At 46.3% G+C, this 119,224-nt stretch overlaps 6 protein-coding genes and 2 long non-coding RNA genes across 22 annotated transcripts; 5 read left to right on the forward strand and 3 right to left on the reverse strand.

The window, feature by feature from the left end:
• Positions 1-2,818: 2,818 nt before the first annotated feature.
• Positions 2,819-11,660, reverse strand: LOC139050974 (zinc finger CCCH domain-containing protein 13-like). 2 transcript variants are annotated; one of them, XM_070527895.1, is made up of 3 exons: positions 10,733-11,660; positions 4,998-5,269; positions 2,819-3,389 (listed from the first exon to the last, which is right to left on the reverse strand). In XM_070527895.1, the coding sequence occupies exons 1-3, from the start codon at positions 11,474-11,476 to the stop codon at positions 3,374-3,376; spliced, it is 1,032 nt and encodes a 343-aa protein (XP_070383996.1). In that variant the 5' UTR covers positions 11,477-11,660; the 3' UTR covers positions 2,819-3,373. The 2 variants fall into 2 exon arrangements, with proteins under 2 accessions (XP_070383996.1, XP_070383997.1); XM_070527896.1 differs by having other exon boundaries at positions 2,821-3,389; positions 4,982-5,269; positions 10,733-11,658.
• A 482-nt stretch (positions 11,661-12,142) lies between these two features.
• Positions 12,143-21,919, forward strand: LOC139051057 (ensconsin-like). 3 transcript variants are annotated; one of them, XM_070528107.1, is made up of 4 exons: positions 12,143-12,793; positions 14,520-15,006; positions 19,120-19,372; positions 20,944-21,919. In XM_070528107.1, exons 1-4 carry the CDS (start codon positions 12,369-12,371, stop codon positions 20,979-20,981), a joined length of 1,203 nt encoding a protein of 400 aa, XP_070384208.1. In that variant the 5' UTR covers positions 12,143-12,368; the 3' UTR covers positions 20,982-21,919. The 3 variants fall into 3 exon arrangements, with proteins under 3 accessions (XP_070384208.1, XP_070384209.1, XP_070384210.1); XM_070528108.1 differs by lacking the exons at positions 12,143-12,793; positions 14,520-15,006 and adding an exon at positions 17,658-18,217; XM_070528109.1 differs by lacking the exons at positions 12,143-12,793; positions 14,520-15,006 and adding an exon at positions 18,442-19,019.
• A 2,149-nt stretch (positions 21,920-24,068) lies between these two features.
• Positions 24,069-24,681, reverse strand: LOC139050891 (uncharacterized). Its single transcript, XR_011509117.1, has 2 exons — positions 24,631-24,681; positions 24,069-24,544 (listed from the first exon to the last, which is right to left on the reverse strand). It is a non-coding gene; the product is annotated as an uncharacterized lncRNA (long non-coding RNA).
• A 1,939-nt stretch (positions 24,682-26,620) lies between these two features.
• Positions 26,621-52,355, forward strand: LOC139050415 (zinc finger protein 431-like). Of its 4 annotated transcripts, none has more exons than XM_070526762.1 (6): positions 26,621-26,744; positions 34,646-35,407; positions 43,186-43,441; positions 46,112-46,791; positions 49,174-49,426; positions 51,471-52,355. In XM_070526762.1, exons 2-6 carry the CDS (start codon positions 34,712-34,714, stop codon positions 52,160-52,162), a joined length of 2,577 nt encoding a protein of 858 aa, XP_070382863.1. In that variant the 5' UTR covers positions 26,621-26,744; positions 34,646-34,711; the 3' UTR covers positions 52,163-52,355. The 4 variants fall into 4 exon arrangements, with proteins under 4 accessions (XP_070382863.1, XP_070382866.1, XP_070382864.1 ...); XM_070526765.1 differs by having other exon boundaries at positions 46,724-46,791; XM_070526763.1 differs by lacking the exon at positions 26,621-26,744 and having other exon boundaries at positions 34,583-35,407.
• Positions 52,356-54,370: 2,015 nt separating this feature from the next.
• Positions 54,371-62,587, reverse strand: LOC139050416 (piggyBac transposable element-derived protein 2-like). The gene is made up of 8 exons (XM_070526766.1): positions 62,470-62,587; positions 60,368-60,469; positions 59,732-59,946; positions 58,881-58,960; positions 57,528-57,777; positions 56,895-56,942; positions 56,253-56,392; positions 54,371-56,182 (listed from the first exon to the last, which is right to left on the reverse strand). The coding sequence occupies exons 3-8, from the start codon at positions 59,880-59,882 to the stop codon at positions 54,560-54,562; spliced, it is 2,292 nt and encodes a 763-aa protein (XP_070382867.1). The 5' UTR covers positions 59,883-59,946; positions 60,368-60,469; positions 62,470-62,587; the 3' UTR covers positions 54,371-54,559.
• Positions 62,588-63,508: 921 nt separating this feature from the next.
• On the forward strand, positions 63,509-108,034 carry LOC139050417 (uncharacterized). 4 transcript variants are annotated; one of them, XR_011508867.1, is made up of 4 exons: positions 63,509-63,943; positions 100,181-100,418; positions 101,488-102,076; positions 107,676-108,034. XR_011508867.1 is itself a non-coding variant. In XM_070526767.1 (4 exons), exons 1-3 carry the CDS (start codon positions 98,712-98,714, stop codon positions 101,562-101,564), a joined length of 777 nt encoding a protein of 258 aa, XP_070382868.1. In that variant the 5' UTR covers positions 98,675-98,711; the 3' UTR covers positions 101,565-102,076; positions 107,676-108,034. The 4 variants fall into 4 exon arrangements, 1 of the variants encoding a protein (XP_070382868.1); XM_070526767.1 differs by lacking the exon at positions 63,509-63,943 and adding an exon at positions 98,675-99,173; XR_011508868.1 differs by lacking the exon at positions 63,509-63,943 and adding an exon at positions 99,434-99,819.
• LOC139051098 (uncharacterized) lies at positions 86,480-97,540 on the forward strand. Of its 6 annotated transcripts, none has more exons than XM_070528211.1 (7): positions 86,480-86,963; positions 87,054-87,113; positions 87,376-87,432; positions 88,170-88,362; positions 90,196-90,434; positions 91,530-92,029; positions 94,719-97,540. In XM_070528211.1, the coding sequence occupies exons 1-4, from the start codon at positions 86,649-86,651 to the stop codon at positions 88,350-88,352; spliced, it is 615 nt and encodes a 204-aa protein (XP_070384312.1). In that variant the 5' UTR covers positions 86,480-86,648; the 3' UTR covers positions 88,353-88,362; positions 90,196-90,434; positions 91,530-92,029; positions 94,719-97,540. The 6 variants fall into 6 exon arrangements, with proteins under 6 accessions (XP_070384312.1, XP_070384311.1, XP_070384310.1 ...); XM_070528210.1 differs by having other exon boundaries at positions 86,481-86,963; positions 88,170-88,441; XM_070528209.1 differs by having other exon boundaries at positions 86,481-86,963; positions 88,170-88,314; positions 90,196-90,363.
• A 3,797-nt stretch (positions 108,035-111,831) lies between the features above and the next one.
• Positions 111,832-118,903, forward strand: LOC139050377 (uncharacterized). Its single transcript, XR_011508853.1, has 3 exons — positions 111,832-112,844; positions 114,398-114,635; positions 117,293-118,903. It is a non-coding gene; the product is annotated as an uncharacterized lncRNA (long non-coding RNA).
• Positions 118,904-119,224: the final 321 nt, after the last annotated feature.

Raw genomic sequence — 119,224 nt, forward strand, 5'->3', positions numbered from 1 at the left:
TTCGAGAAAAGAAACCTTGAGACCAACACTGACCACACAGCTTGCATCAGCACGAAGTACGTCATAACGCAAGCAGACTCTTGCTGTGTGCCGGAAATGCTCGAGTGTAGCGATACATAAATAGGCGTGTATTCTCTTTCTCTTACATTTTCTTTTACAGAAACAAGTTACCAACATTCAAGCTATTATGAACATTTGTTCACCATAAAGTTGGAACGATTATCTGGCGAAACCTGGGTGGCCAATTGAATAGCTCTTCCAACTGACGTCGCGCACGCCAGCTATGTAGATTGTAACGGGATGACTGAAAGCTCGGGTGGTGCGGCACTGCTGTGATCAGTAGCAATGCACATTTGTGAAACTTTACAATAAATTGCAAGCTTTACCCACAGAACTTAAATATATCACTTAATCAGAAGGACCTACCCCAACGACTCATTATGTTTGTACGAAATCCTCAAAATAGTTTCGGGGTCCCTTGAAATGGAAATTTTATAAAAAGTTGATGTGAGGCATTTGATCTAGTCTGAGGACACCATGAGCGCCACTGGCACGTTTCCTTTTTTTTTTTTCTTGCATTAAATGAGGGTCTAGACTCCAAAAAATAAATGAAAAGCATCGAAGTACTATATAATTTACTACAGTACTTGTCTCAACACACCAGTTTCATTTTTGGTGCTTAGTGGGTGGGTGCATCGTAGCATGATAGATTTTTGTGCTCCATTCCTGGAATCGCTGCAGCTGCCAAATGCAAGCACAGCCAGAAAATATGTGTGCTTGTTTATCATTAGCGATGTCATCATGTCTAACCTCGTTGGTACACATCAGATAATTTTGCTTTCTGTAATGGCTTCATGATACTGTCGATGCCAGCTGTTCTGGCATTTCAAGACCAACATTGGTATCTAATTAAGATGTGCGTTTCCTACCTTCGTACTAGCTCAGCGTCATTCCTTTACATTTGAGAAGCATCTGATAGTACAACTTCAAAAATATGTGTCTACTCGTTTAAGAGTGTTTCATAATTCATACTAAACCATTGACATATAGAGCCTATCTGTAAACATATTATGGATTATTACTGTTTATGGTACACCAGGTTTACCGAAAAGGTGTACAGCTGCAATAACCCATATAGCGATCTCTGGTGAGGCAACGTTTAACCAGATATAAGCTAATATTGCAGCATTCTGCATGTTCTACTTAACTGGTTGTGTAAAGCATTGGTGGCAACAATCATTAACGTGCAGTCCCTCTACGAGCCTTATGATGCCACAGCACGAGCACGCCTCGACGGGGCAGAGAGGGTGAAGCAAAAAGACCAGCACTAGGTGTTGTGTGAGGGGAGAGGGCATCGCCACGACATGTCACCCTTGCTCTTGGAAGCCTGTGTTATTGGGCCGTTCCCTGTTCGCACAAGCTCTCACCAGTGTTCTGTGCCTCGGTAAGCCCAAATTAAAACGCGCAAAGTGCCTAGCTGGTTCCAACTTGTGCCTGCAAATTCATTTTATTACCACACCTAATTTTCTGCTGTCCTCGACTGCACTTCCCGCCCCTTGGCACCCATTCTGCAACTCTAATGGTCCATTGGTTATGTGTCCTGCACACTGCATGGCCTGCCCATTTTTCTCTTAATGTAAACTATAAAACTGGCTATCTTCGTTTCCTCTTTGATCCACACTGCTCTGTTCCCGTCTCTTAATGCTACGCCTAACATTTTCCCTTCCACAACTCCTTGCATGGTCCTTAACTTGTTCTCGAGCTTCTTTGTTAACCTCAAGTTTCTGTGTCATATGTTTGCACCAGTAGAATGGAATGATTGTACACTTTTTAGTGGCAAGCTCCCAGTTGGGATTTGGTAATGCCTGCCGTACGCACTCCAACCCATTGTGGCCGTATTAGAATCCTGTAAATACGGTACGTGCCCAATGACTGGATGCACTAGCACATAATTTTTTGTTGCTAGATGAGCACTTGCGTTGTTATGACGCTGTGAAAAAGAGCCGTTCCTGCCACCTATCCCAGTTTTCCCTGCAAGTGGGTAGAGTCATCAGAAAGGGCAACCTGCACAGAGGGCATGGATATGACCGCAAGTGGCAAAACCCTTTCCTGGCAGCGCATGCTCGGAAGCAACCATGTCGTTCCAGTCTGCTCCGTTAGGCAGCACCAAGGGTATCAGAAGTGCACTGTTCCCATGCTTTAGGCAGCAAGGATGAGGGCTGTACATGAAACACGGGTACTGTTACGTTCGGTCTGCAGGGGTACTGCTCTGCAAAGCTATTTCAGCCCGCTGCACGTGCTTCAATCAACCCGCGGTGGTGGCGCCCTTCAGAGAACCGGTGAGCATGACAGCACTAACCGACCAGGAACTTCCTTAGGAGAACTGGAGACTACGGCAGCGTTAATCCACCATGTGCCTCGTTCGGAGAATCGGCGACGGCAGCAGGGCTGGCCACATTTGGCGCCCCGTGTATTGTTGGTTGATTTGCCGGGTCGGTCTCTCTGCAGCAAGAAGAGCTTCCCTAACAAAAGGGTGCTTTGCGGTACTTTTTCCTCTGGCACTAGGATTCGTCGCAGTCTGCTGGCACTAGTGGCGACTACAGGAGAAAGGCAGCTCTGAAATTTAGAGGCGCCGGCTGGGGTCAGGCGTGACCACCTGGCTACGAGGACGCGCTCAACTCGGGTTCTGGGCCAACAACTCTGACAGTACAAGTAACACCTGCTTAGCCCTTCCCCTCTGTGATAAAGTATGCAAACAAAGATTTTTGAGATTGCCAGTCAAAGCCAATACACGTGTGTTAGACTACAGCAACCTGAATGTTGCTGCAAGTAATGTGGCAAACCTTTTTCTCTCTTGCTTTAATATAAACTCCTAAATAAGGCGCCCAGCTGACCAACAAGACATCTGTTGGGTCTGTTGGGCCACTGTCGTCGCCCCGCGACACCGCCTGCAATTGGCGGCCATTTACAAAGACTTCTGTTGCATTACAGTTCACACGTGTACAGATGATGCAAATGTGGATTTATCCATGAGGATGTCTGTCTGTGAGAGACCAAGGTACGTGGTTCACAAAACGTCGCGGTTCACCTTGCACAGCCTTTTCCCATAAAGCTGCATCAGCCACCAGCTGCCCGCAGCTGGGGACCACTTGTGAAGGCTTGCGTCGCAGTCCATTCTGCATACAAACCAAATGTTGCTATGTCCACAAGGACGTCGGTATACCAGAAGGCCAAGGCACATAAATTGCTGAATCTCACGGTTCACCCCGTAGAGCTTTCTTTGCACAGAAGAACCGGCCGTCACTTGCGCTCCACTGACAGGGCCAGCTTTGTCGTCGGAGAGGCTTCAAAGTTGGTTCTTCTGCAAGTACTTTCAGCTGAACATCGCACTGAAAGAAAAGTGGAAAGCAAAGTTTAGTGCACCATGCTTCTAAAGAACTGCTTAGACAAAGGTAACAATTACTGTTACTATAAGTGAAACTTCTGCTGCCTCACAAGTCGCTTCTGTGGAAGCCCACAAGATGGAGGAAGGTTCACGAAAGGAAAATTGTCACCCATGCATGACTACAGCACATAGGTACAAAAGAAACCTGCACAGTTGAAGAAAAATCCGTCCTAGTCCAGGTATCGAACCCAAGACAATCAATTTGAGGCGATCGCTCAAGCATCTGAGCTAATCGGGAGGCTAGCAAATCGCAACGCAAGCTCAAATTGATCCGACAACTCAAAGCACAGGATGGTGGCAAATTACTAGTGCAGAGGCCCACAAGGTGGTAGACAGTTCACGAAAGAGGACTGTCTCAAGGTAAGCCATATCCACCAGTCTAAGACATAGATGATGCATGATGGTCGACTGCCTGTGATACTCAACAATGCTGCCAGCAAAGTGGCCCGCAGTGAAAAGCTCCACACACTTGTTGCGTAAACTCAAGATGTGCGTCAGTATGCATGACAAGTATTAAAAGTGATATGATGTTGTCCTTAGTGATGAAAGGTTTGCATGACTTGTAATTTTTGCCATTTGCACTGATGCACATCTTCATTCATGCATGCAAGATGAAGCAAGGCATGTGCACAATATAAGATTGAGCCATCTGATCCGATATCCCTAGATAAGCTTCCTCACCGCACCGAGTTGTGTTTTCACTGTTGTGCCTGCATCGGACTGTCGCCACCTCAAGGTTGGCTTTTCTGCATGGTCTAGTCCTCTATACCCACGGAGAACTTCCTGTGGCAATGAAGGGAAAGCTACAAATGCAAAGTTTCTGCACATGTGTTAAGACACCTAGTATTCCAGCAGTGTCTAACAGCACTTTTAGTTTCTTGGAACAGATACTGATTTACTGTAGCGAACACGTACAACAGTTTCACATATGCCCAAACGTCGTTGATAACAGGTAAATTTTCTTTCCCATTTTGCTTTTGTTAATAGAGCATTCGTTGTCTCTTCCCCAGCTTAAAGCTGATGAGTCTGTCGGACAGGAGTGCTCCTGTGCACACTTTGCCTCCATAGCTTTCGCTTCATTACCACAGAGAGGTGACCACAAGTGTAGCGTAGGGAACAACTTTACCTGTTACATTCATAGCATGGTGCCTTCTCAGGCTGGTAGTTCAAAAAAAAGAAGCTTGCATTATATTTGTCAAAATGTGGCGAGTGACCACTTATACAAGAGGGATGCAAAGAACCACGCACATAAGGAACAAGTGCAAGTCCACAACATTCAATAGAAGAGGAAGAAGTACAACAGTGGCAAGACTGAGCACAGTGCAGATGACCAATGTCTGGTAACAATGAATACTGAAGAAATGAAAATGTAGTGATGAGAAGTAGGGAGTCAGATGAACTATTGAACGTGGTTTATAATGAAACTCAAATGAATTATAGACCCACTTTCCAGCAGCTATCACTTGCATCTTTCTGGAAATCATAACCACTTCCGAATGAAAACAGGTCAATATTTCACTAGGCCCGAAAGCCCACCTTTGGAAATGTTCACCTTGCCCTCTTCCTAAGTGAGCGTCGCCGTTGTGGAAGGCTACCAGGATCGCCAGTTTCCGTCGCCGTCCAGCTATGCACCTTCGCAGCAGCAGACAACGAAGTCGGCGTCTGTGTAGACCTGGACACACCTTCGTCGTCAATCCACGAGGACCCAATCGCCATGTTCGCTCTCCTGCTAAGTGGCATGACCACCTCTGTCTGCACACCTTTGGCCGATAGGAGAGGCACAGGGCCATGGACGGAGCAACTGACGAGCTGTTCCTCTTCATCCTGCAACAGGAAGGTGTGTCGGAAAAACAAAACTTCCACATACTGCCACACAAAAGTGTCCAGCATGGCGGAACCAGCATGCAGACATGGAGAAACAGGTCACACTCTCTTCTCTGTGTGCTACTTCTAGATAGAACACTCTTTGCTTGCCAGCAAGCTCAAATCACAACCTCTGTTACTGCCATACACGGTAAATACGGCCTCGTATTGTGCTACCATCCTCATAACCATTAACAACTAGCCCAGTCATCAATTCTGTTGCCAGTAATTCTTAGTGCTGTGCAGGCTCATCCGTATGTCCAGGCTCAACCATTGTGTCCAGGCTCATCCATGTGTCCTGTTTCCTTCCCTGTACGCACCTTTTTTTGTGCTACTGCCGTCGTTACAGAAACACCTTCATTATATTTGATACTTATTTTAAGCCTCTATTGAAGGACACAGTGCGAACAAAGAGGGTGAAACAGCTAGTTTGGGAAGCATAATTAAGCTGAAGGAGGAAATCTTTGATTTCCCCGACAGAAATTCAGGATGTTGGTCAGGCCGAGGAGCTGCCCACGGAAATTAAAAAATAAAGGCACTCGGAACTGAGAACCAGAAACAGTGTCAAGAGAAAGAATCATCACAAATTCATAAATGTGGCAGAGAAGACAACGCAGCCTAGTAAAGCTAAAGCCACTAAATCCTGTGGGGAGCGCAGAGAAAGATTTGGAAAGGCACATTTGTCAGTTGAAATGTGTCCGAGTCAGAGCGCATCCGAGTCGTCAGACGTTCGGCGTGGAGGTGGACAAAAGCCAGGGGGCAATTATGTTCCTCCTCGTTTAGTTCTTTTCGAGGTGTAACCTGTACGACACAAGAGAACGCGGCAGCCAGCCACGCGACGTGGTCATACCAGGGAGTGCATTCCGAGGATAATGCCAGAAAGGCAGGTGGACAGTACGAAAGGTATCGGGGGCTTTGCAGCGAGTGGAATGACATACGTGCCTTTTGTATATCCAGGTTGACAAGTTTGACATACAACTTTCAGACAACGCCCACCTAGAGTACGGCTTAATGAGAGGCGCATAATGTGTGCATAAAGTTTGGAAACTTCATTTATCTATGTCATTTTTTTTTAGATGCACTTGCACCGTCAAGTCTAGGTTATTTGTTAGCTGTTCACTTTTCATAAGTGGTCGTGGGATTTTTTTTTCCTTGGAAGAAAGATGCGTTATGCAGCGGAGCCATTGCTAACCACACGATTTAGAAAGGGTTAGTACTGTCCCTTTGAGGTGTGTCAAGCGTTTGTGTGTGTCTCGCACTTGTATTTTCAAACGGCAGCATTTTAGCATCGCTTAAAAGTGGGTGTGGTAGAAATTGGGAATTAGCTCGAATCTTTGTGTAATTTTAAGCACATGATTTACTTAACATTTTTTTGTTTTTGCATTGGAGCGAGTCTTTTGTGGACCAGAGAAAGAAAAGGTTAGTGTGTGTCGCAAAAGTGGAAGATTAGCGGAGCTTATATGGAAAATGTGGATTCACAGCCTGTGCATGTCTCGCCAGACTTCCGCAGAGAATGCATTCTCTGGTGTGACACCAGCTATCGTGGTCAAGGTGTCGTTCTTGCCCAAATTAAGAAAAGCGGCGAAGCACATCGTGTGCTGTACCTCAGTCAAAAACTGACACTGCGAGAAGAGGCTTTTAGCACCTCGGAGAAAGATTGTTTTTGCATGGTATAGGCAATTCAAAAGCTAGGATGCAATATTCAAGGCACTAAATTCACGGTCGAGAGCAACCATGACACGAGGAATGTGTTTGGCATGAATCGCTATCAATGTTATGGAGAAAGGCAACCTATTTCTGTCTTGCTGAGAGCTGATCACGACTAGAAAGGAGAGCAACAGAGAGATAAGTAGAACATCGTAGAGTGCTACACGGTCATAGTGTTCGGTAGGGATGTCGCCCAGGCACGTCAACGAGTGTGTGTGCCTGTGTATTCCCAGGGTGGTGGACACAATGAAGCGAGGGCTGGGCCCTCGAGCGACCGTGTGACATAAGCCATCACCACTCGAATCTCTTGGCGGCGGAGGTGTTTGTTACATCTCGACACCACCAAGGCATTAATTCGATGTTTGCCACAAGGCAAACACCCACCCATCCGTCCGCACTTATCCAGACGCCAACCCAGCGTGGACTATTGACGGGTCCCAAAAAAGGCCACAACCCCACCATTACTTCACATTGTGAAATAAGGATGAAAGGGAGGGGCCCCATCCAATGCTACCAAATGACAGCAACCCTAGATTCGCAGGCTGCGATCCTGCCGCATATCCATACTATCGGGCTTCGGAGGAGGAGTTATTGCGGAGTGTTGTGAGCATGGGCGTGGTATCGCAACAGAGTCAACGACTGTGATTTGCTGCTGGACAGCCTTCATTCCTAGTCGACTCGCTTAGGGAAGACGACAGTATTAAAAGCGGAGACTTTTGGAGCAGTGGGACAGAGGGTCCTGACATGAACTCAGACGTTTAACTTGCTCCTGCATGGTGTGGGCTTCCATAACTGGAGCCATGTAACTGATTTTCTACAACTTGACATAGCAGTCGATAGGCTTGGTGGATTCCTTGGCCTAAAACCACCCTAAGCCGCAACATGCTGCATGACTAGACTACCAGAAACAAATGACAGACTGCAAGCAAAAATCGCAAGTTTTCAAGCAAGTGTATGCTGCAAAACCATAAACAAAGCTTGCATTACCCAGTAATGCCCCATTAGGGTCTTTAAAGGGGCCTCAAAATATTTTTTTTGCTAATCATAGAATGGCCTCACTATTAAAGGACATTGCGTTATGAATCTGCTGCTGTAAAAATGTTTCATATCCTTCTAGTACAAGTGCAAGTTATCACACCGATGAGTGCCGTTCACTCTCCTTTCGTCTCCACTAGCACGCTGGAAGCTTCCGAGAGGAGGTGGCAAAGGGCATGGATCTGGCCAAAAGTTGAGCCTCACTGGCGAGAGGGCTTAACGCAGCATCTCTGCTACGCCGCACACAACTGCAATCTCATAGGCCACACAGCTACGCACAATTGTATGTGTAAACCAGCAGTGCAAAGATGAAGTGCTTTTTCCGTCTTTAGGAGATTGCAGACAGACTTATTCTTTGTTTGCCTCAAAATTGGCAATACTAATAGTATCGCTGAGAATGTTCTCGCAATCACGAAATTGGCCAGTAGCTGTTGGTGGGCTTTGCTGCTTGTGATGACAGCATTGCAAAGGCTGGAGCAAGCAATTTTTCACCATTTTACAAAGGGTTGTAAATTCCCTGCTGCATGCATATTTGGCTCGCTTGTTCACAGCAGCCTCTTCTACAGATCAGCAACATTTTTGTTACAGGTTCAAAAAGTGTTTAAGGGCCCCTTTAAGGGTAAAAAAATGTTGAGTTTGTTTCTGCATTACTTTGAAGACTTTTGTCATTGTCTCATTTTTGATTATTTTCAATACTTTAACAGACGGAGAAACGTAACCAGACGTAACAGTTGGAAGCAAAGCCACGCTGTCGCATGGGCGTCTTGCGCTGGAGTTTGAGGTATAGTAGCGGCGACTGGTGGCGGCACGCAAAACGTTATCTGGGTAGTACCAGCTTGGGTATTATTGAGCCCTGGCTGTGGCGAAGCACGTTTCCAGCCCGAGTTTTGCGTCGATTCGCACTTTTTTCTGCCCTGTTGCGAGTGCGAAAAGACTCGTCACTTCTCACAGACCATGCCGACCCCGCTATCACGCAGCGGCAGCCTATCACGAAATGAACTCTCCATGAGACGTAATGCTGGAAGCTGAAGGAATCGGCGACGCCGATCCGGAGAGACCTTGCTCAGCCTCAAAAAAGCGTCACCGTCGTTACTTCTGCGTCGTGGGCTGCCATGAACAAGAAGACCTGAATCCCAACATCAGATTCTACCATTTTCCTTCAAGGCCTCACGAAGCGGAGCATCGGGTGCGCTGGGTAAGCAGAACTTCGTGCCAAGCTGACTGCTTTGCCTGTCTTGAAGCATGCTTGAGTATCTGCATTCTGAAATTAGGCCTTTTGCACCTACAGTCCTGACGGCAGACCGACATAGCAGCAGGAATGGCTGGCGATTCACGATTCAAGACCCGGCCACAGTGACAATTAACAATTCGACCGGTGCGAAGTGACCAGGTGTGTACGAATGAGCACGAATGGTCGGGCTGATTCATTGACAATTCATTACCCCACTACGAGCAGCACAGGTCGGAGAGTTAAATGTAAGAGTTAAACCTGAAGCCAGCACGTTGAGGCAGTACAGCAAGGTAGTATTGATTGCAGCACATCGATGTTCGAGCGCTGTCATTAAAAGCTACATCAAGCGAGCAGCGGTCAAGCTGCAGCGCGATTCGCACATACGTTACTGCGAGCTCATATGCATTGCATCAGTTATTTATCAGTTGCTAAAGGGACAGATGACCGCCACTACAGTGCAGGCATAACTGCTTGCCTAGCAGCATGCAGTCAACAAAGATTGCAGGAGGCCCGCCGTTTCGTGGCATGCTTCGCTGCCGTCGCGGCGCATACCGTCGTGCGCTCGAGCAGTTCCATAAACATGTCTGCTTATCGCTGCTGTGAATTCATTTATAGCAAGCATTTCCTTGCGTTTAAGCGCCTGAATCTAGCAGCATGCAAACCTTACTTGAAGTTCAACTTCGTACACGACTCGCTTCACGTGCGATTGATACCGGGCTAAAACTTCGTCGCTTATTTCTTGAACGGCGTACACATATTCGGCATTGCATAATTTATTGCCTTTACGTAGCGTACCACCCCTGAAAAAAATCTTCGGCGCCCGATATTCGCTGCAAGCCGTGGTACAACAAAACCAAAAGTGGCGGGGCCATATTGTAAACGTGCTTTCCGAAGCAGACAACCAAGCTTGGTACTACCCAGTTCAGGACAGAGGGCGCTTTTTAGCACCATTTTCGCAGCGCCCCCTGGGCAATGCAAGAGCCCCATACATGTAAACGCAGCTTTTGGTTGCAACGCTGAAACATTTGTCGCATCAGTCCACCAACCGTGGAGCATGTATCAACATAATGGCAAGCAGATGCCTAGAAGACGACGCAGTGCAGATGAACACATCTCGAGGGCTATTCGGCCTTGCTATTGACTAAAGGGTCCTGCAGCTTCTACAGTGCTACAAACGACTTGCGAGATGGAGTATAGACAACCTATAAGCAACTACGGTGTTTGTGTAGGGTGGCTAATTCGTTATGCTAATTTGTGATCCACTGGACAACCTTTCCGCACCACCATTTTGACACTTCAGACAAATCACAACTGCGAAACAACCTATGCTTCGCCAAAGCCTTCGCTTATTGCCTCCACGCGTCCCACTGCCACCGGGCCACTGGCGGCCACACTTGCACGCATGCAACAGGACAACCACTACTGCATGGAGACACAAGTCGTTCACTGACCGAACTGAGTATTGTCAACCATTCAGGTATCTGTGGGCACGCGTTCCCGTTACGTCTGGACAGCGAGCAAACGTTTCCCGCTTCTAGGGAGTCGCGACACGCCTTGCACAGCACAAAGTCCGCGACGTTCTCGTCGGGAAACTCGCAGCCGAGCAGTGGGACGTGTCGCGGGGACACCTTGCACACGTCCTGGCGGAAGCACAGACGGTCGCACGCGCTGCACAGCTGTCCGAAGTCGTCGAGCACGAAGTCGCCGCCGCGATCGTCGTCGTTCTCTGCCGCCGCCGGTGACGGCGAAGCCGACGTCTGTCTTCTCTCGGCCGTCAGCCGCCGATCCCGCCGAGCCGCCGCCGCCTTCGCCCGCCGCTGCCGCCTAGACATCGTCGGTCTGATTCCCTCGGCCAGTCGCCGTTCTCTTCGTCTCGTTCGTTCGGCAGCCCGCAAGTGGGGGTTTGCCCGGCGCTTTCGCCTTGCTTCGGCATCGCGCGCCCTCTCGGCCGCCCGTACTTGCGGGTTCGCTCGACGAGCGCGGTGTCGTTCGCGTTCCGCCGCGCGCTGCTCTTCGGTTTGATGCAGCCGCCGTTCGCGGGCCGCGGCTGCGTTGCGTTCTCGCTCGGCCGCTTTCTGTTCCTCGCTCAGGTTCTGTCGCCGTCGTCGAGCCGCTTCTGCGCGTCGTCGCTTGTATTCGCGCTCTTCTTCCTCGGTACGCAGAGGCTTCGTTGACCACATACCATAATCCTGCATGCTCTCCGATCCTGCTTCGTAAACATCAAATGTATGTCGCCCTCTGTCTAACGCGCAGGAGCGCACCGTAGGAGTTGACCATCCAAGCAAATAGAGCCAAACAGCATAAACTGCACGCAGATGTTAAAAGAAAAAAGTGCAATAAAAAAAATTGTAGCTTGCTTGACATGGCTTGGCAACTCCCCGACACATACACGCGATCGAGCGTAGTCGCCGCCTGGCGTACAATGGCTGAAACTTTTGTTTGTTTGTTTTTTCTCTTCTTACTATCAACGCCTTTTACTAGGACAGTCTGCTTGTCCTTTCTTCTTCTTTTTTAATAAATGTTCTTCTTCTTCCTCCTCCTCCCAGCGCTATTTGGTGTTGTCCGTGTTGTCTTTGTAGCTGCGCAACGCGGAGCACCACCAGAGAATATGTTCTAAGTCTGCTAAATTACCGCATCGCGGGCAAGTGTATGTAGCCAAGGCTTCGGAAAATATTTTTCTTATTAATAAGAGTTTGGAATAGGTACCCGTCAGCAAGAGCCTCAGGGTGGTACATAAACATTTGTTGAAAGCAGTTGAAAGTTAGCGCGAGTAGTGGCGCCCTCTAGATAAACAGACGCAGGCGGCGCCTACGGAGGCTATGCTTTCGCCAGTTTCGCCACTTTCGCTGTTTGCATGGTTTGCAGCGCATGACAGGTGTTCGGGTGTTCTCAGACATGCCGGGTCTGTCAGATGGAGCGGTAGCAGCGGCGCTGTTTAAAACACGCCGGGAGAAAACTCGTGCATGTGCGTTACAACCGGTTATATCGCATCACTGGGCGAACCGGTCGAACGCAGTGTAGCCAGCGTAGCGTAGTTAACGCCGCAACCAATAAAATGGAGTGCGCGAACGGTTACCGCTAGTTGAGATGCCTCGGCGGCCACTTACTGCCGAGCAGCGCGAAGAGCGTAAGAAGCGTAAAGCTGCTGCAGCACGGCGTCGTTATGCTGCCAAGACTGGTGCTGAGCGGGAGCGGCGTTTGGAGCAGATGCGCCAAGCGACGAGCCGTTGGCGGTTGCAGGAACAGCTAGGAACGCCTGGATTGCTAACGTCGATTATGCGGGCAGAGAGACGCGAAAAGCGCCTGGCACAAGAGCGAGAAGCGGCCAGTATGCCGACAGAAGAGTTCGAAAAGCATGCGGCACAAGGGCGAGAAGCGGCGAGGCGTCATGCGTCGAATAGGTCGGCAGAAGAGCGTGCACGTCTCTTGGCGCAGATAAAAGTTAGTAAGCAAAAACAGGTTCAGCGACGGACACAGCAGCGCGCACCAATATCAACAGCGGCAGTCGAGAGGTACTACTTACTGAAACACTTCCTAGCCGTATTGATTTTTTTTTTATGGTGCTTTTCATTGTGCAGCAATATTGCTTTGTGCTGATCCCAATGCCGGGCCACATTTATTCTTTACACTTGCCATACGTGTTGTGCTTGCTCGTTGGCTCTTCAGTGTGGCTTCGCACAGCAACAGTGAGTTCAATGTTAGGAAGCAAACCTTATACTGGCAGAGGACACCGATCAACACAAGAAACACCATGCAGCTCCATAACGGTGTCATTATATATGCTACTAAGAGTGGAGTTGGCAATAGATGCTGAGTATTGAACATGCCTGCCTTCACCTGATTCCAGTAATGAGCCTTCATATCATTAAGGCTATCTCGTAACAGTGAGTCCAACTATGCATGGAATCTGCATAACATCCTCTAACCCACTCCGAGGGCATATGGCAGGCCTTGATGCGATGCCCTTGTTAGGACTCTATAGGTGGCATCGTGATGCTGCACGACTTAAAAATCCCTAGAAAAAACAAAGAAGCACCGTCTCCACCTTTTCCCTCTCCATACGCACCACCTAGAGTGCCTACAAGGAAGCACCAACTGTGACTGTACTTTGTAGGGGTAGTCCCCTTGTTGCTTCAGAACAATAGCACAAACTTGAGACAGAGGAGGCAAAAGAACACAAGTGCTAAATTTCAACAAATGTTTATTTGAAGCGGTACATACCCATATACATGCATGGACAGTGAGCGTGCCTGATCACAAAACTTTAAGATCATTACAAATCAATGTAGGTTCTTTTCCAGATAAATTTTACTGTTGTAGGCCAAAATGATGAATTACTAACTTGCCATAACGAAATTTTTCTTCTTGTTGCGTCTCTCAAAATGCAGAGCGTCAATTTCATGCTCACATAGATTGTGAGCGTTTTTGTATTTCTTGCCCCATATGAATTTGGAACCATCGCCTAACTTGCTCCATGACCAATTGGTGGGAGAAGACATCTGTGATGACGTCATATTGCGTGATCAAAAATGACATTCAGTGAGCTTCACGGCATATGCCACTATGAACATACTAAAAAGACCCCTCCGACACCTGTAGATAGCAGTGCAATTCAGTGTTCCTTTAGAGAAGTGTACAAATACACAAATAGAATTGCTACATTATGGGCAAATAGAATAGGTAAGGTAAAGGCGAATAGCTTAACATATTAGTTAGGTTATCGACTATGTCACTGTATGAACTGTCCAATTTTCTACGTGAAAGCACAGATATGCTAGTGGAGCCAATACCAGCAGGCCTTTCAGAACTGTTTATTTTTCTAGATATTAGCCATCAACATCGTCATCATTGGTCACAGCTGTTTCAGTTCATGTCGAACATGCAGAGGTAAAGGATGGGACCACAGAAACAGCAGCGGTGTGGCACAAGCCAAACATCTCAGGTCACACAGCAGCAAATAATGAAAGTTTTCCTAGCTGTGGGATTGTGCCAGCAATGGACCATTGTTTTCCAAATCGTAGGTATTCTCTGTTGTTGTTCCCAGTAGCATTCCTATACATTTTCGAGACATTGGTTGTACACTTTAACTTGAGCAGGCATTCACAATGACCTATTCTTGGCTCAATCCTCAAGTAGGCTTGAAGAGTATTTTGGAAACAAGTATTGCATTTCATGCTGCAGGCTTTACAGACTTATTTACCATTACTGACCTTTTGTACTGCAAACATCTGTATGCAGCCACACGCCTTCCCGCAAGCTTGAAGATGTCGCCATGCCAAGAAGGCACCTGGCAACTGACACAACTCAGTTTCAGCGGGCCCAACAAAACGAAGATGGCCGATTAACAACAAGAGAGCATGCCGCAGCAGTTCCGAAAGCTTCAAGTGCTGTAACGCGGCAGGCTCAATGCCATGACAAAGCCGGTGGGCAGTCGTCAAAGGCATCAGACGTGGCAGAACACAAGAGCAGTCAAGGGCATATGGACTTGGCCTCTGTACAAGGGCACTTCAATCTTTGTGCACCAGTTTCCTCTCAAATGGTAGCAAAAGTGAAGTTCACTGAGAAACGGGGGTCACACAAGCTTAACGTTTCTGTTGTGGAAGCAGCTTTACGTCGTAGCGGCTTGACCAGGCCTCTCTCGGACTATGCCATCGTCTTTGTTCCAAATGCATCGAAGACCAACCCAGTTAAATTGGATGCCTCCGATGGCACTCCTGCTGTTTGTGTAAGTATGCATTGCTCTTCATGCTTCCAACAGCTCCGTCAGAACAGTTACTCGTGTAGCCACTGCACCCAAACCCACAATATTTTCAGTTGCATGCGTCTATCAAGGTGACATAGAAGGAGAATTAGGCAAATGGCCAGAAAGTTGCCATACAATGCACGTGCACAAATCGTGTAGACCGGCCAACACAGATTGACATGCAGTGATGAAGCAAGCAGCACAGCCACCAAGCTGCCACATAGATTTATTTTAAAGTACAGGACCAGTTTGATGTTACAATTCTTTTTACCTGATTCTATTCCTTTATCATCCACTACTAATAACCAGCGGCTTATAGTGTAGGTGGAACATTGGTCAAACAACTGACAAAGCATAACATGGAAGTGTTAGGATAGACGTTACTTTATGTCGCATTATCCCAGCCAGGCACACCGAGTGGGTGGAAAAAAGGAAGATGAAAAGTACATTGGGTGCTCAAGGCATCTTGAAATATTTACATAAACTACCGTATCAATTTGTTATACAATTTTGGCTGCATAACTAAGTGAATACTATGTGCTGTTGGCAGATCTGTATGGCTTTTTGTCGGTGGCACTTGCCATGGGTGTGTGGAAGTGAGAAATGGGCAACGAAGCATGTGGACTTCTATAAACAACTATATTTACTTAAGTATGGCTACATTGTCACAAGGCCCACCAATGCGAACTGCTGTGTTCCAATGTCCGATGACCTCAGTGCTTAGTTTTGCTTACCTGCCTCAAGACTGTCAGCGTTCACTACAGGTGTCTGTTTTAGGTACCTTAGACTCGTATTAATATTGGTGTTCTGAAAATAATATAAAGGTAGGCACTATGTAATATATATGGCTTATTGTCATTGTCATACAGCAAATTTGAGTTGACAAAATATATAAGGTTAAAACAAGTAACCAGGGGCCATATTCTGAAACCACCCACTTCAACGATACTATCGCCTCGGTGACAGCATCGCTGTCGGACACGCTTATTGCCTGGTTGAGCAAAATCACATGACTTGGTGCTCAACCAGCCAATCAGCTCATCCGATTTTGCTAAAACAGCCAATCAGCCTGCGCTGATGGTGAAGGGATGGCCAAGGCAATAGCATTGCCAAAAGTGATAGTTTCAGAATACAGCCCCAGAATGTTGTTTAAAGTCAAAAGGAAGAAGTTTTGGCATCCATCGTAGTAATACTGGATGGACTGGTGTGCTGGGGATGCCTAAGTGCAAGATTTTCTTCTAGCATATTCATTATTGAACTCTACGGTCTAGATTTGTGTAGAACACGTCCCAGATTGAATGGTGTGCTCCCGATACCACTGCATTTTGTCCTGGTTCAGCAGCACACTGGCAAAAATTAAGGTATTGTGTTTCTGCTACAGCATTTTACGACTGTAATTGTGTGTCTTAGTCCCAGTTGACTGAGAAAAACACCAGCAATAATCCCTGACCGGAACCTAGTAGTCGGAAGCAGTACTGCTGCACTAAAACCATCCATCTCAGTGCTGCAATTTTGCAGGCATCACTCTGATCAGCTCTGTGTCAGCAGAGATATGAATGAGAAAAAGGCGAGAAACACTGGAAAGGCACATTTCATTATGCACCACTTGCATCAAGGCACGTTAAAAAATATTTTCTTCGAAAAGATTAGCGATGCCCTTTAATATGGGATCTATTTCTTACCTTCCCTAAATCTTGTTGTAGGGTGCCCTTATTAGATTGGATAAAAGATAAGTTGGACAAGTGCTGGGAGCTACTAATAGCTGTAGCTTAAAGTGCATTTTCTTTAATACACACAAGATATTTCATTCACAACTGACTGCTCAATTGCATGCTCTTCTTGGTTTCGTTTATTAAGCTCTGAAGGTACTTTGTAATGTGCGTTTTGCTTGCACCACTGCGATTCTTAGCTGCTCTCCCTGAGTGGGGCAGAGAGTGTCACAGACGATCCCAAGACTCGTCGGTGCACCGTACCTTTACGTTACGTATATCCTGGCATAGCTGGGCTAGGCCATTGCCAGTTTTTATGCGAAGCATACTAGCCGCACAACCGCGCTCTTCCTTGCTGCGCCGCGCGCGGCCGCGTAGCTACCATATGACGTCATAACAGCTGCAAAAGCGGAGGCTCAGCCAATGCCTCCTTTACTAGATGCCAGCCGCGTTGCTCGCTTTCCCATTGCGGAGGCGGTTCCCTTAGTTCGTGGCCTCCGCGATTCGCAGCAACGGCGCGCCGCCGGAGCCGATCGCGGAGCCGATCGCGAAGGCCACGCTTAGTTGAAGTTAGTTCAGCATAAATTTCGTGAGGCGGCGCTCGTTGCCTTTTCAACTTCCGGCGGATGCGGGCCTCCGAGATGGCAACAGACGCCATGGTAATCTCCGAGGCCGCAGCACGTGACGCAGACGTCCGCCACAAGCGGCGCTCGTTGCCTTTTCGCGGAGGAGAGTAAAGGGAGAGGGCCAGGAACCGAGTTTACGGACAACGCGGCTGGCATCTAGTAAAGGAGGCATTGGCTCAGCTCGTGCGCTCGCCTGCGGTATCTAGACACCCTACCTGCGGTCGCACAGATGGTACTGCGGCCTAACTCCCGCTCCTCCCGCTAGGGCACTGACGTCACAACAGCTGCAAGCCGGGCTCAACTGTTGCGCTCGCCTGTGGCGCGATGGCGGGAAAGGAAAGGGCCGCTCGTCAGACCGCAAAGCGCAAGTTACAAAGAGCCACGGAAACGGCCGAAGAACGAGAAGTTCGGCTTGCCAAGCGACGTGCACAGTACGCGGCTAAACAGCAGCGTTCCTCCACAGAGTCCGAGGTAAAGGATGAAGTTGCGAGTGTATCTGGGAGTACTTCTACTCGCTCGGAGCGGCGTAATGCAACCAAGCGGAGAATACGTGCCGAAGAAACTCCGGAACAGAGGCAACAGCGTCTCGAAAAGGAACGTGCTTACAGGAAGAGGCAAAGCGAGAAACGGAAGGAGCAGCTCGCAGAAGAGATGGTTTTACTACAGACGCAAGAATGCCTCACCGATGCCGATATAGAACAACGTGAGGCGGAACGTTGTGAAGAACACGCAAGAAGTGTTCGGGAGTTTGAGAGTGCAACTCGTGAGCTTGAGTTGTTTCTTCGTCTAGCCGAAGCAAACATAGCCAAGCAACAGCAGTTCACCAGGCTAAACAGTGGTTCAACAACTAAAATAAAGGCTAGTATGCTTCGCATCCTGGGCTTAACCTTAGTTAAGCCACAGCCATCTTTAATCACGTTACTCCACCTGTCTGTGCAAGGCTGACTACTACATTATGCAATATTTTGTTTCATTTATTATCGGTTTCGTTCTCATCTGCGATTACTCATTTAGTTTCGCTTATTTTTTTCATGATCCGATTCGTGGCGTGTCGCTCGCGGTGGGTTTGTGCCATCATCATCATCATCATAAGGCGCGTTCGAACGAATTCGAAGCACGTCTGTTCGATGGCGTTCGTCGCATGCGTTTCAATGGAAGGATAGGGTCGCAGTTGCTGGGAAGCGGCAACTGCAGCATACGAAGCAGAGAGTGACGTCACCGCACTTTAACGCATTAAACGAAAAACGTGTCCAGCAACCGAATTCATTCGTGTTGTGACAGCGCCATGGGAAGGCCGCGCATAGTTAGGACTCCCGAGGAGCAGCGTGCGCACGATGAGCGGCGACGGGAACAGCAACGTCAGTACCTACGACGGCGTCGGGCCAAGGCCAGGCAGGAGGCGGCGGTTCCTGCCCAAAACAAGCGACGCACGTTCAGGACGCCCGAAGAGAGGCGCGAATACCTTGAGCAGCGACGGGAACAGCAGCGCCTATACTCGCAACGGCGTCGGGCCCGGGCTCGGCAGGACCCCGTGTTTCGCGCCCAGGAGGCTGAGCGCAAGCGCCGGGCGTGGCAACACAACGCGGAACATCGCGAAGCGGCAAACGCAGCCAAGAGACGCAGATACCGCGAAAACAAACTTGAACGTCTGTCGAGTCAGGTGAAACAGCCTGGCTGGCCGGCCACCACGCAGCGTGGATTGGAGCTAATGTTTTTTTTTTTCTTTTTTACTTACACGGATTTTTCTCTCGTCTGTCCAGAACAAGAGGAGTCAACCCGGTCGCTGCAGCAGGCGCGGAAATGTGCCTGTCGAATCTGCGAAAGCCGTGCAGACGGAGGCCACAGGGTGCTTCCCCGGCCGTGTGGACGTTGCAGTTGGGACATCCAGAGTAGTCGACAGGGATGTGTGCAAGTCAACCCAGACATCGCTTGCTGCTGAGAAAGTGCACGTGTGGACACAAACCGTGGACCTTGATGCCCAGGACAGTGGCCCTCATGTGCGAAAGATTTCAGGTGAATGCTAATGTTTTGCAGGATGGTTAAACTCTGCAAGTAAGCAGGTAGAACTGGTTTGATGAAACCCTGGTCACTGGCTTTTGGTTGGGGTTCAAAATTCGCTTCACCATTACTATAATTACCACGTTTACCTGTGGTTAGCATTACCAAAGCTCATTGCGATGATGGACAATACTGTGGGTACTGCTGCACACCAGTGTGTCGGCGCAGCTTTACCACGGTAGGAATGATGGAAGGTAAGGGAAGGCCATGAGTGTGTGGGACCATTAGATTAATTGGCAATAACCTCGTAAAATGCACTATCCAAATTTTTTGTCAACAAAGAAAGGTGCATAAATTGATTTGCACTTGAAAGAATATGAGGCACCATTCATACCTTTCTAAGGTTTTTCCAGGCTTAAAGGAACGCTATAAGAAGAAAGTTAATTTGAGCTGTATCGGCAAGTTGCCATTCTCTAGTACCAAAAACCCCCACTCTTATCAGTAGAGAGGCCTGTAAGCTAGCGAAAATGCATAGAGGACAGGTGTCGACACCGCCTTGATGATGTCAAACCAGCTCGTGGATTTTGACAGCCTCTGCTCAAACCTAGGCCATTTCTTATCAGTAAAGATTTACTACACTGAATTCTAAAAGTGCCAAAGGCTGAACTTGCGAAGTTTCGAGAACAGAGTTGCTGGGCCGTAGCGACCCATAGACAAAAAACAAAAATACTTCGAAATTCCTGACATCACAGTGACTTGCTGGTGTTGGGGTTTTGGTGCGAAAAAAAAAGAAGTTTGAGCTCCATGTTCTCTTCTAATAAATATACATTTATTCATTCATTTATATACTCACGATTTCTTACTGGCCCATTGAAGGGTGTTTGGTAAGGGGGGCAACATATTATTCAGAGCAGAAAAAAAGTTAACACCCAATGCAAAGGTAGGTAGCACTTGTACTACATACAAACATTAGAAACAGAGTTATAATATACAAACACTCTTGTACTGTATTAGGGGTACAGGGCATTATTGTGAAATGTTTCACAGTTCAACATGGATGCTATATGGTCTGAAAGGTCATTCCAATGTGCAATAGCTTGTGGCAATGCAGATGAGTTGAATGTTTGCAATTCACCGTGTATGTGCATGAAACCGAGCATTTTGTGGAGGTGTCATGATGTACATTCTTTTGGATGAAGCAGTAGAGTGTCATCACTCCCTAATGAGAAAGTTGAGTGCAGCTCTATTGCTATATATTTGTTGGCACGGGCAATCTCTTATGTGGCACATTTCAAATAGAGCGAAGTATGGCGTGACTGCCTCGCTAATTGGGAAATCGTGAGAGACAGTGCATGGGTGACAAGTGGGTGCAATTCACAGCAGCGTGAATGTTATTTTTCTTCCGGATTTTGGCATTTCACATTTTCTTTCTCTATCGCATTCACGAACCGAAGTGTTGGTGTCTCATGAATATTGGTCCCTCAATTTGTTTTCTGTATAGGCACCTAGTATCAAGTTTAGGAGTGAATAAATTTTGAGAAAATTCCTTTGTAAGGTAATGCTTGAAATTTTTTGCTCTTTTTCAGAACCGTCTAGTCCACTGAAGTTTGAAGAGAGCTTATGACAAACAAGATATATTTGTGCCAGAGCCAGTTATGTGTAGGAAACTGAAGCTAGTCCTCAAGAACCAATTCCTCTGAAGCCATTTATTTGACATGTGCACGCCGTTGCAATGAACTGACCTTCAGAAACACGATGCTGGAGGAGTTTTCAGAGAACATGGCTTCCTGGTTTATTGGGCTCGTGGTTGACTTCTACATTAATGGCGAGTAGAGCTAGTCAATTAAATATGACTTAGCTAAGATGCATCAAACCGATGGCCTGTTCATGTGATAATGCTGCTGCCACCTGGCCTTCGGTTATTGCATTACACCAAGGCTGACCAGCCACAGTCAAGATGTGAGATCTTGTGAGTCAAGTTAGCCGACCCAGGATTGGCTTCCTTTTTGTATGTGCATGGCTTGAAAGCACTGGAATAGCAGGCAAACATTTGTCCTTGCGCTCCAGCTTTTCCTTTAGCCAGGTGTTTCTCAGAGTGTGATATTTCATGAAATTGGGCTCATTAATACTCATGCTTCTAGCAGTTTCATTTCTTCTGACAAAAACTGCACATGTTCATTTTGTATATATATATCATATGTATATATACAGGCTCACAAGTCTTGCAAGGTCCGGTACCTCGAAAAGTCGAAATTTTTTTTTCTGCATTTACTATTTATACGTTAGGATTCATTCATGGACATTTCTCTGAAGTGCTTGATGTTTAAGGTTGTCTTTCGAGTGTGCGTCTCCTTAATATATTTTGCACTGGCAAGAGCGCGCTGCTTACTGCGTTTGTTTACTCATTCTGTAAGGAATGCATGTAATTTATTTAAAAAGAACTGAGCACTGTGGTTGTTTCATTCTGTGGACTTATACTGCCATGTAAATTTATATTTATGCAGTGTTAATAAACTTGAAGCCATTCATGGTGCAATGAAGTAAAATTGTGCTGACTTGGAATGTGTGCATTTTTTTCCGTATACAGTACCTCTCCGTTTATTGCAGCCCTGTCTAGGTACAGGATGGCCTGTAGTGCACACTCGCTGACCCACATTTGGTGACGTTGCTTACTGCACTGAGGGACAGACATGAGGTAATAAACATCAGTATGCAGCCAATATGCTCTCTCTACCCATTCTGTCATTTTCCTTATGTGCACTGATATATATCGTTGTACAATAAGCTACTAGTCCAAGCCAACTTGCCAAGAGAAATTATTTTCTACATCCATGTGGCAGTAAACCAAATACGGCAGTCCCTGGAATCCAACAATGTTGAATGGAATTGACACTGTACATAATTTGTGCATTTTGTTATAAGCGAAACACTGCTTGGATAATTATGATTTCACCCTCCCCTTTTCTGTGTGTCTTTATTGCAAGCTTCTTATTGAGGCCCAGAGAGCAGCGCAGTATGAAAGGCTTGCACAGAGTTTGACAGGAAGGTGCATCTTAGATGACATCAGAATAACCTACGAAGCACAGCACGGAGTGCGGAGAGGCATCCCAAGGAAAGTAAGGGAACATCTATCAATACCCCCAATCCCCAGAAACATGCGCCCGAAGTTTCACCAAGATCGAATCATTGTAAGAGCTCTCAAAAGATTCCGTAGAGCCAGGGACGTGGTCTATGTGGACGTGGCGGAGTATGTAAATAGACAGAGTATGTTGATAGCTGTTGCGAATCTAGAGGGTGACTGCAGAGTTAGTGGCACGGTAAGAACAGGGAACGCAAAGGAGGCTGCCTTAGCACTGGCAATATCCTCCGCGGAGGCTAACATCATAGCAAGTGACTCCAAGACAGCCGTCGAAAACTATGCAAAAGGAAAAATCTCACTGGAAGTGCTGAGAATTTTAAACAACTTTTATGAAGATCGAGGCATTCACATTATATGGGCACCCGCACACTCCTGCCTTCCCGGAAATGAAATGGTGCACAACCTGGCTCAAGAACCAATGGGCCAAGCACATGACAGGCAACAAATACTGGGAACGGAGAGAGACTGGATGATCAGCTTTAACGAGGTCACCAAACTCTATGAATTGGGAAGGGCCCATTCCCCCCCCCCCCCGGCACGCTCCTTTCTAAATAGATGGCAAGCGATGGCATGGCGCCTCTTACAAACACACATATCCGAACTCGGTGGCCTACCACCGCTACTACCCGGACCTTTACACGGATAGATGTAGATTATGTCAAGAAAGGGCGGACCTACAACATATGGTTTGGGCTTGTCATCGGACACCCACACAGAATAAAATAAGACCAGAGAGCAGTGGGTGACCGCATTGCTTAGCTGTGCACCGGAAGACCAACTCAAGGCAATCCAGGAGGCCGAAGTTGCTGCCAGGGCCCAAGGGCTCAACGCTGTCGTCTAGGTAGAGAGGCCTAGGTCTCAAATCTGCTGTCTACAAATAAAGTTTATTCTTCCTCCTCCTCTGTAGGTGGACCTTGCATGTTTTATCACTAAAGTGAGGGTGTGCCCACAGCTGTATGGGAGATTGTCCTTGCACTATCTTAGCAGTCTAGCTCATACCCAATGTATAGTAAAGCAGTGAAAGCACTGTGCCATGTTGTATCTACGAAGAAAAAAAAAGCTGCCGAATAGCTTTCACAGCGCATAAGTAAAATTGCAGCTGGTATTAGACTCCCACTACTTCTCATGCTTCTCATATCTCTCGCAGCGTATATCTTCTCACAGCGCAGAAGATATGCATTTCCTGTATATCCATAGAAAGAAAAAGTGAACAGAGGTCTCCCACATTGTGCACCAAAGGCCAGGGAACAAGCTGAACCTCTGCTCACTAAAAGATTTTCCAGACAGTTCTGAGTTTGCACAAATGCATGTGAAATAAAAAAGCTTGTATCTGAAGTTCATGGAGACTCAGTTAAATTTGCTCCAGTCACTCACAAACTCGTGTGCATACAGCACACTGCTGTTTCTCAACATTCGTGATACACGTGCTGATGGAAGATTGACGCTTCTCAAAGCTAACCAAGCTGCTCATTAGTGAGTTGAAGAACATTAATTTGCAGAGTTTTCTTATAATCTATCACTTCGGACACTAGCCTCACTTGTATAAATTTTGCACCAGGTGGCGCCGTCAAATGTGCGTGAGAAGATCGTATTCATTTGTGAAGGATAATTGGAAAATGCTGCATGTGAATTGCTTCACAGTCGCGTGCCACCTTGTGTCACATCCTCGCCCAGATCCTTGTGCCAATCGTGTGCTCACAAAAAGGACACTTCATTCCCATTTCCCTGAGATGGGTCTGCATCGTGCTCCAGTCTGAACAATGGTTAGAGCACAAGTGACACTGTTATGGCCCCGAGCACGGCCACTTCTCCACATCGGCAGTGAGGGATCTTATCTCCTGAAGTTCTTGCAAGCAAAATGTACAGGCGTATGCAACACTCGTGAATTTCGCTACGGCAACAGGAGGGCTTGCTTCTTCACAAAGAACGGCACTGGCTCCCACTTGCGCTGGGCAGTTGCCTCTGGCAGAAGGAATCATCAGCTGCGAGACGCTGTGGCATCACTTGAAGGTTGGCTCTCGTCAAACTCACAGGCACTAAAGTCATCCCTGAAATATAGTAGAAAAGACTTCACATAGACAGGTCCTGAAACTACACTTATGCAGTGTAATGTTCTGCAGCAAAGGGGGGTCACCTCTTCATAGCCCAGACAGCCTTGGCCGACACGACAGCTCTAGCAAATGCCCAGGGCTGGCAGCGTCACCTGCAAAAATTTACACAGAAGCTTGGTTACTGAGTTCACATTTCACACTAATGAAAGTTGCATTAAGAAGCAGCAAGCAAGGACAAGTGGCAGTAACACGCACAAAGTATGTGCTTCTAAGTTAGCAGGATAAGAGCACAGGTCACCAGCATTAACTGCATTCACACCATGCTTAGTATTAGACTCGCCGCCATGGCCATGAGTGGTGCTCGCTAAGACTTCCAGGGTAAAATCTTGTATATGTATGTAAGCACCCAAAAATATGAATGTGGAAACAGCTGTTGCTGTACCTCAATGCATGGTGGAGTGTCGCACACTGAAGGCAGTGGACAATAGTTTTGTTCCTAATGACGGCAAGGTGCTTTTAGAGCACAGCTCTGAGGCGCCCATTCCTGCGGTGAGCGTAGAATCATTGATCACTGAAACCAAGAGTTAACTTCCTTTCCCTTTATCCTCTGGTAGCTTCAACAGAAGGGAAGGTGTTTAAGGTCTGAAGTCGGCGCCCCTCGATGATACGAGTGTACGGTGGCAGCGCAAAGAGCCATTACCCGGTAAAGAGACGCTTTATTAAAACGCCGAAGTGCCTGTCCGAGTCCAAGCCTGAAACTCCGCTCCCCAAACACTCCCCTTCAGCTCGGACCATCTACCCTTTTGTTCCGAGTGAGGGTGCAAATCTGGTGCCTCTTCTACAGCGCAGCCACTAATTCGATATTTTTTCCCCGCGTGGGTGTTTCCCGCGTCCCCTATTCGTGGAACCCACCTGCATCCTTCATTTCCGGTTATTGGCCGATACAGCAGCGTGTGAAATCGTCCTGCACTTTGCTGTTGTCGCCTATAAACTGGGCCACACAACCACGGCAAGAGCTCCCCAACCTCAAACTGACTCCAAGAATCATTGATCAAGAAAAAGGTTAAAGAAACAGAGAAGGGTCTGCGAAAATAGGGATGCAGACGAAATTGGCACTGTGAACGTACAAAACTTTCAATCAGAAAATTGCCGAAGAAAAACTTGGAGGACGCTCAAGCTTCGCCTTTAAGAGTGGAACGCAATAGATTTCAAGAATCCCTGATTGCTTGTCACGCTTCCTGGCAACTGCAGCTTTCTTGTGGATGCACAGAAGCAAGTGCGATGGTGTTGTTGCTACGAGCCGAGCGGGCTGCGCCTTACAGAAAAGGCGTTTGTATTTGAGTTTTTATTTAACAGAATCATGTTTTCTGGTATATTCAAATTAAACTTCAATGCTATCATATCTGTAGGTTGTGTTTAGGCCGTTTCGCTTCCGCCGGGGAAGGAAAGGGAAGGAAAGGGCTTCGCGCGCGTCGCCAGCTTCAATTCCGTTCAGTTCAGTCTCGGAAAACGTATGGGACGGGCACGCGCTGTGCGTTCCCCCGAAAAACAGGCAGCCTTCGACGAGCAGTGGTGAGAACTGGCCCGCGAAAGAGCTCGCCGTCGGTGCGCCGATCCAGCCGTTAGAGCCCAGGCAATCCGACAGCAGCGAGGAAATCCCGAGCTGAGGGAGTCGGAGGCCGAAGCAATCCGGCACCGTTACCTGTGGGTTACATAACCGCGTCGAAGGTTGGGCCCACGCGGGACAAGCTTCGCTGACCCCCATTTTCCGGTAGGGCAAGGGTTGGCCATTTCTTCCTTCACGTTATGCGGTGCTTGTGGAGAGGAGGAGGAAACGGCTGAACACCTAATATACCTTTCTGTAAATGGCTTCACCTTACAGTTTATTTATTTCCCCGCAATGCGATGGGACTGACTTTTTTCAAAGCATTAGGATTTAGGGACAGAGAAGGCAAAATAGAATTCAAGCGGGTAGAAATAACTATAAGCGGAGGTTATCTCATTGGTGTCTAAAATCAAGGCAAGAGTAAAATATCACCCCCACTAAGAACAAAATATATTACTAGTCACGGTGGCTAGGTGGCGGCTGCCGCCGCCCTATTTAAAGGGTTCAGCCATAGTCTTTCTCTATAGTTCAGCCTTATCCATCCACCCAACTTCCTCCATGTGCATCCGTCAATCCGCGGTTTTGGTTAAGGTAGTGACTACAGTGACGGGGCCCGGCACTTTAACATCTGTACTACAGTGACGGGGCCCGGTACTTTAACATACGCACTACAGTGACGGGGCACGGCACTTTAACATCTGTACTACAGTGACGGGGCCCGCCTCCTTAACCACAGACGGGACCGGCACTTTACGTCAACACTGTAGCGACGTCAATGGCCGCACTTCTTTCAAACATGCTATGCAAACAACTTCGAGCACTTCACGGCAGGCAGTGAACTTTATTAAGGTCCTGAGGAGCGACTCCGAAACCCCCTTATGAGGGAGGGGGCCGCCGCGAGCCGTTCCGACGTTGGGACGGGCAGGCCGTGCCTGACCGCCTCCTCCCACTCTTCTTCCGTGGTGAGATGACCGTGGTCCCGTAACGAGGGACACCGCCAGAGCATGTGTTCTAAAGTGCAGAATGTATCTCCGCAATCCGTACACCTGCCCCGCACGGACGCGGCGTTAGGTTGCCCCTGTGATCCACCACGGCCGCCGCGAACCGGTCGGACGAACCGTATTGGACGACGCCGAGAGAGAGAGAGAGAGATAGCACTTTATTTACACCCGTCAGAGAGTATGGGTGATCGGGTGAGACGCAGCTCTCCCTATCACCGTCTACCTCCCCCCTAGACGTCGGCCGAAATCAGTTGACTTCCGGCGGCGGCCTGGGCTTGGCGGATGGCCTGTTTTTGGGCTTGCTCTTCCTGGCTATGGAGGGAGGATTCCCATGACTCTCTGTTTCCATGTAGGCCGTTTAGTGCTGGGCAAGCCCAAAGCATGTGATTTAGCGTTGCTATGCCTTCACAGTTTTTACATTTTGGAGAGTGCACCTCAGGATGCCATTTGTGCAGAATATACGGGTTTGGGAAGGTACCTGTCTGCAGTTTTCGCCATATTACCTCTTCCTGCTTTGTGAGAGATCTATGGGGGGGAGGCAGAGTTCTCCTCCCCATTCTGTAGTGTTCTAGAATTTCTCTGTATGTGGTTAACTCTCGTTTTTTGGACAGGAAGCAATCTGCCTGCGCTGGGGCCCGGTGTGTGAGTCCTCGGGCGACCTCATTGGCGATCTCGTTCCCTGTGAGTCCACTATGAGCGGGTGCCCATACCTAATTAGGTCGTTAGGTACGTTCTCCTTGCCTGCTTGCAGAATTTTGCCGGCCTCTTTGGAAACCTTACCTTTGTCATAGGCTTTGATTGCAGTTTTAGAATCGGTGATGACTATTCTAGTTGATGGGTATGTGATTGCCAGGGCAATCGCCGCCATCTCTGCCTCATCTGGTGAAGAGTGTCGTACGCTACAGCTAGAGACTAGCTCGCCTTTGTCGCTCACTACTACTGCAGCATAATGCCCTTCTGGGTATTCTGCCGCATCGGTGTACACTACCCCTTGTTTTTGGAGGAGGGAGCCTTGGAGTCTTTGGACCCTGCTTCTCCTGCGTTCCTTGTTGTGTATGGGGTGCATGTTTCTTGGGATAGGGGTTATTCTTAACTTGTTAGCAATTTCTTTGGGGATGACGGTTATCCTATCACGTGATTCTGGGTTTTGATAGCCCAGGTTTCTGAGGATGGATCGGCCCGTTTTGCTGCCAGTTAGTCTGATATATTGTGCCGTGAGTTTCGCCTCGCACATTTCCTCTAGGGTGTTCGACACTCCTAGGTTCAGAATCATCTCGGTTGATGTGCATGCTGGTAAACCTAGTGCTGTTTTGACACCTTTCCTGATGAGAATGTCTACCTTGTCTCTCTCTGCTTTAGTTGTTTTTAAGTACGGGATAGCGTAGGTGATTCTGCTAATGATGAAAGAATGAACGAGCCTAAGTAGGTTTGCCTCTTTCATCCCCGCGTTTTTGTTTGCTATCCTCCTGAGAAGCCTGCATGTTTGGTTGGTCGTGGCTTCTAGTCGGTTAATTGTTTCGGTGTTTCTCCCATTTTGTTGTATCCACATACCCAGTATCCTGATCTTGTCCACCCTTGGTACCGGGGTGTTGTTGACCAGGAGCTGGATATTGACCTGCTGCTTACCCATGATGAGCATCTCCGATTTTTCCGGCGAGCATTTTAGCCCTATGGGTCTCAGATAGCATTCCGTTTCCCATATTGCCCTTTGTAGGGTGCCTTCTATTTGGCCATCGCTCCCCCCTCTGTCGACCCAAAGGGTGAGGTCGTCAGCATAGAGTGTGTGGCAGAGGCCTTCTATCTTTCTGAGTCGTTCTGGCAGCCCGATCATTGCAATGTTGAACAGGGTAGGGGAGAGCACTGATCCCTGCGGTGTTCCCTTGTTGCCTAGCTTAATGTTTTTTCTTATTGTGCCCCCGATTTCTATGTTCACCGTTCGGTCCGTGAGGAAGCTTTTGATATAGTTGTATAGCTTGCTTCCAACATTTAGGTGACTGAGGTGTGACAGGATCGCTCTGTGTTTGACGTTGTCAAATGCTTTGCTGACGTCCAGTCCGACTATGACTCTCGAGTCGCTAGTCTTCCGTTCCAATACTTGTTCTTTGAGTTGTAGCATGACGTCATTTGTGGACAGTTGTTGTCTGAAGCCAATCATGCTGTCTGGGTAGAGTTCCTTACTTTCCAAGTAATCGTTGAGCCTATTCTGTATGACGTGTTCCATGAGCTTGGCTACACAGGAGGTTAACGATATTGGCCTAAGGTTCTCAAGTTTGAGTTCCTTTCCTGATTTGGGGATGAGGACTAGATTTGCTGTCTTCCACTCCCCGGGTATCTCCCCCCGTTCCCAACACTTTTGAAAGAATGCTGTCAGTTGCTGGAGGGAGTTGTCATCGAGGTTTCTAAGCATCTTATTGGTGACCCCATCTGGGCCAGCCGCGGTTTTTCCGCTGAGCCTGTTTAAGGCAGCTTGGACCTCTCTTAAGGTGATTGGTTGGTCCAGCTCTTCGTTGTTTTCGCCACTGTAGTCGGGCAATGTTTCGGTGTTTGTTTCTCCTATGTACCTGTCTTTAATCTGGTTTATCATATCCTCCTCCGACCCCTGGAAATTGTGGGTTAGTCGTTGCATTTTTCTCCTGGTCTCAGCTTTGGTGTTGTCTGGGTCTAAGAGGTGTCTCAATAGTTTCCAGGTGGTGACGGAGCTTAATTGACCGTCTAGTCTATCGCAGATGTCGTTCGAGTGTTGTCTATTTAGGGTTTGGGCATGGCTCTCAATTTCCTTGTTGAGAGCTGCTATTCTTCTTCTCAGGTTACGGTTGCCCCTTTTTTGGGCTAGCTCGGTTTCTGCTTCGTTTTTCTTCTGCCACAGCTGTCTCATGTGGCTATCAACCCAGTTTTGTTCCTCACCTAATTCTACTTCCTCCTCAGCCTCTTTGCACGCCCGCTTGATGCCATTGGTCCATTCAACTATGTCGGTGATCGCCCCACAATCCGCTCCATTGGCGCGGAAGGACTGCCAGTTGATAGATTTTAGGGTTTTTCTCTCCCGTTTGATGTTTACTCCGTTTTGGACAACGATCTCTATGATTCTGTGGTCACTGCCTAGGTTCTCTCTCGTGTTGTGCCAAGTAGCCTCAACGTCCGCTCCGATCATGGCCAGGTCGGGGGAGGTGTCGAATGACACGCTGTTCCCCTGCCTTGTCGGTGCGAGTGGATCGTTGAGGAGTGTTAAATTGCATTTTATTATAGCGTCCCATAATTCCCTTCCCTTTATCTGGGAGCGGTGGTATCCCCATGCTTGGTGGGGAGCATTAAAATCCCCTACTATTACGAGACGCTGCTTACCCTGTGCTAATGCTTGCGCTTTGGCAAAGAGCTCCCTGAAGCCACAGCCTTTCCTTAGTTTAGGAGAGCTGTAGACGTTTATGACTAGCAGGCTGCGTTCTTTCCGCCTCTGCGGTATAATCTCCGTTAACACATAGTCAATCTGCGTGCATCCTACCTCATGCTGTATGACGGTGATATTTCTCTTCACCAGGGTAGCAGTCTGAGTGTTTGGCGACTGGCCTGGGTATGTTTTGTATCCGCTGAGTTTAGCGTTTTTCCCACACTCTTGCAGCGCGATGATGTCGGGACCATCGCATCCCGCAAGGTAGGCTTGGAGAACGTTTCTTTTTTTTATAAAGCCCCTACAGTTCCATTGCCATATTGTGTTTGCCCTAGTGTTGAGTCTGGCCATGATTCAACCGCAGAAGGAGTTGGTTTTGCTGGTCTGCCAGTTGATCAAGTCTAGTTCCCATTGGGATGACTAGTTGGCTGAGCTGGGCTGAGAGTTGGTCTATCCTCTCCGCGTTACGCTGGGTAGCTATGGCCGCCTGCTGTACTACCTCTTTGAGTTGCTGCATGTCTACCTCAAGTTTTTCTGCCCTGCCCTCTGCGTTTTCAAGGCCCGAAGCGGTCTTTTTAACTCGCTTTTTCTTTGGTGGTGCAGATACCTCTTGCTCGGATTCGGACGACTTATCATCCATGGCATCCTGACGCGCTGCCGGTTTTCTAATGAGTTGAGCCTTGAGCTCAGTGTTCTCCCTTTGCAACTCGATAACGTGATTACGGAGCTCCTGCATCTGAGCTACTGTTTGCTCCTGGTAAAGTTTCCATTGCTCCTGTTGCTGTTTCATCATTTCGTGTTGTTGTTTCATTTGCTCTTTGAGCTCCCTCACTATGTCAGAGTCATGGGAATTCCCCGCTTCCCAGCCTACCTTTTTGATGGTTGTTGTCCCTTGCTTCTTTGGCGGGGTGGGGGTGGCCTGCTGTGGTAGCCTCGGAAAGGATGCTGACCGGCGGCGCTCCTTGCTCGTGGCCCGCGTCTTGCTAGCGTCCCGCCGGCTGCGATGCTCTGGTAGTTTCTTCTCCTCCTCCTCCTGTTGCTGCAGCTTCTCCCATTGTCGTTTCTTAACGATGTATGGTGTTCTGAAGATCCCCTTGCAGGTTCTGGCGCCAGTGGGGTGCGGTTGGCCGCACAGCTTGCAGGTGGGGTTGCAGTCGTGTCCCTCGCTTGGGTTGGGGATGCCGCAGCCTCTGCATTTCTCTTCCTTGCTCTCGCAAACGTCGGAACGGTGTCCCAGGTCTCCGCACTTATAGCATACGTCGTACTTTTTTTTGTACAAATAACAGTTCAGGATGGCACCTAAACATTTGATTTTCCTCGGTACCTCCTTGGTGGCGAATGTGAGCATGATGGTCTTGCTCTGTCCTAGTCGCCTGATCTCCAGCACCTTGGGGTTCTCCTCATGTTCTGCTATCCCCTGCGTGATCTTTTGCAGTGATGTCTTTAGTCCTATTCCGTGGATGACGCCTCTCGAGAAGTCGTCGGGTACTGCCAGGTGAACGGTTACTTCGTGCACTTTTCCTTCAATCACCAGGTTTGTGAGGCGTAGGAGCTTGTCTCTTGCCTCCGTGCTGGGGGTGAAGAAGACCAAAATTCCTTGCTTCTCGTTCTTGACGAGCTGGCACGCCTTGTTCCATTCAATCTTCGCAGTTACATGTATGGCTTCGGTCAGGGTTGGTCCATCGTACTGTTTGACTACCATGCCTCCCTTGGGGCGGAAAATGATTCTCCATCCATTTTCGGGAAGCTTGACTTGGTTCGAGGCGATCGATTTCTCCGCTTGCTGTTTGCCGTCGCGCTTCGCTGATGGTGGTGGGGCGTCTTCTGAGACGCGCTTGGCTTTCCGTGCCCATTTCTCCTCGAGGTTGCATTTGTTGAGTACTGTGATCCAATCCGGGGCGTCGAGCTCGCCCTGTTCGGCGCTGCGACCTTCCACGGTGATATTCATTCCTTCTGTTGGCTGCCGCACAGCTGACGCGGCGGCACCGGGGGCTTCGGTAAGCCTTAGCCCACGTTAGGCCTAGTGGCCGGCGTTCGTGTTAGCGCGTCGGCACCACGGCTGGCAGACGTGTGGCTCTAAGGTGGCGAAAAATCCACTTACGGACCAAACGCTGGTGTCCGCAGAGTCCTCGCAGCTTCCGATTGATGATTTTAACCAGCTCTGGTCGATCCGTCAACATTTGCCGCTAGAAATCACTGCAGGAAGACAGAGCCGACGTGATACACGTCCGCTCGTCACGGCCCCCTGGACGACGCCGACGAACGCGACCGATCGTGGATCGTCGGCGACGGATCCGAGAAGTGCGGCCGCTCGGGCCCGGCGTGTGCCTACATTGCGTTGCGGGTGCACGTTGCGCGGGAACGGCGAGACCGTGACGGCCTCCCGCGACCACGCGTCGAGCACGCACCGCCTTTCCCTGACGGGTTAAGTTCAGCGCCTCCAGGATCCGCCTCCCCGCAGGCGAGGAAGCGAGCCTGAACACCTGGACTAACTTCTGTGACCCAACCTCATCGAAGGTGTTGTGGACCCCCAGCTGCGTGAGCTTCTCGGTGCTGGCGCCTATGGGGATGCCAAGCACTTCACGGACCGCGATATTTTATTCCAGTACTGTCCAGAACACCACGTGAATTTCACGATGTCAGCAACTTCCGTGCAGTAATTGATTGCACACATACGGATCGAACGACCGCAATTGGTACTTGTCCACGAATGTACAATCTTTTGCGTATGCACTGTAACACCTATATGATGATTATAATAAAGAAAGAAAGTTCACTCTAATGGAAGGGGAACGGTAAAAACACATTAAAAAAGGCACGGCACATGTTCCTGCTTGTGTATACACCAGACAATGAATATTCTACTGAATTAAGAAAAAGAAGCAGCGGGTAATTGCTCGCTTAAAAGACCGATAAACATGCAGTTCGATAAAATTTGAGAAATAATGATATTGAAGCTTCTAAGACTTTAGAAGAAAAGAGGCGTAACATATCACAAGTCGCTGTAGGCGTCGAAGACCCTAGTTATAAGGAAATTATTTTTGAACAGCTCCGATAGTGTCGATGCAACAATGGTTGCTTGCGTACTGTCAAATGCTCATATGCTGCGGCACAGAGCTCACGGCACGGTGCAAAAACGTGCTCGGAGCGAAAGCGAAACATTGCGCGAGGACATGCATGCAGACGCGAAGTCGGTCACCGCGAACCCGTGCGATCGCTGCATTGCAGGTTCATTCTGTTATGCTACATTTAGTTACACAGACAGCCATCCCACTATCATCATCATCAGCCTGGTCACGCCCACTGCAGGGCAAAGGCCTCTCCCATATTTCTCCAACAACCCCGGTCATGTACTAATTGTGGCCATGCCGTTCCTGCAAACTTCTTAATCTCATCCGCCCACCTAACTTTCTGCCGCCCCCTGCTACGCTTCCCTTCCCTTGGAATCCAGTCCGTAATCCTTAATGACCATCGGTTATCTTCCCTCCTCATTACATGTCCTGCCCATGCCCATTTCTTTTTCTTGACTTCAACTAAGATGTCATTACCTCGCGTTTGTTCCCTCACCCAATCTGCTCTTTTCTTATCCCTTAACGTTACACCTATCATTCTTCTTTCCATAGCTCGTTGCGTCGTTCTCAATCCCACTATAAGAACATATTTCACATAGTTTTCTCAGCGATTGCTTACGTTTCACGCAAACCGGTTCGGTGGAATCGATTGCGGCGACCAATCGCAGTGTCCCAGCTTACTGTATGTAGTAGGCAAAGAGATAGCGTTTGTAAACCATGCTGTGCTTTCTGTTTGTCCAACATGATTATTTTAAAGGTAAAATACTGCCATTTCGAGAGTACTTGCAAAATTGTTCAGGAGGGCTGCCGCGTAGTATGTTTATTTAACCTTTATTTAACGCCGACGCATGTGAGGCGCTTCCGACAGATGGCGATTCCGTAAGTCGTCCTCGCCCCGCCCCGTCGGTGTAGTGTTGTTGTTAAAGCGACGGGCCCCGTCACCGTAGTGTGGATGTTAAAGTACCGGGCCCCGTCACTGTAGTGCAGATGTTAAAGTGCCGGGCCCCGTCACTGTAGTCACTACCTTTGGTTAAGCGTCTAGATGAGAGTGGAATTCGTGGCAGTGTTTGCGTGTGTGCTGTAAAATAGGTAAACATACCGATGAGTGCTACGAGTGATCCTGTACGAGAGCGTCGACTGCATAATGCCGAGGCTATGCGACGAAGGCGTGCAGCCGAAACGGCCGAGCAAAGGCGGCGCCGTTTGGCAGCTGTTGCAGAGACAAGGCGTCGGCAGCGCGCAGTCGAAGCGGACGAGGAGCGGCAAGTGCGTTTGGCCAGAGCAGCTAAAGCGAGGCGTCGGAAGCGTAAAGCGGAGTCTCGTACAGAACGACAACATCGTTTACCCGCTGATGCCGAAGCGAAGCGGCAGGAGGAAGCGACGAGGCGGGAAGCAGAATGCGCTGTGGAAGCGGTGCGGATGCGCTGGGAACAGCTGCTACTGACGGTCAAGAATAGACCAGAGCAGCAGCACGGAGCCGACGCCGAGCTGAGACCCCGAAGAGGTTGCTCTCCTCCACGGCCCAATCATTGCATGTCGTTGCAGTTTGAGCATTGGGACCCCGTTGTCGCTATTGCCTGCGACGAACAGCGCCTCGCTCTGCAAGTGTTGCTTGCTGCCAGGGGCCGACCAACAGGCTTCTGCGTTTCTGCCGGGCTGTTGTGTGACAACCAGGAACACTGCGGGACATCCGTGTCCGTCGGCGAGCATTCCGAAGCCGGTGAGCAGGCAAACTCCTGGGACGGTGCCGACACAGCGACCGTCACGAGTGGATACGGCATCTCCCATAGCAGCAAGGTCAGTTTGGCAAGTATTGGCAAGTCAGGTTGGCAAGTGTTGTGGGCATTTATTAATGCGTTATCATTAGGAGTGTCAAAGTAGAAAAAAGTGTATGTGTACGTGTGTGAAGGCGGTCCCAGGTGTGTGAGCCGGTCACGTGGCAGAGATAGAACGGGGATGGGAGAATTTACAAGAGCAATTACCAAATTGGGAGAGTTTAGAAGAGAGTGGGCTGTCTGTAAGCTATGAATTAGGGAGGGAGAGCAGCGCAGCTGTCTTAATTAGAGTGTATTAGAGTCCAAAGTCTCCCCATAAAGTGGCGCCATCTGGATTTTAAATGCCTATCTTGAAGACTGTTTGAGTGCTGCAGAAGTGATTTTAGGAGCCGGAAACATGTCATATATGTTGGGTTTTAGACACCACCTGTGGGGCACTTGAGAGAGAAAAAGTCAGAGCTGAGAAGGAGGTATAGAGAGAGAGAGCAGAACAGCAGCATATGGGTGCTCGACGAAGGGAAAAGGTGGTGGTGCTGAAGCACCATCGCCTCAATCTGTTACAGACAACCCTCATTTGTACTTTGCTCCTCGAAGAGGTACGACATGCATCAAGTGAGCTTCTGAGCTACACTTTGCAATGCGGTGAACACGGTTTAGATCATGGATGGATCCAGTGACTTCTAAGGACACTGGAGAAGTATGACACACCGAACTAATACATCTGAGAAGATAGCCACAGTGCCAGCCCAAAGACCCTGCAGAGGTGAATAAGTGACAAGCCCAGTTGGAAGGCAAACATTCGTACACACGTATTACATGCAAAGTGCAATGTGCATGGTTGGTAGTGCGCTGCTTTACCATCAACATTTCAATTTTGTTGTTGCCAAGCGTCTTAAGTACATCACAGAAGAAATATTATGCTGCCCTCTAGAAATCAAGTGGTCGCTGTGGTGTGATAATATGGCTCAGTGCAGCATAATGTGGCATAGGTAAACAGTGTTTTGTGGTAGGGCATTATTAAAGCCAACTGGCTGAAAAGCATGGTGAATTTATTCAAGTTCAAGCTTTGTGTAGTATTTCATGCTTCTTTCACTTACAAGAAAGATTCTATGCATTTCATATAAAGAGTGGTATTTTAGGAAAGTATCAGCGCATTCAAGTAAAGTGTCAGCGAGTTCCAATGCCAGGAAATCGTCTAGAATCCCAGTAAAGTGGTGCCGTTGACATACAAGAGTCTACCAACAACTTTCATTGACAGGTTTTTGGTGGTTGCAAAATATCTAGAACCTCTCGTCAAGACAGATGGAATTATGTGGCGAAACAAAGTGAGTCGTGTGTGCCAGTGTTCACCTGGTGAACGGTGTATAGAGCATAAACATCAATTGTGGCTTCTGAGGGGCATGAACATAAACATTGCATGATGCCGCACATTGCATATAATGAATATAAACACAATTGGGTGTATCACGATTTGCATAGTATTTATTATTAGCTTCACATAGATTCCAACAAATGCATTGAATCCGCATAAGTGTTCCGTGTAAGCGTATGATATGTATTTTAACCTATATGATAATGAAATTGAAAACATCGAGCTCATTAATGCTTAATGAATTAAGTGAAGTGTTAACCAGACTAAAACGGGGAAGGAAAAAACACCAACACAACAAAAAGGTTTTGTGCACCCGCGGGGCCACCTTGAAAACAGTTTGTCTTTGCTTTTTTCTCTCTCTTACGTATGTAATTATTTTTATTTTTACACTAAAGAAGTAATGCTTTGCGACTGATTTCATGTTTCCTAACTGTGCAGTGAACAGAAATATTTCCAAGATGCTAACAAAAACAAATAACATTAAATTTTCGAAGTTAAATTCATCGTAAAATTACCTTGCAGAAAGATAGTGCAAACGATTCTTTAGGATTGTAAAACATGACAAGACAACACAGTGCATCTACTGACCGAGAGTAACCACTTGCTAGTGAAAAAAGGAGATGTTCATGTGAACAGTAGCTTCATTTATGAAGAACCAAATGAGGGGAATTATGAGCTAAATGTAAAATTTGCAATCAACTACATTGTGGCTTATTCGGCATACTACTTTGTAATTGATTGGTATTTCACATAGGAGACTTCTCCCGAGGGTGATGGGTGGGGCTATCTGTGACATTGTTTCTGGGGGACCTCCTCTCCCTCCCCGGCTAGCAACAAGAATGCACACTGCTGCCAAACAGATTCATGTGTGAACGCTGGGCACTTCACTCCCTCTGGCAACAGGGGAACATTTGCAGCTCTCCCGCAAATGCTACCCCGTCGGAACGAGGAGCTCCAAGAGGCTGCACCTCCAGACAAAAAGCATGCGCGCACTCCTCATACTGTGAGGGCATGGATTTCTCCCTCTTGTGAATACTGCTTTAAGATCATGCTTCAGCTCCAAAACTGCAGGCTCGAGTTCCATCGGCGTGATGTTTCGACGACTGAGTTGCGAGATCGTGTCCGTGACCATGACAGGCCCTGTCTTATGGGAGACACATAAAACGTAATGTTTATTGGCCTAGTAGTATAATAATTTATGAATTTACACCCAAAAACAATATAGACAGTAATTAGTGAGTTCTGTGCCATGTGAGCACACGGTAATAGTGGCAGCAAATGAATGGAAAAGCAGCTGTTCTGGCCAGAGCGTAGCAGATGGCGAAAGTGGGTTCCCCTGCTGACGTTATCGGAATACCATTCACAGCGCCGTCATTGAACACACATGAGGCCACTAGGCAGTGAGACAAAAAAATGGCATAAATCTTAAAGGTAGAGAGGTGGAGTGCAAGCAGTGATTAGAGTAGATAGAAAATAAAAACAATAGAAAACCATAAAACAGGAAAGAAATAGATCAAAAAGGAACTGCTTTGCGATAACTGGAGGAGCAGTACACTTTCTTTTGCAGGTTGTCTAAGAACACAGCATTATAAAAAGAGATTTACTGAAGATGATTATAAGTTTGACGTAATACTTCTGTGTAAACCCACAAGGTGGAGAGAAGTAATTAATAAAGGGAAAACAGACATCCACTCATTCTTAGCAATTGCTACAAAGGAAACCCATACGGGTTCCTCAAAAGAAAAGCCTCCCAGTTGATGAAATTCGTCCTGGTCTGGGACTCAAACCCGGGACGACCGCCTTTCCAGGGCAGCCGCTCTACCATCTGAGCTAACTAGGCGGCTAGCAGATGGCAGGGCGAAGTCGAATTTGTCGACAACAGGAAGCAAAGCAAGAGTTTGACGTAATATTTCTTAAGAATCCCGCAAGGTGGAGAGAAGTAATTAAGCCTGGTTAGCTCAGATGGTAGAGAGGCTCCCTGGAAAGGCAGTGGTCCTGGGTTCGAGTCGTGGACCAGGACAAATTTTTCTTCAACTGTGAGGCTTTTCTCTCAAGGAATCCATATAGGTTTCCTTTGTAGCAGTTGCTACAAAAGAGTGGATGTCTGATTTTCCCTTTATTAATCAAGATAACTATTGTTTAGCACAGTAAAAGCTTGTTAATTCAAAATTTCGGATAGATCGAAATAACCGCCGTGGTCTGTCCAGCAATGCATTGAAAGCATTATGTAACATATCCCGCTAATTCACACTGAAATCTGCACTGCCACCGATAATTCGAACTCCGCGCCATCGTGGATACATGTAAAATGCAAAAACGTTTTTCTGACATAACTCCTGCACCGATTTTAATGAAATTTGTTGCATTTTAGAGAGGAAGTTAAGTTCTTGTGACTGTTGGAAGCGGAATTTAGATTTAAGGCTTGAATTTTGTTAAAAATATTTTCAAAAATTTGAAAAAAAAATAGAAGCATGAAGTTTACAAATTCATAGCTCTGCATCCAAAACAGATACCGCGGTTCTGCAAAGGGCATCCATTAGATCATTCAAAATGGACAAATGAGATATGTCAATTTATATCTTACGTGAATTTGTTACGTTGGTTACAAGGGTTCTGCAAAAGCTGTATTTCCATATAACTAATTTGTGTTTATATTCATGTGTAACATATCAATCTTGTCTGCTTTAGATGTACTATTAGATCCAATTCACAGAATTGCATTATCATTTTTCATTACTGAGTTGTAAACTTCATAGTTTCGTTCTTTCAAAATTTTCAATTTTTGCCAATATTTAATAAAACATTGACGACCTAACCTGAAAATTCGAAACCAACAGTCACTAGACCTTAAGTTATTCTTTTAAATGCAACAAACCTCGTCAAATTTTGTGCAGTGGTTGCTGAGAAAAACGAATTCTCCTTTTACATGTATTTGAATAGGACCACCCGAGCTAAAGCAAGCGAATGAATTTGAGCGCAGATGGCAGCAGTGACTGGCCATGTCACTGAACAGCAAAGCCAGGGAGGCGCAACGGAAGCGGCTGCGGTGGTTGTCGCAGCCAGGCCCATCAAGAAACGTCTAGCGCAAGTAGCACACGCCTGCAAGAAGGGTAATTCAGACAAGCACCTTTGGGTAATTCAAAGGGATATTGGCGAATACTGTCGCCATTACATTGGGGCGCCATGTACAGGGTGGTCATAGAATAAATGAATGAATAAAGCCTTTATTTTAAGGAATGGGACGGCTCTAGGCCGCTGATAGGGATTTGGAGGGAAGGGAATGTGGGTACCCATACGGTTGGCTGAAACACTTCTTCATCTCAGTCTGGGATCTTCCGCTTTATGCAGGCTCAGGTGCATGTTCAGTTCCACCGCTCTCACATGGGCTGATCGACCCCTTCTACACTACTGGAAACAGGCCACTTTGTCTGCCATATGTCGCAATGGCTTTCTGTGTTTCAGGGTTAGTTTGTATTGCAATTCCTAGTGTTCTAATGTCTCCGTGTAGTAGATGCTGAATGTTGGACCTCCCTTGTGAAAAAGCTGCACAGCTCCAAATGAGGTGTTGCATAACCAACTTTGGGTTGGTCTTTTATGAAAGGGAACACGCGAGCGCGTGGCCGCGGTGCAATGCGGAGAGAGCGGAGGCTGCTTAGAGCGCTAGCAAGTAGCAATAAGGAGAAGCGCGTCCGCTTGTGGCGTCATCTACTGGCGGCCAGAATAACCAGGCATGGCCGATAGGCAAGCGCCTGCTAGAATTAGCTGGAACCCCATTCTCTCTCCCTCGCATGACTTGCGCAAGGAGCGGGGCCTGCAGCGCAACATCTGCTGCTAGCAAACCGCGTTGGATACGCAAGCGAACTGGAAACGCGGAAGCACCAACATACGCCCAGTAGTTAGGTATTCCTGGCGTACCTATAATGCGTAAGCATTCTAGGGCTACTTCCCTCGGAGCGCTGTCCGTCCGTGCGCCCGTTTCGAAGCGAAAAGCTTCACTGCGCTAATCTACATCGCGCGAGCCGGCGTATGTCGGAATTGGCTCCGCAAGCGTGTTCGGAGTCGGCGCAGGTGGCCGCCGCCGGCTCCGTGGCCTGACCTTTCGCCGCTGCCGCGCGTGACGTCACGCGCGGCGCAGGTGGCCACTGCCGCGCGCTATGCGTCATCGTTTGACGGTCGCCGCAAGCGCGTGTTTATCGCGGAGGCCGACTATATAACCGCTTGCCAGAGAATAGGCGTGCGTGTTCAACATGGAAGAAGAGAGTGATGTGCTACCACGAAAGTTGGCTGAAAAGGAGCGAAGAAATGAAAGGCTGAAAGCTCAGCGAGCGTCCGAGACACCCGAACAACGAGAAGAACGTCTCGCTAAACGACGCAGGAAAGCCGAGTCCGAAACGCCCGAAGTACGGCAGGCTCGTCTCGCTAAGCGGCGTGAAAAGGAAGCCGAACAGCGACGTTCGGCCATGTCAGCGGAGAGTAGCCAAGATAGTGAAAGTTGGGGAATGGCTGAGCAGTTGCGCAGGAAGAATGAAAAGGCCAGAGCCAAACGAGCTAGTGAAACACCCGAGCAACGAGAAAAGCGTCTCGCTAAACGACGACGACGAGATGCTCGAAAGCGGCTTCTAGCCGACAGTGCCAGCAGTCATCAGAGCGATGACACAACGACAGAAGAAGAGGTAAAGGCTCGCCGTTACACAGACTACGTGTTGAAACTGCACTGCATGCACTGCATGCATAGGCATACATGAGGTCCTATGGAGGTGTATATGAGAATGCCTTAATTATGACTGTCTATGACTAATGAGATTTATGATTACAACTATATATAGTGAGTACTGAGAGGGATAAGGGTAAGCAAGGTTAATAAGACTGAAAACATTAGTTACAATAAAATTAGTTAAACATAACGGGGATTGATTGAGGGTAATTAGAAATACGAGGCTATTAAATTTATGTTAAATTATTACACTGGTAAAGAGCTACTAATTGTTAAATCATCAGTCTAATTATGAATCATTAAAGGCACATTGATATTAGCTACATCTCATTAAGTAATCTTAATTATTAAATGTACAGACGTCTGTCAACGTTAACTGAGGCTAATGAGGTAATTATGGAAATGTCATGATTATAAAAATAACTAAGCCTGAATAATTCATTAACAAAATATTTACGTTTATTTAGCTAAGCTAAAGTTTCACCTGAGTGTACTTCTCTCCTAAACCACTCTGAATCAAGTGACGTCTATTCACGTTATGGGGGGAGTGGGGAGCCAGAGCTCTGTACTGCAAAAAAAGCAGGTGGAAACTACTGGAGTTGTAAAAGTATTGTAAAAGCCTACCCCAAATTTCAACTTGGCTGACTAGCAAATTTAAGTTGGCCCACCCCCAAAATTAAGATGGCCCACACACAAATTTGTTTGCCTACATCCAAATTTCAATTTGGCCCACCGCCAAATTATGTTTGCCTACCCCCAAATTTGAAGTTGGTCCACCGCTACTATAGGCTTCCCCAATACATATTCTATGGACCCTTGTATCTCTATGATCATTCTCTCTAATCAATTTTTTTTCATTGTTTCTTGCCGCTTATGAAGATGCCAATCATCTACATTCACACTAATATGATGATTAAATGTCGCACCTTTCCACATTATGCATTTTTGTGCAGGTACAAGGCATTAACTTTTCGCGTGGTGGGCAGATCTTGCTACGATGCTTGCCAAAAAATGTTTGCGCATTAAAATACGCTCAGAGTGTGTATTGACTAGCGAGCATACGCTGGTCCTTAAACGTTTCCAATGTGCTTGCCTACCGAACACGGGGTGCTAGCAGCAGACTCAGCGTTGCAGGCCCCGGCTGCTGCACATCCACCTGGTGTAGGAGGCAGTCCAGCAGCCGCTTGCTTATCAGCCATCTGTCTCTGCTTATTCTAGCTGCCAATAGATCGCACTACAAGCAGACGTGCTTCCCCTTGCTGCCTGTTGCTGGCGCTCTAAGTAGCCTCTGCAGAGCACACACGCCCCAGCGCACACTCTCAAGTTCAACAAATGGCCGCAGAGGGTGAAAAAATCAACTGCACACCGCTGCTAATTAAACCAGCATAGTAGAATCACTTCTGGACGCTTACGTTAGTTACAATACTTCCCGCTAGAGGCGCCGTAATTAGCAGAATTTTATTTTACAAACTTCCTCCTACAATTCTTGAAGCATCTTTATTACGTAAAAAAGGGCAAAATTATCATTGCTAATTAGATATTGTACTGCTTATTAGTAAGTTTATTGTTTCTTTTCCAGGTCAACCAGTGTAACTTGCTTGTCATTGTCTCTTCTTTTTCACCTTTGTCTAATTGTTGCACTGACAGACCATAAACTGGCCTTTACAACTTAATAAATTACTGCATGCTTTTTCACATGTTCCCCTCTGGCTAGGTTATGAGGCAGAATGTTGCTGACTGGAGTACGCACAAGTCAGCAGCTGCAGGATCCACCACAGTCATGCAAGGAGACGCTGCCACACAATGCGACCAGAGAGCAGATGTTGCTGTCCAGTCCACATGGTGTAAGGAGGGCGTGTCCAAATCAACACAGGCTGAGTTATTCACTCTGAAGGTCTCCAGGTGGACACAGTCCAATGATCTCGAAGAAAGCTACAGTACCTCTCCACTGCTGGAACAGCCAAGCAAAGGTGCACCCTCATAGCATTTTAATAGTATTATTGGCATTATAAATGACTAATTTAAAAGGACACTAAAGATGAATGATAAATTAAGGTGGGTTTTCGATATCGCATATCTGCAATGCCTCAAACACAAGTCAAACACAAGTATGGTAAGACTGAGATATGGGCTTGAAGTTCTCAAACTAGCTTCTTGTGACATCATTAGTAGGAATAGAATATTCCATGCTATTTGATTTGAGAATTCCCTGGTTGAAGTTGTTAAATATTCCTTTCTGTTCAGACGTAAGGGGTAAGTAGCAACACTCGTTGGAATCTCGAGGGTGGGAAGTCAATGGACATGGGAGCGGTTCCAAATGATTCTTCACCAGTAGAGCCACTCTTGGTGTGCAGGTGCATCAGTTCCTGAGCAAACACACGGGGTCACTAGTGCTCAGTAATTCCTAGTCATCCATTAGGAATGGCTCTCTTTTAGGCAGCCTACACATTGGTGCTCATAAGTGTGAGAAAAACGAAGACCAGTGAGCTGAGCAGTTGCATCCCACCATTAGACTTGGCTCATCTGTTTGTAGTAGACGAGCCACTCGTCGGCATCTTCTCCCACCTTTCCTCCGAAGGTGGATGGCACTCGGTAGTACTGCAGTGGACTGTTAAATGCTGCCCTCAAAGCAGCTCCTTCTAAGGACATGTCGAAGATGGTCACGGTAGATGGTGGAAGGCCAGCAAGTCGACTGCTTCGACGAAGCTGCAGCAGTGATGATTCCGCTGCTGTAAGTGCTTTCGCAGCACTTCTACCTCTTGGTTACATGCAAAAATGACCGTTTATCACCCTTGCGACTGAAGGGGGCTGTTTATGTTAGGTCGCGAAGGTGAGCTCAAGAGCGGCCAGCTGGTTGAAGATCTCCACGTTATCCTCCTATTCTTTCCCCACCCAGGACCACAAGCACGCTTGCCGGTATTCGTTTTGCTCACACGTATGTGCAACAACATAAGTATGTTTCGATATAGGCAAAGCAAATTATTGTTTGACCAGTCTTGCCATATTTGCATCACTGTAAAACAGTGCATAGTGATAGGGTATCACACTTCTCTCCTTAAACAAGACCAACGCTGTGTGTATGTGTACAGATTTGTCAAAAGCATACAGCCTATTCTGTGCCTTCACCATTTATGCCATTCAGCTGTGTGGTGTGGTTTTTGTATAGTTTACTACAGACACCCTGGACTTATGGATGGTAATTGCAAGGGTTCTCTTCATTCCCAAAAGTATCGAAACTAATGCATACTACAGGAAAACCCTTGCAGAGCCTGTAGTCAGTCTGGCAGTTGCAGTCAACAAAGCCTATACACTTTTGATAAAGACTGTAAATCTGATGATCTGCTCTTCCCATGTTTCACTAAACACTTTTGCAGTGCGCCAGGCAACTGAAAGTAGGTCTTTCTTATTCACAAGCCCCTCAACGGATCGAATATCCAGTTGTTAATGGCATTACATACATGTATGGAATATCCTATATTCGAAGGTCATATTTCTTGAACATTCATATTCAATTCAGAAATTTCACAACTTGAACACTGATAATCATGAGATATTCGACAGCATGTGCTCAGCATTAATGTTTTGTGAATGACCAAATATTACGCTGCATATTAAAGGAACTGAAGACTTAACATAGTGAGTTTTGAGGGCCTTTTCTGAACAATAATGAGCGCTACGTTAAAATCTGTGATGGCTTATAATCAGTGGCGTAACAACAGGGGGGGGGGGTGCAATGGGCCAGTGAGGGGCGGGGGGGGGGTCATATACGTCTGAAGACACCCCTCTTTCCACCGGCTACAGCCGGGGAGGGGGGTGACAGAAGACCTATGGGCCCCAGGTTCCAGACGACCTAGCTACACCACTGCTTATAATGCATGATGGTGCAGCAGTTATAGCATAAAATTAAAAGGGAAACTTTGCCCTTCTAATTCTTCAGTGATCATAATCTGCCAAGTAAATGCATATCAAGTCTGGAAGGAATGCCTCGCTATTAAAAGCTTAGCTTATCTTAGTGTCCCTTTCGTTTCATTGCAAAATGAAAACCTTTGTCTTCGATAACTGCCTAACTGTTGTCCAGTTCTTTCTGCACAGCACAGAAGACTGGAGACGCAGGAAATGTAAAATGCATGCAAGTATGTGTCTTATGTCATCTGCGTCACACATTTTTATTTTGTGTTCATGTGTGCGCTAGAACAGTAAAACAAAACAAAAATGGAAGCGACAGCAACCAGCATGATAATCTTAAACATTGCATCCTTGGCCTAGATATTTCCCAGTCTCGTTTCCCCATCTGATCTTCTGCTGCCCTCGACTGCGTTTCTCGTCCCTTTCAATGCAGAATCTATTTTAGACCAACATTGCTTTGATGCACTACTTCCTCAGGGCAGCATAACATGGGAAGAAGATGTGGCAGCATGTGCAGGCAGATATGGGTTTTCAAAATTTAAAATTTAAAATTTAAATGGTTTTCAAATTCAAGCGACTGTTCCAAATGAGATAGTGACATTCAGAACGACTTAGCATAGTGCCTTGGTGTGCTACCTTGGCTTGCACATTTTTGCCAGTATGATTTTTACCAGCTTTCATAGCAAATGTTGAGAGCACCATTGCAGTGTAGCATACTTTCCATTTTCTTTCAGCAATGCCTTTAGTCCTGAGCAATTCAAGAAGCGACCATGGAGTCCCGGAAGAAGCAAATGTTGATAGTGTCATAGAAGGTGACAGCAGATTCAGTGTGGGCACTGATGCAGCTCGCAGTGAAGAGAGAGCAAGCTCTCTCACAGTTAATGCAGGGTCACCATTTGTGGCCTATAGCTGCAGACTTTGCTCACTCAAGTTCAGTGAGCTGGACGCCTTGGCCTCCCACGTAAAGACGTGCCCGTGGCCAAAGCCATTCCAGTGCAGCCTGTGTTCGCAGACGTGTTCGGACTGGAGTGCGACCCGGCGTCACCTTGCTTCTCACATAAACAGAGCCACACCAGAGTGCCCGTTTTGTGACCAGACCCTTGAATGTCGGAGCTGGACCATCATGAGGCATATGCAGCGGCACCACGCGCATGTCAAGGCGTTCATGTGCAACTTCTGCCGGGGCACTTTTGTCATGAAGCAGGACATTCTCACACACACCCATCGGTGTCGTGCAAGGGTGATCGAGCTAAACAAGTGCTTGAGCTCGACCAAAAAATGCAACTCACAGGCTCACATTTACCCACACTTGTACAAGTGTTCCATTTGCTTGGTCACATTTGCAGATGCCTTAGCGGTGGCGAGTCACATGCAAGTTCACGTGAATGAAATGCAGCGCAGTCAAGCAGATAGGGTAAGTACGTCTTGAAACTGTGGCCCATAGTTGCCAGTCAAATTCTGGGACAAACTTCGAACTACTGCCTAAACCCTTTGTGATAGAGCTGCAAGGCATGGCTTTGGTAGCACAGCAACAGAAGGGCAAAGAAAATGGGCTGACAGTCTGCCTTCTTTGCCCTCCTGTTGCCCTGCTACCAAAGCTCACTATGAATTCACTTCCACTTGTCCATTTTTCTATCCTTCTGCACTGTAATGCTTGCCTAACATCTGTGAATAGTACAAATTTGTGGCAATTCAAAAAGGAATTAAGGGTCATGCACTGAACAATGCAACAAAATATGGTAGTATTAAGAGACAGGAACACAGCAGTATTGTTGACATACCGATGTTGCTGATAAGTCTAGTCACGATTGAGTGGAATAAGTGGAATTCGGCAGGTTGTATATAATGTGTAGAGCCGATAGATTGGTAGTTTGTTAGAGGCAGTGGTGGGAATTGTGCTTCAATTGCTCCAATCTGCTACATTCTGTTAAAGCTGCTGCATCCATGCTACCACTGAGAAACTGCTGCTAAGCTGCTCCAGGATGAGCTGCGCCACACAATCTTCAAGGCCACAGTGAAGAGGAGTTGTGGTCAACACCAGGTGGCGGTCGCCACCACCTTATGCAAAGAGTGCCATTGCATCTTTATAAAGCCAAATGAGCTAAAGGGTCACTGAGCTGGTCCAATCGAATTCCCATATGTTCACAGTCTGCCATTAGGAAACTCTCCTATGTGCCATATTTGTAGGTTGCGCATAGTTTAAGGTAAAGTTCTGTCAGTCCTATAGTATGTGTTCAGCCCATTTCACATCGTTGGCGTGTCCCGCATTCATACTAGCATAGGACCCTGGTGAACACGGTGTTCCCCAACTAATGACACCCACGTCGCACATTTGTCACGATGGCTGTGTCATGGCACACAGTGCACTGAAACTTACTCCCTTGAGTGTTATTACATAGCTGCTTTGCTGTGTGAAGTTTATCTGTGTGGGCTGGTGACGCAGCGGATTTGTAGCTCAGCCATTTTACTAGCTAGGCGACTCTAGGCCTAAAATAAAATTACTCGAATGGTTATCCTCCATACCATGCGACTCTATTGCCACGAATTTCTTTTTTTAAAAATCTTTGTGCGGTTTGCTTGCTTTACCACTGGAGGCGTGCGGTGTTTTCTTTTTCAAGCCTATAGGTTGACTCAGTGAGGCCGCAGGACGGTTGTAACTTGTTCGCTAGTGGTGGCCTACGTGGATTGCCTTCCTCAAGAATGTGATGTGTGCCAGTACTTTGGAACCATTTCTGAAGTGCAAGAATAGTGCCCGGCCGAGAACCATTCAGAATCATCATTGTTGACTGCTACAAGATATGTTCCAAAATGCTCTTGGCCATTCCCACCACTGTAAAGCTGTAGAGGTCTTTTTAATTTGTCGTTCTGAAGGTCCTAGGACTATCTAAGATTTTGCCTAATATTGACGTGTGCTGTATGTAGACATGTAGACAAGGATGAGAATAGTGCTTTAACAGACTCCTTGTAGTGGGACAGTAAATGCAGAGACGAAGAAGACGTCTTTGTTCTGGTGGATTTGCAACAGGCCATTCCACCGTCTTGCTCAAAGTGTTGTTGTCTTGTTTACGTTGAACCGCGACAATATTCATTTTGTCCAAAAAGCTGTGTCCAGGAGTCTGAAAGCAGCTGCACAAAATTTGTGTTGATTTGAAAACAAACTAAGAATCACGCAAAAACGATATAATAGAAAATTACCATTGTAACCTTAAGAGATGAAAACAGAGTGATATGGTCTAGCCGATATCGTGGCCTAGGCCAATCGCATGAGGTGAAACCGAACTTCGGCTTTTTGAATGCATACAATATAGCGGCCCAGGTATTCAGTTAGAGATGAGTTTGATCTGTTATTCTGGATGTTCCAGGACTATACCTGAGATGCTGCTTTAGTATAGACCGTATGTAGGTAGTGACTTAGGCAGCTTGTAGTGGTACTCTTGATGGTAGTGATGTCTGATTGGGGATACCGCTTTTTCCCAGCCCATAAGGCTGCATGGGATAATGTTTCTAATTTCTGCTGGAACGGAGCAGTCATAAAGTGTGCATTCATGAGAAGGTTTCTTGGGCATCTTAGAAGAGCACACAAAACAGAGTAGCAGTTTTTCAAATCCAGTGTATTTTTAAATCACACATGGCGGGAAAAGCACACTCTAGTGGAAAACAGATTCTTAACTGTGGATAAAGAAAGGAGGGGGAGGAGGCGGAGGCAGTCTTAGGGCAGAGAATTTGCACTACGACAAACAGTGGAATGATGATAACACATTGCCGCCTGCTTATCACACCTTGTCTCTCTTTCTAGGTTATAGAGGAGCATCCCTCCGATTGCAGAGGGCAGCAGTCAGTGGCGACAGGATCCACCAAAGTGTTGCAAGGAAATGCATCTGCACAGTGTGACTTTAGAACAGACATTGCTGTCAAATCCATGTTGGCTGAGGGCATCTCTAAAGCGACAGAAGCTGATTTGTGCACTCTGAAAGTCTCCAAGGGGACACAGTCTGAAGATCTGAAAGTCTGCAACGATGCTTCCTCATTGCTGCCACTGCCAAACGAAGGTGCACCCCCATGCATTTTGATGTGATGTCTATGAACACCGTCAACAGCTTAAGTTTTGCTAAAAAGGAACGTTAAACTGGACTGGTAAATTACTTTAGTAGAATAGCACATGCATGAGTCTTCAGACAAGTGGAGTCTTGGTAAGCCAGAAAGAGGGTGAAAATAAGGTTGGCTAAAAGTTCTTGCACTAGCTCCCCATCACATCATGCGATTTGAACGCTGTTTGCTTAGCACTATAGCCAATATAATAGTTTATCAGTAAACAAGGATTACCGTATAATCTTGAGTAAGGGCTGCATCCTCAACTTCGCAGCCGAAAATAATCTGAAAAGCAAAAATCCAACCGAGAAGCTATTGCGTTTGGTGCCCTGATGCCATGTGGGCTCATCAGCGAATTTTCACATGCCGCTACTAGATGGCAAGAGCTGCCCTTCGGCTTCTGAAGTCCGAGGCGCAGCCATGCTCAGCTCCTCCGCATTCCTCCGTGGCACTGCAAATCATCGGTGCCATCGTTTCTTTGCGCGGTTAGTTTTCGCAGCCAGCTCTTTTGGCTCATCTGTCAGCTGCCGGGAGTCTACAAAGGAAACAAAGTGTTTGAGGATGATGTATGATGCTGCATTTAAGCTCAAAGTTGTCATGTACGTAAAAGAGCACAGCAAGCGAGCAGCTAGCCATAGCTTCGGCATTGATGACAAGTGCATACGTCGGTGGCTGAAGCAGAAAGAGGAGCTCGCTGCAGTTAACAAATTGAGAAGCGTGTTTTGTGAAAAAAATTGCAAGTTCCTGAGACTCATACTTGGAAAAATTTAACAGGAGGCCCGGTCTTGTGCAAGAGCCGTACATAGTGAAAAAAAAATGATGCGGCCCTTACACGAGTCTATATGGTACATTGCATTGTTTTAAAAAACCAGAGACTCAACATAGGGAGTTTTCAGCACTAAGTTTGCCTTACACTTTACTAAATTACCCTTCTGTTTGGTGCCTTTTATGAGTGTCTCAGATATAAAGTCATGACTGTAGCTCAGCTGCGTCCAGGTACTGTACAATTTGTGGAGCAACTAAGTTGAAGTTTGGTATGGCTGGGTTTGCTGTAGAACTGAGTTGAACATTACTTATGTGCACTGCTTTCGTCAGGCATTGTGATGTGGGTAGCACACGTCACGGCTTCCTTGACAATCCTGCATTTAGGCACACGAGACACTTCAAAAACTTTATTTCTTAAAACAATTTGAATAAGATTTGTGCAGTTAATGCATATTCACCAGCTGATCTTAAATATGAAATAATTTTTCTCTGTGATAAATATCTCTTATCATATCGAACACAGAATGTTTCCTTTAGGGCCTAATTAGCTAATTAACAGCAGCTTACACAGCAATGTATGCTACACGGAATCGATTTGGTTGTTCATGTTGTGTCGTAAGCTATAAATCATTGTTTTAGGCCATTTTGAAGCAAAGTTATAAGTTGTCAAACTTAGTGATGACAATTGCCCAACTTGGTATTTTTCTATTACCAAGGTGGGCATTGTTTATGGCTAAGTTTGACGACATATAACTTTGCCCAAAAATGACTTAGAACAATGATTTATAGCTTACGACATACTGAACATTCAGAATCGATTCAGTGTGCTGTACGTTACCATGCAAGTTGCTGTTAATTAGCTCATTAGACCCTAAACAAAGAACATCCTCTTTTGGATGTCATAAAAAATATTTATCGTAGGAAAAAATAATTTCATTTCTGAAATCACCTGTTTAAGGTACATTAACTGTGTAAATTTCATTGAAATTGTTTAATAAAATTTAAAAAAAGTAACTTAAAGTGTCTTTTCCCCCCTTAAGATCTAGATTTGAAAAAGTATGAGCTCTCACTCTAAGATTCGAGCGACTGTTTCGAATTGCACAGTGGAATTCTTCAACTTTCCTGTGCATAGTGCCTTGACACGCTGCCTTGTATTTCACGTTTTTTTATGCAGGGCACCAGTTTCATATTTACCGGCATTTGTCGTCTATGTTGAGAGCACTTTCTATCCTTTTTCAGGAATGCCTCTGGTGCTGGGAAATTCAAGGAGGACCAGCAGTGGAATGCAGGAAGACTCGGAACTTGATTATGTTGCAGAAGGTGACTGCGTACTCAAAGTGACAACCAACCCACCTTGCAGCGAAGAGGAACAAAGCTCTGCCACAGTCAGTGCAGGGTCAGTAGTCATGGCCCATGCCTGTGGACTTTGCTCAAGAAAGTTCCAGGGCCTGGATTCTTTGACTTGCCATGTACTGACATGCCTATGGCCGGAGCCTTTCCAGTGCAGCCTGTGCTCACAGAGATGTGTGAACTGGAGCGTAACGCGGGACCACCTTCTCACTTCTCACGTGAACAGAGCCACAGCAAAGTGCCAATTCTGCAAGCAACCTCTTAATCTCAGGGCGGATTGCATCATGACACACATGCTGCGGCTGCACGTGGGCGTGAAGCTGTTCAAGTGCAATTTGTGCAAGGCCACTTTTTACGGCAGGCACAGCTTGCTTCTGCACCTTCGTCGACGGCACGAATACGGGATGACGCACGAGTGCGATTGGTGTGCGAGCTCGTTTGCCGACAAACGTGATTTGCAGGCCCACATTCTCCAGCACTTGAGTGCGTGGCCATACAAGTGTCATATTTGCCTGGCCACATTTGTGGAGAAGTCGGACATTGCTAGTCACATGCGTGATCACAAACATGGGAGGTGTTAGTGTGCCTTGCAGTTGTGCAAAATTCCCCAATGAGGTGGCTGCTGGCCTTGCACGTTTCGAATGCTTGGAGCTTGTGGCAAGCTTCCAGGTGTGTGCACAGCCTGGAGGCTTGAGTACCTTCAGCTCTCTCGGATGTGGTGTAGTGGCACCTTGTGAAACCATGTGAATGTCATTAAAAAGAAGCTTTACCACAGGCCCTACTCCAGTTTCCCTACTCAAATACATGCAAAGCAGAGCCGTGCTCTTGTTAGACAACTCCGTAGCAGCATCAAATGCAGATAATGCAGTTCTGTAAATTCCATCTGTTCGAGCACCTTAAGTGGACAGATGTGATCTGCAAGTTTGCATGAAATTGTTGCAATGTTAACAAGGGTTTCATAGAAGTCCTACTCTCAGATCACTGGCATATATCACAGAATGGTGTACAACGTAATTACTAGTGTAATACCTCCACTTCTCTTTTCAGGTTTATTTCAGGGTGCCCGCTTTACATAAGCCTGCCTCATGTATGGCGGGCTTACAGCTACTCACTGAAGCCTTGAACTGTACTCAGAGTGCTATGCAAAAAATTTGGAGGACGCTTAAGCATGACCTTTAACAGTGGAACGCGATAGCATTCAGAGATCCCCCAACTACTCACGCTTCCTGGCAACTGCACCTTATGTAACCATTGTAATGTTTTCCTGGAAACGCTAGCAGTGAACGCCATGCATGAAGGCGAACTTTCTGGTTCAGTCTGGATGGTGTTGCAAGGGACCGAGCAGGGCGTGCCACTCCTACTAAGAAAGACCTCAAACGGCAGCTGGAAAAGGGGCTTGTGTTTGAGTTTACGTGGAACAGAATTATGTTTTCTTGTGTATTCAAATTACAATCCGACACTGTCATGTCTGGCGGTTGTGTGTAAGTCGTACTTTCCAAATTATGCACCACACGGAGGGCCTGCGTGGACTGGAATGCGTGGTTCGAGATTATTTTTCCCACACGGACAACGTTGCTGATGCCAGATTTGCTGCAACACGATGCCCTTAACACTTGCATTAATACTGCAGCCACTAGTGGCCGACTATGATGACTTTAATTCAGTCGTCCTTGTCACGTCTGCTGCCCTCACTGTTTGACGATCTAGCCTCAGCAGTGCACACCCAAAGCTGGTGGTCCTTCATGCCTTCTGTTACTATTTCACATTCGCATCACTTCGACGCTCTTGATGAGTCTCAGTCAGAACCATATACCACATGTTCAAAATCCATGCCCACTATTCTTGCAGGTATTCCCTCTCGATACACCTGAAAGCATGATGCACGTAAACAATGCACTTCAGCACAGCCAGTATCATTGAGACATGCTGGACAATCTATGATCACAATCTTGTGGGAAAGAATGAAATGGCTATTAATTGTTATCAGGACAGTAATGAGTGCCATGTAGTACAGCTCGCAGAAATCCACCACCACGTGGTTATGGCATCCAAGAATGCACTGGTGCAATCTCTGAGACCACGCCTATGGGAATGCACGTGATGCTTAGTAAAACAGTGTTCCAAATGTTCGGGCTCCAAAGTGTTGGTGCAGGCCTTACACGAGGGAGGTCCTCATGCATGTAAATACATCCATTTTCGTAATAGGCGCACTTTACAGAACTGTGATATTGCCTTTTATTGCCAAGTTACAGAATTGTAAACTAAATACGCAAGTTCCTTCGATTACGATTTTAAAATCTGAAAATATTCATGACCTAAATTGAAAATCTACTTTCTAGAGTCCATAGACAGCTTTCTTTTCAATGCAGCAAACCTCATCAAGTTGGGGCCAGTTGATGCCAAGAAAAACCATTTCTCCATTTCTGCGTACTTAATCAGGAGATGTTGAGGTAAAGCTTCCTCTTAAAAGAGCAGACTGGTGGGCTAGTTGAGTGGTTATCCGGGGTACTAAGATTCTTTGCTTTTTTAATTAATAAACATCATCATCAGCCTGTTTTATGTCCACTGCAGGACGAAGGCCTCTACCTGTCATCTACAATTACCCCTGTCCTGCGCCAACCGATTCCAACTGGTGCCCGCGAAATAGCTGCACTTTTCTGCAAGTCGATGTCTATTGGTCATGTCTTCCGTAAGCATCTTGGAAACCTTTCACGCCTCACCGCACTGGAAGGCAAGGAGCTTGCCTTCTTTACCAAAGGCACTTCACCTTTATACAAGAAAGCAACACCTGCAAATTTCACGTTTTATTTTTGCAAAATGCTTTTAAAGGCATCCACAAATATGTACATTGTATTTCTGTAGGTATAATGTAAGGACGAATGGGCAAAGCACTTTGACTTTTCACAATGACACTGCTTTTCCAGCACAATGAAAATATGTGTCCCACAGTTCTGAACTGCACACAACAGAACACCGGCTCACTTGTTATGAAAAAGAAAGAAACAGTCATTCTGCAATGACAAGCAAAGAAAAACTCTGCACTTTCTGCATCGAATTCTACACTTAGACGTGCACCCTTCTCTCCTGCAGCGCTGGGCACATGAAGCTGTCACATGTTCCGGCCAGTGATGAAAGCCGTCGTACCGAACGCTATTTGGCGGCAGTGATCTCCTTGGAGTAGGCAACGGGGACTGGTTGCTTGATCTTCCACACTCCTTTGGTGATGCCTTGTTACATGTGATGAGGCTGTGCGCTAGGTCAGACTGGAAAGCCAACAAGTCCATTATGCTTTTCCGAGGTAGCTCCGCTTTACTGCAGTCTCGTACGTATTCGATCCAGCTGTTACACAGTGCGAAGCCCACCAAGTGCGACATTACTCGCACTGGCCATTTCCTCGTCCTGATGTGTAGTGGATACAGGGACATCAGGAAGTCAAGTTTGTCCACCCCGACTATATAAGCATTGTATTGTACAATTACTTCGGGACAGTCTATCTCGACATACGATTTTGTTGCTTCTCTCCATCGCTTCACCTTTCGTGGGTTCCCGACTCCTACGTGGGTCGACACCACATTGACAAGGCTGTTGTCCTGCCAGCGAACGGCAGTGATGTCTCTGGCTTCGGAGACTTTGGCGTCGATGCTTCCCCTACCCTTCTTTTTCATTTCTCTTTCAGATTTGAGCATGCACCCGGGCAAACGGTCGGGCCTAATAGCACCAGTGGCAAGGATACCGATTTCTTTAAGTTGAAGAAGTAGCTCCACCGAGGTAAAGTAACTCCCCATAAAGCACTTCATATTCATCCCTTTCGGCAAGCCTTCGACAAGTCTCATCACAACCGAGCCTTCGTTCCCAAAGTCGGTGTGCTGTGCACTCACACCAGTGCGTGTGCCTTGGTAGAGCTCAAGATCATGTGCAAGACCATCTGCACTACAGCGAACAAACATTTTAAATCCTTTGGGATGCCGCTTGCCTTTAGCCAACCGCTTTCTCGGCACACGGCCGGTGACAGCAACGTGCTGCTCATCTATGCTGCTGTGCTCAAGCGGCTCAAGTTGTAAGCAGCGCTGCCGTATCGCTTCAAGCATGGGGCGGACTTTCCAGAATTTATCCAAGCAGCTGCCATCTTGTGGAGCATTAGAGTCGGCAATGTGAAGCGCCACCCTAATCTTGAAAAATCGTTTGGCACTCATGGCATCTGCAATGGCCGGTATTCTGGTTGAAGCCTGCCAGTACATGCGGACTCGGGGGAACTTTAAGACACCCATAAGCATCAGGATTCCAAAGAACACCTTGAGTTCCTCCTTAGTTGTCACCAAATCACCATTTCTTTGGAGTGCATACAGGTTGGTGAACTTTGCTAGACTGTCAAAAATCTCGACCGAAAAATACTGGCTAAAATACGCCAGCGGTTCTCGTGGTAGTGAGCCAATCCGCGGTTGGTAGCTGCAAGCTGTGTGACTGGGAGCCAATTCTCCGTCGACCCATTTCACCGAAAGCTTAGTGGACGGTGTGCTCATGTCAAGTTCCATATCTGTAGGGTTCGAAATTGCCGGTTGTACCAGAGCTTCTGCCATTACGGCATTGCTGATGTTATTGTCCTAAAATAAAAGGGAAAAGAAAAGCATTTTAATTTCCTTGGTGCAAAGCAAACAGAAAATTTGCACTCACAACTTCCTCAACGTCGGAGTTGTTAAACTCATCGTCTGAAAAGTCCACGTCCGAGATATCACCATTGCCAATTTTCAGCAGCACTGCATCAGCACTTTTATCATCGAGCTTCTTTCTTCTCTTGGCATGCTTCTCTACACCTGTCAAACAAATTTTTGATAAATATTAGGTCCTTTTAAACAGAAGCAATGTGCTCTTAAAAAGCCTGGCTGGACCGCAACAAACTGCTTTAGGGTGTGGCATCCACGAATGTAGATGTGACAGCTTGAATGCCTCATTACAACTATTTACACTTCAAAAAAAAATGGGCGTGTGCAAATGTTCAAAATATTTAATATGAATCGAATAGCAAAGACTATAATGATTCATAGTTACTTTGAGAATTCACTATGACAACACTTTTCTGAAATGAAAACAAAACATTAACGTCTCTACGTAACCCTTATACTTTACTTGGTTTAGAAATAAAGTATTCAGCATTGAAGGGTTTTGTTGAATATTCAGTTTGAAAATTTCACTATTTGAACGCCCCTAAAAAATTTAATGACAGTGGATGCACAGCCAGATAATGCACAAACATTTTAATAACCGAAGGTTTCATAAAGTATTACAACCACAAAAACTCAAGTGACAGCTACTTACTCATCGCTCTGTAAAATGCCAACACATCCATTTTCTTGCGCTTCATTTCTGAAACATGAAGAACTATATGGCACCATAGATCCATTCGATAGCATGCATGTAGGCAGCGTAGACAGTTTATGTGTGATCAGGTCGTTGTGCGCTCACATCTTTAGGGCAGGAAGTTTACACAACGGCCAAAGGAGATATTTAAGTGTTCCTAACTGTTCTCGAAAAATTGTGAGGAAACAAGAAATTTAACGAGAAAATGGTGCTCAGGGAACATAACTGTTCATGAGACTTAAGGTAACAGACTGATGTAAAAAACATGACAAATGCAACACGGACAGTGCCATGATTGGAATGTAGCAATAAGGCTGTACGTAAAATCTGCTGGTACAGGGGGTGGAAGAATTTGGGGGGAACAAGGTAAGCTGAAGTGTGTTGGAAAAAGTACTTGTCTTGTAGTAGACAGAATTTGGCCAAACAAAGTAATAACGGCAACAAATAACTATTTTGATTCCCAGTCGAATGCAGGCAATCAGTTTTATATTAGTGTGTTGGTTCCTGGTCACCTATTCCCCATGTTCCTATTCTTTGCCAAATAATGAATAAACAAGTGGTTAGGCATCAATAATAAATTTTAAATTTAACCTGGAGAAACTTGTGCGCCAGGGTCACTGTCCTGGAAATTTCGAAGATCTGTGGCTTCTGTCCACAAGTGTGCTTTCTCTGCGGCATGCGATGCCTGAGAAGGCTTGGACACGTCTTTGCAATCAATTCCAGATCTCCTGAAAGCGGTATCCACACAGCTCCTGGACAGCAGTGTGGCCTCTGTCTGGACAGCTTTTACTGACGCCATAGTTACATGCACGCTGCACTGATCATGTTGCTTCTTTATGTGCTGGAAAGATGAGAGAAAATTGCATGGGTGAGAAGAGGTTCAAAGTTCTGTTAGCACCACAGATCAGCGGGCATCAAACATGCGAGTTCTCTGCTGAGTTGCATTATCATCATCAGCCTCTCGCATTCACTGCAGCACAGAGGCTTCTTTCGGTGGTCTCCATTTTTCTTTCATAAACCAACTTTGTCTATTGCCTGTAAACTTTCTAATCTGATCGCACAATCTAATTCTCTGCCTTCTTCGACTGCACTTCCCTTGACAACAATTGTGCAACTACAACAGACCACAAGTTATCTGCTCTACACATTTACATGACCTGCCAAACTGTGCACTACTTCCTCTCTAAATTTTCGGCTGCGTTGATTCACCCTCTATTCTGTACTACCCTGTTTCTTTCTCTCAATTAACACTACACCTTCCATTTCCTGTTCCATGGCTTATTACATAGTCTTAATTCTCTGGCTGTTATGACTGTATGGGCATGTTAAGCAGGCACAGCAGTTCTACTCGACGGGTGCCAAGCTAATAGCTTCCTTCGTGCCCCCAAAAAACCAGCTTGGGTGTTTGGTCGACGCATGCAACAAAACTGTGCAGGAGCCATCATTGATGGTCATCGCTGTAAAACGAACAGCTGAGCACTTCTAGAAAGCTATATTTGCTTTATTAGAGGAATGATGCATTTGAAAGCACACATTTGTTGCAGTGAGGACAATTTGGTAGCACTTGTTTCGGTGCATAATTTCAGAGAGCCAATTTGTCATATGTGTGTTCTCCAAAGGCACAAGCACCAGCATGGCAGGCAACTGCCATCCTTCTCGCCAACAGCTGCTGCAAGGGGAGAGAGAACAGTGGGAGAAGGGGAAGGCTGTCTCTTACAAGTGCTCCACCACAGCACCTAAACCCTCAGATGCCCCAGAGCTTCCATGACACAGCATAAAGAGCCACAATAGTTACTGTTTGGAGATGAACACACCGTGCAACTCAATTGCACGAGAGCATGTGCCCTTTGCACCAGCATCTTCGGGGAGGCAGTGAGAGTCCTGCATTAAGCCATTCCCTTTAGAAAATTCACCCTGCCCGCGCCGTCTGCAGGAAGTACTCACCCCATCTACTTGATTGTTCTGTAATGCGGTCAGTTCGCGACTCCTTTTCATGTTGAAAACCCTTGGTAGCACACATGAATCTGGTGTAGTAAGAGGAAAGAGACATCAGTTTGGTGACCAAATACTGAAGATGGCCACACGACAATTTGAAGGTGACACTACGCTTTCATCTCTGAGGTAACGACCACTGTTCGTTTTACTGTGCTTGAAAAATTACAGCTTAGAATCTCGCTTATATATTTTGCATACAGGCCAATCTAGTCGGGAGGCTTGGTGGGTTCAAAAGCTCTGATCCAGCAGTCCAAGCAAGCACTGGAATGACATGTTACATGCTGTAAATGTTAGACAGATATATATGACCTTAAGTTTTTGCACATGATTGTACAAAAAAACATTGTAAACACTGAAAATGTAAGCAGCACTATGCATCTGCGACAAAAGGAACAAACGGCCTTGACGATCTGCCTCAAGGGAAGACTTAAAGGGGCTGAGAATTATCTTTTAAGAAAAATGCGAAACAAGGATACGTAGTACTCAAAACATCACCTCACCTTTCCCAACAATAAAGCTTTTCATTGTGCTAAGTTTGACGGTAATCCAACCGGACCCAAACCATCGAAGCCAACGTGCACCTTTCATCATTTCCACTACGCTCGGCCAATGTGCAGCTACACCCATACTGCTTTGTTCATCATTAAACTGAGCTTCGGTAATGTTAAACATGATAATGATGGTGACTGTGAACTGAATTCCCACCCACAACAAAGAAAGTGTGCCCTGTTTTTCTTATACCAGTTCTGTTTACTTACAAATAGACAGTCTAGATGTATAGAAAAACGTTGAACAGTCACCTGAAATCTCTTGTGCACGAGGGCCACCATCCCGAACATCAACATTCGTGGTTTCTGTCCACCTGTGCACTCTCTTAGCAACAGGCAACGTCTGGGTTGACTTGCACATGTTTCCATCGATGGTTCTCGACGTCTCAACTGCAACATTCATGGCGCAATTGAAATGCCCTCTCTGCACGGCTTTTGCAGTTTCAGTGGGCAGGATCCCTTGTGTGCTGCAATGGACAGGTAGCCGCCTTTTGTCCTGCACAGATCTAAATAAAGGTGTGCGGCTGAAAACAGCCTACGAACAGAAAATGATTGCAAATGGGTTAAAAACAGTGCGGGTAAAAATAGGGGGGTCATGGCTCGAGCCTTTCGTTAGAGGTCCGCAAGTGTGTTTCAAGATGGGATCTTCAACAAAGGACACATCAACTGCACCTCTTTTACATGCATTAGAGGGATGTGCAGGCACACGCACACTAACTCAGACTATCTTGAAATTAAAATAAGCTACAGTTGCATCTTGGTGAGGAGCGCTTGCAAATTTTCATTCCGGTAGGCATTGGCAAGATTGGACAGACAACAGTTTTCTCCAAAAGTGTGTGTTTTTATCAACAAAATTAGCAACACCGTTTCTTCATAATTCAGCGATACCTCACTTTTTCATTCAGTCGGTGCCATGCAGAGGGAAATGAGGAGTGGGCAATGGAGAAACCTTTCCTTTGGTGCGTTGACGTGGCTCCTAGCTTAAGCTGGCTGCATAGAGTTGGTGAGAGTATACAGTGAGGACAGGGCAACAAAGACAAGCGAGAAATAGCAGTGGCCGCATATTTGATCATTGAGGCCTGTAACTTTACAATCTGAATTATTACAAAAATTATTTCGGATATATGTTCATTGTAGTCTGGTACAGAGCTGCAGTTTTTCAAATGGAGCTCGGGGAGCTTATATATAAAATAAGGTTCTGTCAATGCAAAAAAATTGCTTTCATCTGTGCCATGGACACAGCATTGCAGGCAGGCAACGGCAGAGGCTAACATCCACAATTATTTATTTTTATTTATTTATGTACTCTAAGGGCCCGAGGGCATTACATAGGGGCACACTAGGAAGGAGGGGGGGGGGGGCGAGGTTGTTCACATAGATGAAATCAACACTTAAGGCATGATATACACAAAGTAAAAAAATTCTGGCGGGAACATATATAAACTAGTAAAAAGACAAAATGCTCTAAGTAAGAGTGATTGCGTTGCCACAGCTGACTCCACGGCGTCAAACTGTTGTGATGCCATGGTGCTGCCATAGCCAACTTTATCTGTGCCTTAGTGACAGCTTCTTCACGTGGCATGGCTGCTTTTGGAGCCACGTGAGTACGTTTCGCGAATGGGAGCACGAGCGGCGAATGGTAAGCTGAGTCGCAGCTTTGGCTCTCTAAGGGAGGACATATGCAGTAACTCTACCGGTAATTAACCTGGTATTACACTAACACAACTGGGCGCGAGATAGAGCTATAGGTGGAAGCGTCGTCGCCACATTAGTGTGGATAGGCAGTTGGTGGCACACGTTACAATGTACATGGCAGCGCTTCGGTGTGAGCAATTTGGGCTGATTTCCTGGGAATTAGGCACGCTGACTGCAGTGAACTAATAACATGCTACCCTTCAATGCCACGTACATCACTGCATGAAACACACAGAGATTTCCTGTAAAAGAAGCAAAAGCTGCTATTTAATGGGGGATTGTCACTCAACCACACAGTCTGTGTTTTTGTACTTTCTTGGTGCTTTATTGTACAGTGTTCATCTTGCTTTTTTTTTTTAACTATGGTGGCATGATTGTTGTGCAACACAACTAAAGCCTTTTCTTCTTTTGCTTTTTATGAACTTGTTGTAGAAGGGCCTGTATTCCTGCTCGATAAGGTTTCAGTAGCAATTTGTGCACTCTACTTAACCCCTTGTATGCATGCATATCTGCATTTCTTTATTTTCAATTCTCTGTGAAATGTGAAATGGCTACGAAGTTATATTGTGCAAGCTATAGGTCACCGTGAGTAATTTAGCAGGATCGACATGGTGCTTCACACATGGTTATTTGCATCTCACTAACAGAAAAAAAACGCAGCAGTTGAACAAACACTTATCTTTGCATGGTTATGTGCACAACTGTGCAATGGGAAAGTTTGAAATAGTTAATGGGCCGAGAATATGTTGTTTTCTTTTATTATGCAAATTAAATGCACCACATTCTGTCAAGCAAATGAACTAAAGCGTGAATTATAACTGCCGCCAACAACTTAATTTTATGACTGCCACGTCACACGTGATCCTCGTGTTTCGAATCTTTTCTGTATATTTTCTTTGCAGCAGAGAATCAATGTGCCATATTCACTTGCAAGGCAGAATGATTTCTCTGAAGTATATGATCACAGTTAGCTCCTAACGAAAGGACATGTGAAGCACAGCTAAGGCTCATTGCAGTCATGCAATTGTACAGATGTTAAGAACAAAATATTTCGCAATACAAAATGAGTGGTCCAGTCTTATTCTTTTTGGTACAAGGACCACACATCATGCTCTAGACACATGCAGTGACTGTTCTTATTATAGTGCAAAGTCTTCACGAAAAGGCCAAATGCTTCTGTGCATTGTGAAAATGAATGCATACAAGCATTTAGGACTGCGCTAATATCATGAAAGAGAAACAGTCCTTAGAGAATATGCACTATGTGTAGGCACATGTAAACGCATAGAGTTTACCAGACGACACAAGGAACAATCCACAGTATGCATGGTTCAGCCAGTGGCCGCAAGGCGGCCACTCCCCTCAATCTCGCGGCCAATAGATGGTGTCCAAATCCACGGCGCAGAGTTAATTGTCACCCTCTGTAAAACAGATGCAGATCTTGAAGGTTATGCTGGTTATGTGCTTGTCAGTTGCATGCGGCGGAAGCGTATTCTGAAACCATCCACTGCGGCGATAGTTCGCCATCAGGCGCACGCTGATTGGTTGTTTTAGCAAAATTGCATGAGCTACGTCACGTAGTTTTACTCAACCAGCCAATCAGTGTTGCTGGTAGTCCGCCTCGTCCCTCGGCTCCTGTGCTAAACGGTATTCTGAAACGATACACTTCGGCGCTTGCATCGCCGTCAGGCGTGCGCTGACTGCTGGTTGAGAAAAATCGGATGACGTAGTGCTTTAGCAGCCAATCAGCGCGCGCCGATGGCGAAGGGACGTGAATAGTACCGCAGGTACAGTGTACCGCAGGAAGTGATCGTTCCAGCATACGGCTCCAGCGAAATGTTCTCAATGTGGGAAGACCAGGAGACGCTTAGAAAAGTGCACGAGCTCACATCCCGTTTCCTGAAATTCTATTGCAAAAGCGGTATCAAGTACCTCCTCACGGTCTAAACGACGTGGCTGAAGAAGCAAAATGCGCTCGCATACGTTGCGGGCGAAGCCGTTCTCGGCCTGCTTGCCATGTTAGCCGTTGACGAAGCTTGAACTTTCACTTGTCCGGCCCTTCGCTTCGCGCCTCGATCAACCAAGCAGGGCCACAGCTTGGTTTGGATAGGCCATACTAGGCTTGGCCTTGCACTTTATGCGCTGGCCAGGCCGAAAAAAGAACGCGCTAGTAATTACTATTTGTACTCTTACAGTTTAATTTTTAATGACTTAGGCATACAAATTACATAAGCAGAGGTTTATTCGCTTTTCCTTCTCAGTTTGCGGGTACTGCTTGTCCGGCTACCTGCTGTTCATACTTTCCGAGATCAGAAAGCGAGTTATGATCGATCTCTGAGGCTATGTGCTGTCTTGCCGAGTCGGGTAGTGGCGCGTGACGCGTGTGGTGCAGTGTGGTGCGCACGGGATGAGTGCCAATCTTGCCGATAGCTGGTGTTCGAAGGACGTCACGTCGTACAACAAGGTGTTACATACACCAGCGCAAGCGCCAACACGGACAGAAAGAAAATGGGGCCAAAGCGTGTACTCAGTGCGGAGGAGATAGAAGCGCGGAAGAAACGTCGAGCGGAGCAGGAACGTCGTCGTTATGCAGCGAAGTGCGGCTCCGAGCGCGAGCGTCTGTTGGCTCGAAAACGCGAAGCAGAGCGGCGTCGGGTAGCGGCAATGAGCCCCGAGGAACGTAGTGAACATTTAGCACAGAAACGCGAAGTGCAAATGCGTCGATACGATGCCGTGAGACAGCAGCGGATCTGGGCCGTATTCGCCTCGGTGTGTAGTGTGATTTTGGCCTGACACACATATCTGAAGTGTTGGAGCGCCCACGCCGCTGTGTTACTACGGAGCGCTGGAGTGTGTTCCTCCCAAAAGCTTAAAATTTGACCTATTCATACAGCGCGTGGAATCCGCATAATTTTTATATCCGCACCTACAAGTGCTCAGTCACGCCATTTACTTTTGTTTCCTTCTTCGTGTAATAAGCTTTGAGACTCTATTCCAATAATTTTGCCTACACAGCCTGATTCTTGGCCATGTCAGTCTCTAAAGTGCAACACATGGCAAATCACATTTATATGCCGGGCATGCCTAACATTTGTAAAAAATCATTTATGTTTGCATAAGTTGCTGCAGACCTTTAATGCCCTGCGTTACTCTATTTGCGCAGTGTTGCAATACGAGACTGCTAGTCGCTTACTGCCCACATGCATTTGGCTCTTATCTGTCCAGCTATCGGTGTACTGCAGAACACATGGAACTCTGCCCGTTGAATCTACAAAAGCTGTGCAGACAGAGGCCACAGGGTGCTTCAGTGGTAGGAGGGATGTTGCAGTTGGGACAACGATCATTAACAAGGGTGTGTGCCAGTCAACCCAGACATCGCCTGCTGTTGAGAAGGTGCACAGATGGGCAGATACCATAGACCTTGATGGCTATGACAGTGGCCGTCATGTGCAAGGGATTTAAGGTGAATGTAACATTTTCTTCTGGGAGCTTAACCTGTCTATTCATGTGCTACTAATAGTACCGGAACACCACAATAGCCATGTGTTACCATTTAGCATTACCATAGCTCTTAATCATGATGATAGCCGAAGCATTGTGAGTATTCATGCCCACTCTCTCGGGACAACTGCCAGGATGTGGCAACGATTTTGTGTGTGTGGAAGTGGGCAGAGCAGGGGGGGGGGGGGGGAGGGTATTCTTCTCTGTCAGTGTGAGAGCAGGAAAGCACTTAATTAAAGGCCACTCTATGGTGGCAGGAGGGATGTGATGAAAGGGCCCCTAGGGGGCGGGGGGGGGGGAGGTTTTGGGGGCATGGCCCCCTTGTCCCCTTTCGAGCTGCCCCTGCACAGTAGCAATGACAGAAGGTACTGCAATATGGCATAGCCCCATTAAATTTAATAATACGTCTCTTTCGCAGGGTGTAGAAAAAAATTTGTTGCAAAATACAGATGAGTGATATCCTTGAATATCAGGCTCTCCATACCTTCTTGAAAGAGCCCCTCACCAGGCCCCATAGCGAATTTTGGTTATACGCTGGAAGTTGTTACATGTCCTCTAGGGAGCGTTCTGCCGTAAAATTTTTTCAAATCGGCTCATTAATAGCCGAGATTACTTCAGTGCCGCGAACCCATGATTTCAGGAGGTGAGCTCCACTACCAAGCAAGACACTCTCTCCACTCGCACCGTCTAGCCTCTGCAAGCAAAATTCCTTCCCTGCGTTCCCCCCTACCAGACCTCAAGGATCAGGTGACGCATACGTAATGGGCCCCGCCTTCATTTTTTTCGGCACTGCGCACTTCCGCTAACAGTGTCACGCGCAAGCTGTTCTGATAGCGAACATTGTTTAACTGCGCGAGCAAACAAACCACAAAGAGCGAGGGACAAGGACGGGCGCAGACTTGCAATTAAAGTTTATTCCACAAGGTAAACATATAAATACACACCCGACATACAACACTGCGCGTGCGCGAAAAAAGGCAAGGTAAAAGAAAAGTAAAACCTTGCATAAGCGAAACGCGACCTGCCTACGCTCGTCAATAAACCTAATCTCACTGTTATGTAAATAAACTGAGGTGTCACTGACACATTGTTGTCCCTTCATTTTAACCTCAGTTTAACCTCAGTTTATTTACATAACAGTGAGATTAGGTTTATTGACGAGCGTAGGTAGGTCGCGTTTCGCTTATACAAGGTTTTACTTTTCTTTTACCTTGCCTTTTTTCGCGCACGCACAGTGTTGTATGTCGGGTGTGTATTTATATGTGTACCTTGTGGAATAAACTTTAGTTGCAAGTCTGCGCCCGTCCTTGTCCCTCGCTGTCTTTGTGGTTCGTTTGCTCGCGCAGTTAAACAATGTTCGCTAATATCTACCAACTCGCCCAACAACAAGTTCTACTAAACTGTTCTGATAGTCTGGTTCCGCGCAGTGCGCGATTTTGTGCGCTGCGCACAAGGACACATGACTGGTGGTATAATTCAGTGCTACACGAATACTGAGTCAGAACAAGCAGATCGCAAAAGCATGATCACGTGCTGGAACACGGTAAAAAATGGCATAGTTTCGGTACTTGCACACATGACTGCACGACCGTGGGAACAATCAGACAAAGTGGAAGCACATCTCTTTTGCTTTGCTGCGAAGTAAAGCAAAAAAACACGCAGACATTCCGTTTGTGTGTTTTATTATATCTCTAAACTTCAATTCATCAGGTCAAACAACAGATCACATGAATAACAGATGTTGCCTTGAATAATTCTCGAAGTCGCACGTCGCCACGAGCGACGTCACACTGCGGACACGAGTATGTAGGTGCAAGGACATGAGTGCGTCACCGTCTGGCTTGGAGTGCCGTTGCTATAAGGGAAAGGGAAAACGCCATTCGGATTGAAATTTCAGACCACTTCGTGGTGTGTAGCGATGTAATTCTTTGCAAACGCAATCGATAGCGCTGAGAGCTCACTGTATGCTCTGCACTTGTCAGCTCAAAATGGCCAGACCTGGTGACGAGCCCTTTAAAAGGCTTTTCTGGGTACCTTTTACTCTTCTCCCAAGGCCCCTGGTATCACCGTGTGTATTATGCTTGTTTCTTTTGGTTTTGGCAGGTGTGCACTGGGTTGCTTTGCATATAAATTTTTGATTATGGAATGTTGAAGTACATGTCTGACAATGCTGGTACGTCACTGTACAGAAAAGTTTGTAGGTGTATTGAAAGAATGCGACTTATGTTTACAGCCTGCTAAGTGTCTGTTGAATGCTTGCTCGGACTGCTGGATGAGTGCTTGTGAAGCCAGTAGGCCTCCTCTTTTGATTAGTCTCTTTGTATGAGGCAGGTGCGACGATTTGAACCTGTAATTGTTTCAGCATCACAATATTCACTTACATTCCTGGTTGAGACATGAAACATTAGTGTCTCTTTCATAGCGTTTTGCAGACATCTTGAGTACTGGATCACGAAATTAACGTCTTTGTATTGTCCGATAGCATTGGATGCCTCTGCACAGCTGCAGCTTCTGAGATGCCACAGTAGCCTAGTGCCTATTTCGATACGCTGCAAAGCCCGAGGTCTTGAGTTCAATATTGGTCATGGTGGCCCCTTTTCGATGGGGAGCGAAACGTAAAAACATTCATCTACTTAGATTTAGGTGCATACTAAGGAATTCCAGGAGGTCAGAATTAGTTTGCAGTTCTTCACTGTGGTGTGCCTCCTAATAATAATCCTATGTCATGTGTTTGTCTTGTAAAACCCTATAATTTAATTTAGATAACAGCTTGTAAGCATGGATAAGAGTCCTGAACTAACACTGACCACACACGTCAACAGCCAAGCTTTTGGGGTTAACACTTCCTGCAGCTAAGTGGGCATGGTGAGCTCCACAGCACATGTGGGTCATAGTTCTGGGATGATTTTTTGGAACACAGAGGGGAACACAGGTTAACCCTCTGCAGATAAAGCTGCCAGGCCTCTGCAACTTGATTAAATGTTTGGATTATGACCTTCTGAGAAGAAACGAAGGGCTGTGTACTGGGTGATGGAATGAAAATTGGTTGATGTTAAGGCACAGGGGAGTATGAATTGGCAAACGGGTGCAGCTGATATTCAAGTTGAGACTGAGAGGAAGAAGTGAAAAAAGGGGCAGGTTGTGTTGGGCATAGGAGATGTGTACACGGTTATTGCAGCACTGTCCAAGACATTGATTGCACTATGTTCAATTTCTCCAGGCAGCTGTGTTGAGCAGTTCGAAAGTAGCTGCACTGTATTTCTTCTGCATGAAAGCTCAGTTCAAGGTTACTCAAGTGATTCCTCAGGCTTTATGTACTTCTTGAGAGGGCAGAAAATGAGGGCATAAGCCAACCAGTGGAACTTGCCTTTAGAACTTATTACATTTCCACATGCTTTATTGCTTCTTATCTCCCTTTCTAGGCACTTTCTAGGTTCCAGATGAGTGGCCTGGTATTACAATGGGCACAGGTCACTGCCTGCTAGACCCACCACAGTCATGCAAGAGGACAACGCTGCACAATCCGACCAGCAAGCAGACATTATTTATTCCACATGGTGCAAGGGCATCTCCAAAGTGACAGAGGCCGCATTATGCACTCTGAATGTGTTCTTAGGAGTGCAATCTTAAGATCTAGGTGATTGCTGAAATATTTCATCATTTCAGTAGGTCTCAGTGCCACTCTCACAGAGTAGGTCTCACTGTCACTGCCATTGTCACTGCATGCTAGTCCCACCACAGTCATGCAAGAGGACAACGCTGCACAATTTGACCAGAAAGCAGACATTACTATTTATTCCACATAGTGCAAAGGCATCTCCAAAGTGACAGAGGCCGCATTATGCACTCTGAAGGTGTCCTTAGGAGTGCAATCTCAAGATCTAGGTGATTGCTGAAACGTTTCTTCATTTCAGTAGGTCTCACTGCCAATCGAAGGTGCCCCTTTACACATATTCATATCATCAACATAAAGGGACCATGACATGCTCAGCTATCAGATCGATTCTTACATTACAATGAAAAGTGCAGGCACCTGTTGACCTAATTGAGAAGTTTCAGAGCTATGCAATCTCTAATTAATGAGCAAAGCTCCTCCCAGCAACAACAATACCACGTAGTTATAGTGTGTATGAATTAACAACTTGCAGCACAATGGGGCATCAGCTGCAATGACTGAACCATTTGGCTGCACAGCTGATAATGTGGCATTTAGGCAAGTGTTTATGACGCTTAAGTATTGTTCCCAAGCCTTCTCCATTGTTGCCGAGTGTGATTGTACTGAACTTGTGTGATCACAATCATTCTAGGACAGTGCAATGCACACATCGGCAATTGGCTCAGTTGTGATCACAGTTTGGCTGACTTTCTTGCCAACAATGTCATCAAAAGCTTTCTATTGTCATTGCACTGGTATGCCATGATCCCATGATTCGACAAAAGCTTCCTATCGTCGGCAGACCAGTATATGATCATTCAATGACTGATGTTCAGCCAGATCAGCTGCTGAGTGGAAACTTCATGATCAACAAAAAGTCTGTCTGAAAGCCGGCACTTCATCTGTTTTATTCGTGCATAAAAAAATGAAAGCAAGCTTCTGAAGCGCAAATGTACAAACCTCTGTCCTTTTCAGTTGCATACACGCCCATTTTCACCAATGTCGTCTCTGCTGCGCTATGCAGTTGTGCGAAAAGCTACTAGCTGGGCCCACTGTATATAAATATGTGCAGCTGTTGCCTCTGGATGTGTGCTGTAGAACCCCACTTATATTTTTTCTACAGGATCACACAATAAGAAACATTTTATCTAGGAAAAATGTTACCTCCTTTAGCACTTGTGGTAGCGCTACTGATGAGACAAAAGGTTATTCTCACACAGGACCTGATTTAAAGTTTTATAGGAAACTAATAACTTATTGAAAACGCACTTAGTAAAGTTCGTTGCTGCTTGGTGGTTAGATTAAATGTAAAACAGTTTTTTGTAGATGTTGCAGCCATGAAGTACATTAAATCGGGCTTGTAATTTCCATCTGGTGCTCCAGCTGAGCCTTCAACAGTAACAACCTCTTTTTGAGCATTGACAGCTCTGTTTTAGTTTCTGTGCAGTGTTATATATTGCAGTAACCAGCAAGGTATCAAAGATGAAAAGATAGCTTTAGATAAGTTTGTTCATTAGTGGGCATGGGTGCTTTCAGTGTATGTCAATGTACAGCACTGAACTTGTCACAATCCCTCTGTATGATGAGCAAAATGAGAACAGGGTAAAAGCTGATGCTAAAGTTTCAACAAGTGTACTTGTCTTTTTTAGGGAAAGCCCTTGAAAATCCTTGAAGGCAAGTAGCCTTGAAAAAGGCAAGTCCACTTGTCAAAACATTGGCCCCTGCTTTAGCCTCGTTCTTGTTTTCCTCGTCTTGAATTTCCATCTGCCTCCCTGCGTTTTCCCCCAATCCTTCTGTATGTCAAATTTGCATACATACTGCAATGCAGAAAACAACCCGCTCTAAGTAATTCTGTGTTGTTTAGGTTCACTGTATAAAGCATAATGAACTACATGCTTCAATGTGACAGGGACGATTAACTTGCCCCAGATGCCGATCGAGTGATTTGCTCTGCATGCAGAAACCGATAAACTGACCTGGGACCATGTGAGCCAGCAATAGGATACAGATTTTCGTCACTTAAACCTCTGCCACCAAGCCATGATCTATCAACCTGGCGACTGAGCCTGGTTGTGGGCCCCTGCGGGAGAGGCCTAAAAGGGAACTCATTTCCTCTATGTCTGTCCAAGAAGCTGTTAATGCACCATTTCGGGCCTTATAAACTCATAAGATGGGTCAGTGACGTGTACGAGGACTTCTTGGACAGTGTCATATCCATGAATCGACAGCCTTTTCCTGAAACTGTACCCATCATACCCCTCAAGCTCTACTTCTCACATTAGCATGTTACTTTGTGTGGCACGTTGCGCCTCTTCCATATATTCTCTTTTCATTGTGTGTGTGTGTGTGCCTGTTAATTGTTTTCCCAGCTTGACCTGAGGGCTCTAAAAAAATTTTCTCTCCACTGCTCTGACCTGGTGCATAGGTTTGTAAACATTGGGTCAGTGTTTCTGGAAAAGCAATGCCACCTCGTGTCATGAGGTGGCATATAGCAGACAAACAAGTAGAGGACCTATGCTCGGTTTCTTATATTACATGTGCCATCACGAGAATTCAACTGTTTATGCAGACATAATCTTGCAGCCTGATTAGGTGACAGTATCATGAAATTAAGAAATAGCTGCTGAGTGCTTTGTATGTTTTCATATGGTAAATATGCCGCCATGTATATTTCTCATCATCATCAGCATCAGCCTATTTTATGTCCACTGCAGGACGAAGGCTTCTCCCTGTGATCTCCAATTACCCCTGTCCTGCGCCAACCAATTCCAGCTAGTGCCTGCGAATGTCTTAATTTCATCACCCCACCTAGTCTACTGCCGTCCTCGACTGCGCTTACATTCTCTTGGCATCCATTCTGTAACCCTTATGGTCCACCAGTTATCTTGCCTGTGCATTACATGACCTGCCCAACTTCATTTCATTCTCTTAATGTCAATTAAATTATCGGTTATCCCTATATGCTCTCTCATCCACACCGCTTTCTTTAATTAAAGACTTAAGAAATTGGCAGAGCATTCTTCCTTTGGAGGTGATTGGCAGCGTTAATGTGATTTGCAATCTTATGATCGGCATGTGATTGGCAATATGTTTCATATGTTAGGGTTATTATGAAGAGTGGCACACAATCAGTGACACGTATCCAGTGACCCGAGTTGGCGTCAGAGAGGTTTATTGAAGAGTGGCACATATGCAGTGACTCAAATTGGCAGTAAACAAGTTCATTGATGAGAGGCACACCCTCTGACAAACACCCAATGACTGGAGTTGCCGTGAAGGATATTCATTGAAGAATAACTCATGCCCAGTGTCACTTACCTAATGACCCAAATTTTGCAGTAGTTGGTTTCATACTTGGTTCCTCAAGCACAGCAGTCCGATGCCCTACTGATTAGACCGTAGGCTACCGAATGGTTCAACTTGGCATGAAAGAGGTTAGCCAAAGACAGACATACAGTCAGACATGTTGCAAGCTGGGTGATGCTCTTGAAGAATACTAATGTCGTTAAAATGGAAGATGCACTGAAATAAAGATCTGTTGTTTTGATAGCTGTGTCCATTCTGTATAATGTCCCCATTTAAAATACCCCTACCAAGGCTCGGTAGAGATTGTTGTTGTTTGCACTCAGACTGAGTTTAGTGCTGGAATAGAATTGTTGCATGATCCCAGCCCTGAATGCGAGAATAGCTGATCATACTAAGTGGATTTTGTGTACGTATGTACATACACCAGCTGACTCCTCAAATAATGATTTGACATGCATGCTTTGCAATGTTTGCACATGCATTTAAATTTATATTTACTGCTGTGTATGTATATTGACATGTGAACACTGGCAGAGCAAGTTTCCAAATAATGGTTTGATATAGAGTATAGGTTCCTCGATTAGCCGGAATAACCAACCTTCACAGCCTATTTGAATCAGTCTTGTGACGTATGTGTGCACACAATGTATTTATCCTTGATGCAAGCTTGGGCATTTGGCCATTGCATCTTTCGCACCAGCATGTGCTACAACCATAATCAACAATATGGCAAACACTCCAAAAACAGTACCGCCACATAGCGGCCGCAACCTCTCGGAAAGACCTCAAACGGCAGTTGGAAAAAAGCGTATGGGTTGACGCCACTAGACGGAGTGCACCTGCAGTTGGTGGCATGTCGACTGATTTCAATCGGCACAACCATTGGCAGATGGGGGGGGGGCTTTTCAGTGGCAACGGATTTCAGCATTGTTATAGCTGCGCTATGGGTAGGCCACATATAGGTAGGTTTGTCAAAGCAGTTTCAACGAACTTGCATGGGTTTCCTTTGCAGCAATTGCTACAAATGGGTGGATGTCTCATTTCCCATTAAAGGGCCCCTGAAACGGTTCGGACAAATTTTGCAGACGTAAGGTACAGCTAAGGTAAATAATTCGCACCAAAATTTATGTGAAACATCCCATATTAAGAGAGCTACGGAGGATTGCAAATGACCCTCCTCCATAGTGATGCATTTTCTCGTCAACTTGTTCGCTGAGTGATCGGGGCTAAGCTCCGCCTTCACTGGCTCTGTATCGTGATGGCACGTAGTGTCGTCGACTTCCGGTTCTCCTATAGGAGCGAGCGCACGAAGCCTCTCCAAACTCTCCGCCAGTTGCTTGGCAGTCGACCCCAAGCGAGAGCTATCGAAGCAGCCTGCGTTGCGAGCATTCTGTCGCATTGTGCCGAGCATGTCTGATATTCCGGTAACCACAGGCTAGCTGGGCGTTTCAACGGAATAGTGGAGACATAAACTCAAGCTGATGAAGGAACTTTAGCGTAGACGTATGTGAGCGGCCTGATCTGTCTCCACGGTCCAGCCACCCGAGGGCGCAGAGCTTAACCAGCCAAACAAAGAGCTAATATTGCTCTAACCAGGTGGAAAACTATTCAAACATTTACAAAAACGTGTTAACGATTACACTCCTGCGAAAAATTTACGCCAGCAGCGAAGAAGGATACATTTCGTTACTGCTACTGTGTGTAGTTGAGCTCTGTGCCGCCAGGTGGCTGCACCATGCAGACCATTCACATTTGCGCTTCTCATCCCGTGAAACGACACGCAAGGGGACACGGTCAGGCCCTGTCCCCTTGTGCTTGCGTTTAGCCTAATACAGAACTCGCGAAACAATATTTCGTTAGTAATCTTCCGGTGTAAAGTGACGGCCGTAAATGCGCAATTCCTGGCGCCGATCGGATAGCGGCAGTCCGATGCGCTGCAGCCAGTCCACTCGTCTGCTGCCTCGCAGAGGGACATGATGTCGCATCTTGACATTGCCAGTCGCTACGTTTTCAGTCCACAACGCAACAAAGTCTAATCAGAGTGCTCGCGAAAAGACTGAGACCGACTCTGATCGCGGAGCTCTCGTCAAAATTGAGCACGTTGTAAGGCAATTGCAGACGACGCTTGCTGTGTGCCGGAAATGCTTAAGTGTAGTGAGAAATTGTTTTCGTGCATTCTCTTTCTGGTACTGTCTTCGTATAGAAATAAATGAACTAACATTGCAACTATTACGAACATCATTCTTTCACCATAAAGGTGGAGAAATTATCGATGTCGCGCCCTGGGCAGCCGATCGGATAGCTCGCCCTAGCTGACGTCGATTTGTTGATTTACATCATATGGGTAGGGGCGGCTCAAAATTCCGCCGAGCAGTGTGCTGTGATCGGCAGCGATGTACATTTTTAATACCGTAAAATAAATTACTCGCTTTACGCGGAGCACTCATATGCGTCAATTAATGATCAGACGGACCTAATCAACGACTCGGTACGTTTGTAGAAAATCGTTTCACGGGGACCCTGAAACGATTTTGACTATTTTGTATTATATGGTTTATATGTGTGTGTGTGTGTGTGTGTGTGTGTGTGTGTGTGTGTGTGTGTGTGTGTGTGTGTGTGTGTGTGTGTGTGTGTGTGTGTGTGTGTGTGTGTGTGTGTGTGTGTGTGTGTGTGTGTGTGTGTGTGTGTGTGTGTGTGTGTGTGTGTGTGTGTGTGTGTGTGTGTGTGTGTGTGTGTGTGTGTGTGTGTGTGTGTGTGTGTGTGTGTGTGTGTGTGACTTTATATGTGCAATTAAAGCCCGCGTCTCGCCAGTGTCGCCGCTGTTCACGTTCCCGGTTCTGTTCGCGTTCCCGCTCGATCGTCACGGGCGCGTGCTGCGGGTCTTCGTCGGTCGGCACACACGACGGGCCAGGCTCACTGATGAACGCACGATCGGCCTTAGCGGCTTTCCACCGCCGGTGCTTCCATTCTCGCTGTCGCTCCCGTCGTCGTTGTAGGACATGTTGCTTCTCTTCCGTGTGCACGATACGCGTCCGCCCCATGGATCCGCTCAAGAACTGCCGATAACGTCACTAGACGACACTGACGTCACTCTGTAGAGGAACACACACTGGACGATACTTACGTGCCCATTCAACACACATTGGTCTATTGGCTGTCTACGTCTTGGCAAGATCACTAAGACATCTTGAATATCATTATAAAGGTTTACTAGACATCCCAAAACGTCTTGGCAAGATATTTAAGACTTCTTGAAGACGTCTTGCCAAAACTGTCGGATGTCTTAAATCGTCTTGTATACGGCGTGAAGACCGTCAAATGCACCGCTAAATAAGAGATCAACGTTTTGCAAGCCATCTTGTAGCCGTTTGAAAAACCACTGTAAGATGTTTTGCGAGTAGTTTTGCAGCCGTTTTAGAAACGGCTATGAGATGTCTAGCAACACGTCTCATAGCCGTTTTAAAAACGACCGTAAGAAATTTTGCGAGACGTGTAGCCGTCCTAAAAATGTTTTCCCAAGAGACTTGATGGGCAAGGTACGATACCTTTCAGTCAAAATTTGTTAACGTATCCCTATAATTTAGCAAAGCAATTTGCTGAGTGACAGGTCATTTAAGGCCCCAATGTAACGTACGTACAAACCATTCAGAGCTCTTCAAAAAGTGGCGGCAGTTCTAGTCAGGAATGTTTAACATTGGTTGCAAGCATCCAAATTGTATCGAAAAGCACCACTTGTTGATTGGGCTAGGGTGTAGCGAAATGACAGCAAGACCTACCAACCCTCTCGATTTACAGTGGGAGTACTACTGTCACGGGAAGCACTAGCACAAAGGTGACATTCTAAGTAGTCTCTTGACGCTAAAATTCAGTCATAACATTGAAATCCAGAGTGTCGGTCTCATTGCAGATGAACTGTCCAACGAAATGATGCTGAGCTTCAGTGATCTGGCTAGAAACGGCATACACTGCACATACGCGATGGTCTGTGAAGACCTGAGATCATTTTCTATAGCTTGCCGACTTTGTTTGAGAAACATTGTTCAAGGATTGCGGATGGAATTATGTCAAGGACCCAGCACCATTATCACGGAAGTTTTTCTTACATGGATCTTTGGCACAGACATGAATTTAGGAACACAATACACCCTTCCACTATAGAATTAATTATAAAGGAATTGAGTGTCTGTACTTGCTAAATGGACAAATAAATGGGAATGTTCCTAATCCTAGCAATAGTGAAAAAAGTTTGGCTGTACAGACAGCACCAATGCCTATTGATTGATTGAGTAACTTTTATTTTACAGTCCTGCAGAACGCGTATTAGCACGTCGCGGGCCGCTCCCACGTCGGGACCGACAGGCCTAGCCTGCCAGCCGCATCGTGGGCCTGCTGGACAGCCCAACGTTGCTCAGCCAGGAGTGGGTTGCGGAGGGCCGCCTCCCACCTAGCTGAGCTGAGGTCAGGGCTTGCTATAGAGATACATCCCCAGAGCATGTGCGAAAGTGTTGATTTATCCCCGCAAGCAGGGCACGCGTCATCAGTGTAAATCTCCGGATATATTGCATGTAACGTGGACAGGTTGGGATAAGTTTCTGTCTGCAACAGTCTGAATGTCAGTGCCTGAGGCCTAGTGAGCTTGGGGTGAGGAGGAGGGTATTCTCGCCGCGAGAGATAGAAGTGTTTAAGAAGTTCATTATAAGTGGCAGGCGCGTCCCTACCATGCGTAACCCTCTCTTCGGCCGTTACAGCGCCAGCGCGGTCAGTCAGTGCGCGCGCGGCAGCGTGGGCCGTCTCATTGAGGTTCGTTGGGACACCCGCCATGTGCCCAACGTGGGCTGGGAACCAAGTAAGCAAGTGATGCTTGATTTTATCCGGACCTGCCTTACGAAGCAGCCCAAAAGCCTGTTCGGAGATCACTCCACACTGAAATGCCCTAATGGCTGACCGTGAGTCACTGTAGATGACGTCGCTGCTGTCATCAAGCATCGCCAAGGCAATGGCCACCTGCTCGGCTATCGCCGGATCTCCGGTTCGTACAGATGCGCAGTTCGTGAGTCGCTGTTTGGAATCCACCACTACTGCAGAAAAGGAGCACCCCTTCCGATATGCGGCCGCGTCAACAAAGCAGGCTCTACGCCCCTCTGTCTGGATCTGTTTGAGTATGGTTGAAGCTCTTGCTTTCCTTCTACCCTTGTTATATTCAGGGTGTACATTTCTTGGTATCGGCGATACGGAGATCAAATCTCGTATGTCCCGTGCTAACTGGCATTTTCTTGGTGCTTCTGCAGATGGTGGGTAGCCGAGCTCTTGTAATATATCCTCCTGCCGGTGGCGGTCGTGGAGAGTCTGGCAAGTTGCGCTCTTTCCTGAGCCTCTGCAATCTCCTCCAGAGTGTTATGCACACCTAGCTGGAGGAGGCGATTGGTGTTGGTGAAGATCGGTATACCCAGGGCTCGCTTAGTTATTTTCCTGAGCAACGTGTTGAGTTTGTTCCTCTCTGCTCTTTGCCATCTGTGCATAGCCGCCACGTAGGCAAAGTGGCAAAGCACAAAGGCGTTAATCAACCGTAACAGATTATCTTCTTTAAGGCCATGATGGCGGTTAGCCACCCTTCGGATGAGACGTACTGCGTTGTCCGTCTTGGTCGTGAGCTTGATTATCGTTTGCGCGTTAGAGCCAGTAGATTCGATTACCATGCCGAGTATTCTTATTGCGTCGACCCTAGGAATCTTGTCTCCCTTGCCCGTGCGAAGACAAATGGTGCTGTCAGACAGTGGTCTCCAGCCCATGGGCTTACGACCTCTTCTTAAGGGGCGGTATAGTAAAAGCTCTGACTTCTTAGCCGAACAGTTTAATCCCGTGGGTCGAAGATAGCCCTCCGTGACCTCGATGGCCTCCTGTAACGCACTCTCAACCTGTCCATCACTTCCGCCAACACACCAAATGGTAATGTCATCCGCATAGATGGTATGCCGGATGCCCTCGACTCGTGAGAGTGTTCTGGAAAGGCCGATCATAGTCAGGTTAAACAAAGTGGGCGAGATCACCGAGCCCTGTGGAGTGCCTTTTGTTCCAAGCTCCACCTCTTCGGCGATCATGTCTCCTGCGCGGAGAGTCGCTCTTCTTCGGTGCAAAAATGACCTGACGTAATCATGGAATCTTACACCCAGACCAAGCTCGGATATCGATTGCAGTATAAATTGATGGGCTATGTTATCGAAAGCCTTCTCCAAATCTAATCCAAGGATGGCCCGAGTGTCCCGCGTGTCATTGTCGATTATCTGACTCTTGATGAGCTTCATGGCGTCCTGTGTGGACAGACCTGCCCTGAAGCCAATCATCGTGTGGGGGTAGAGTTCCTTGTGCTCGATGAACCTCGTGAGCCTGTTGAGTATGACATGTTCTGCGACCTTGCCAACGCAGGATGTGAGCGATATTGGTCGTAAGTTGTCCAGGCTTGATGATTTGCCAGGTTTGGGGATCAGTACTGTAAGTGCCCGCTTCCATGCTTCCGGGACCTTGCCTTCCTTCCATGTCTCGTTGACCAATGCCTATGACCCATTTCTTACAACCCACCATAGCACCACTGAAATATCGGCAAGGCCACAAAAGTGACGTCACACATGTTAAAGCCACGCTTAACATAAAGAATGAATAACCACACAAATGAAGCGCTAAAGTGGCCAAAGGTTTCAAACAATATTTAATAAATCAAATCAATAACACCACTACATAAGCAAAATGTTTCTAATGCACCTTCTAGAGACTTGCTTTGTGGCTGTTATCACACATTGGTCACTTCATGATTCAGGGAGCTGGCTTGACAGTTCCACAGGCTGATGCCCCCGCAGACAATGTAGCTTGTTCCTAATGTTGCTTGAGCTCAGATTTGGTGCCTGTAATTAGGTGAGACAAGGTATTAACACGTGTTACAGTGAAACTTTTTTACAACGAAACGAACGATTATTGGGTGTAGCAAAGTGAAATACCCCTTGAAATCTCCGTCGATATCCCCGTTTCAAAACCTTCTTTCAATGAAGTAAAGTTATTCTGCCAATATATTTGCCGAACTTGATTTGTCTCCCAAATACAAACTTGATTTGTCTACGAAACAAGAAACGCACGACCTTTGCAGACTCAATCGCATTTCGCGGAGTTCGGCACACGTTTGGTGGCAAAACTTTTGGGTATTTGCGTTGAATGCGCCGTCGAACACTGTTCTTTCTCATCACTGCGCGTACCTGTGCATAAATTTCTCTCACTGCGGCACCGCGCAGGCTAGTGCAGCTAGGCGTGGCCTCAGAGATAGTACCGGTGCAATCTCAGAGGCAATGCTTCCCTGTGTGGCACGTGTTAGAGTTACTGTATATGCTACCAAAACTTTGGTAGCATATACAGTAACTCTAGCACGTTTTGCTCGAAAACGACAAACGCTGTTGGTGTCGCAGCGTGCAACCTATTCAACCACGTCGCCATTTCGCGATGCTAGATGCAAGCCAACCGAAAGCGGAAACGAAAGACCATCACGTTGAAACAGAAGGCATGTAGCCGCTATCGCAAACGCAATCGTGTCATGTGCTAAGAGGTTGTGTGTTGAGGACGCTGAAATTTCTTCTGCTGTTCTCTCTTCAGCGCACGTGCCCATGTAGCGGTTCTACTGGCCGCGAAGCCATCTTCTATGCAAGTTAAAATTTGTGCACTTCATTACGCATGCATTACATTGAAGGGCAGTAATAAATATATAACGAAGTAATTTTTGCTCTCCCTTCAACGTCATTGTAAAGATATTTGATAGCATATGACTGATAAGAGCCCCCACGCATTTGTACGGAAGCTTTGTTTGCAAAGAGTAAGTGTTAGAAATTCCACCTATATCTTACGTATGTATACGGAATAATGCCATCGCTGCAATTCAGCCTTTTGTGTAGTCTGATAGGAAGCACCCGGCGGGATACTGACGTGAAATTTAAAGATTAATTTCTTGGCGATAACGAAAACCTTATCCAAGAAAGCCAATATCATATGTTTAGAGGCTGCCACGTCCTGCGCCCCCAGGTACGTTGCGACATTTTTCGCTTTCACATAATACATGCATGTTGCTTCAAGCGCACTTTTCGAAAATGCATCTTTTGTTCAGGTGAACGTAGTCACAGTTCGTGCATATGGCATACCTATACCACGCCGAAAGACCATTTTACAGCATGTCCTTCACACGTGCCAGTTCATGCTACAAAGTGCAGGTATATATGTGTCGAATTGACTTCATAGGCTTTCGGAAACCTCCGTATCGCGCACATGAACGCTCCGCCATTAAGATATGTGCGCCATAATAACGGGTTGTGCGTAGTTTAGCATGTTCTCTGGGGTTAGTACTACGGGCTCGGTGCACATAGAAAGCAGCTTAATAACGTAATGGTTTGAAGCAGTGATATATGACTGGCCCATTGCGCATGTCTACGTTTAGTCTCAATTAAACTGAGTGTACTGTTAACGGTAAGCTATAAATCTACCGCTAAGTAGGTTGAGCTTACCATTGAGGCGAGGATGCCAGGAGAAGTGAATACGTCATTACAGCGTCGATAATGAAGCTCGTCATCTGTCTTGTCTGCATTTCCTTTCTTTGACGCGGCGAGACCGGTACTTTCCAGTAAATTAATGAACGGCATGCGCGTTATCAGCATGACATAGCATTCCCGACAGGAAAGTAGCGGGCGCGGCGTTTTCAAGAAAGGAAACGCTAGCAAGGCAGATGGCGATTATCGTTGTGTGGCAGATATACACCCCAAAGGGTGTAACTATGCCTAAGAGTGCACTCTTAAGCATAGCGCCTTCAAATCCAGTTTCCTTGTCAATTATATGGAAGCTTTGTCTCGGTCAATGGCATAGTCAGACTGCCGTGCACATGCTCCGCAAGTGCATTGGAAATTATGCTTTTTCACTCATGATTCATTTCTGATTCTTCTCGTCGAGATCATACATTTGTTGCTTCAGCGCTTTCAAAATTACTGCTTTCCTCGTTGTAAAGCCTGTCACGATTCGCGCAGGGTATATTTTGCGTACAACGCAAAGAAACACCTGCATCTTCTCGTCTACTAGTTCATGCTGCAACTATATATAGTGGGCGGAAACGTGGGCTACATCGACTTCATAGGTTTTATAACATGTGCCAAGGCCTCGCTCACTCATTGGGAACATAGGGAAGGGTGGCGTGAGCTTGAGAACGCGTGGCCTGTGATGTGGCAGGCCTCAACAATAACCCATGGAACGAATGGAAATTTCGCTTTATGCTCACCCGAACGTGATCTTTTCACGTCACGGTCAGAGATCTGGTCGTCAGGATTAAAGCAAAAATCTTACAGCGACCCCGGAAATATTTCCTCTAATCGACGAGACGCTCAGAGTACGTGCGGTTGCCCCAGAAGTTTTATCCGTTTCACGTCGTTCGAGCAGGCCATGGCCTGCTCGAACGATGCAGTGACCTGGCTTGGCCGCATGACTATTCAAATGTCCGTTCAATATGGAGGCTGCCATTCAATATGTCCCGAAAATAAGGCCTTGGCAGCTTTAACTCAAGTTCGCGTGGACTGATGGATGGATGGATGGATGGATGGATGGATGGATGGATGGATGGATGGATGGAAGGTAGGACCGTCCCCTTTAAAACGGGGTGATGGCAGTTGCCACCATGCTCAGCTTTTTATTTTGCCTTTTATTTTTGTTTACCTGTGCTGTGTGCTATTAAAATTCTCGATTTTCTTTAAATACGTCTTCCTACCCTTTTAACCTTATCTCACCTCTCTGCTTTTGAGTCACCAATCCTCCGATCACCTTTTGCTAATTTCCACCGCATATTTATTCACATGACTATTATTATCTCTGAACCCTAGGGCCTCAGGAAGCGTGACTGTGGCCGCATCGACATCGGGATTGATACCATCACATTTTAGTATGTGGTGTTCTATTGTTTCTACAGATTTACCACACACAGTACATGTGTCTTCTTCTTCGTTAAATTTCTTTTTATAGTTCCGCGTTCTAAGACATCCTGACCTAGCTTCAAAGAGAAGGGCACTGCCTCTTGAGTTATCGTAAAACGCTTCCTTCCTGATCTGCTGTTTCCACTCTCGATATAGTTCAACACTATGCTTCTTTTCCATTGAATTTATCCAATTTTTAGCTTCCGCGTTTTTAACCTGTCGTTCAATGCTTATTCTTCGTCTTCGTGTTTGGCATACTTACTGGTTAGCTTCCTAGTCCTTTTCCGCCATTGTGAGTCAACGCTCTTTCTGCATAGGTATTTAAATAACTTAGCTGCTCACCTGTTATCGTCCAATTTCGTCAGGCGTTTTTCGTATAGGATTTTACTCTGAGCTTCCCGTGCTTCAAACGATGCCCAGCCCATATCCCACTGTACTGCTTCGTATGTGGTTTTCCCGTGGGCACCTAGTGCTAATCTTCCCACAGCTGTAAGCCCCGTCACCATTACTCCCTTCCAAATACCTCTCAGTGCCTCATGCCTGTTGTACCGCCCCCAATGCCCTATGCTTCATTATCCCGGCACCTCTTCGCCCTTTTGCTATGAGAGACTGCTCGTGCTTGTCCGTGTACATCTGCCCTTTGTTTATCCATACCCCGAGACATTTATATTCGGCCACTCGGGGTATTTCATGGTCTTGTATTGTAAGCTCCTGATCAGTTAAAACATCCCACTGGACTTAACTGCACTAAAACTGAAACCTGAACTGTTTCCTTCGTCTCCACAGTAATTAACCAGAGTTGGCAAATCTTCCTGGCTCTCTGCTAACAGTACAATGTCGTCCGCATACATTAAACCCGCAAGTCGTTGCTCAACTAAGTTTCCGCCTAATCTGTACGACAGATTATACCCTAGATTGCTTCGTTGTAACCTTCTTTCCATACTTGTCATATAAAGCATGAACAGCAGCGGTGATAGAGGACAACCTTGCCTTCATCCTTTGTGTACCTCGACAGTTGTCGTACTCTACATTCCTTCCCACGTTAGTTCTACATTATTTTCTCGATATAGTTCCTGTAGAAAATCAATTACCTCATTACCGATACCTTCAGTTTTTAATATGTTCCACAGGAGTTCCCTGTTCACATTGTAGTATGCACCACTAATTATGTCCGGGAAGGCTAAATACAGAGGTCTATTTTTCGCCTTAGCTATTTGTATGCACTGGGTAAGCACGAACAGGCTATCATCTAAGCGCCTACCACTTCTGAACCCGTTCTGAAATTCTCCGAGTATTCTATTACTTTCTACCCATGACTGCATTTTTAATTTCACCGCCTGCACCGCCAGCCTATATATAACTGATGTTATCGTAATTGGTCGGAAGGATTTTATGTTTTTCTTATCACCTTTCCCTTTATAAATCAAATTCATTTTACTCTATTTCCAGCTGTGCGTATTTTGCTTATTTGTTATGACTGCCTCCAATGCTTTTATCAGCGTTTCGTTGCTTCTTGGGCCAAGTTCATTAATTGCCTTGATTGGAATTTCTTCTATCCGCGCGCGGACGTGCATTTTGGAACATTTGCTTCCGCCTTTTTCCAGTTAAGATTGGTCAGTTCTAAGCTGTTTTCTATTATATATATATGCTATCCTGTGTTGCTCCCTCATTTGGGGCGATTACCCTATCGTCTTTCCTAAATGACTCTGCTATAATTGAAGCGATGTAGTTCACAGCGTCATCTCCCTCTAAACAATTTCCTTCGGCATCGTGAATCTGTCCCTGCTTTCTGCGATTAGCTTTACCCAGCCAGCTTATATATGGTTCCAGAATTTTGTTAACCTCCCTTTATTAGTTGCATCGCGAACTTCAGCCAGCCAGCGATCAGAGGACTGCTTTATTTTAGCCTGGACGAGCGCCTGCACTTGTTGTTTCTTTTGTTTATAAGATTGCCATTTTCGGCCTATTTCCTCTTCAGATAACTGCGCCCTCTTTGCTTCTCTGTGTTCCCGAGATGCCAACCGTCGTTCGATGGCCTCCCTAATTTCCGGCCTTATTCAACCAACTTCGTGGCTTCCTCTTTCCTCTCCAGCGGTTTACTCTTTTCACTTCTTTTATTTTTGTACTAATGAGTAGTTTTAACTGATTATATTCCCACCTTTCCATGGGATGTTTCTCTATTGCTACCTCTATGCCGGCCGCTATTTGTTCGTCATTTAATTTTGCGTACTCTTTTTGACTTCCCTGCTTTTCTCTTTTGAGCAGGGCTCCCAGCTGTAGACTAATACGCTTATGAACACTTCCGAGGCTGTACTTCCCCTCTTCGTCTATTTTCATTTTTGCGAGCTTGCTATACAACCCCTGCGACATTAAGCAGTAATCAATAGTCGTTTGTCTGTTACGGGACTCCCACGTGATTTGTCCCTCACACTTAGTTTCTCTATTTACTATAACTAGGTTGTGTCGCTCACAGAAGTCTAGCATCAACCTCCCATTACAATTTGTGTATCCATCCAGATCCTCGATGTGGCCATTCATCTCACCCAGCAGACAAATATCGGCACCTTCTCCAAACTGCTTTATATCGTCATCGAGACACTTCACTAGCTCCTTGTTCTCTTGCCTGCATGCGTTTGGCCCGTCCCTAAATAAACTACTCCTAGCCATGTCTCTTTACCGGCCATTGTACCTGATACCCAGACATGTTCTTTGCAAGTTAACTTTATTCTTTTCCAATCTGTTCCTTGATGTACCTACTCCTCCTCCCTTCCTCTCCGTTGTTGTTCTATTGCTCCCTTCCCAGACTTAGCCTTCAATAAACGGTGGGTCTTCTAGATCCCTGAGATATGTTTCGCATAGCGCGTACTCACCTACTTTTTCATCCTTTAACTGCTGTTGTATTTCTAACCACTTCGCTCTTTTTCTACCGCCTTGCATGTTTATGTACCTGATCCTGGTGTTAAATTTATTTTTGTAGTTTTTTCCTGGACCTCCTAGAGGCCATATTATTGGCGTCAGTCTCTATTGCTGCACTTAATTTCGACACAGTTTCTATCTAACCATACGCCCTGAGGCGCAGTAGACCCCCAAAAAAGCTACTGCCCGACCTGCCAGGCGCCAGCCGATCTCGGCTCCTAGCCTTCCATTAAAGTGGATGCCATCGCGTGTAAAGCCTCCGCCAAAGCCTGCTCTATGCACTTCTCTGTTTATGTCTGCCGCTTCAAATCCTTTCTCCTGGCTTAGCTTTCTTATCTCACGATTAACAGCGACAACGTCCTTGGCAATTTCTCCGTTCCGTCCTTGCACCTCCGGCACTGTGCATACCACGATCTGGACTTCCTGTGCTATCACCCTTAAATCGTCAACTTCCTCCGCTAATCTTTCCACTACTTTTGCGGCTTCACCATTCAAGACATCGTTTAGCCCCGCCGCTACCCCTACCAAATTGCGCTCTGCAACATTCTCAGAAAGCTCGCTTTTTGTTTCTCTCAGTACTGCGTCCATTGTCCTGTCTGGGAACGTCCCGACTGCTACCCACTTATCATCCTTTGCACGCTTCATTATAGCTCTTTTGCACCTCCTCATATTTGAATCCCCACCGATAAGTACTAGGGCATTTCCTCCCTCCCTCCTAACTTCCAGATTATGCTGCCTCTTGTCATTGGCTATGAGCTCACTCCTTGGGGTTAGCTTGTTCCCCTCCTCTCCTCACCCCTTTCTGGCTTCTGGATTGGATTGGCGCGGCTCGCTAAGTGCTTGCGCGCGCTTTTCCGAGCGCAGATTGCTGTGCGATCGCTTGTCTCTGCTTCCCTTTTCTCTGTCGACTGCGTGTCGCTCTGCATGATCGAGGAAGCTCGAAAATATGTGGCCTGGCATCTGTGCCTGGGCCCCTGCATGTTCGTGAAGCTCCAGACCGCCAGGTCCAAGCTACATCAACGTTCCTGGGTGAACCATCCTTATCAGAGGGTTCTGCTGCAACGGATCCCCGGGCTACAAAAGACGAGCCGCCTTGCTCGCTGCACTCGTAGCCATGGCCGCCACGCGAATTGACCCCAATATTTTTGTCACCATCAGCCAAATTATCAGCGATTGAGCTGCGGAGGAAGAGTTCGTACGACCGCTTCGGCTCGCTCCGGATTTCAAGTGCTGTTCGGCCACCGCCAGACCAGGTCGCGTGGCGTCATCGGAGTACTGGGGTACCTGCAAGGACCTGGGCGAGCGTCAATCTGCAATGGGAAACAGTAAACCACAGCGTGAACTTTGTGGACCCGATCGAATAGAAAGTTATTGGCAGAAAGTGAAGCGCCACCTCCTCTCCTGCACGGCACAGGCGAGCGAATGTAAATGCGCCGCAGGGCGCACCGCTGCAAGAGTCGCACCTCACGTGGCTGTGGTGGGAGTCAATGGCCACACGCGCTGCAAAGTCTCATTTCTGTGTTTGTTAGAAGCGATCGCTCGGCGCTACCCAGTGTGAAGGTACATGACAAAGCAATGGAAAATAAAGCGCAGTTTTCTGACCCTTTGCTTTTGTATGAATGTCTCCAGGCATTGCTGCGCGCTTACATACACGGTACGCCCGCGGCGCAGCACTTCCGCGTTGAAGCTACGCTCACTTCGTCTTATGTTGAAAGCCAGGTCAGCGCAGTGCAAAAAGCAGGCGCACAACAGGTCTGTGTGCCTGCACCAATTAAGACGCTCCGAATTAATCCAGAGGAAAGGAAACATGGAGGAAGGAAAGTTTTCAGGTCAGGCAGGCGGCAGAGGCCAGTGGGGCCCTGGACTGAGAGGCTCTGACCACCCCTCCTTCAAGTATTTTCCATTGCAATAAAGTTTCTATTCTATTCCTTCCTCCATGGAAAGCAGCGATACGCGATCGTATAGACCGTTTCATCGGGCGAGGAGGAAAGTCTGGCAACATGCGCCTTTCCTCCTTTCTGGCTTGGGCGAAACGGCGTGGTGCGGCACGGAATGCATGTGCTGCTGCTTGGATGTGAACATTTTACGGTTTTAGCGCATCCTGCGGAATATTCATGCGATGTCAGCTAACACCAGGTCATCGGGGAACCACTGCGTTATCTTCGGCTGTACGAATAATTATAGAAAGAGGAAGCTGTTGGCGGAACAAACGTGCGACGTGCATCAACAGCCACGGCGTGTTTGTGGTTGCGAACTCGTCAAGTTTCACCGTTTTCCTGCTGACCCAGAGCACCGGCGTTTGTGGATTGCGAGCGTCAACAGGAAGGACTTCCTACCGTCCGACAGTTCGCGGGTATGCTCGGTACATTTCGTTTCTGGCGAACGTACCGAAACGAACCCGATACCGATGAGGAGCCTCGGCTATGAGCGGAAGGTATGTATGTACTACGTAACCTGCTGCTAGTCAAGCGAGAACGCTCCTTATCGAAGAAACAGTCGCAAGTGACGCTCATATCTTGCGCAGGTCAAAGTCGGGCGACGACGAATAGTGAGAGGCGACTACGTGCCTACGAAGAGACGAAGGGTATGTGTCAAAATTATTTTACCGGTCTGTTAATCAGGAAGTGCTGCGCTTTGTTTTGAGCGCGATATCTTTTCAGGCGTGTGCAGCGCTCTCATGTAAAACAACTTTTTTTTCGCCGATGCTGCTATTGCGTGAGCTCTTTTGTTTAGTACTCTTCGATGACTAGACGTAAAAGAGCGTTAGAGCCGTTATTCTCTTTTTGGCAGCGCGTTTTGGTACCGTGTGATCTTGATGTTTGCGTTCGCCGATTTTTTTATCCTAGCTTCCTGGAGATGAAGTGGAGTCGGCACAGCCAGAGCCATGCGCACCCATTGATTATGTAAGTAATCTCATGTGCAACAGTGCAAGCATGCGCACAAGTAATAGCACCTACCATTGTGTACATTACATTAATTGGAACATTAAAGCACATTAAAGAGCCCCAGGTGTTCAAAATTAATCTGGAGTCCCCTACTACGGCGTGCCCCATAATCATATTTTTGTGTTGGTATGTAAAACTCCAGAAATCAAATTTTTTGTAAATTTATGCAGCTGGCACACGCCCAGGCTGCAAGGAACAGCTTGTTTAGCAGTTGTAAAACATTTACTCTAGAAAAGCATTTATTTCACTCATGCTTTGACTTAAGGCCCAAAAGAAACAGTGATAAAGTAAATTTATTTTGTGGCCACGCATTAGTAAACAAAAACCAAATGCACCTGTTTTTACACGTTATTGTGCAGCCTTAACTTTGTGGAATTGTACCCATTACATCACTCATGCAAGTTGCCATGCCATTTGCCACCGCAACAGGTGCCATAGCAGCCGAGTGCACAAACCAGGCGCACAGCAATCTGCGCGCGCAAGCACGTAGCGAGCCGTGTCAATCCAATTCAGAAGCCAGAGGAGGGGTGGGGGAGTTATCATTTTCTTTTTCTATGGAGTTATAGCATAGGTGCAACGTTTATATAAACGTTGCACAGGTGTTCGGTGGTAATAGGTGATAAGCTCAGCGTTACCCAGTTTCCCTTCGCTATGCTTATGTAGGTGTTCTGTTTGTATGTAATTCGTTTGTTTAGCAATGGCGAAGGCTACCGTCAGGACTCCCGAGGAAGAAGCCGCTCGACTGGAGCGGCGTCGAGAAGCTGATCGTGAACGGATGCGTCGACGGAGATCCGATCCTGAAGCGAGAGCTAGGGAAGTTGAAGCAAGGCGTCGCAAGAGGCAAGAAGATTCTGAAGCTCGCGAACGCAGCAGATTGAATTCTGCGAGGTACTACGCAGAACACCGAGAAGAAATCCTGAGCGCTAGCAAACGGAAGAGGCTGCAAGATCTTGGGTTGCGTGTGCCAGTAAAGTATAGTGCCAAACAGCACACTTTAACTTTTGCTGGGTTTCCCCCAGCTCCGCTGTTCCTTGATGTTTGCGATAGCAGATTCACGCGCTAATTTTTTTTTTATCCGCGTCCAAAAGTGATCAATCACGCCATGAATTCCTTTCCTTCTTTGTTGCATGTAGAAAGCTTTGGGAGTGTATTCCAGTAACTTTGCCTACACGACCTGGTTATTAGTTTTGTGTGTGTGTGTGTGTGTGTGTGTGTGTGTGTGTGTGTGTGTGTGTGTGTGTGTGTGTGTGTGTGTGTGTGTGTGTGTGTGTGTGTGTGTGTGTGTGTGTGTGTGTGTGTGTGTGTTTGAGTGAGTGAGTGAGTGAAAAACTGTACACCATGCAAACTCCTCGCACGTCCGGGACAAGAATGCTTTAACAACGAGAGTGCACTTTTTTGCATTGCCAAAACAACACTTTGCTTAACTTCTGACAAAAGTTCAGCCACTTCACATAAAATTGTGCTATTTTTAAAAAGGATATAAAAAAAACAAGTTTCGTTTGCGAATTGATGCATTTAGATAATGTATGTGAATGACTTAACTGGTACACGACTCAGAAAAATGAGCAGTACTAAAAATGGGCCCCAACAGAAACAAGACAGTGCACTATCATGTGTATTCTTGTTTACAGTGCAGACTTGTTGGAGCCCAAGGAACAAGTGGAGATCACCGGTAATTTCTAGCCAGATCATTTAGTGAGTGGTGCAGCGATGGCTACATATGGAAGAGGGCAGGCACTATTCTGCAAGTCAAGCATCGCTCAATCACACTTTCGGCATTGTGGCCATGCTGTGTTATTCTTGATTGAAACATAAAGGAACAAAGCTTTGCACTAGAACTTCGATAGTATCACATCATGAAAGTTTCACTCACAATCGGTGACTTGCTGTCCAACCTGTTTGAAGAGATGGTTGGAAGTAACTTTCAATCATGATATTGTAGTCATCACGCAATGCATATTGTTATTTGACCACGCTCGGGAATGGATGAGGCAGACAGTCCAAAGCAGGGCTGCTTTCTGTGTAGAAGCTTTTGTGAAGTTGCGGCATCCATAGTTCACAGTAAAATGAGGACCAGTAGCTCAGAGCGATTTGAAAGCGTCTTGTCTCCTGACATCCATCTGTTCTAAAAATTGCTGAGTCATTTAGTTAGGATGGGCTCGCTGCAGCAAGCAGCACGTGTTACGATCGGGTGGGTGAGCCTCAACTAGGCGACTGGCCACAACTGCCTGGTGTTGAGCGATTGGGCGTAGAGATGAGACTCTCTCCCTGTGTCCATAATTATCTGCCAACTTTGTTCTTGATGCCTTTCATGCATGTGTGTGTGCAACAGATGGCTAACCACATCCATATGACAGGAGTGCCTAGCATTTGTAAACAATCATCTATAGTTACACAAGTCGTTGCATGCTCATTGCACTTGCTTAGTGGCTCTGGTGTTGTGCTGCTAAGCACGAGGTCGCGGGATCGAATCCTGGCCACGGTGGCCACATTTTGATGGGGATGAAATGTAAAAACACCCATGTACTTAGTTGTAGGTGCCATCAAAGAACCCCAGGTGGTCATAATTAATCTGTAGTCCCCCACTATGTCTCATGATCAGATCGTGGGTTCGGCACATAAAATCCCCTAAATTAAGTTGTTGCAGACCTTTCATGCCCTGTGTTACTCTATTTGCAGAATGTTTCAATGTCCGCATGCATTTTTCTCTTGTCTGTCCAGCTATCGGAGCGCTGCAGCCCACATGGAACTTTGCCTGTCGAGTCTACAAAAGCTGTGCAGACAGAGGCCACATGGTGCTTCAGTGGTAGGATGGACGCTGCAGTTGGAACAACAATTGCAGACAGGGCTGTGTGCCAGTCAACTCAGACATCGCCTGCTGCTAAGAAGGTGCACAGATGGGCAAATACCACAGACCTTGATATCCAGGACAGTTGCCTTTATGTGCAAGCAATGTTGAGGTGAATGTAACATTTTTTGGGGGGTGCTTAATCTGTCTATTCATATGCTACTGATAGTAACTGGATTCCACAATTGCTGTATGTTACCATCTGGCATTAACAGAAGTCTTAATCATGGTGATATCCAATAAAGCATTGTGGGTATTAATGCCAGTGTGTCGGGACAATTGCAAGAGTGGGGCCATGATTTTATGTGCGTGAAGAGCACGAATGCACTTATTAATGGTCACTCCATGGAGGTACAAGAGATGTAATGAAAGAGGAGGGTCTGTAATGAAAGGGGGGTCGATAACGACTGTTCAAATACCATTCCAGAAACCTCACAACGCTTGTTTTGTGCCAAGACCTAGTTATAAAAAAATTGTATTTGAAGGGTCCGAATACCTTTTTTCTTAATTAAAATCTCCTGCCACACAAGCCGGGGAATGGTGACGTTGCATGTGCCATCACCACCCTTTGCTGCAATCAGTGAGTAAAACAGCCCCCAACAAACAGCGGTACCAAGCTAAGACAGAGTGGTGGACTCGCCGCTGCAGCTGATATTTGGTCAAGTGGCGTAGACCATTCAAACATCCCCCGACATCACATGGAAGTTGAATTCTCTGCTACTTGCAGTTTATGCGAGTTTCGCAAGCCAGCAAAACCAGCGTAGCACTATGCGATACCAAAATATTGAAACGCGAAAGTGTGGGCAACACAGAGTCAAGCGAATACGAAACCTTTCTACCGCCGACGACGTTGCCAAAGGTAATTTCAAAGTTCTCTTTTCTAGAAATGAAGTAGAACTGGACAATCAGCATTTTATTTTATCTTATGGTTGAGCACTAGTGACAAAATTTTACTGAGGAGTGCTTTCATGATCGGGCAAGTACTTGAATGTCCCGGGGGTATCTAATCATGTCCTGCATTTACCTCAATTTCTCCATTATTAAGGCTTTGTTTGCGATAATATTGATACCTTAGAGCTTTTCGAGCACTAATCTATCACCTTAGCTTGACTTAATGCTTGCCTTTGGTGTCTCTTTAAGAAACTTGAGTGGGCATGGGAATGCAGCACCAATGGCACCCTCAAACTACTTTTGCCTATTTGTGCAGTTGCCCTGCATCGTCTGCTCATGCTTACTGGCATTCATGATGTGCCCCATGCAAGGGTCCTTCTTCGATTTGACGGCTGACTACGACATGTGTGGCACATGAAACAATGGTGCCTGTGCCCTCAAGGATCATGACGTCTTTGGTGCGACACACCGTTCAATGAAGCAACCACTTTGACCCCTCCACCGCCGATGGCATCCTCAAACTGCTTTTCCTTATTTGTGCACTTGGCCTGCGTCATCTGCTTGTGCTTACTAGTGTTCATGATGTTCCCCATGCAAGAGCCCTTCAATACGCTGACTATGAGATGTGTGGTGCATAGACCAGCGCTGCAAGCGCCATGAAGGATTGTGACATCTTTTGTGCAACAAGGACACACTGTTCTACGATGCACCCACATTGACACCGCCAGCGTTACCCGAGAATCATATAAGCAGTCTGCGAGCGGCTTTCCTCTTCAGTGGGCATGGGAATGCAGCACCGATGGCATCCTGAAAATGGTTTGTGTAGCTTTGGTTCAACTCCGTCACGTTTTTCTAAACATTCTAACAACGTTGCGCTGCTACTGTTCACATGCCCAAGGGTTTTTTGTCTATTGCTAATGATTTTGTTCGTGTTTCAAAAGCCCTCCTACTTTGCAGCAATGTTGAACTTCATCCTGATCTGCAGCGTAAAGAATGTAGTGCACAACATAAGGAAACCCTAGCCGCAACCAAGCCGCGTAGTACGCATTTGGACACATGTCACGATGAGCCCCTCAAATCCATTCACCCATTAACGAGGTCAAGGAAAATCAAAAACTGCTTGACTCAAAGGTCTTGGACTTAGCTTCTAGGGTGTCTGCTCCAGTGGACCAAGTAATTTTCTTGGAATATAGCCACGAGACTTGCAGAACTTGGTTTCTGTAGCGATCAGGAAGATCGAGCTAGAAGGGAAAAACTTGTCTTTCAACGGCATTGCAGATTGTAGTGTAGAATCAGGGGCTAGTGCCTAGGAAAAGGTGCGGGAATAGATATTCAAGTGCCTTGGTCTGCAGTTGCCTGATGATGAGATTTCTCGCACTCGGGGGTTGGTTTCATTCCTTCCGAACAAGTGCAGACTGATTGTAGCACGGTTCTCTTCATTTCAGGTGCAATCAAGCGTGTTATTTCATAAATAACACACTTGAGCAACTCGCGTAAAAAACTCCTTAAATTTTGGAAAGCCAGTGGGCAGCCGTATGTTCTTTGCGACAATAAGCTAATATTAAATAAAAAACCTTTACCTTTTGTAAAACATCTAACAAAGTATGTGTACCTAATTGACGGCACGACAGCATCCTCCCTTGCAGCTGGAGTGGCCAGAGCACAGGCGCCGGCCCCACTAGCATAGCAAAAAAGGAATTGTTCCAATGTATCCAGAGGTGTTTCTTTTTTCTACTGTAATATGAGAAGTTTACTGAACGAATGTGATACCCTATCATAATTAGCTGACACGTGTTGTGGTGATGTTGTCATATTGAGCGAAACAGGGCTTTGAACTCTGGAAGAAGGTAAACATTTTATCAGTGTGATTGTGGAACTGAAATCGGTGGCGGAGTTTTAATGGCAGTGAACCATGACTTTACTTCTTTTGTCATTCCTGCTCTATCACCCTGGGAACTAGTTTGTGTCTGTATTCGTCTCCATCATAAAGACGTCGTCTTTTGTACTTGCTACCGCCTTTGCGACCATCCTTCCGGTTTCAGCTTTCAATTGCACAACATTGTCCACAAGCTGCAGGTTTGATACCTCGTAGCACCCAAATTTCTGGTGGGTGATATCAAGTTTCCAGGCATTTCATGGGCCAAGCCTTATTCTCATGTAAGCTCTCATTCCTCAGGATGTACTGCTTTCATAAACACTTGTTCAGATTTCAGTCTTGCACAACTCATCAAATGTCCGACATGCATTATGCTCTTTAGTGCGACTACATTAGATTTACTACTTATCACGCACCCTTCATTAGTTGCTAATGTAACAAAGTTACCTGGCTTGAGAGATCATTTAGCAATGCACTTCTCATTAAAAAATTTAACACCAATAAAGAAAGCAGAAAAGCAAATTAGGAATTACAGCTGGGGTAATTATAGTGCTGTTAATGCTAAACTAGAACTTTTCTTGTGTGACTTTCTTTGGCAATTGTCAGAAAGATCTATTCATGAAAACTGGCTTTTATTTTTCGCCAGAATTCTTGAAAAATACCGAAACTTATTCTTCCATAATGTTTTCAAGGCTTTTTGCGCAGTCACTAAATACCTGTGGACTTCCGACCTATCGTAAAGTTGGAAAAGTGGTTCCTTTGCATAATGTTGGTAATGTACACTCTCCTGGCAAATATAGGCCAATTGACAGGCATACCTTGTAAATTAATGGAGCTCATCACCTACAGTCACTTGAATAATTTTCCTTGAAGAAAACTCCTTCTTTAATGTGCATGAACACGGCTTCAGGAAAACTTATTTGTGCAAAATACAACTCGTCTCCTTTATCCATAACTTGTTAGAAAGCTTTAGAATACGGCATGCAAAAGTTTGGGGTTGGCAAAGAAATTTGTGGGTGCCAGCGTTGGGGCATGCATGAATGAAAATTTTTGGAATAGGGCTTGCATTTGCGGAGAGCGTTTTACGTTTGCAGCGCCACTACGGCATCAACAAAAACCTATTATAGATAATAAAAAAAAATATATCATTTTATGATAAGTGTAATCTTGACTTTCGTGTATAATTACTATTTAGAAGTTATTCTATTGGCAAGAAGTAATTTGTGGCATTTAGTTATTGAGTAACCAACCTTATGTGCCTTCACCAGCCAAGTTAAGCCATGTTAGGCCTACGAGCCATGAAATTGACAATCGAATTCGGGATCAGCAGCGTCTAATGAATCAGTCTTCATTGCACAGGTTAGTTGAGAGAAAACGATAACTGCAATCACTTCACGCGTTACAACAAATCGGGCCCAGTTTGATGCTAGGTCAGAGTCGTCGCTTCAATAGGTGTCGCCATGTTTGGTGATGCAAAGCTTTTGGGGCAGCTTTCGGGGCTCCCGCTATATTGCCCAAATATTGTGCCCGACGCAAAACCCAAATGCAGTTTGCGTCTCGCGCATGCGCAGTGTCTTTAAAACTTTGTATATTGCCGCATGCTTTATTGGTTCTTATCTCCCTTTCTAGGTTCTAAAGGAGCGGCCTGGTGATTACAATGGGCACAGATCATTGCTTGCTGGACCCACCACAGTCATGCAAGAGGACACTGCTACACTGTGCGACCAGACAGCAGATGTTGCTATCTATTCCACATGATGCAAGGGCATCTCCAAAGTGACAGAGGCCTCATTATACACTCTGAAAATCTCAATAGTAGTGTAATCTTAAGATCTAGATGATTGCCCCCCTGTAATGTCTCCTCATTCTGTTGGTGTCACTTCCAGTCAAAGTGCCCCCTCACGCATATTGATATTATCATCAACATAAGGTGACCATCATGAGGCAGATCAGCTGCTCAGTGGAAACTTTGCTGTCAACAAAAAGTCTTTGTCTGAAAGCCAACACTTCATCTGTTTTATTTGTGCACAAAAAATGAAAACAAGCATCTGAAGCTTGCATGAACAAGCTTTTCTCCTTTTCGCTTGCATACATGTACATTTTCGCCATTGTTGTCCCTGCCGTGCTGTGAAGTTGCGTGAAAAGCAGCCAACTGTGACCAATGTGTGTGTATGTATATATATATATAGAGAGAGAGAGAGAGGAGAGAGACAACAATGGCGAAAATGTACATGTATGCAAGCAAAAAGCAAGACGTGTGTGTGTGTGTATCCAGCTGTTGCCTCTGGGTGTGTGCTGTAGAACCTCGCTTATACTCATCCACAGGACAGCACAATAAGAAACTCATTATCTAGGAAAAAGGTAACATCCTTTAGCATTTGTAGTATCAATACCGATTAGACAAAAGGTTACTCCTGCACAGGACCCAATTTGATTTTCTATAGGAGGCTAACAAACTATTGAAAACATGCTCAGTAGAGCTCATTGCTGCTTGGCAGTTAGACTGAATCTTATACAGCTTTTTTGAGATGCTGCAGCCGTGAAGCACATTAAATGGAGCTTGTAATTTCTGTCTGGTGCTTCATCTGAATCTTCAATAACAACAACCTCTTTTCAAGCACTGACACCTCTGTTTTAGTCTCCGTGCAGTCTTGTACATTGCAGTAACTGTGCAAGGTATCAAAAGGTATCAAAGATGACAGGACAATAGCTTTAGATAGGTTTGTGCATTAGTGGACATGGGTGCTTTCAGTGTATGTCAATGTCCAGCACAGAATGTGTCAGCCCTTCTTTATGTCACATTTGCATACAATACTGCAATGCAGAAAATAGCCCACTCTAAGTCATTCTGCCTTGTTTAGTTACACTGTATAAAGCGCGTCTCGCGGCAGCTAGCATCTGAGCGTAAATAACTCGACCCCACAACGCAATGCAGGCATGCCTAGGCACAAACACCTGCAACATGTGCCTAGACAGAGTCATATATTCAAGGAGCAAAAGCCCTCAGATTTTCTCTCTCGCGCCGCTCTTACTCAAGTCTGCACACAAACAGCTGTCAATCCCATAAATGAATGTCTCATGGCGCCACAGTCAACATGTGCACCGACTTGCAGCGCTTCCAGTCAGCAGTGTTGTCAGGTTTGGCTATATATAGCCAGATTGGGCTACAGAAAAGAATTTTGATGTCGACTCGGGTGAGTTGACTACATTTGGGCTACTAAAAATCTACGACTTAGTTTTGTTTGGGCTTTACGTGACGCCCTAATCCATGCTTCAGAGATGGCTTTCATAGAATAGATACAAATATCGAAGGCGATGTTTTAGATGCTTGAGCCGGCAGTGCGGTTGTGCGTGTGCGCTGTTGTCTGAGCCGACGGATTTGATCTTTGATGCACTTAAATTTAGACTGTGCGAACATCTGCACCAGCAACATCGTCTCCCCTTCATCTTATCTGTTTCAGCCATCAGACACTTGATCACCTGGTGTCGGAATGAGCCCGGAAGCAGAGGGTGTTTCACAGTACACTCTACTAACATGGCTACGCCCAGAAAGGGCGAGCAATAAAATAGGGCCGGGCGATCATGGCGCCGCCATGAAAGAAGGGTAGCACAGGTAGATGACGCGCTCCAGTGTGTTCATGACCATCGTTTCTGGGTGGAGTACCGCGCGGCGTACCACTTTCGACTTGCTCCACGTTTGTCACAGCATAGGCGCCAGCTTCAAAGGGGGCTGAGCGATGCTGAAGCCTCCCCCCCCCCACCTTACGTGTCATTTCCAGAGTTTTGTCACCCACACCATTTGAACAGAAATGGACTTAACGATTCCTTACAAACCCATACGGGTGCAGTGTGGCAGCACAGATGTCAAAATGTGGCACAGATTAGAATGGTCGCTGTGGACAATAGCATAACATCAAGGTTATCGCAGTATATAAGCAGGAGAGGTATCGGTGCCAAAGATAGCTGCGTTATTGATGGGGCAGTCCTGTATACTTCATACACCCAAAGAACAACATGCGTACGAGAAGCTCTGCAAGGAACTGCTACAAGAAATGTAAACGGCGCCAGCAGGAAACGACCACCGATGAAGAATGTTGCCGCAATGCTGAATGAAAGTGACAATCGCGAGCCTGGGCGCCTCCGAACGAGCACAACGATGCCAGGCTTGCAACACAATAGATGACAACCACTCCATTCTGTGAAGACAAAATTGCAGCGAAAGCACTTTGCTTTTTGCTTCAGAGCTTTCACTGTCATCAGCTTTCACTGCCATTCCATCTTCACAGAGTGAAAAGGCTGTCATTTTTTTTTGTTCGTGTTCACATTCAAGATTCATCTCGATACCTTCGCCCTCTGCAGCGATTCGCTAGGAACTTGAGTTTCAGGGGCCAACCAATTCTGTGGGCAACTGTGCAAGCATCATGTCGCTGTTGTTGATGTCCAAGCATAGACTTTCTCACTATAACATCTAGAGGGAAATCTGGCGCCACCGTCCATGGGAGTTTCCTGAGGGGTGCTGTGCCGTCATGGGAATGACGGTATATGTGTCTGCGAGGCTTGTGTTGTAAGAGGCTTTGTCTAAAATGTGGATATGGTTACACAAATAACGCACTCTTAAAGTGAAATCTTCATAAAATGTTTCCATTCACGCATATTACATCTTCCAGTGAAGTTTACTCATCTACAATGCATAACCAAGCGAAGAAAAGCAAGAACAGACCGCAAACTGTTCCAAAGTGAGCAAGAATCTTGTCGTCTGTTCTCTAACTATAGCGACCCGCTGGCACTTTTTTATGTTTCATATAATTGTACATGCAATAACAAGTTCTCGTTGTTGAACACATGTTTTTGTGTAATAATAAAGCTAGAACAGCTTTCTACGTGCTGTTTTAGTAGAAATTTAATAATCTTGGCGACGGAATGGTGCTTGCCTCGCTCTCCGAGAACGATGCCAATCTGAAGTCACAATATATACCGGCATTCCTATGCATACCACTAAAGCCCCTTAAACTTTGTAAAGTAGCGGCGTGCTTTGAAGAATGCCGCCTCCTCCTCGCACGCTCTGGCCGAGGCCGACGCCGCTATTGGCCTAATAGCATAGCGTGGGCCCTTGCGCCGTGCATCAGCGCCATTTTTGCTCGAGAAGCGCGTGTACGGAGTGGCGAGAAGCGCATGTCGGTGCCGTTGCTACGCTCGAGCAGTGTAGGCGGCGCCACGGTCGAGGAGGGAGCGTGAAAGAGGATAAGCGAGGAGTGAAGGCGGAGGAGGAGAGTGTCGCCACTTTACGAAGTTGGGTTTTACATACCCACGGAGGAAGGTACATACCACAGCGCAGCAGCGCCAGATTTCCCTCTAGGTTATATAGTGAGAAACTCTGTCATGTGAAGTGTCGACCGTCACGTACTTTTTGCTACGACGGGTTGCGCAAAAAGGGATTGCCGTAATCGAATGTGAAAATGTGTGCACAAATAAAAATGGCTATATTCGGCTACAATTTTTCTTTTGCTCTTTTTTTCTCTTTGGCTACATTTGGGCTACAATTTCTCTAGCTTTGGGCTGCGCTGCCTTGTCCGACCTGGCAACACTGCCAGTCATTTGCTCCTCGCCAGTCGAGCCAGCCGGATGGCTCCCAAGCGCCGTCGCGAGTCTCCCAACACGCGGAAGCAGAAGAACAACGAGCGACGGCGCTTGAAGCGGGCTACAATGTCTCCAGACACCAAAGCAAAGGAGGCGGAGCGGCGACGGCAGCAACGGCAGCGCAATCGTCCTCAGGCGCAGACACCGACCGCTACGAGTGAGGCGTGTCAGCCTCAGGTTTCTCCAAAGACGAGGAGACGAAACAGCAACGCCGCGCGGATGCGTCTGAAACGAGCCGAAATGTCTCCAGGCAGCAAGGCGAAGGAGGCTGAGCGTAAACGGCGACAGCGATGGCAATCGAGAGCCTCGCAGCCAGATGTACCAGCCGATATCGAAGCATCCAATTCAAAGCGCACCCTCCTCACGACGCATCCCAGACTGCAGTTTGCCGCAGCAACCAACTACTTCACCAAGCAGTTCGTCCAGAATGCATTTGGAGCTGCCTGTGTATGTGATCTCTTGTGGTTTACCAACGACCTGAGCAGAGTTCCACTGCAAAGCAAGCGTTGCTTTGCAACGTTGAGTACAGTGCGGTTTGTGCGCAGTGTCAGCATCTGTCGATGCTGACACCGCGCATAAAGTTATCGTAAAGGAGTCGCACATCGAACGAGCACAAGTGTTTGTATACGCACTCGAGCCGACACGCGCCAAAATATAGCCGAGTCAGTCGGATGTCTGCGGAAGAGCGCGCGCACGGCGCTTGCATCCCATGCTCGCGGCCACGGCGGCGTCCGCTCGCCGAACAGTTCAGACAACAGCAACAGAGGCAGTCATAGATAGGCTATCGCCTATACCAGTTTAGCTCGGCAAAGTGCCCATAGCTTTTTCTATGGCAGTGTGCGCTCTTGTTAAATGTCGATTCTCGACCCGCCCCACTTTCAGACTGCCACTAGCCTTCGCCTTGCTTTCGCAGTCAAGCTTTCCCTTTCTTCCGTGTCGCTCTTTCGGAGCCAACCTCCTGAAACTTTGTGTTCCGTGGGGAAGCGGAGAGGTGCAGTTCATGAGAAAGTTTTGGGGGAAGGGAGTTTCAACACGCCCCCTGGCTACGCCACTGCCAAAGTACAACATATGGCTAACCACATTCATATGCCAGGTGTGCCTAGCATTTCTAAACAATCATTCATGGTTGCATGCCCACTGTGGTTGCTTAGTGGCTTTGGTGTTGTTCTGCTAAGCATGAGGTTGCGTGATCAAATCTCGGCCGCGGTGGCCATATTCCGATGTTGGCGAAATGCAAAAACACCTGTGTACTTAGATGTATGGGCCATTAAAGAACCCCAGGTCGTCATAATTCATCTGGAGTCCCCCACTACGGGGTGCCTCATGATCAGATCGTGGTTCTGGCACATAAAATCCCAAAATTAAATTTAGTTGTTGCAGACCTTTCATGCCCTCTGTGGCTCTATTTGCAGGATGTTGCGATGTCCACATGCATTGTTTTCTTGTCTCTCCAGCTATCGGTGTACTGCAGCATACATGGAACTCCGCCTGTTGTATCTACAAAAGCTGCGCAGACAGAGGCCACAGGGTGCTTCAGTACTATGATGGATATTGCAGTTGGGACAACGGTCGTTGACAGGGGTGTGTGCCAGTCAACCCAGACATTGCCTGCTGCTGAGAAGGTGCACAGATGGGCAGATGCCACAGACATTGCTGTTGATGACAGTGGCCTTCATATGCAAGTGATTTCAGGTGAATGTAACATTTTTTGGGGTGTGCTTAATCTTTCTATTCGTAAGCTACTGATAGTAACTGCACGCCATAATTGCTGTGTTACCATATAGCGTTACTAAATGTCTTAATCGTGGTGATGGCCGAAGCATTGTGGGTAGTCATGCCAATGTGTCGGGACAATTGCAAGAGTGGGGCCATCATTTTATGTGCGTGAAGAGCATGAACGCACTTATTAATGGTCACTCTGTGGTGGTAGGAGAGATGTGATATAAGGGGGGAGATTTCGGGGACACAGTCACCTCCTCCCTCCCTTTGTCTGTTTTAGAGCCACCCTTCTGCAGCAGACAAGACAAAAGCTACTGCAATATGGCATAGCCCCATTAAATTTACCGATAGCTCTCTTTGGCGTGGTGCAGTAAAATCTTGCGCAAAAGGCTAATGTGTGATACCCTTGAGTATCTGGCTCTCTCTACCTCTACCTGGGGACCTGGGACTAAGCGTGTTATGCTTGTTTCGCAGCTGTGCACTGGGCTGTTTTACATTAAAATTTTTTATTCTGAAATGATGGTGAAGTAAATGTCTGACATGAATTAGGGCTGACACCTCACTGTACAGAAAAGTTGCTAGGTGTCTTGAGAAAATGCAACTTATGTTTACAGCCTGTTAAGTGTCTTTTGAATGCTTGCTTGGGATCCTGGGTGAGTGCTTGTGAAGCCACTGAGCCTCCTCTTTTGATTAGCGTCTATGTATGGGGCAGGTGTGATGATTTGAAGCTGTGATTGCTTTAGCATGAAAAAAATTTACTTAGGTTTCTGGCTCATTCATGAAACTTTAGTGTCTCTTTCATAGCCTTTTGCAGAAATCTTGAGTACTGGTTCACCGAATTGAAAGTGGCCCATTGGTTATCTCATTGCACTGCAAAGCTCAAGCCCTTGAGTTCAATATCAATTGTGGTGGCCCCTTTTCGGTGGTGGTGAAATGCAAAACCATTCATGTACTTAGATTTAGGCACATATTAAGGACCTTAAGTGGGCATGGAAATGTGGCACTAATGACCTCCCCAAACTGCTTTTTCCTATTTGTGCAGCTGGCCTGTGTCATCTGCTTGTGCTTACCGGTGCTCGTGATGACCCCCATGCAAGAGCTCTTCAATGTGATGACTGACTATGACAGATGTGGCGCATGGACGAACGGCATCTGTGCCATGAAGGATCATGACGTCTTTTATGTGACACACTGTTCAATGACGCAGCCACTTTGATGACGCCAGTGCCACGCAGGAACCATATAAGCAGCCTGCTGGTGACTTGCCTCTTCTGTGGGCACGGGAATGCGGCACCGATAGCATCCTCAAACTGCTTTTGCCAATTTGTGCAGTCGGCCTGCGTCATCTGCATGTGCTTGCCAGCGTTCATGATGTCCCCCATGCAAGAGCCCTGCTCAGTATCATGACTGATTACGACACGTTTGGTGCATGGACCAACAACACCTGCATCATCAAGGATTGTGACGTCTTTTATGCAACTCTGGACACACCATTCAACAACGCAGCCACTTTGACACTGCCAGCACCACCTGGGAACCATATAAGCAGCCTGCAAGCAGCTGTCCTCTTCAGTGGGCACGGGAATGTGGCACCCACGGCATCCTGAAACTGGTTTTGCCTATTTGTGCAGGTTGGTTCAAACCCGTCACATTTTTCTAAACATTTTAACAACGTTGTCCTGCTACAGTTTCCTTTCCCAAGGTGTTTTTGCTCGTGTTTCAAAAACCCTTCTACTTTGTGGCACTGTTGAACTTAATCCCGCTCAGCAGCACGAAGAATGTAGTGCACAACATAAGGAAACTCTAGCTGCAATCAAGCAGCTTAATACGCATTTGGACAAATGTCACGATGAGCTCCTCAAATCCATGGACCTATTGACGAGGTCAAGGAAAATAAAAAACTGCTTGACTAAAAGGTCTTGGACTTAGCTTCTAGCGTGTCTGCTCTAGAGGACTAAGTAATATTCTTGAAAAATAGCCACAAGGGCCCAAACTTGGAGAAATTGGTTTCTGTAGCGGTCAAAGAAAATGCAGCACTACAAGCGTGTCTGGATGATCAGGAAAATCGAGCTAGAAGGGAAAATCTTGTCTTTCAACGGAATTGCAGGTTATGGCACAGAATCATGGGCTAGTGTCTAGGAAAAGGTGTGGGAATTGCTATCCAATTGCCTTGGTCTGCAGTTGCCTGATGACGGGATTTCTCGCACTCGTTGGTTGGTTTCATTCCTTCCGAACAAGTGCATACTGATTATAGCACAGTGCTCGTCATTCCAGGTCAAATCAAGCGTGTTATCTCGTAAATATAAACTTTGAAGCACTGGAGCATCTATTAGCGAAAATTTTTGTCAGATGATGAGCAACTCGCCCAAAAAACTGCTTGAATTTGGGAAAGCCAGCGGGAAGCCATATGTGCTATGTCTAAACAAGCCAATATGAAATAAAAAAAGCCTATACTTTTTGTAAAACAGCTAACAGAGTATGTGAACTTCAATTGAACAGCGCGACAGCATCCTCCCTTGCAGCTGAAGCGGCCAGAGCACAGGCGCCAGCCCTACTGGCATAACAAAAAAGGAATTGTTCTAAGTATCCAGCGATATTTCATTTTTCTACAGCAGTATCAGAAGTTTACTGAACAAACATGATACCCTATCATCGTTTTTGGACACGTGTTGTGGTGATGTTATCATATTGTGCGAAACATGGCTTTCCTTGAAAATCTACAATACAAAGCTTTTGAACTGTGAAAGTAGGCGTACATTTTATCAGTGTGATCGCAGCACTCGAATTGGTGGCAGAGTTTTAATCGCAGTGAACCATGACCTTACTTCTTTTGTCATTCCTGCTGTATCACCCTGGGAACTAGTTTGTGTCTGCATCCATCTCCATCATACGGACATTGTCTTTTGTGCTTGCTACCCCCTTCCCTGCTGACCTTCCGGTTTCAGCTTTGAATTACACAACATTATCCGCAAGCTGCAGGTTTGATACCTCGTAGCACCCAAATTTCTGGTGGGTGATTTCAATTTTCCAGGCATTTCATGGGCCAAGCCTCATCATCCTTATGTAAGCTCTAATTCCTCAGAATGTACTGCTTTCATAAACACTCGTTCAGATTTCAGTCTTTCACAACTTATAAAATGTCTGACATGCATTGTGCTCTCTAGTGCAACTACATTAGATTTACTACTTGCCATGCACCCTTCAATAGTTGGCAATGTAACAATGTTACCTGGCTTGAGCGATCATTTAGGGATGCACTTTTCCTTAAAGAATTCTTCAACACCAATAAAGAAAGCAGAAAAGCAAATCAGGGATTACAGCTGGGGTAGTTATAATGCTATTAATGCTGAACTAGAACTTTTCTTGTGTGTCTTTATTTGGCAATTGTCAGAAAGATCTATTCACAAAAACTGGCGTTTATTCAAGCCTAAGATAGCGGAACTAAGTAACAAATACATACCGTTATGGAGGGTAAAAAGCAATAACAAAGTGCCCCGGTTCACACCATCCCTGAAACGGCTTCTCAGTAAAAAAAAGAAACGTCTTTACAGAAAAGCTGGATTAGCTGGCATTATCTGGCAGCACCTATCGGGTATCTATGGGTAGCTTATCACAACAAGGCCAATGACTACGTGCATGCATTGTCATCAGCTAAGGATTTGTTCTTGAATGTAACAGTTCCCTCTTGTTAGTAATCCACAGAAATTCTGGAAGGTGGTGAAAAGTGATAGCAACACGGTAGCTGAGCTCATTGGCGATGATGGTGATATTGTTTCAAGACCAAATAGCTGTTCTTTGTTAAACGACATATTTTCACCTTCCTTTACTGATATTGAAGCAACCTCACTTCCCATACTTGCTCAATATAATTAACCTCTAATGGATTCTGTTATCGTGGTTGCAATCGATGTGCTAATAGAAAAAGTAAAACTTTCTTCACCAGGCGAAGATGCTATCAATGCAAAGTTATTGAAAAATACTAAAACCTAATCTTCCATAATGTTTTCAATGCTTTGTGCGCAGTCACTAGATACCTGTGAACTTCTGACCTATCGGAAGGTTGGGAAGTGGTTCCCTTACATAAGGTTGGTAATGTACACTCTCCTGGCAACTATAGGCCAATTTCCTTGACAAGCATACCTTGTGAATTAATGGAGCACATCATCTACAGTCACTTAATAACTTTCTTTTGAAGAAAACTCCTCCTCTAATGTGCATCAACACAACTTCAGGAAAATTTATTTGTGCAAAATACAACTCGTCTCCTTTACCTACGACTTGTTAGAGAGCTTCAGAATAGGGCATCCAAAAGTTATAGGTTGCAAAGAGCTCTGTGGGTGCCAACGTTGGGGCAGGCATGAGTGAAGATTTAAGGAATAGGGCTTTGCATTTGCGAATAGTGTTTTGCGCTTATAGCGCCACTATGGCGTCAAAGAAAAGCTAGTATAGGTAATTAAATAAAATATACCATTTTATGATAAGAGGAGCAATTTTTGACATTCATGTTTTTACAGGTTATTCTGTTAGCAGCAAGCAATTTGTTGCCATTTAGTTATGAGTAACCAACTTCACATGCCTTCACCAGCCAAGTTTAGCCATCTTAGGCCTACGAGCCATGAAATTGACAATCGAATTTGAGATCAGCAGCGTGTAATAAATCAATTTGCATTGTTCAGGTTAATTGAGAGAAAACAATAACTGCAATCACCTCATGCATTACCACCAATCAGGCCCACTTTCAGAGGTCAGAGCCGTCGCTTCAATGGGTGCTGCCATATTTGTTAATGCAAAGCTTATGGGGCTACCGCTAAATTGGCAAAATAGTGTGCCTGACGTGAAACCCAAATGCAGTTTGCGTCTCGCATATGCACAGTGTCTTCGACACTATTTCTCAAGGGCCTCAAAACGTTTGGGGCCCCTATTCTAAAACTCTCTATTTTCTGGAGTTGACCGTTGCTGATTCTTCGAAGGCATGCATCTTCATCGATTTTGCAAAAGCCTTCGTTTCTGTTTGCCATAAGCTTTCTTTCTTAAAACTCGGCATACTGAGTTTAGATACTAATATCTTATAATGGATTGAGTTCTTGTCCTCTCACACGCCCCATGTCTGTTGATGGCTATAACTAACATCTCTCCTGACCATCCGGTAGCCCTCAGGAGTCAGTTCTGGGCCCTTTACTGTTACTCATATACACAATTAACGTTTACAAGTAACATTTCCTGTTCCGTGAAGTTGTTCGCTGATGATTGCATAATTTACCACGAAATATTAATAACCACTGGTAGTGCCATCCTTCAGGCAGACCTAAATGGTTTCTGCGTGGTCGATACTTGGCTGATGAAACTGAATGTAACCAAATGTAAAGTAATGAGAATTTCCCCGCATGTTAATAATTTCGCACCTTGTAATTATTCTCTTAACAAGGCTCCACTGTCTGAAGTTTCCTTGTTCAAATACCTAAGCATCCACATTACCGAGAGCCTTTCATGGCAAGTACACATAGAATACATCATCAATAGTGCAAATCAACCACTTGGCTAATTAAGGCGTTATTTCTCACTTGCCCTTAGCAGCCTAAAACTCCTACTTTATAAAACATTAGTGCGTCCTAAACTGGAATGTATGCCTTCTATGTGGGATCCCCATATTAATCCCCTCATCCATTCTATCAAAGCAATCCAAAATCTATCTGTACGCTTTATTCTATCGACCTATTCAGGAACAGCTAGTGTTAGCCTAATCAAATCATCTCTCAGTTTGCTTGATTTACCACTTCACTGGAAAACTTCCAGTCTCTGTCTTTTCCATAAAATTTATCATTTTAACCCTGTCCTACGAGGCTTACTTTTTTTACAACCCGTATATACTTCCCAATGCATTGACTACCGTTACTAAGTTGGTGTAGCTCATTACCACCACAATTTCTACATTAACTCATATGTCCCCACCACAAGCTCCGACTGGAACCACATTCCCACCGCCATTGCTTCAATAACAGATACAAATGCCTTCAAAACTGCCATCACCGGAATCATTGTATAATTGTATTATCCTGCTCCATTTTTTTTGTCTGTTTTATACATTCCTCTCTGTAGTGGCTCAACCTTGAGAGTAAATAAACAAAATAATATGACACACCAGGAGGTCAAAACTAGTCTGGAGTTCCTCATGGTGGCATGCCTCCTAATTACATAGTAATCCTATGTCATGGGTTTTTCACTTAAACCTCTGTAATTTAATTTAACAGCTTCTAAGCATTGATAAAAACCCTGAGCTAACACTGACCACCTATGACAACAGCCAAGCTTTTGGTTTAACACTTTCTGTAGCTAAATGGGCATGGTGAGCTATATTGCACATGTGGGTCATAGTTCCGAGTTGATTTTTCGGAGCACAGAGGGGACTACAGGCTATCCCTCTGCGGATAAAGCTGCCAGGCCTCTGCAACAAGGTTAAATGTTTGTGAACTGGGTGATGGAATGAAAATTGGTTGGTATTAAGGAACAGGGCAGTATGAATTAGCAAATGGGTACAGGTGATATTCAAGTTCAGGCTGAGAGGAAGAAGTGGAAAATGGAAGGCTGGGAGGAGATCTGTACATGGTTATTACAGCACTGTCCACCAGCTACTGTCCAAGACATTGTGCTATATTCAATTTCCCTAGGCAGCTGTGTTGAGCAGTTCGGGAGTAGCTGCACTGAATTTCTTCTGCATGAAAGCTCAGTTCAAGGACATTCAAATGATTCCTCAGGCTTTATAGACTTTTCGAGAAGGCAGAAAACTTGTAGCCATCTTGGTAAGAACTCTACCATTCTTTGTGCTTCTGTTGTAGCAACTGTTGCTGGAAAGTTATTTTTTTGTATTCGTCACTCACAATGTGGTTTATTCCTTTACCTGTTGTGTGCTCAAAGTAGGCCTCCAGTACCGTTTGTGTTTGTCTTGTCTACTGCACTATTGACATGACTCGTTAATATGATTGACGGTATTGTGATGAAAATATTATTGCTTTGATTTTTACAATGTACGCCAAGTTTACCTTATCCTGCTCAGTCGAGCATGATTTGTTGGTGCGTATCTGCTCATGTCCATTAGATTGGTTGCAGTCCAGCCAGTGGCTTCAATTTCTCTGTAGTAGAGAAAAAAAAGTATGAAGGGAGCCACCCAGTGAACTACCTTTTAGGACTTGGTACATTGCCACATGTTTTATTCTTTATTATCTCCCTTTCTAGGTTCTAAAGGAGTGGCCTGGGGATTAATTGGGCACAGATCATTGCCTGCTGGACCCACGATAGTCATGCAAGAGGATACTGCTACTAAGTGCGACCAGACAGCAGACTTTACTATTTATTCCACATAGTGCAAGGGCATCTCCAGAGCAACAGAAGTCACATTATACACTCTGAAGGTCTCCATAGGAATGCAATGATGAGATGTAGATGATTGCTGCAATGTCTTTTCACTTCTGTTGGTCTCACTGCGAATTGAAGATGCCCCCTTACATCTAGTGATATTATCATCAACATGAAAGGACCATGATGAGGCCAGCCATGAGATTAAATTTTTACATTGCAATAAAAAGTTCACCTGCCCTGGTTGCTCAGTGGCTGTGGGGCTGTGCTGCTGAGCACGAGGTCACGGTATCGGATCCCGACCACGGCGGCCGCATTTCGATGGGTGCGAAATGCGAAAACGCCCGTGTACTGAGATTTAGGTGCACATTAAAGAACCCCGGGTGGTCTAAATTTCCAGAGTCCTCCACTACGGCATGCCTCATAATCGAAAAGTGGTTTTGGCATGTAAAACCCCATAATTTAACTTTTTAAATGTGCACGAGTCTATTGGCCTAATCGAGAAGTTTCAGAGCTCTGCAATCTTGAATTAATTTAAGATTAGCAACTGAAATGCACCTTTCAACAGCAGCACTGCCACATAGATATAAAAGCTCCTTCCAGCAGCAGCGCCGCCACATAGATAGTATGCAGTGTGTGAATTAATGACTTACAGCACAATGGGGCATCATCTGCAATGAATAAACCATTTGGCTACAGAGCTGCTGATGTGGCATGTAAGCATTTATGACATTTCCGTATTTTTGCCAGGTGTTCTCAGCGGCTGCCTTGGGTGACTGTACCGAACTTGCGGGATCACTGTCACTCTATGCAAGCGTGGCGCACACACGAGCAATTGGCTGAGTTGTCAGTGACAATGCCATCATTATATCAAGTTGCCACTCTATGCCGGCAAGGTCTCCAAGTTATTGCAATCCCAGTTTGGCTGGCTTCCTTGCCAACAATGCCAACAAAAACTTACTATTGTCGTTGGACCAGTATGACATAATCTAATCACCATAGTCCAGGCAAATCGCCTGCTCAGTAGAAACTTCACAATCAACAAAAAGTCTTTGGCTGGCTTTCCAGCACTTTATCCATTTTATTTATGCGCAGAAAATAAAAACATGCATCTGAAGCTCGAATGTACAAAGTTTAGCCCTTTTCAATTGCATACACTCACATTTTCGCCAGTGTTGCCAGGCTATGCAGTTCCATGAAAAGCAGCCAGCTGTGGCCAGTGTATTCACATATGTGCAGCCATTGCCTCTGGGTATGTGCAGTAGAACCCCGCTTATACTTTTCTACAAGACCACACAATAAGAAACTTATTATCTAGGAAGAATGCAACACATGTAGCTGTTGTGGTAGCACTACTTGCAAGACAAAAGGTTACTCTCACACAGCACCTCATTTCAATTTGTATAGGAAGGTAATAAACTCTTGAAAACGCACTCACTGTAGCGCTAATTGCTGCCTTGCAGTTAGATTGAATGTCAAACAGTTTTTTGGAGATGTTGCAGACGTGAAGCACATTAAATGGAGCTTTAGTTGAGTCTTCAATAATAACCTCTTTTGGAGTGCTGCCAGCTCTGTTTTAGTTTCTGCGCAGTCTTGTATATTGCAGTAACCATGTAAAGTATCAACTATGATGATATAGCTTAAGATAGGTTCGTGCGTTAGTGGACATTGGTGCCTTAAGTGTATGTCAATGTCCAGCATGCAAAATCCAGCAGGTCAAAATCCTTCTGTATGTCACATTTGCATACAGTACCACAGTGCACAAAACAGCCCGAGCCATTCTGCCTTGCTTAGTTTCACTGTATAAAGTGCGCTGAACTCTATGCCTCCATATGACAAGGACGATGAAATTAGAAGGCGACCAACTGTGGTGTGCTTACCCGCCATTGCAACTTGCTCTTGCTGATGTCGCTGAGAATTGGTTCTGGACCACTTTTTGCCCGAAGCTTCACGACCCACTTGAATCAGCCTTGTGACATGTGTGCACACAATGTATCTGTCCTTTATGCATGGGCACTTGGCCGTTGCATCTATCGCACAGCATGTTCTACAGCCATAATTGACAATATAGCAAACACTGTTCAAAAAGGTACTGCCACGTAGTGGCTGCAGCCATTCACAAAGACCTCAAACGGCAGCTGGAAAAGGGGCGTATGGGCTGACACCACTAGACATAGCGCACCTGCAGTTGGTGGCGTGTGGACTGATGTCAACTGGCACAACTGAATGGCTAATGGCGGGGGCCTTTTCAATAGCAACAGATTTCAGTGTCGTTACTGTTGCACTATGGGTAGGCCACGTATACATAGGTCTGTCAAAAAGTAGTTTGGGCACAAACAACGGCAGAGGGAAAGGAGATGGCAGTACCATCAGCAGCAGTATGCTGCTAAACTGGCTAACGTCAGCTGGGGTGGTGGTACTTGCCTAACGTCGGCTGTACTTGTCTAATGTCGGCAACAGTTTCGCTGTACATCAACTTTCACAGGATGGAATGGAGGCAGATTTTTTTTAATGCATATGCATTTCTATGCCTACCTAACGAGGAAACCCATCAGTCTGTCACGTAAGACGATCGCTTTCAAGATAGGGCTCACAGCAGCCTGTCATTGGCCTTCATGCTGCCCCTCGTTTCATTTCAACATCAACTTCAATCGTCAATCAATCATTCAGTCGTGCTTTTTAATAATTGTAACAACGTCTCATTATTTCGCATTGTTGGCGGCGCCTCCAGGACACCAAAGCTAGAACCCGGACGTGTATTTACAATTGCTAGTAGGTACAGCGGACGTTTCCAAAGGAAATGTGGGGACATTCACTCCTTGAGTATATGACTGCCTAGGCACTACGGAGGAGTTTCTTAGTGCGTGTCGTATGCGTTTGTCCCTAGGCGTGCCGGCAGAGTCCCGGGGCACGGTAGTGCTGAACTTTAGCGTCGCAAGTTGGTGGCTGGATGTAGTTATATTTATTAAATCGTGTTTTTTACTAATTTAAACAACGTATCATTATTTCGCATTATTGGCGGCACCTCCAAGACACCAAAGCGGCAACGGAGGCATCAAAGCTGGAATCAGGACTGGTCCGTGGGTTGGGGCTCGCCGAGGCATGCGCGCGCCAGGTGTGTATAGTCGGCTGTTTTATTTTTGTGCGAATGCCCCTTGGCAAGCTTCTGCCTCTGCGGCCCCAACCCACGGGTCGCCCTGCTTCCAGCTTTGATTCCCCCTATACCCCTTGGATGCCCTGGAGATTTATCCTGCGCCGCCTGCTTTATTATAACCTCATGGTGCTCGTGAGGCCTCCGTTTGGCGGTTACATGTTCCCTCCTGGAGCAGTGCTTGTAAATAATCTAATCAATCGCCGCGACGAAAAAAGCGACCCGCGACTTATACATCAGTCAGAACCTTAATTGCTCCTTCAGACACAGCGATCACCAAATGGGACGTCCGTGCCTACTGCCTCGCCGCGTGGGTAGCCAGCGGCAGAGCGTAAACAAACTGGACTACACTCCGCAATGTCGGCATGTCTAGCGGGGAAACGCATACAAGACGCCCCAAGAAACCTCTTCCGTAGCACCTAGGCAGTCGCATATTCAAGGAGCAAAAGCCCCCAGGGAGGTATTCTGTAGGAATCCACCTAGTGGACTGTCCATTTCGGCCACTGCTGATTGGCTGGAGACGCTCGTCTCCTCCTCGCTCATACAGCTGCATCCAATCAGCAGCGGCCGAAATGGACAGTCCACCACAGAATACCTCACCAAACTTTCGCGCCTGCGCAGAAACGTCGAGCGCCGCCAGACACGGCACGCCTGCCTGCGCAATGCCGGACAAACGCCTACAACGCGCGCTAAGAAATCTCATCCGTAGTGCCTAGGCAGAGTCAAATATTGAAAGCGAAAGCACCCAGATTTTTTTTCTCGCGCCTGCGCACAAACGGCTGTCGATCCCTCAAATGAAAGTCTCGTCGTGCGGGCGGCCCATGACGGCGCAGCGGTCGAGCACTGGGCTTGGGCGTAAATAGAAACACGCCCCCGGCCGCACTAGTCACGGCCGTAAAAAGGTTTGCCACTTTATGTGCGGCATGTGCAGTTTGGTGCGCTGCACCCCTTCATACCAGAATACAAGTGTCAAAATTACGTGTTTCGCGTACCACTACCAAAGTCATGAACTCGTCGAATACCGTAACTGCAAGCCGGAGCCGATCGGTGCAACGCACCAAGAACGCACACACGCTCGACGGTCCGTTGGTGGCACTGACCAGAAAGGACTCTGCACTGACCACGGTGTAACAGCATGTAGGAGTATTCTGACACCGTGGCACTGACGGAAACGAGTCGGCGCCGCACCCGTAAAGTTGGCTTCGCAGCGGCGCAGTTCAAATTTGACGTCTGTTTTCTACCACGTGATAGCGGTTGGCGAATAGCGGTGCGAGCGGCGCCAACTTTGCTCCCTAGCAAAGGAGGCATTGTCCCTAGTGGGGCTGCTCGCATTGTCTCTCGCGCTTTCATTCAAAAAGCGGACCAGCGGACTGCAGGCTAAACAAGGATATGTAAGGACCATAGTGACGGTGAACACAAGGTGTTATTGCTACGGTGCTGTCATATAGGTGTTCTGTGGCGTTATATAAACAAACGCAGGCGCTAACACTGCCAACGCCACCAGAAAGAAAATGGGGCCAAAGCGTGTACTCAGTGCGGAGGAGATAGAAGCTCGGAAGAAACGTCGAGCGGAGCAGGCACGTCGTCGTTATGCAGCGAAGTGTGGCTCCGAACGCGAGCTTCTGTTGGCTCGAAAACGCGAAGCACAGCGGCGTCGAATGGAGTGTGCTTCAGAACGCGAGCGTCGGTTGGCTCGAAAGCGTGAAGCGGCGCGGCGTCGAATGGAGTGCCCCACAGAACACGAGCGTGTGTTGGCTCAAAGGCGTGAAGCGAAACGGCGTCGAGTGGCGATGATGAGCCCCGAGGAACGTAGTGAACGTTTAGCCCATAAACGCGAACTACAGAGGCGTCGATCCGATGCAGCGAGACAGCAGCGTATCTGGGCCGCATTCCCTTCGGTGTGTAGTATGTTTTTGGCTGGACATACATGCAGTGGTGGATCGCCAATGCGGCTGTGTTACTCCGGAGCGCTGGAGTGTGTTCCTCCTAAAAGCTTCGGCCTGTGTTTTGGCCTTGTCTTAACCGATTCCTACGACGCGTGGAATCCGCATAAATTTTTTATCCGCGTCTATTAGTGATCAATTACGTCATTTCTTTCTTTCTTGGATACATGTAATAACTAAACTTTGAGAGTCTGTTGGAATAATTTTACCTACACGATCTGATTTTTGGCCATTCCCCATGTACTACAGTTTTTGAGGCGAGCACCACCAGTCTTCAAAGTGCAGTGGCATAGTCAGTTTATTTCGGGGGACGTTCTCTGCCAACAACTACCACTCCCTTCCTCCTTCGCTCTCTCTCTCTCTCTGTGTATATATAGATATATATATATGTGTGTGTGTGTGTGTCCATCCATCCTGCCCTTCCCACCCTTTATACATCACCCCACTCTCCTTAAAATTCTTTTCCGTTGTTCCTTCAACTCAACATTCACTCTTCAACATTCACCGAGTTTTTTTAACAATGCGGCAGCCACTAACATTATTATGTTTCTGTTTCCGCATGGACATCAAAGCCATTCACCTACCTGCCCTCCAACCTATTTGCTGTGGTGGTTTCTTAGCTTCCCTGGTCGAGCACCTCCGTACTTGATATATATTGCCATGTGCAATCAGCTTCATGTGGGTGTTTCTTTCTTGTCCTGTGTTCTGCCCTGTTTTGAATTCTTAGCAGAGTGTACAAACTAGCCTAACAGCAAGCTCTTCTCAAGTTTATTAACATAATGAAAGTCAGATAGAAGGGAAAGAAAAAAAGGGGGGTAGGGGTGCGTATTATGCATACCCTGGACAAGCAAGTTGCGTTAGTTTGGGAATGCTTCCGTGCAGTGTGGTCGACAATTCGGTCAAGTACCAGAAATGAGAAGAAGCTCTTCGACGACACGAAGGCCTGGTAGGAAGCTGCAATGCTCCCAAGTTTTATGCACATGCTAGTCCCATCCTTATCTGCGTTTGGAGTTTTTAGAATTGATCCCCCCTAAGCAGTTGTTAACATCACCTGGAATTAAGTAGAGGTGCACCATGAGTGTGGCCATAATGTTGTGTGTACAGGAGAGGAGATCGCCCCCATGACCCTTTTCCCCTCGTACTGCCTCTAGCCCTCGCCTTGCTTTCATGTTTAAAGTTTCCCTTTCATCCATGTCACTCTTTCGAAACCGACCTCCTGAAGCTTTCTGTTTCATGGGGAAAGAGTACGAGCAGTTCATCAGAACATTTCGGGGGGGAGAGGGGGGTGCGTAGAGCAGCCTGCCCCCTTGGCTACGCCAATGACAAAGTGCAACACATGGCTAACCACATTCATATGCCAAGCATGCCTAGCATTTGTAAGCAATCATTTGTGGTCACGTAAATCATTGCAAACCTTTCATGCCCTGTGTTACTGTATCTGCAAGATGTTGCAGTACAAGTCGGCCACTCTCTTATTGCCCACATGGATTTGGTTCTTGTCTGTCCAGGTATCTGTGTACTGCAGCACACACAGAACTCCGCCCGTTGAGTCTACAACAGCTGTGCAGACAGAGGCCACAGAGTGCATCAGTGGTAGAATGGATGTTGCAGTTGGGACAACAATCGTTTACAGGGGTGTGTGCCAGTCCACCCAGACACTGCCTGCTGCACAGAGGGTGCACAAATGGGCAGATACCACAGACCTTGATGTCCATGACAATGGCCCTTATGTGCAAGGAATTTCAGGTGAATGTAAAATTTTTCTCTCAGTGCTTAATCTGTCTATTCATGAGCTACTAACAGTAACAAGATGCCAAAATTTCCCTATGTTGGCATTCAGCATTACCAAAGGTCTTAATCCTGGTGTTAGCCAAAGCATTGTGGATAACTATGCCAGCGTGTCGGGACAATTGCAAGTGTGGGGCCAGGATTTTATGTGTGTGGGAAGGAGGAATGCACCTAATTAATGCTAAATCCATGCTGGTAGGAGTGATGGGATGAAAAGGGGGGGGGGAAGAACTGGGAGACACGGTCACTTCCTCTTTCGCCTTTTCTACTTTAGAGCCGCCCTTGCACAGCAGGAACAACAGAAGGTACTGCAATATGGCATAGCCCCATTAAATTTACTAATACCGCTCTTTTGCAGGGTGTAGTAAAAAGAACTTTTTGTTGCAAAAGACAGATGAGGGACACCCTTAAATATCAAACTCTCTGTGCCTTTATTTAAGAGGTTTTTCTGGGCACCTTTGATTCCTCTCCCAAGCCCCAGTGTTACCATGGGCCATATTCTTAAACGATCCGCTTCGGCAGTACTATCGCCTTGACAATAGTCCCGTTCAATAAATCAACTGGCTACTTACCCATGACAACAGCATCCACTACCAACATGCGCTCTCGAACGCATGACAGCGCATGAGACAGCACACCGTGCGAGCGCAGAGCAGCTCAGGTGTGTTGTTTTCTCGTGTAATGACCGCAGTACAGGTCCTGTGTACTGACTACGGTTGCGTACGGCCACCTTAGGTAAAATAAATACAAAAAGGAAGTGTGAAATGTTTTATTTTAATGAATAAGTTGTGCTACAACTCCCGCATTTGCAAAACACATTTTTTGCGATATTATAAAGTGACACACTGTTTCTGCGTCTGTGTGCCAGCCATCTTGCACCACCAGAGCGGCATCGTCTGACTTGTCTCTGCTGCACTTCACCACTGACCGGTGACCACCAACCATGCGAGCAAGATGTTCTTCATGGTGATGCTGCCAAAACTAGTTTCTTGTACGAGGCAACACAATGCAATGGCTGACCAACAGTCAACAAATATTGCTGCGCGAATATGTGCAAACTGCCATGAAAAGATACTATAAACTGCCAACACTCTTGTCTCTGCTGCTCTACATCACCAACCGACCACGAAAAGATGCGGTCATTTACTCAATATATGTCTGGAGCACCCAACATGACTGCGACGTTAAATTGACGTAGACCAGAACTGCTAGATGACGCTATTCATTTTCTGGTTTCGCTAAAACAGCCAATCAGCACGAACGTTGGTGGAGGTGTGGCCATGGTAATATAGTATCACCAAAGTGGATTGTTTCGGAATACAACCCCATGTATGTGTTATGCTTGTCTCGCAGCTATGCACCGAGTTGTTCTATGTTAAGATTTTTGATTCTGAAATGTTCGTGAAGTACATGTCTCACAGCCATATGGGCTGATACCTCACTGTACAGAAAAGTTGGCAGGTATTTTGAAAGAATGCGGCTTAAGTTTACAGCCTGTTAAGTGTCTTTTGAATGCTTGCTTGGGCTGCTGGATGAGTGCTTGTGAGGCCACTGAGCCTCCTCTTTGGTTAGCCTCTATATATGAAGCAGGTGCGATGATTTGAAGCTGTAATTATTTCAGCATAAAAAAATTCACTTAGGTTCCTGGCTGAGATGTGAAACTGTAATGTCCATTTCATAGCTTCTTCCAGACATCTTGAGTACTTGTTCACCAAATGAGTCTTTGTGTCGTCCGAAAGCATTGGATGCCTCTGCACAACCACAGCTTCTGTGACGCCGCAGTAGCCCAGTGGCTATCTCATTGCACTGCAACGTCCGAGGTCTTCAGTTCATTATTGGTCGTGGTGGTGCCCTTTCAATGGAGAGTGAAATGTAAAAACATTCATGTACTTAGATTTAGGTGCATATTAAGGGACTCCAGGAGGTAAAAATTAGTTTGGAGCTCCTCACTGTGGTGTGCCTCCTAATTACAATCCTATGTCATGTGTTTGTCGTGTGAAATCCTACAATTAAATTTAATTAACAGCTTCTGATTATGGATAAGAGTTCTGAACTAACAATGACTATGTACGACAACAGCCAAGCTTTTGGGGTTAACACTTCCTGCAGCTGAGCAGGCATGGTGAGCTCTTGCACATGTGGGTCATAGTTCTGAGTTGATTTTTTGGAACACAGAGGGGAATACAGGCTAACCCTCTCCATGTAAAGCTGCCAGGCCTGTGCAACATGATTAAATGTTTATATTATGTCCATCAGAGAAGAAACTAAGGCCTGTGCTTTGGGTGATGGAATGAAAATTGTTTGATGTGAAGGGACAGCAAAGCATCAATTAGCAAATGGGTGCAGCTGATATTCAAGTTGAGTCTGAAAGGAAGAAGTGAAAAAGGGCAGGTTGTGGTTGGGGCATAGGAGATGTGTGCATGGTTATTGCAGCCGTGTTGAGCAGTTTGAGAGTAGCTGCACTGTATTTCTTCTGCATGAAAGCTCAGTTCAAGGTTGTTCAAACGATTCCTCAGGTTTTATGTATTTTTGAGAGGGCAAGCCAACCAGTGTAACTTGCCTTTAGAACTTACCACATTCCCACACAATTTATTGCTTCTGATCTCCGTTTTTAGGTTCTATAGGAGTGGCCTGGTGATTACAATGGGCAGAGGTCATTGCCTGCTGGACCCACCACAGTCATGCAAGAGCACACTGATACACAGTGCTACCAGAGAGCAGAGAGTGCTATTTATTCCACATGGTGCAAGGGAAACTGCGAAGTGACAGAGGCCGCATTATACACTCTGAACATCTCCAAATGAGTGCAATCTTAAGATCTAGACGATTGCTGCAATGTCTCTTCACTTCTGTAGGTCTCGCTGCCACTTGAATGTGCCACCTTACACAAATTGGTATTATCATCAACATGAAGGGACCATGAAGTCAGCAATGAGATTAGATTTTTACATTACAATGAGAAGTACAGGAGCCTGTTGACCTAATTGTGAAGTTTCAGCGCTCTGCAGTCTCAAATTAATCATAGAAATGCTTATGCATTTAAAGAATTGGCATCACATTCATCCTTTGGAGATGATTGGCAATGTTAATGTGATTAGCAACATAACAATGAGCGTGTGATTGGTGACAAGTTTGATGTGTTATGGTTTATATCATAAAGAGTGGCATACACCCAGCGACATGTATCCACTGACCCAATGTGGCATCAGAGAGATCTATTGAAGACTCAATTTGGCATGAAAGAGGTTCATTGAAGAAAAGCCGACGCCCATGTGTCGCATCCCCAGTGACCCAAGTTGTTGCAACAGTTGGTTTCAAACTTGCCTCCCCATGTGCAGTAGCTCGATACCCATTAGAGCATAGGCTACCCAGTGGTTCAAGTTGGCATGAAAGAGGTTAGCCAAGGACAGGCGTACAGACAGACTTATTGCAAACTGGTTGAAGCTCCCAAAGAGTACTAATCTCATTAAAATGGAAGATGCACTGAAATAAGTCTGTTGTCTTGATAGTTGTTTCCCTTCTGTACAAAGTCACCATTTACCATTTACAAAGTCACCAAAGTCACCCTACCTAGCCTCAGTAGAGTCTATCTTTGGTTGCACTCAAATTGTATCACTGGAATAGAATTTTTGCTTTATCCTGACCGTGGATGCAAAAACAGCTGACCACACCAAGTGCATTTTTGTGTATGTAGTTATATACACCAGCAAACTCCTGAAGGAGTGATTGTACATGCATTTAATTTTTTAAATATTATTTTTACTACAATTCATATGTATATTTATGTGTGTACACTTGCTGGGCAAGTTGCCAAGTCCGAGGAACCTATATAGCATATAAATTCCTCGATGAGCCTGAATAATCAGCCTTTTCCAACAATGTCGCAGATCATATGGCAGTCTTGCTACTGCTGACGCTCTCTCGTGGTTGTTGAGAGCAGGTGAGCCAGTGGCCAATCGTAGCACAGTGGTGGTGATTGGTGATGTTTTTAACTGACCATCATATGGTGGGAGTGTAGGTTATTCAGACAGCAATGAACCAGGGCGTGCTCACCCGCCATTGTAACTCTAACATAGATGACAGTCATCACGGTACATCTATGGGGCCATGAAAGGCTGCTGTTTGCTGGGGGTCATTGGGGTCTTTTGTTTATTGCATCAGCTACTTTTTCAGCGGTGCCACCCGATTTTCATGTGGCAATGACAACTAAAGTCTGGCATACTTCCCTTAAGTCTATTATGGTTTAATTAGCATGCACCTGTCATAGTTCAGTCTTGAACATGGTGTGGGTTATACATATTACGGTAGAAAAGACGTGAAACCACATGAAGAAACAACCAAGCAGGAACGAGTGAGTGGATGCTGTTATGCTCCAGTCGCCACACTGTAAAGGCTGTGATTAGCATGTCATTATGTGGTTGGACAAGGCACCCCCCTCTTGGAACTTGAGTGAGCAAAATTTGCAGGCATATGTGATGACTGCTGACCCTGCATTGGCTGTGGGAGAGCCTCTCTTTACTGCAAGCTGTATCGGTTGTCATCCCGAG

The sequence above is a fragment of the Dermacentor albipictus genome, chromosome 10 (genome assembly GCF_038994185.2).
Source record: "Dermacentor albipictus isolate Rhodes 1998 colony chromosome 10, USDA_Dalb.pri_finalv2, whole genome shotgun sequence".
Lineage (NCBI taxonomy): Eukaryota > Metazoa > Arthropoda > Arachnida > Ixodida > Ixodidae > Dermacentor > Dermacentor albipictus.

What these genes read in the sequence shown, in the direction of transcription:
- LOC139051057 (XM_070528107.1), top strand. Translation starts at nt 12,369, where the DNA reads ATGCCTCGGCGGCCACTTACTGCCGAGCAGCGCGAAGAGCGTAAGAAG. An exon ending in ATGGCACTCCTGCTGTTTGT is followed by an intron (nt 15,007 to 19,119) that starts GTAAGTATGCAT and finishes TCGTCTGTCCAG; the next exon opens with AACAAGAGGAGTCAACCCGG. An exon ending in TCATGTGCGAAAGATTTCAG is followed by an intron (nt 19,373 to 20,943) that starts GTGAATGCTAAT and finishes GCTCTTTTTCAG; the next exon opens with AACCGTCTAGTCCACTGAAG.
- LOC139050417 (XM_070526767.1), top strand. Translation starts at nt 98,712, where the DNA reads ATGGCTCCCAAGCGCCGTCGCGAGTCTCCCAACACGCGGAAGCAGAAG. An exon ending in ATGCATTTGGAGCTGCCTGT is followed by an intron (nt 99,174 to 100,180) that starts GTATGTGATCTC and finishes TTGTCTCTCCAG; the next exon opens with CTATCGGTGTACTGCAGCAT. An exon ending in TCATATGCAAGTGATTTCAG is followed by an intron (nt 100,419 to 101,487) that starts GTGAATGTAACA and finishes CTATTTGTGCAG; the next exon opens with CTGGCCTGTGTCATCTGCTT.
- LOC139050416 (XM_070526766.1), bottom strand. Translation starts at nt 59,882, where the DNA reads ATGAATGTTGCAGTTGAGACGTCGAGAACCATCGATGGAAACATGTGC. An exon ending in TGGCGCACAAGTTTCTCCAG is followed by an intron (nt 56,943 to 57,527) that starts GTTAAATTTAAA and finishes TTCATGTTTCAG; the next exon opens with AAATGAAGCGCAAGAAAATG. An exon ending in GGCATTTTACAGAGCGATGA is followed by an intron (nt 56,393 to 56,894) that starts GTAAGTAGCTGT and finishes TTTGTTTGACAG; the next exon opens with GTGTAGAGAAGCATGCCAAG.
- LOC139051098 (XM_070528206.1), top strand. Translation starts at nt 86,649, where the DNA reads ATGTCAGCTAACACCAGGTCATCGGGGAACCACTGCGTTATCTTCGGC. An exon ending in GCCTCGGCTATGAGCGGAAG is followed by an intron (nt 86,964 to 87,053) that starts GTATGTATGTAC and finishes TATCTTGCGCAG; the next exon opens with GTCAAAGTCGGGCGACGACG. An exon ending in CATGCGCACCCATTGATTAT is followed by an intron (nt 87,433 to 90,195) that starts GTAAGTAATCTC and finishes TTGTCTGTCCAG; the next exon opens with CTATCGGAGCGCTGCAGCCC.
- LOC139050415 (XM_070526762.1), top strand. Translation starts at nt 34,712, where the DNA reads ATGAGTGCTACGAGTGATCCTGTACGAGAGCGTCGACTGCATAATGCC. An exon ending in GCATCTCCCATAGCAGCAAG is followed by an intron (nt 35,408 to 43,185) that starts GTCAGTTTGGCA and finishes CCCTCTGGCTAG; the next exon opens with GTTATGAGGCAGAATGTTGC. An exon ending in GCTGCCACTGCCAAACGAAG is followed by an intron (nt 49,427 to 51,470) that starts GTGCACCCCCAT and finishes ATCCTTTTTCAG; the next exon opens with GAATGCCTCTGGTGCTGGGA.
- LOC139050974 (XM_070527895.1), bottom strand. Translation starts at nt 11,476, where the DNA reads ATGCAGGATTATGGTATGTGGTCAACGAAGCCTCTGCGTACCGAGGAA. An exon ending in GGTTGACAATACTCAGTTCG is followed by an intron (nt 5,270 to 10,732) that starts GTCAGTGAACGA and finishes TTCCTGTTGCAG; the next exon opens with GATGAAGAGGAACAGCTCGT.